Below are 144,179 nucleotides of genomic sequence, written 5' to 3' on the forward strand. Positions count from 1 at the left end.
CAGAGACAGAGCTGGCAGCAGCATCTGCAGCATCCGCAGCAGCCTTTGCGATTGCGAGCATCAGCACAGCCAGTGGCTTCCCATTTGATTCGTCCAGCATCATACAGTAGGTTCAATCAGTCGTCAGTCGTCAGTCAGTCGTCAGTCGTCAGTCGTCAGTCAGTCAGACACAGAATCAGAATCAGAATCAAAATCAGAATCAGTATCTCAATATCAGTATCAGTCAGTGCACATGTCACCAACCAAACCAAACCAAACCAAACAACCAATCAATCAATCAATCAGTTAGACAGGTCAGTTGATCAATCGGATCGATAGATCGCTAGTTCGATAGCTCGATAGTTCGTGTGGTTGCCTTCGTTCATCTCAAGCAAACTTATCGAATTCATAACTAACTGTAAATATCAAGCAGCTATCATTAATACATAGGCAGTTTCGATAACAAAATAACAGTATACATATACATATTTATGTAGTGCAGTGTTAATTCAACCAATATCATAACTATCGAACCAAACAACAACAATTGATATCGGAATCGAGCAGCTACAGAAAAAACAACAACGAACAGCCGAAGGAGTCGAGGGAAGCGAAGGGAGCGGCGCATGCTGCGGGTTTGTTGGCCTTGTGGAAGCGCCAACATTTGCAGCAGCAACAGCGACGCCAGCAACAACAACAACCACAGCCACAGCCACAGCAACAACTACAGCAACAGCAACTAGAAACAGAACAGCAACAATAAATCTATTACAACAGCCGCCTCAACACTGCCAATGCCCTCATTGCCATCATAATAATCAACAACGTCATCATCGTTTGTTTAGATTTGATACAAGTGAGTTTAGAACAACAACAATGCCATTTTAAATGCATGCTAATAAAATATATTAAATATACAATATATGTATCTACGAGTACACATGTCTAGCTATAAGAAGTCTCTTAATCTCTCTCTCTCCCTCTCTCTATCAAGTCTTGTACAAAGTATGCACTCACATTCCATCATATCATGCTAAAGCTTAGAGAGCAGACTGGAGTGATATACATTCAACTACTATCGATTTAATCGATATATTTACTTAGCAAAAACTTTCAGTACTTTTTAAAAATTATTATTCAAAGTTATGTCCGACTTAAGTAAATAAGTAAGTGCTTTGAAGTAAGTTCGATTCAGCAGTTGTAATAAATGTTAATTTTACAATATTCTACAAAGAATGTTAACTATTCGTCTAATAGCCTGTTTCCATGACAGCACATTTGGCACATTCGACGCCATTTTTATCATTCGGCTCGAATGTGAACTTAATTTCAGTACAAATAAATACGAATGATCATTTTGGCTCATTCTTAATGAATGTTAAGATTTTTTGCCATTCGCCTCGGCGAATTTCAGTACTTTTTTATCGAACGCCCGATTTTTATCGATAAAATTAAGAAAAAAAAGCAATTATCTAATAGCCTATTTCCACGCCAGCACATTTGGCACATTCGACGCCATTTTCATCATTCGGCCCGAATGTGGACTTCATTTCAGTACAAATAAATACGAATGATCATTTTGGCTCATTCATAATGAATGTTAAGATCTTTTGCCATTCGCCTCGGCGATATTCAGTAGTTTACTATCGAACGCCCGATTTTTATCGATAAAATCAAGAAAAAAAAGCAATGTACGATTCAAACATTATTATGTTTATCGACTTTTAAACAGATAAACGAAAACTATCAATATATCAGACGATTTTTTTCAATTCATTGTTATGCTTATTATAAGCTAGTTATATTTTCTCTCTCTCTCTCTCTCTCTATATATATATATATGGTATATAAACTCATATGTATAAATACTAAATAGTGGTATTTCTAGCTATTAAAAATTTGCTGTATTTTTGTGAATTTCATGAGTAGCTTCATTGACTCACATCGATTAGTAGCAAATGCATATGTATGTATGTGTATATGAATGAAATGATGTTTCTTCATACATACTCGTATATATATACATATGTAAAGTGCAATTAACAGTAATCGACTCGTAACTAACGAATGTACTCATATACGAGTATTCGTGTAGTTTAAATGTATTCGATCAATGCTCAATTGAGAATTGCATTGATTGCACTTGTGACCTCCCAAACACCCTCAAATCTCTACTCTCTACCCTCTACCCTCTATCCTCGTTCCTCCTCCCACAATGTGCAACCTCCTGCTCTGGGGCATTCGTAAGGCACTCGAAACACTCATGGTGCAACATTCATTGCAGTGCATTGATTGCAGGTCGACAGCACTCGCAGTATTCACAGCTAGACACCCACTTAGAGCACATTTGTAACTAGCATAACTCCCCCTTGCCATCCTCCACTCTCCACTCTCCAACATACCCAACCCACTGTTCACTGTGTCCAGTCTTTGAATCGCAATCGCAATCGGGCAAAAGCAAATCTCATGCAAATCATATGCAAAGTAGAGCGACGGATCGACGGGGTCGGGGGTCAAAGCGTTTGTCAGGCGACAAGCAATTTGTACAAACATTTGCGCAAACAAAACGCAGTCGGTCACGAAGTGGTTCAGCTGGTTCAGGTTCAGGTGGTTGAGGTGGTCGCGTGACCCGCAAGTTTTACACAGTTGGCAACGTAATTGCTCATAAAACGTCCAAGGACTGGAGCGATAAGGAGCCAAAAACCGTTTATAACAATTATATGTACTACAAGCGACAATCTAAGTAACCTTTTGGGACCGACAAAGAGGTGGGACCAGCGAGAGCAAGTATCGGGGGTCATCCAATTAAAGCAACGACTGGAAAGAGTGTGAAAAAGCCTGTCGAGGTAAACCCCTTGGTGTGGGTCCCATGCTGGACATCACATCACAGCGCATTCTGACTAAATGTATAAACCAGATACACTAACGCGCCGCGGCAGTCTGAGATCCCTCCGCAGCGCACCCCTGCTCAGTACGGTGCTGGAGAGCACGCTCTCGCTGACCCGCATCCATCCGATTGCCTCGTTGGAGCTACCGGGCCTCGACTATGCTGTCCAATCGCAATCGGCCCTTGGCGCCTTCCATCACCGAGAGCTAGGCACCTCCCTGCGCAGCGGCATCGCTGCCATCACCGCGGCGAGCGCCAGTGCCGCCGGTGGCATCTCTCAATCCCAGAGCGCACTGCTCGGCCGTTACGGTCCCAACGCTTCCATACGCAACACCGAACGCAAGATTGTCCAGCCCAAACGGTATGTGAATTATCCCCCACCAGCCCCTGATCACCTAGTTTTCCTCATCCACCGATTCCCCAATCTCACGATCCTTCACACACTTCTTTTCGGGTACTCACTTACTTTCTCATTACTGCTCGGGCTACAAAATGATGCACGAATTACTTTGCATACGCTTCAATCTTCTGCATTTCCTGTGACTATCGATAAAACTATCGGTAGAACATATAATCAACTACCCAGCCGATAGTTTTTAATACAAGAACAGAATATAACTTTAAGTGTTTTTCGCTTGCATATAAGCTATGTTATTATTCAAATATTAATCATTAGACCAATTATCATAGCTAAAATTCTTTTTTATAATACTATCGCGAAATTTTCCGAAAATTTTGTCCATGTTAAGTCAACATGACTGTTAGTAAAGCTTTATATATAAGATTTGATAAACTTATTGTAAGTCTCCTTGAGAAGATTCAATAAATAAAGGTAAAGTAAAAAAAAAAAAAAAAAAAAATACCACCTAAACAACGTCAATAGATACGCCTATTTCGCTCAGTGTCTACACTTGGCTTTATTTAATTATGAATAAATGACATGCATGTATATAGAATCGATTACCAATCACGCACGGGATTCCAGCGCTTGAGATTAAAGTAAAAAAAAAAAAAAAATACCACCTAAGCAACGTCAATTGATATGACTGAATATATGCCCAATTTCGCTCAGTGTCTACACTTGGCTTTATTTAATTGTGAATAAATGACATGTATGTATATAGAAACGATTACCAATCACGCACGGGATTCCAGCGCTTGAGATTAAAGTAAAAAAAAAAAAAAAAATAATATTACCTAAACAGCGTTAATTGATATGACTGAATATATGCCTATTTAGCTGTGTCTACACTTGGCTTTATTTAATTGTGAATAAATGACATGTATGTAAATAGAATCGATTACCAATCACGCACGGGATTCCAGCGCTTGAGATTAAAGAAAAAAAAAAAAAATACCACCTAAACTGAATGTATGCCCAATTTCGCTCAGTGTCTACACTTGACTTTATTTAATTGTGAATAAATGACATGTATGTATATAGCATCGATTACCAATCACGCACGGGATTCCAGCGCTTGAGATTGCCATCCCAGGGTAGATCCTCGATGCCGGCCTGAGCTGCGATGGCGGCTTTGACGCGGTTCGAGAAGTCAATAGCCGTTTCGTTTGGTCGTCGCCTGAGGGCGGGCATGTACCAGACATCGCACTTGATGGACCACGAGGAGATGACCATCAAAATGTAGCGCATCATGGAGCAGCGCGTGCTGTCCCAGAAGGCATCGCCAAAGCGTCGATCATAGCGCACGGCAACGGGATACACCACATTGCAGATGGCGAAGCTGCCCTTCTTGAACTGCATGACGGCCGTGTTGTTGATGCAGGTGCCCTCCGGGAACAGCAGGATGGGTGGCCTGGTCCGCCCAGTCGCATGCAGGCGCAGCACCAATCCCAATGACTCACGCTCCCCCAGCGCCCGCCGCTCGAACCACAGATGTGGCGAAGCCCTGGCCAGGGCACGTTGGATGAGACCGAGGATGCCGTCGTGCCGCTGGCCGGTCAGGGAATAGTGGCAATCGCACATGAGCACCAGGACGTCCAGGGGACTCGTGTGGTTGCACACACAGATGCCGCTGCGGGGCAGATGCTGCAGATTGTGGATGCGTCGCACCACTGGAATGCACCATGTGGTGAGTCGGAAGCAGGGTCGCAGTGCCATGTGCACCAGTCGCCGCTTAAAGCTCCACTCCGGCAGCTGGCCGAGCAGACCGGTGACCAGCGTCACCAGCAACAGGCAGCTGGAGCAGCCCAGTGTTCGCAATGGCACCAGCAGCGTGTAGCGCAGGATTAATCCAAGCAGCCAAAGCATGTACAGTCGCCAGTTGAGATGCCTCTTGCGATGGCGCAGATTGCGTGTCAACAGATTCCACTCACCCGGTGCCGGAGCAGCTGCCGCAAATCTCGGTGTCACCTCATCCTCCAACACTAGACGCAGTCCGTCCGCCAGCACATCACAGCACTGCTCGATCCTTGCATTCAACGCATCCTTGTGTGGCATCCGCAGCTTTTGTCCAACAACTGGCAACATCTCCGCCGGCTGATTCAGCTCCTTGACTCCACGTTGCAGTTGCAGTTCCTGGCGAGGCTTTGACTTCAACTTGAGCTTCTGGCAACGTGCCCTTTCAAGCTGCTGCGAGGTGTACTCGAAGAGTTGCTCGAGCAGCCGCAGATAGCAATGATTCAGGGAATCGAAGCAAGTGCAGAGCAGCACAACGCTCAACACGGACAGGGCCAGCACTTCAAGCCACATTTGTAAAAGATCTGATTGGGGAAAAAGAACGTACAAGTAATGAACATGAAAAAGAAAATGAAATTGAAAATTTGGCGATTTTGGGGAGGGGGGAAACTCGTTAATCCCTAATGCGAGGAGCAGCGTCGAACCAAACAAATTCTCAATTAAAGCCCTAATTCAATTTATCGCCGCCTTTTTGGCTTTGCGCCTTTTGTCTCTGTCGTTTTTGCTCTGTTTTACGTTTTTCCATTATTTTGCTCTCTCTGTCTTTTTTTGTAATTTATTTTTCTTTGGTATTTTGTTAAGCTACGCCGACTTTGATTTATTTAACAAGCAAAAGGCGCCGAAATATAAAAAGCCGCAAGAGGAAACTTTGCCGTCGTCTGTCGTCTGCCGTCTGTGGACTGTCGACTGTCGACTTTCCCGGTCCGGTTGGGTTGTGTCTACGTCCCTCCGCTCTCTTGTACGGATACTGGGTTTTGATTTGCCCTTATCCCCATTTGGTTTTGCATATGGCAATAATTCAATTATGCACAACAAGGCCGCAAAATAATTGGACGTTGTTCTTGCCGCAGGTCCTTGGCCTGTGCCTGGCTCTGATCCCGTTTCTGTTTCTCTTTCTCTTTCTGTTTCTGTTTCGCAGGCAGAGTCCTGAAAACCGAAATCACTTAAAAAAAAAAAAACAAAAAGCCGCAAAAACTTCTGGCTTTGTTAATTCGTTAATTAAATGGGCCTGGCTGACTCTCGATGACAGCTTGTAAACAGGAATTCAACTTTAAGGATTACGCAATGAGCAAGGCAACTCCCCTCTCTCCCCTGCCGTTCTGGCTTCTATCAACCGCTCATCGCATCCTCCACTCACATTGATGACATTGGCTGGCAGCAATTTTTGCTTATCAAAGGCAAACAACGACGTCAACGACGTCCACGACGACAACTCATTTAGACGCTGAGAGAAAACCTACTCTCCGACCCAGCAATGTCTCTCCCTTTTGCCCCTTTTGCCCCTTTTGCCCCTCTTAAGCCAAACCCTTAATTAGCATAGAATGTGTTTTAAAAAGCCACTTGAGCTAAACATTCAAAACACCTACACGACGTTACACCCAAAACCACCAGCCTCCAACACCCAACCCCTCACCTCACACCCTACATCCCCAAACCTCGCACTTCTCACCCCTAAATTCATACTCCCAAATTCATACTCATCCTCCACCCTCTCTCCCTCTAACGACTTCTGCGACCTTAGACGCTTGCGGCTTAGACTTTCTGCGGAGACTGTGTGGCACAGTTTAACAAGAAGACAGACTGTACATATAGGGTATACACGCTATGTCAATCATTTGGTAACGACTCTTAGCAGGATTCATTTTAGCAATGTCTTAGTGTTGTGTTATTGTGTCGTATATGTTGCATGTCAAGTAATTGAATGTTTCCCAACACTAGTTGATGGAGAATAAGCTTTGAAAGCACAGTTTGAAAGTTACAGTTCAATGTGTGTTAATTTATTAATTTATAAATTCTTGTATTTAAAGCTGCAACCAACAAAATCTTACTTGTTATTCTTGATCCTTTTAATCTTTTAAAATTAAAAAGAGAAAGCTTTTAGCTAATAATTAAATTTTAAAATGTTTAATGAAAATTTAAAACGTTAAATTCTTTAAAGAGAGCTTTGAAAGCTCATTAGGGAGAAAAGCTTAATGAATTAAACCGAAATGTTTTCTTTATGTCTCTAATTCTATTTAGTTTACTTTGAAGCTTTTAAAGATCGAAAAAGTTGCACATTTTATAAATACATTATTCAAAATAAAAATAAAAGCTCAATGTTAGCTTTAAGCTCCGTTTGCCTTAATGAGTTTTGTTTTTGATACAGTATGTAAAACTCTTATACGCTTCAGAGAGTGTATAACAGTTTCGACTTAGCATACTCTTCCTCAGCTGACAGCGCACAGCGCAGTCGACGTGACGCCGACAGCACGTGATGCTTAAGTGTTGGGATAAGCATTTCCGCTCTTCAGACGTAACGCGAAAAACGTGCGACCAACGCCACCACACAGACACAGACACACATACACACACACATACACACACACATACACACAGCGACAAGCAGACACAAAGACGAGAGAATGGAAGCGACACCATCGCGACTACACTGAAAAAAAAGACCAACCTCTAAAATCAAGAACATTCATCATAATTATCTTGTTCTTAAAATAAGATTATTTTAAAACCAAATTACTAAAACTAAGATTATTAATCTAAAAATTTAAAAATCTTAATATAAGAATAAAAATCTTAAATTGTTAGGAAAGTATTAATAGGTACTATTTCGTATCAAACAAATGGTGGCACCGAGGCGCTCTAGTAAGGTTCGAGCCCCACTCGTAAAAAATTAAAATAAAATTTATAAAATTACTAAAACTAAAACAGAATAAATGTAAATAAATCAAAATTAAAAAAAAAAAAATATCAATATAAAAATAAATTTATATTATTTTATTTTTGATTTTAAGAACATTTATTCTTAAAATTAGAACTTGGTCCTATTTAAAATGTTCTTAAAATAAAGATGTGTTCACTTAATTTGAGAATTTAATGTTCTCGACGCATTTTTTAGACCGAAAATCTTTGTTCTGAGACCAAAATCTTGATCTTAAAACATTTTTTTTTATCAGTGTAGAGACGTGACTGCGTAGGAGTGTGGAAAGAGTGGTTGGGGGTGTCAGAGTGAGAGAGAGGGCGAGAGAGAGAGAGGGTTGGGGTAGATGAGAGAGCACAAAATAAAATTGTGACATTGCTGCCACGCCTCTATCAACGCTCGCCTCACACGCCCACCTGCCATTCAAAAGTAATTTAGCGTTTAAAAAACATTTTTCTGCCTGACTTTTAAAAAGTTTTGCATAATGCGCCGTCGCGTTCTGTATGTGTGTGTTCGCTCATGTGTGTGTGTGTGTGTGTGTGTGTGGGTTGTGGGGCGGGAGTGTGTGTGTATGTGTGTGTGTCAACACTCACCTGTTTAATGTGGCCACGTTTTGTCGTCTGTCTGATTCAACTGATTGTATTATAGCACCTACTAAACAGACTGAAAGGCAAAGCCTCTGAGCATTTTAGTGTATATTGACTTTGACGTTACACTGACTGCCTGCCTATCCATGTGTGTGTGTGCGTGTGTGTGGGTGTATATGAAAAGCAATTGCTTATGAAAATCGCATTCAGTAATCTGTAAACACTTTAAGATTATAGCCAACACCGCCCCCAAAAAAAGACGAACCCACTTCCAAACAAAATTCAAAGGCATGAGGGTTTTTTTTTTTTGGTCCTAACTTGTTTTTTGGCCAACTTAAAAAATGGCTAATTAGCTTGGCAGGCCTCAACGTCCAACATTCTGGAGTGCACAATCTGTTTAAGCCACTTCAACAGAGTTAATTAAAAACAAGTCAAAACGCTTAAGTTCTTAATGATCGACTGCAACATGCCCTGTGTTCAGTTCCCATTACAAGAACACTAAATAAAACATTTTGTTTAAAAACTTTCTTAAATTGTAATGCAATTTTTGAAAAAAATAAATAAACAAAAAAAAAAACAAAATATAAACTTTTCAGAAATATAAAATACCCTTTACAGAACACTCTATATAAGCAGATGGCAGTGGAAAGTGCTTGACTCATAATTTTGAATTTCTTTGGAGTGCTCTCAGTTAAATGGTTTTTGACTTTTGTTACATTTCTCGTTGCGTTTCCGTCTTGCTTCCTTTTTGGCCACATGCATAATTGGTTTAGGCCATTTACTGGAGGCAAATATTTACTTGGGTAACCAGAATATGAAATGTAATTTCTAGCTGCCTTTTCCTCACTGACTCACTCTCTTTCCATCATCTGCGTATTTCCCTCCTGCTCTATTTACTTAATTAGGCGCTCAGTCAACAGAGACTACCCATCAATAATAATCCCTAACTGGCGATTTTTAATTTGCTTCCCCCCTCTCTCTGGAGGTTCACTAATTGTGTGCATTGGAATAGGAATCGTTATTGGTGTCATCTAGTCATTATTTAATATAATCCCAATTTGATAAATTATTTCCGTTGGACACAATGTGACGAAAGTTGCCAGCGTATCGTATCGTGATTTGTGGTCAAGTTGTTGGCTTAAAGTACAACGAGTCCGGAGTCTTGTAAACGAATCAAATCGAATCGAATTGAATCGAATCGAGAAATGAGTCTGAATATCTTCGCGCGTTTATTTGCGCAATTAATCAATTTAGCTGGCGCTGTTTGTTGAATAAGTGATAAAGATTTATCACTCATCCACTGAGCTTGCTCTTACTTCAACTGCCTTCGTCTCCGTCTTCGTCTCAGTCTCAGTCTATCCTACAGCACAAGTTGCCACGCCTCCTTGTGGCCTGTCTGCTGGCGAACTTTGAGAGCGCATTAAAGTTCACGACAGACCCTCAACATTCATTGAACCCAATGCTTTGACTTTTGCGTCTCAACGCACATGAAAAGCAGTTGAAAATGCTTCAGAATCGCGAATGTGGACTCAGAGATGGAGAGAAGGTGTAGACGTAGACATAGACGTAGACGGAGGAGAAACTGAAGGGTCTTGGTCGTGGCTACATATTTACTTTGACTAAATCAAGGAAAACCGCGAATAAATGAAGCTTTCTGTGATGTTCAATGTGAATATATTTTATTAAATAACATAGAATATGATTTCTGCTTTATTCAACACTCACTTCAAAGAAAATTAAATTTGATTAAAATTAAGAAATATTTATAGTGTATTCAAGCCAGAGATTAATGTAGATTTTTAGAAGAGGCTCCCTTTTAACACTCCAGTTCCTACGTATTTTCAATGCTGTCACTGATTGTGTATTTAGTATTTTTTATACATCCTGACCAAATTTGTTCAACCCTTTATCAGACTACTATATCTTATATAACTAACATCATATATTCATTTTTTTTGTGTAATTGGAAAACTAGTTACTAGAGTCTAGACTTCTTAGTCTAGTCCCAGGCATTCAATGAACTAGATCGACTCAGTTAATACATTTTCGAGAAAGTGTAGTTTTTACCCGTCATATTTATTCAACAATTTTCCCATGGAAAGCTTTCAGAATACTTGTAAGGATTCTTTAAAGCATTTAGTGTGCTGGAAACTTGAAGAGCCGCGGTCTGTCGGCCACCAAAACCTCTTTTTGCCATTCACATTTTCGTTTTTTAGCAGTGATTTTTGTAAATTACGCAACGTTGGGTGGTTGATGGGTTGCCTGGTGGTTGGTTGGTTGGTTGGTTGGGTGGCTAGGTAGCTAGGTAGCTGGGTGGTTGGGGTTTGGTGTTTGGGGCTTTGAGGGTTTGGGGTCTGGTGCATTTTGTGGCCGGTCAATGCACTCGGGAGCATAGGCAAAATTGTATAGCTGCGAGTGAAATCAAAAGGAAAAGCAGAAAAGCGACGGGACAGAACCCACACCTACCACTCACCATCTACACTGATAAAAATAAATGTTCTAAAATCAAGATTTTGCTCTCAGAACTAAGATTTTTTGTCTAAAAAATGCGTTGAGAGCATTAAATTCTCAAATTAAGAGAACACATCTTAGTTTCAAATAAAACCAAGTTCTTATTTTAAGAATATATGTTCTTAAAATTAAAATCAATAAATAAAAAATATAAAAATTATTTTTCATATTCATAATTTTTTTTTTTTTATTTTGATTTGTATACATTTTATTCTGTCTTATAGGCTATTTCCACGACCACTCACATTTGGCTCATTTGGTCACATTTGGATGTGGCTCATTTTTGGCTTTCCACGACCAAATGTGAAACTGTTAAGACACTCAAAGCAAAGCAGCTGTTCGGCTTCTGTGCACAAATTACAAAAAAGCAGACAATAACAACATTTTATTATTTATTATGATATTTTAATTTGCGCAAATTTAATGTCTACCGATTTTATTGATGAAAACAGCTGGTTAAGGTGATAATTGCTATTTTTTTAAGAGTTTATCGATAAACATCGCGTGTTCGATAGAAAAATACTAAAATTCACGGGGTCGAATGACAAAATATCGGCTCATTCATTATGGATGAGCCAACATCATCATCCGGATTTTGTACTGAAATGAAGTCCACATTCGGGCCGGATGATGAAAATGGCGTCGGATGAGCCAAATGTGCTGTCGTGGAAATAGCCTATTAGTCTAAGTAATTTTTTAAATGTTAATTTAACTTGTTACGAGTGGGATTCGAACCGGCGCCTACTGCTGTAGTACATATTTATACTTTCTTAAAAATTTAAGATTTTTATTCTTACATTAAGACTTTAAGATTTTTTAGATTAATAATCTTAGTTTTACTAATTAGGTCTTAAAAAAATCTTTTTTGAAGTACAAAATATTTAAAATTAATGTTCTTGAATTTAGAAGTTGGTAATTTTTTTCAGTGTAGGATACCCCTCCTAGCACCTAGCACCACCCCCACCCCTGTTGCCACCGTAGGAGCCCGCAGATACGGAAGTGAAGCAACGGCATGGCCACCAATGTCGATGTTTTCATTTTAAGTCGCGGCATTTTGGCATTTTGGCTTGTCAACGACTGCGAACGCTGATGTCGATGATGCCACTGCCGCTGTCGACGTCAACGTCGCTGCTGGCGTCTCTGGCAATGTAGATGGCAACTTTCGGGGGCGCACTTATTAAAAATTGTGGCCCGCGGAACGTTGCACATATTCTTAGGTGCAAAAAGTTGCACTTGGCGACTGGCCAAAAAGCGCATTGAACGTTGGTTGGGTGGTTTGACTGATTGAGTGGTGGTGCAACTGCTTTACCACCCTTCCATTTTCCCTCTACTTCTCTCCCTCTCTCTCGCTCTCTGTCTTTCATTCTCTGCTGTTGCTTTTGCTGTTAAGCGAAGTGTAGGCGCACGAAACGAAACACGCGAAACTTGTCGGTGCGATGTAATAAATTTTGAAAATGTCCGAGCCCACGAATAATGAATGGCTTACCCAATGCACACGGATGACACCGACCAACAGCCACACGCATACATGAGCACTTTCACACACACTCCCACACACACTCACAGCTACTTATTCAGTAAGCTTTTCTTTAAATTGCATGACATAACACAACTTCGAATTTAATTTGACTATGATAAGAATTTATGTAACTGATTAACTGATATTACTAAAGCACTATTGGGTATGAATATCTTCTAAAGATCAAAAAACAAAACTGACTGATAGGAAATAGACATAATGCATTTTGTAATTGTTATTTTAATCATAGGGTAACCATCAGAGCTGAGTAAAATTAAGTTCACATATAAAACTCCTTCAGGAGGTAAAAGTCTGCTTGCAAAGCACACTCAAGGCCCAAAATTTTTGACATCAAATTTTGTGACGTAAGATATTAGGCTAATTTTATGAATAACTCGAGTTTCACTCGTCGATCTAATCGGAATTTAGTGGCAAATTTTTCAACAATAGGAATATTTAAAATTGGAGTTAGTTTAAGAAGTGGAGTTTGGTTTTAAGTGGCATACAAAACCCAAATGATAATCTCTCTCTCTCTCTCGGAATATTTCTATCTTGTTACCTCTCTATCTATTCATTTATACGTGTATCGTTGCTCATTTTCTTGTTTACGTTTTTCTTTGTGCCCTTTGCACTTTAATTATCTTTAGCAGTGTGTGTTGCTCCTCTCTCTTCACCTTCATTCGTCTGCTTCCTTCATTTGGTCATCATCTCTTTCTCTTTGTCTTGTCTTTCTTTTTTTGTATTATCGTTGCTAGGTATTTGAACTCTATTTTGGCATTTTTTCAACACACACACAAGCACTCACACACCTACACACACACAATGCTTCTATTTTAGCAAAACAAATATTTCATTGCCTGCTTTTGGGCGCAGCTGCCATTTTATTGATTTCAAGTGCAGTATTTCGCAATACATTGCAAACTCTGCTAATCTCTGTTATTATTATTTTTTTTCTTTATATTTTTGTTGTCTTTTGGCAATTTGTTAATTGTATTTCATATGCAGACGGATTTTAGATTTGATTTGCTTCATGCCAAAGAGCTTTCTCTCTCTCTCTCTATCTCTGTCTTTCTGTCTGTCGGCTCCTCTCACTCTCTTATATGCGTATCTGTGTGTGAGAGTCGCCTGCAGGTTGCAGTGCTACTTTTACTATTTGTTTAACAAATTGAAACGCAAATGAAATAAACTTAAATATGCATACAATGTAAATAGATGCGAACAGCTTTTGCCTCAGGGTAAATGTTTTGCATAGTTCATAAAATCAAGAACCTCAACCCCCCCTATATCCCTATTTCCCTATTCCCCCATTCCCACCTCCTTCTACTTTCCTCCGCTACCATCAGGCCAATCTTGAGACATTGGCGTCTCTATTCCGCTTATCGCTAAATGCCAATCAGCAACGCAAATTTGACAAAAGCGACAAAAACCGATAGGAATTTATGCGAATTTCGCAAAAAACTGAAAATTCGTGAAAATTCGCGGAAAGCAAAATTCTTTGCTTTGGGCTTAATTAGCCGGATTTTGTTGGCTTTAAGGTTGCTTGAAAGCTGCAACTGACTCCCATTTAAAACAGATTCTGCTATGCAAATTCAGCTCCCCTTTTCGACTTCTTGTATCAGATATATGTAGATATGTATGTATGTATATATGCACATAAATTGCAAAACAAACGCGTGTAACTTGCACACAAATGCTTTGCTTTGCCAGAGACAGTCAGATTAAAGGAGAGAGAGAAAAAGAGAGAGAAAGAGAGAGAGAGAGTGTGTGTAGAAGGAAAGCGTAGAAAAAAAGAAGAAAGAAAACCAAACAAAAGTACACACAAGTTGAGCATAAGAAAAAAATATAACTGCAAATATTTTCTTATGCTTGTATGAAATGTAAGCATGTAAATACACACCAACACACACACACACACACACTCAGACACAGTCAGACACACAAAGGCACAGTTTCGTGGCACAATGTGCTGCAGTTGCTGCCAAAGTCGACACAGCACCGAGGGTTGCAAAGAAAGTTTTCGTAACATACTCACACACATTTAAAGATAGGCCACAGATTAATTGGCATACCCTGTGACCATAGAATTAGGTTTAAGAAAGTAATATTAACTTTATTCTCTTTAAAATAAAACAGATTAATCAATTGTCCAAAATCATAAGAACTAATTAGGCAGTATTGTCTGATAAAATTTCGAAATATATTATTATTCATATTCTAAAAGAAATAAACTGTTTAAAAATTTGAATGCTCTGCAAATTAAAGAAAATTGTTGAATTGAAATAGGAATGCAAAAGAAAGAAAAAACAATTTGTTGAGCTGCCCTCGCTGGAGTCAACAGACATCAGACTGCTTCAATTTGCTGGATCGCTGCGAACTTTTAAAATATTAATAACAAAAGAATTTAAACTTTCAATGAAGACAACGTGCACAGGCTCAATTTGCATGTCTCTGACTGTCTTCTGTGTCAGTGTGTATACACACACACACACACACACATATTTATACATAAATACTGCTGTCTATCTGTACATGAAAGTGGCTGCTGGCTGTAAGCTCTGACTCACTACTGACTGACTCCCGGAATGACAATCAGCAACGAGTTCCAAGCCAACTGCCAACTGCTTTTTATACACACACAACACACTACACACATCAGCACACACACATGCACATACAGGCAGGTCCTTAGCATAAACCAAAGTCTGCAAGCCTTGCACTTCATTTCCATAGAGCAGGCAGAGGAACAGTTGTCAGCTGGATTTAGGCAATGCAACTTCAATTGGCATCAAATCGATTTCAATTGCTGAACGGAGATTTTTCTGAATGCCTAATGCGTTTATCGCATTTAATTCTCCTTGATGCAAGTCTGTCTTAATTTAATTTATGTTCAAAACTGATTTTTGACTTCAAGTCTTTAGCTTGTGTTACTTAACAGTAAAAGCTTTAATTTAAGCAAGCTTTAAATATAAAATAACAATTATAGCTACAGTTTTAATTTGGAATTTTATATGAGAATACTTCTACTCTTCCTACAATATTTAATTTGAAATTAAATTTATCGGAAGCATGTATCATGTGTAGCACTTGGTTGTTTGTTAAATATTTTAATTAAATAGCAATTTAAATTATTGATTACTCTTGCAAAAACTGAGATATATTTTCTAAAATTGGTCAATAGTTTGTTCACTCAATAAGAGCTTAGATTCTTGATAACAAATATATATTTGAGCAGAAATATTACAAAAATAAAACACAATAGTATTGTATTCATTTCATTCTCGATGAAAATAATTATACCCATTTTAAGCTACTGTGCTTTTATTACCAATTGGTCTGTTAGTCACAATAATTTAATTTAATAAACATATTAAGACCAATCGCTCATATAATATTTCTGTTTTCTACCTCAACATTCTCAGCATTTTGCGTTCATTAATTTTACAAGATAATTGTCTGCATAATTAAGGAAATAGTAATATTAAATTGATTTAATTAGGGAACCAACAGCAAAGTGACTGCAATGAGTTAAAGGAATTGCAAGTTTTGCTATGAAATACGTCGAGTAACTAAAATCACTCAAGGCGTGTGCTTTGTGCACATTCAGAAATAAATCATGAAGCAGGTAAATCAGACATCTCACACACACACACACACACAAGCACTCTCGTATTCAGATACAGTTAGAGTTTCAGATGCACACACCTGCTGTCAATTAAATTGTAATGAATCGAGTCAAATTTTCTCATATTGTGTATACGCAACGTTGGCCAAAAGTATTCAAAGCGAGAACAAACGATGCGTATTTCCACAGACGTTTTAATTCTCAATGGACATTTGCAAATGGATTATCTAAATAGCTTGATAATTGGCTCATTGGACTGGCACTTGATGGAATTAAGAGCAACATTGCGCATACGTCGTGTGTGCCCAGAGACGAGAGGGACTCAAACAAAGTTTGCGTTAATCTCAGTGCATACACATAAAGAGAGTAGAATATTATAAATTTAGTAGTTACTTCGATTAGCATAAGTACCCCCCCTGCCCTTATCCACTCGACTTGAAATAATAAATCTTGCATTCATAGTTTATAAGTATTTAAGTCGGTGCCACTAAAGTACGAGCAAAAGAACCACCCACTCCATTTAGTTGAAAGAAGTCTTCACCTGAGCTTGTGTCCAGGTGCAAGTGTAGTTCCTTCTACCTCTTATTCAAGCTCTGCTCTCCTCGCCTCCCTAACTGCCGACCCGACAAAGTGTAATTAAATATCCATTTAGTGTACATTACGTTTCCTTTGGCCAACAAACACGGCCCAGAGACTTGCAGCTGAGTTGGGTAGACACATTACGAACTTTTTTTTTGCCACACTCCCTCCTACTCTCTCTCTCTCTCGCTTTCAAATGGTCTCTCTGGGAAAACAGTGCTGAAACAACCCCTTAAGAATAACTTAAGAAGCGAATGCAAGCAACTTGGAAGCCGGAAAGGCGCCGGAGAACTTTAAAGAGCTGCTTATGTCTAAATTAATTTAAAAGTTCGTTCACTTGAAAAATCGTGTGGCCGTCAGTGGCGCTTAACTCTAGCTATGTTCTCTACTTTGCTATCCGCTATCCTCCATCCTCTATGCTATGGTCTAGTCCGATCCAAGCTCCTCAACGTCCATTTGCGGCCGTTTGAGAGTTGCCCGCGGTGGCTGGACCGGACAGCCGGACAGCAGGACAGCAGGACAGCCGGACAGCAGGACAGATACGTTCAGGGAACGGAGAATAATGCTCCCAGGCGCTCACTCGTTTATTAAAGATTATGCTTATAATGACGACGACAACGACGACAAGCAGCAGAATGCGCTCTATACTCGAACACGACCCAAAAAGAGGGGGGACAGACCCATATTCCATCCCATCATCATGTTGATGATGCTATTTTTCGAAAATTTCCTTCATTGTGTTTATGTATGTGTGTGTGTCTCTTCTCTCTCTCACTCTTTTTGTTTCATTCTAGCTTTATTTTTTATGCCATGTTTCATTTTATTTTATTTCATGGCTCTTTGCTCGCTCGTTTCATATTTTCGCTCTTCTTTTGAGCCATTAAAGTTTGTTTTAGCTTTTGTTTATCATCACACTAAACCTGGACTTGGACCTGCACCATTTTCGCTGTCGTTTTCGCTCTCGGGCTGTCATTCATGAACGAGGGTGTGAAAGGGAAAGGAAAGCAAAGGGAAAGCAAAGGGAAAGCAAAGGGAAAGCAAAGGGAGATGACTGGTACACAACCCACTTTGAGTGTGACGTGATTTGTGTAGCAATTTTCTTTCTTCTTATGCCACTCAAAGCGACGCATCGCTAGAGCTGCTAACGGTTCCTTTGGTTGCGGCACCAGCGGCTAAGCCGTCACTTGCCAGGCGTCAACCACACTGATGATGAAAGTCTGCACACAACTTAATTAAATATGTTTTTATAGTATATCAGCTTGCATCACTTGATTTGCATCTCAATTTAAGGATTTCTACATATGTATCTTTTTACAATAAAGACAATTGCTTTGGTTTATAAAAAACAAAATTTATGTTGATAACTTCATTTTGGTTCAATGGTTTCAAATTTATAAAAGTTGTGCTAACATTTTCGAATTATAACATTTGATTTTTTTTGTTTATACTTTTATTTTATTTTGTTTTGTTTTATTTTATTTTATTTTATTTTATTTTATTTTATGTTATTTTATTTTATTTTATTTTATATTATATTATTTTAATATAACCTTTTAGACTTATCATGCTAATTTTAAATTGGAATCTTTAAGATTGCTTGCATTTTGGTTCAATGGTTGCAAATTTATAAAAGTTGTACTAACATTTTCGAATTATAACATTTGTTTTTATTGTTTATACTTTTATTTTATTTTGTTTTATTTTGTTTTGTTTGACTTTATTTTATTTTATTTTATTTTATTTTATATTATTTTAATATAACCTTATAGACTTATCATGCTAATTTTAAATTGGAATCTTTAAGATTGCTTGTTAGATCGTTGCCATTATTTTTGTTAGCCGTAACTTCAAAAAAGTATGCATTAAATAATTAAACAGCTGCAACATGTGACAACAATGTGAATGCAAAGAAATCCCTCGTCCTGTTCGCATACTTTAGTGACGCAGTGTGCAATGTGCAGTGTGACATAGCATGTAGGTTGTCTGCGATAATAATCGAGTAAATGGGTCACATTTCGCTGAGAAATTGTGCCACTGTCGTCGGCGGAGCCAGACGCACCGAGATGACTTCGTTTCCATTGTGAGTCGGTTGAAACCTTTGCGGCGAACGCCGTCAGCAGATCCTTTGTGCCCCAAACTCGACTCGAGTCGACTCGACTCAACTCGACTCGAGTCGACCCAACTCGGTCCAGGCGTCGACCATCTCAATCTCAATCGCAATCGCTCATGCAATCAACCTCTGCTCGATCTCGTCCTCCTTTTCCTCCTTTTGCTCCTTTTCCTCCTTTTGCTCCTTTTCCTCCTTTTCCTCCTTTTCCTCCTTTTCCTCCTTTTGCTCAGTCTTTGCTCTCTCTTCTTTGTGTTGCGGCTCAAGCCATTCCAAATGGTCATATTACTCGTAGTGCCCATTGTTTCTCTACTCTGTTTCATTTCTATGTCATTTCCGTTGACTTGCGTCGCTGCCGCTGCGCTGCTGCTGCGCTGTCGCTGCTAGTGGCATTTCACAGCTAATTTCAACGAGAAATTTTTGGATCGTGAGATTAGGCGATGACAAGGGGGCCAAGTTGGTGAAGAGCAAAGTGAGCAGGGTGAGCAGGTAGTAGGTAGTAAGGAGCAGGGAGCAGGGAGCAGGGAGGACTACAACCATAAGTCATCCGACCGCTTGCCTGTGCGACGCTTATGCAAATTTGTGCCAGCTGACAAATGGGGCAGCATTTGCACAATGCCGTCAACGCAACGAAGAGAGCAGAGGCAGGGGCGAGAGTGAGAGAGAGGCATGAGGATGTGACTGAGAACTGAGAACTGAGGACTCACAACTGAGCACTGACAAAGTTTGGGGTGGGGGCGCTGAGGCGTGTCTATATAAATGTCATTTGTGTTTTTTGTTTTTTCTTTGGATTTTGTTTGGTTTCTTTGATACGTTTTCTTTTTTTATTTGGCATGTTTTTTTGTTTTTTTTTTTTTTTTGGGTTGCCCGCTTAGCCCGACATGATGATGATAAAGTGCACATTAAAAAATATTTGCCTGCCTTTTGCTATTGTGTGTGTTGTGTGAAGCGATTTTATTTATTTGCGGAGCGCGCTTTGCATTCTCAACTAGGCACAACAGCAAAAACAACAACAACAATGAGAGAGAATGAAAATGAGAATGGCAAAAGCATTGGCCAAATGGAAAGTAGAAAGTAACAGTTAAAGAGCTGCGAGTTGTTTCCATTTAAGAAAGAAAATCAATGACTCTGAGTAATGTTTAGTATAGTATGTATGTATAGTATATATATATATTAATGTGCGTGTGTGTTTAATCATTATTACTCGCTATTATTATTATATAATATAGTGCCGCATATAATTCACACTTGCACACACACACACACACACACACACACACGCTTAGAGATACACGTGGCACGCCCACAGCGCCCATTCCGCTTGTCAGCTCTTATCAACAAGCTGCAAGCTGTACAGATGAAGAAGTCTTTGCTTTTAATTTTTTTTCGCTTTGCCTGCTGCCAACGACAGGACGCGGCACGTTGTAGCCACAAACACACACACACACACACAAAAACACACGCGCGAACACACACACACATAAAATTATTCTCTTCATATATTAAGTGTAATAACTTTCATGTGTCGCCCCATGTGGAATGTGGCACGAAGCTTTTGCAAATACGAGCGAGAGCCAAACGTAGAGTATTAATGATTATTGTGTACCCTATTTTAACAAGTCTTTTATACGTTTCTCTACCTTAATACCAATTTTTTGAATACTCAATAATTATTAACTAAAGGAAATTAATCTGTAAAAATTGAGAAAAATGTAAAAAAAAAACTATATATAGTATAAAGAAGCTAGGTATCAATATATGAATACTAAACAAAAATTATATTTTCCTTAAATTAATGCTTAACTAATTTTCTAGTGTCAAATAAAAATAAAACATGTTTTCGCATGTAAATAAAGTGTAGCTAACTTTAGCATAGAAACTAAAAGTTGAAGTAAGAAATTTAAATGTTAAAAAATGAATAATTTATAAATTTTAAAGTCGAAACTTCGAATCGTGCTAAGATCTAAAAGGGGACACAAAATTTGAACAGAAATTAATTTAATTTTTAAAAAATTTTTAAATATTATAACGAATTTAAAATTAATTTAAACATGCACATAATTACAAAGCAGCCCTCGCATTTGCAAGACTGTTACTCACTCGTTTTGGTTGTGTGTGTATCTGCATGTGTGTGTGCGTGTGTGTTGTATTTGTATGTATGTATGTGTGTGTGTGAGCACTTAAAGGGAATTGAGTGCGAGTGAGGAGTGAGGAGTGCGTTGTCCTCATTTGGCACTTGGCGCACAAATCCAGCGAAAGACAATAAAAATCGTTGTAGGTGAAGTGTAGTTAGCAGTGTGTGTGTGTGTGTGTGTATGTGTGTGCTTAAAGCTTCGTGGGTATTTAAATAAAAGAGAAAGCTAACAAGTAACCAAAAAAAAAAGAAAGAAAATAACCAATTGCGAAAAACCCAACAGAAAGCAATTGAAACACTCGTCGGCGAGGCGTGCAATTGTCAGTGAGGTCAGCGGCAGGGTCAGAGGGCAATACAATGACAGGTAGCCTGGTCTAATTACCAGCAAAGGACAAATAGACATAAAAATAGAAACAGCACAGAAACAGAAGCAGCAATGGCAATAGAAAGGGAAACGAAAGCCAAAATCAAAAAGGCAAGAGACAAGAGTTGAACAATCAGCAACAATAAAAATGGCAAAACAAGAAAAAAAAATATGGCAAAATGACAAAATGATTGCTGAAAAACCAACGAAAAACCTGAAGAAATGCAGCGCACCTGAAATAAGGGTGGAAATGTAGATGAGGACGAAAAGGAAATGCAACATTCTTGTTTCCTTTTGTTGATCCAGTCGCTGTTGTTTAATAAATTGTGACCCACTCGGCCCAATAAACTAAAACACAAAACGAGAAATGCGAAATGAGACACGAGAATTGACAACTTATGAATGGCCTCTCGTTGTTTGTGTTGTTGTTGTTGTTGTTGTGGCGTTGCTATGGCATTGACAATAGACATCACGATCATGATTCCAACTGTATTCACTGTATTCAGTTATTCATTATGCACTCGCATTATTGTATTCAAATGCGATTCACTAAATCGCTTTTTCCCCTCTTTTATACCCAATTATTTTGGCATTGGCATTTTGTCAGACCGCCAGTCATGCCATTTAAGTGGTTCAGTGGTTCAGTGGCTCAATAATTTAGTACAACGAATGGGTTGAGCTGCTGGTTCAGCAATTATTGTGAATATTACGATGAATACGCTAATAATTAAGAAAACATTTACAAGGCCAATAAAATGCTGCATATTAAACAGAAAATCATGCCATCCTTATAAATGCATTTATTGGAATAAAATCAATGCAGCACTAATATGCATAATATATACAATTAAACTGCGAATGGAATAAATTTAGAACTGTAAATTAGACTGCAATATATCAATATTTATTCGTTTAAAAACTAAATTGGGTTTATAGGACTTTAATATATCCCGCAAAAAAAACCTCTACACGAGGTAAAAGTCTAGTGACGAAAGCAATTTCTAGCCCTTAGCAAAAAGGGTGAGCTTCTTTGTTCATAAAAATTACTTTTTGCGCAGTGCCGAATGCCAATTTTCGCTTTTTTTTTATTAATTTATATTTTCATTTAAAATTTTTAGAATAAACTAAATTTTGTTCGTCACTAAATTGGATATCCGATATTTTGGGGCTAGAAATTGCTTTTGTCACTAGACCCTTACCTCTTGTAGAGGTTTTTTTTGCGGGATAATAATTTACTCGAAAAAAATCGAGCTTTGATCACTGTATTAAAAGCGCTTTTAAAGAGCAAGTAAAATAATATCTTATATTTATTAGATTTTAGCTTTCGCTGGCTGTCATGAGACTGCTCATTTCACCAACACACACACACACCCGTTTCCAAGAGTTTTTCTCAATTTCTCTATCCCGTTGTTGTCTCTAATTGCGCTTATTATGCGCTAGTAAATCTCAAATGTCATACACAATAAAATCGTAATTTCAGAGCAATTTCGTGTCGTCTCCTCAGTTGTTGTTGTTGCTTTTCTGCCCCATCCACATCCCCATCCCCTTCCCCATCTCTTGCCCATTGTTTATGCAATTGCAACTGTCCAATACACACACTTGTACAATCTACAATGTGCATGGATGCTGCTTTCATCTGTGTGTGTGTGTGTGTATTTGTGTGTGGGCAATTGGCATTGCATACTTTCGTGCTGTTCGTCATTTGTTTGTTTTCTTTCTCATGGCCTAAGCCCGTGCGTCTGCGTGTCTGTGAGTGTGTGTGCGTGTGTGTGTGTGTATCCGTGAGTCTGAGCTATTTTTTCGATCCCGAACATCGTCCATCCTTCAACCGTAGTGCAATTATCAGTGGTCGCAACCGTCTCGCGAACGCAGCACATTGCCAACGCGTCTGTCTTTATCCAGGGTCGAGTTGAGTGGATCCGATTTATGACCGTATACGTCGATTGTGGACACCATTTGTGGATGCCTTTGTCTCAGTGCGTGTGTGAAGTGCTTTGGGTAATTAGTAATTACATAATACCGCCTACTCACTCTCCACAAAATTCGGGTAGAAAGTAAAACACACAAATCCAGCCAAAGAACTTTAATCGATTATTTTAATAGTTGGTAATTATTGAAAAATCAAGAAAAATTTCAATTAGACTTTTAATTTTAACTTAATTAATAGCGCATGTTTATTAATATATCAGTTCAGTCAGCTTTCAAATAAAATGTCTCTAAAATGACGACTGACATAAGTTAACAATTTAATTTATTCCAATTTATTCCTTAGCTATTATGCACAACCTCTATGGTCACATCACCTCCATGCTGTCTGTTTCTTCAGTTCGGATTCATGAAATTTACCACAAAATTGCGTGTTTTAGATAAAGCGCTCTGTTCTATGTTCTATACTCATTCGATACTCATTCCTGCTATGTCTTATTGTTTATGTTTGTCGCAGTCATAGAATTTATTTCAAGCTTAGTCTCAGAAGCCCAATAAATTGTATAGCCCGAATGAAATAAAACACGTACACATAAATCACAATATATTGTTTTATTTCGCGACATTACAATTTCCCCAAACGTAATAATTTTAGCTTTTTTCACGTTTTATCTCATTGCTTTTGAAATTTATTTAAAGTCTGAATCGAAATAAACAGTCAAAAAGTTAAAGTTACTTACACTTTAAAAGCATATCGATTACGTTTACTTACTTAAGGGAATTTCAGCTTAGATCCTGTTCAGCAAGCTAATGAGCCTGTCACTTAATTTTCCTCACACTCAAGAACACTCACAGAGAGAGAGAAGGAGACATGTTTAGTATATATAGGGTTGTATTTTATGTAGCAATTATAATGCTTAACAGGTTAAATTATAGACTAGCAAAGTGCTCGACATTCCTAATTTGCTGGCTTGTCCTTTTGCATTTTCATTTGTAATCTACGTGTGTCTGTCAGAGACAATCTCGAGATTTACCATTTCAAATATGGTCACAACTTTATTACCTTTATGACCTTTAAAAACGGTGTACTTAAAGCAACGCTCCGAAATTTCTTAAATCCATTGACTTGAATTTCTTTCAAAACGAAAAAATACATTTAACTTGAAAGGCAACCTGATGAAAAAATTGACTGAACTGGAAGACCAAATAATGCAAATATCCAAATACCCGATACACGTTATGGACAGTTTTTGGCATTCCTTAAATTTACTTCTGTTTGAGGAGGGGCGATTGCTTCTTTCTCTGATACTATAGCAAAGGGTATCATGATTATATCAATAAATCTGTATCGCATTTATAGAGCAAGTTCCCAGCTATTTCCAGATATGTTCGAAAATCCTCCTTCGTTGTCATTGCATTGAAATGAATATAATTATTCAAATTTTATTAAAATAGTTGATATTAAACTTTATCGAAATTCATATATTTCGCTATCATATAGAGTATTGGGTCTTCGACTTCTCGCAGAGAACTAAACCTTCTTGCTGTTTTCTTTTAATCACTTGACCTTTTACTTGCTGCGAGCATTTAATTTATTATTTTTTTTTCTAAACCGCACTCAGAACTTTTTGTATTTTTTCCGATTTTCATTTTGGGGACGACAAGCGTAACAAAATGTTTAACTGCAAAAAAAAAGAAATGAAAATAACATTAACAACAACAAGGAAATAAAACAAATCTTGAAATTGACTTCATTTCGGTAGGACACCGCGAGTTTTCAGGTGTTGTTTTCAGTTATTGTTGTTGTGGTTACCTTTTTACAAACTGTCGCCTTTTTGAGTTGTTGCTGACAGCGTGAAAATCAAGATAAATGTGTTGATTCTCTCTTTTCAACTATGTTTCGTGCTTGTTTATTCGCTTTTCGGGTTGTTGCCGCTGTTTCTGTTTCCTGGTGGTTAAAAGGACAGTTTATTTAATTTAAGATGCAATGTTATTTAAAGATCTAAATCAACTGACTTTGTGGTTGAGGGATGGTCACAATGAGAAAAGCAAATCAGTTGAATACGAGAATTTTATATTAGCATTTTATCTGTTTGCGGAGATTTGACAGAAAAACTTGTTGTCAAATCTTACAGGTATTTTCATATAAATAGTGACCAAATTTGGTTAAAATTTTGTCGTTTATTGTATTAATAAAATCAGAGGTTGTTCAGAGCCTTTAACAATTTAAGTTATAAAAACTCTTATGCTTGTTGTATTAATATTATTTATTGCACACAAAACGATTTGAATTTGCGCATTTACGAAGAGTTGAATCAAAAGTTTATTCTTCCAATCAATTTTAAAATGTTTATCTATATAATATAAAAAAAAAATGTTTGTTTAGCTTGTTTGTGCGTGGAAACCTAATTGAACCTGAACTGCACAACACACACACACACACACACAGATACACACACACACATGAAGTCCAATTAATCGCGCCACTAATCCACACAAAATCACAGGGAATCTCACGCTCTGCTTGGGTCAATAGTAGAGTGGAGTCCGTTTCACGAAGAGGCATCCACCTCATTGCAAAATTTGGGACTCTGTTCAGCCAGTCGAAACGGCAACTGAACGAGGATCCAACAGACAAGCCGACAGGGAGTCAACCAAACAGACAGACGGACAGACAGACGGACGGACAGACAGACAGACAGACGGACAGACAGACGGACAGACTGACAGAGTCCCAGTTGTGTGAGGGTTCATGCCATAAAGTGTTCGATTTAAGCACATTCTAACCGATAACAATTTTGGTGCTGCCAGATGCATTGAATTTATGTTATAAATGCAAATGTGGCAACACTAAATTATTTCGTTTGTGCGTTAAGTTGGCTTAGGCTGAAGATGTTCAGTGTATAATTGGAAATCATGATATGCTACATCACAAATTGTTCTTGGCATAAACTTGGTAAGCATGTGGTTGCGTGATTGCATGGCTGGATGGTTCGGTGGGTGAGGTGGTTGTGTGTGAGTGTGTGTGTGTAAATTCGGTGCCTCAATGTCAATGGCAACTGACTGAGTGCTGACTGAGGGCTTCTCTGTTTGGCTTGTTAGTCACGGCTTAAAAGCTTAGCGTATAAAACTCAAATTATGCGCTTCTCTCTTTATATATGTGTGTGCGTGTGTGTGTGAGTGTGAGTTGGGTGTGCGTGTGTGGTGGTTCCTGTTGCTTAGAGCAATTAAACGATAAGCGTAATCTACGGCGTCAATTTGCCAATTGTCGCTGTCACAAGTGCGTGAAGGCGTCAGCGTGGCATTTCAATTAGAAGGCAATCTCAATTCTAACAACAACACTACACTAACATAAATGTACATATATGTATATAATACACATATATATTTCACTATGCTCTCTATGCGTGTGTGTGTGTGTGGCCTTTGCGCATATTTCATGAACTTGAGAACGAGAACAAACACAACACACAAATGCCATGAAGTGTATTCAAGGCAAGTATGAGAATGGAAAGGGGTACAGGGTGCAGGGGTATGCGAGGGGATTGGGGTGTGGGGGCTGGTGTGTGGCATGACGCTGAGTGCGGCCAATTAGCACAAAGGCATTTGACTAAGTACACAAAAGTGTTTCCGTTTAGGCAGCACGTCAAGTGACAATTAGCCAGGCCGCAGTAGTTGGCCCGTGATTCGGTTTACATTTTTGAGAGGCCTCGAGGCCTCGACTCGACGCTATACTTTTTACATCACAACTACTAACATGCTAACTCATTTCTTTCTCTCTTTCTTTCTTTCTTTCTTTTTTTTCATTCGGTCTTTGTCTTGTCGGCTTTTTCAGCGTTTTATCGCGTAAGCTAAAGCCCCATCTGGTCGCCGACACCGTTAAGCAGTATATAAGTCGGGCGCAACCAACAACCAAAAAGGGTTCTCAAGAGCAACAAAATAACATGGAGTTTTTACGAGGCGTCTATGCGTTTATGCAAGTGAGTAGATCATCGGTGAGTGTCAACTGTTTCCATTTTAACAACTGTACTAATCCATATCAACTTGCTCTATTTTTATTCCGGCAAATTTTGGTTCTTGTTTTATCACATACCGTACATATATTGATTCGATACCATTTCGATTCGATTTCTATTCGAAAACAAATATTTATAAATTAAAAACTGAAAACAATCTCCAAAAATACAAAAAAAAAAAAAAACAAATAATATACCAAACAAATCAATATGTAACTACTATCTGCTACTATCTTACTTATTACTACTTCTATTACTACTACCTTTTTGTAAACGTACTACAAAACCAAACCAAAAACCAAAAAAAAAAAAAAAAAACAAATTAAAAATACGAAATACTTAAAAAAAAACCGAAAACCAAATGTATTGTTAACGTCAATGTATTTATTAAATTACACTACATGACAACATGTCTCTTACTATCCATGTAAAATAAAAAAAAAAAAAAAAAAAACATATAAACAAACCTGCTTTGAGATAAATTAAAACAAACAAAAACAACGAGGAGAGATATAAAGCAAATAAAAAAAATACAGAAATTAATAATAATAATTGCGCTGCTCCAGCGGGTGGAAAATAGGGTGAAAAATAACATCAAATCACATAAAAATCCATTTGAAAAACATTAAAAAAACAACATTAATATAATCAGTCGTATTATTTTTGATTTATAACAAAGCATAACAAAGGCATTTTTTAATTATTAGGCAATTTTGTATATTATGGCTATCCAAGAAGGAACTTCAAGCGAAAACTCAGCTACAAATTGCATGTCTTCTCCATTCCATTAATGACTCCATATACTACTATATATCGTCTTGATAGAGACCCAAAAAAAAATCATACAAAACTCTCAAATATGTGATTACAAATAGCGAGCGAGTGAGCGTGCAACTTTAAGCATTTCAAAAAAAAAAAAAAAAAAAATCATCTACATAACATACTAAATAAATATGAAATAGTAAGAAATATACTTAATTTAAATATACTCGTTAATATCAATCAAAAGCATGGTATTCACATAAATCGTCGTTGCTCTGATAACAATAACAAATTAACAGTAATATCAACAACAAATATACTTAAATCTATGCATTCATCACAACAATAGGATTTAAATAAATGACAGTGAAAACGACAAAATGCAACAAAAGACAGACACAACAAACAAACGAAAATGAAACGAAAGAATGAATGAAAGAAACGACCGTCAGGAAAACAAAAATCGCATTGAGCAGCAACAAAACATAACAAAAAATAGAAAGAAAGAAAGAAAAAACAAACAACAATTGCATAAGCGTAATGCCTGAAATGGGCAAGCATCTTCATAGAACGACCACTTGCCCATTGTCCATTACCCATTGCCCATTGCCCATTGCCCATTGTCCATTGTCCATAACCATAGTCCATCTAATAACCATTGTCCATTCGCCATCCCATTCAGATTCTGTTTCAGGCTCTTTCTCTCTCTATCTCTCTCACTCTAGACTATAGAGGGATGTTTTGTTTCTTTTGTTAATACACAAAATACACACATACAAATGTCCTACTCTCTCTCTCTTTCTTTCCGTCTCTCTCTCTGTTTATATATATTTGTCAATCATGATTGTTGTTCCTAATTTATGTTACCTCTTGAAATTTCTCTGTAATTGGCCGTATAATTGATATGTTTAGCTCTATAACTATTTTATGTTAAATCTATGTGTGAAATTGCCAAATTATGTATTATTGTAGATTTGCAAATTAGTCAATGTGTTTGTGTTTCTGTATGTGTATGTGTGTGTGTATATGTGTGTGTGTGTGCTTATATGTGCGTGCTGTATTATGATTTTTGAACACATTAAGTATACGCCGTGGGGTCTAGAATGATCTAGCACCCCGTTTTCCCCTCCAATCAACTGAAACATCTGACAAAAAACAAACTACAAAATGTTGTCAATTAAAAGAAAAAAAAAATGTTTTGTAATTTGCATTTCAACACCAACAACCAATCGATCGATGTTCGATGTTTGATGATCGATGATCGACATGAAGGTCGACTACAGCAAAGGCAGCGGCGGTTACGAAGCGACCCTCAGCCTGGTAAGCGATGCGAATGCGAATACGAATGCGAATGCGAATACGACAGCTGCCTCAACGACGACGACGACGACGAGAGACGCTGAGGCAACAGCAACAGCAACAACAACAACAACAACAACAACAGAGCAACACACTAATCAGCTAGTTGAAGTGGCTCAAGTAGAGAAAACTAGAGAAGAGTCTGTCTCATGTCCAGGGCTCAGCCTGGCGTCAAAGCCAAGCTCTGCCCAGAAACAGAATCAGAGTCAGAAGCGAAGTGAGAAGCGTCAGAAACTGAATGAGATAATGAAGCCAGCCAATAATGCCACAAGGACAACGGCAGACAGTTGAGAGTGCAGCGAAATGTGGGCAGATGATGCCAAAAGAGAAAAGAGCCAAGAGCCAAGAGCAAAACAAACAATGCGATATGCAAAATATGAACAATGATCAAAGATATTAATATCAATAATATGAAATAATGCTAACCATGTGATAACAACTCGTATGTATATGTATGTGTATATAGGCCATATACTTATGTATAACAATTATTAACATACTCGTTTGAATTGCAAACTGATCGAGACGTGAGACGCGAGTCGCGAAACGTGACGCGACAAAGAATATCAAACGAAACACAGGGCAACTAAAATACCAGTGGCCTTATAGCATGTGCGACTGAATCGAAATCAAAATCGAAATCAAAAAACAAATTGATAGACGATAACTGATAGCTGATAACCGATAACCGATAACCGATTACCGTTATTCGATAATCAAAATATAAATCAATAAAACTGATAAGTTACAAACATAATGAAAATCATCAGCGTGTAATCAGCATACAAATCAAATCAAAATAAACAAACATCTGCTGCAACTTCAGTAAACAGTGCAGCAACATTAACAGTAACATATTAACATACGCATTAACATTAACATTAACATAAACATAAACATTAAGCATCAACCATAACAGTAGCTGCAACTGCAACTGCAACAGCAACAGCATCTGTAAAAGTAAACGTGATTAAACTTACACTGAGGCAACTACTGTACTGTACTGTTCTGTTCTGTTTTGCGTGCGTGCGTCGTGCGTGTGTGTGCGTGCCACGCCCACCACCGACCACCGCGTGCACTCAGAGGGTTGGTTGGTGCCCGCGGTGCCATCCCCCCAAACGCAAAGTGATAGAAAATGGTAATTACAAAACAATTTTAGTCATTAACTATCCTCAAAAAACAAAAAAAAAAAAAAAAAAAACATTTAAAAAACATTTAAAAAATAGTCCTCAAACTCTATCCAGCTATCCAAAGTTCATCTCTCTCTCTATCTCTGTCTATCTGTATCTATCTCTCTATCTATTTCGATATGTTTATCTCACTCTACCAATGTGTTTCTTTTCATAACTTACATATATTGCATATATTGTAGTTCAGATATTATTAGCTGCAATTCTTTCAAAGAATTATCATTTTATTCTGATTAATTTTTAGCTGCCGATTAGCTGCACAAGCGCCATCTGGCGACGTAACATTTCGGTTACAACCGTTTTCGTTATCGTTATCGTTATGTTTTCATTTTACTTTCGATTTGCTTTGTCTTGCTTCTCTCTCATTTAGTTTTTGCGTTTTGAGTCGGATAACATGAGCGCGATCAACCCGAATGAAAAGCTTAAAGAAAACCGCAACAAACATAAAACAGGGGATGCAAATTGATTACAATTGAAGCGTAATCGATAATCGATATTTTATCAAAAGCAAACGTACACGTGAGAACCCAACGATAACAGATTGCTCGCCTGCTACCAAAAATATGCTGTCGTCTACGAGAAATAAAAATTCACAATATAAAATAAATCATAAAAAAAAACAAAGACGAAAATCCAATGAAAATTATAATAAATATATAACATTTAATAAACAACAAATCATTCAATTAATGAAAACTATAATCAAATTTAATACAAAACCAAGTATAATTGTGAGAGCAACCCAGCCAAGTAAAGAACCTGTCACCACCAAATATTTCTCTGTCTCTTTGCCTCTATTTCTCTCTCTCTCTGTCTCTCTCTTTAAATATATGCATATGTATATCTGTGAATATATGTATATGTCTAACACGCACACTGACACACACTCATGTAATTATGCCTCAAAGGGAGGCAAACACTTTGTAAAAGTATAGTAAAGTGTTACGATTGCCTCCGATAAACGATTAAGTTAAAGAAAAGCATTGCTGTCAATGATATAAATCGAATATAATCGAACTGGCCCAAATTAAAAACAATAGACAAAGAACAATAAACAAATATCAGCTAAGTTTATTTTCATTTCATTTCAATTATACAAATATAATTTTCCACATATATCAATAACGATGACTATTTATGCGTACATAACAATTAAGCGAAAAGTACAACAAAAGATCAAATAATTAAAAGCTGCTGCTAATTTTATACAACTTAAGGTTGATTACTTATATCAGCCCACTAACCGATCCATCAATCCAATCCAACATCAATTCACAAACAGCATTAGCCCCTAAAATAGCTCTATTGCCGCGTATATGTTGTTCTGTGTACTTACTCGTAATTTGCCAAAGATTAAAAAAAATAAAAATAAAAACAAATTACCAAGCCAGACCCAATGAGAACACACATGAAAGCAACTTGAAATTCAGCAAACCCAACAGGGAACAATGCCCCCCTCTCTCTCTCTCTTTTTCTCTCTATCTATCTCTGTCGATCTGTTCAACTGACTCTCTTCATAAACGAAGGAAATATAAAAAAAGAATTCTTCTGTTTAATTTTGTATTCAAATTATGTTAATTATTTCTCTTGATTTGATCCAATGACGAAGTTGTTTGTTGTTTTCAGTTTCAGTTTCAGTTTTGATCTAAACACTGAACCACCCTCCAAAACTCCAGCCTAAAAACCTCTCCAAAAGTGCACGCCTTGCAGTTCGTTGAGAGGCCTCGACCTCTCGACCAAACGAAACGAAAGAAAAGCAAATCACTATAGAAAAAGCTAAAAGAAAAAAATAAAACTAAAGTAACTGCTGCGCTCTTTTATCAAAATCAAAATCAATATTATTATCAATATCAATATCTTAAAAATATAATTATCAGTACCAATAACAACAGGCTAGAAGCATTTCACTTTCTGTTTGATATGTTTGCTATTGCATAATAACTTCTGATTTTCCATTTTCTTTTAATTTCTTGGTTCCGTTGTCCTCTTGTAGTTAAAAAGCAAAAAGCACGTGTCAAATCAGCGTATTTAATATAATCGTACTCGTATTCGTATTCGTAATCGTACCCGATTGTATTTATCTATATACAAGTATTATATATAATTTTTTTGTTGATTTATGTGTTGATTTGTGGACGCTTTGAGTAGCGGTTAATATACACGGCAGATTCAAAAACTTAACCATATTTGTATCTCTATCCGTATCCGTAACTTTAACTGTAACAGTAACCGTAACCGTAACGTCAATTAAATAAACCACACGGCATCAGTATATGTATCTCTACTTGTACGTATCTCTCTCTTAACTAACTATCCAAACTCAAGCCCAAAAAAGCTCTTTACTAGCAATTAAGCAAAATTTATACTGACATACTAGCACATACTCGTACATACTTACATACATACATACATGTATACATGTTAAGACCAAAAAAAAAAAAAAAAAAAAAACCAAGCGGAAGCGAATTAAAGCAATATTACGCATACGAACCATATTACGCATACGCAGCATGGTGCGACAATTAAATCAATCAGAGCATGCAGGATGCAACTAGAATGCGAGGGTCAATCCAACGGTTCCAGCTGCATTCTCATCGCTTTGCATGCTCCTTCACACATTTCCCGACTGTGGTATGTATAATGCTTAAATACGATCTATAAGTGTGTGCGTGTATGTGTCACAATGTGAATGTGTATGTGTATGTGAATGTGTGTTTGTATGTGTATGCGTATGTGTAACGTTGTAAACTAACATTAACATTAACTCGTATCTACTATTAAATATCAATTATCGAAAACTAAATACTCGTATCTAAATAATCTGTAACTGTAACTGTAACTATAACTGTAATTTGCATTGCAATAATTAATTAAAGGAATTTCTTATATTACGTTCCCATTGGATTTTTGTTGTGATTTGTTGTAATTTGATAATGATTATCAATATTCATACTCGTTATCGAATTTATGTACTCGTTTGATTTTGTATTTTTTTTTAATCTTAATGGTCTATGTGCAACGCAAGCGATTATAACTATCGATAGCTATCGATGACTGTGCGTGCATACACACACTATCATATATAAATCGTATATATATATTACACAAATACCTACTCGTATATATACTCGTACTTGTACTCGTAACTCAATATACATACATTCCCATACATATACAATATACATATATATATATACATATCAATATATATGTTGTATGCTTCCTATTCTTATATGCATATTTATATATGTATGTGTATGTGTATATATATATTTATCTAAATGAACAAAATAACAATAACAATAATTATTACTCATAATACCAAAAAGTAGTTGTCGTTGTTGATGTTGTTGAAAATGTGCAATTTTTAATTGATCGAAAGCAATTTAAAAAAAAAAAATATGTGAAGAATTTTTAATCAAAAGAAATGCCAAACTGAAGCTGAAACAAAAAGAAAATAAATATAAACATAATTAAGTTATATCGAAAGCATAAACCAATATGAACAGTTCAATCTGTATTCTTTTTGTATGCTATCACCGCCCAAATGTGGCTGATATTTTTGCAATGAAAACGCTTTGTTTTTGAAAACCAACCAAACCAGAACCAGAACCAAAAAAAAAAAAATGAACCAAAAATTCCAACCCAAAACCATAAACAGAACCAAACACCATCACAATTAATCAATTAATTAACACCTTAAAGATCCTTAGACACCCCACCAAATGAAAACTCTGTTTCCCTCTGTATCTCTTTCTATCTCTCTCCCACTCTCTTTTTCTCTCTCTCTCTCTCTCTCTCTTGCTAATTTCAATGTTTTTCTGTGTGTCTGTGTGCGTGTGCGTGTGTGTGTGGCTGAGTGTAAATTCATTGTATTAAATTTGGTTAACTAAACAAAAGAAAAACATAAGAATCATCAATATATATATTTAAATATAAATATATATATATTTATTAACTCAATTACCAAAGCAAACGGACAGGCAGCATATATGTTGGCAATCGAGCAATTTATACCCCCAAAAAATCCTCATATAGTATCGTAGAATCAGCAGCTGACAAAAAAAAAAAAACAAAAAGTATGAGAAAATCTGTATAATATATAATCAGCCAAGAAAGTGTGACGCTTCACTCAAATACCAGAGATTTGAGTTGATCTATTTCAAAATGTTCTTTTTATTTTTATTTTGAAATTTCGATAAGTCAAAAAGATGAAGGAGAAAAGAGAAATCAACAAAGTGTTGAACGAAATTTTTACTGTATGCCAAAAAAAAAAAAACAAAAATGAAATGCAAATCAAACAATTTACTAACACACCTATACTTATACTAATACCAATAACAATACCAATACCAATACTTATACCAATATCTTATACAGCATATAATACTTAAACTGTAACTATCCAACTATCCTGTCTTTATACTACCTAACTAACTAAATGCTAATCACAATAACAAAAACACCTAACACTGGGCAACCCTTTAACTTTGACTACACACACACACACACACACACACACGAGCATAATTGTATTTTAGTAACTATGTATTGTACTGTACATATGTGTATGTATCTAGAGCTAATCGCATACAATACTCGTAATAAATACTTATATTGATGAAATCTAATCGTGCAATTATATTTCAACTGCGCGTTTTCTTTTTTTGTTTTTTTCTTCGTTTATCTTTTTCGATTTTCGATTTAAAATATCTTCAGCTGGTGAATTTGCATAATCCGCTCCGAAATGGCATTGTCCTTGCTTTTTGTTGTATGCCTCTGCCAGCAGAAAGGAGCATGCAATGCTTTTGTGTTTGTGTGCCGCTTGTACTCGTACTTCTATTCATTGTATTTCTGTATTTCTACTCATACCCGTATTCGTATTCATATTCGTATACGTATTCGTAATCTTCGTATTCCTAGTAACTAAGCAAATTGTCTCAGACTACACAATTATAGCACAATATATATAAAAATACTTATAAATAGTATACTCCTATTCGTACTTGTAAAATGTAAGCACACACAGATACTCACAAACACAATCACACTCTGCACGATTAATTTTGCATATGTAAATCACGTAATTCTTGTCGAACCTCATCTCCATAAATTTAGTTTCCTATATTACATAACAAATAGACTTTGATTTTTTTCATTGGCGTCACTTTTTATCATTTTATTTTCTAGCAGCACATGAAATTTTCTTAATTTTTTTTTATATTTTTCGCACTTGTAAGACTTATATTTAACTGTCGCATGAGTTTCGTAAAACGCAATCTCCCGAAAATCAGGGAACGTTGCATACTTTCGGGGAATGTCAATGAAAATGTATTTTATAAACAATCGATTAAGCTGTTGGCCACAGCTGACACTTTAACTAGCTGATATCCTCACAAACTGGTACCGGATACTCGAATGCTCCCAACACTCGTATTCCTCTTCCCAGGACTGATCGCGATCGCCTCATGTGTAAATAGTCTCAGCTAACTAAGTATTAATGCCACCCACACTAGTTAAAAGTTCAACTAGAGACACTCATATATATGCAATATATATGTATGTATATAAATGTATGAATACATATATAAATAATTGTAAATGGTTTGCATAAATACTCGTAAGAAAAAAGCAAGTGCTTGCGCCCTACTAATGCTCATCCAAGTTTGTTGCTCGATTATCTCTGTCTCTATTTATATTTATAACACACACACACACACAACCACAGACACACACTCACACACACTCACACAAAGAAAAGTTTGAATACTTGTTGTTATTATTTAAGTTTTTTGTTTAGCGATTCCCTATCAAGTTACAATTTTCATTAAAGTTTCGAAGGTTTCACATTTAAATAAAATAACCTGTGGCATTTCAGTGTGTGGTTGCTGCTTGTTTATTGCCACAAGCAATCACTGCTTGCCACTTGCCACTTGCCACTTGGCGCTTGCTGCTACAATTTATTATTGAATTGCTGCAAGAGTTCTTAGACGCATCCTAATGAGGCGTAAGTGGCAAGCACTGTGCCAGCACCAGCACCCATAATAATAATACTCCTAACAACTGTGGCAGTGGCAGTGGCAACAACAACCCCGTATATGTTACGTGTATGACGCTTAAGGCACTCACAGGACATTCGGCTTAGCCAGCGAGCCGTATTGTAAGAAAGCTTATTTTTATTGTCCAAATATATTGCCAATGTTGTTCTAATAGCAGAAACGAGCTCCCAGTCTCTCAGCCAGCCAGTTATTGCCCATACTGCAGTAAGCAGTAAGTACTATGTATGTATGTAGAATCAGTAGGTCTGTTTCCTAGTTTCGCTGGATGTGGCGGGCATAAAATTCATTGTTATGGCTACTGGGCATAAGTCAGTCTCTCAGTCATTGCAGTCAGTCGGGGAAAAAGCCATTTTGTTAATCAACCAGTAAGTCAGTCAGTCGAGTCAGTCGAGTCAGCTCAGGCTCATATCTAACGAAAGTGGGTGTAGCTCTCAGTATGGGAATTTGAACCTGGGGACTTCAATTCACTTCAGTTGGGTTGACTTTGTATTGCTTTGCCCGCTTAATTTGGTTTTGTATTGTAGCCAATTTTCGCATTTGATTTTCTTAGTTTCAGTTTTGTTTTTCTGTTATGTTTTTGATTGCTGGAAGACGCTTTCAGAGATCATCTCGCTCACGTTCTCATACAGTGCGCCCTCGAATGTGCTTACAATGACATACAAAAACCGAAACCCAAACCAAAAACAATTAAAACGCTTTACATAATTTATTATCTATAAAAATTGAAATTCATCAAACTATAAATGCAAATCTGAACCTATTCCTCACCTTTCAAAAAGAAAAACCAAAGTAAACCAATTCTCCAAAAAAAAAAAAAGTTTAATAAAAATTGTGTCAAAGATGTTAACTGGCTATCACCAAACACACACAACAAAACAATCAAAATTAAATCACCTAATTAAAAAAAAAAATGATAAAAAAGCTACAGAGGTTAACACGTTAAAAACAAAAGAAAACATCAAGAGCAAAATATTTAACATGCAATACAATAGCTAGAAAATGATAATATTAAATACTAGCATACCACTCAAAAACAAATACTAAAAATATACCGCACACAGCTTAACTAAGTTCACTTGCAACCAATCACACTCACAATGCCTTCCTTTTCTCTCCCTTTCCCAGTTTTTGGCCATAGTTACAATGCTTATTATTTTGTTATTTCACTGTCCAGGATCCTCTCTCTCTCTCTCTCTCTCTCTCTCTCTCTCTCTATCTTTAACTGTCTCTCACACACTCTCACTTACAAGACACTCGCTAAGTGCGCTCACTCGTTAGCTGATCATGGTCACTTACTTACTCTCTCACTCACTCACCACTCACTCGCCAATCGCCACTCGTTACTCGTTACTCGTCACACGTCACTCGTTACTCTCTTTCACACACACACACTGTGGAATGGCCAAGTAACACACGCTCTCAACGTTCAGTAAAATCAAAAACAAATACAAAAAAAAAAAACAATAAATAAACACAGCGGATGCGACGCTCACAACGTACTCGTTTAGATCACAACAACAACAACAACTAGTTCTCTTTTGTACTCGTATATTTGTGTCACGTCACTCGAACACTTTTTACCTATCAAACAAAATGTAAAGAAACAACAAAAAGTAAGAAAGAAAGAACAAAAACAGTAATAAACAAACAAGGTAAAAACAAATTAAACCAAATCACATTTAAATATATATACAATATACAATATTTTGATAAACAAATTGAATAACTAAACGGCAAATTTGATATAAACTTACTCTCTCAATCACTCACTCAATCACTCAATCACCAACTGTCACAGTAACTTTATCTATCTATCACGCAGTCACTTAATCACGCAATCACTGACTCTCACCCAAGCTAAGCCAAAACCAAAGCCAAAGCCAAAGCCAATGCCGATAACAAGGCCAAAAATAAAACTAATCCAAGATACCAAAAACAAAAAAATACTCGAATACCAAATACCAAATACCGAAACTATCAAAATACCAAACCGTTAACTGACCAAGCTAAATAAAGCAATTATACTTATAAATGATAATTTTATGCCTTTCTATGTATTATTATACTTATGTATATGTATCTATCGCCCATTTATTACCTTAAATATACTACCGAAAGTGTACCAAAAACATATAAAAAGTATTCCCCATATCAAATGCTAAACACCAACCAACTATATCAACACTAAAGTCAAGCAAACCAACCAAACTCCAAGCAAGGTCGCCAGCAGCACACACAAATACCGATCCGAACCGATACCAATAACGATATACTTCTACAACAAGAAAAAAAAAAAAAAAAAAAAAAAAACAATTCCCTAATATTTACATGATGTTCCAGCATTATTGACCATATGAGAATTGTAAATATTTAATCTGGCTTTCAGTAAACGTTCCGAATCTATGCAAAACTCCTTTGAAATTTATTAAATAAAAGGGGGACAAATACAAAAATACCTATCAATAACCATAACTTGCAGCAGATAATGAAACACAAGAATTTGAACAGTATTGAATTGTTTTATATATTTACTAAGATTATTTAAATGCTCCCAAACGTGAGCTAGTATCATATATACTACATAGTGCGGGCTATGCAGGTCAATGCGTGGAGCAGACTCGATAAAAAATAGTTTTCGATATTATCTACATTCGATAGCTGGGATATGTTTTTAACGCATCGACCTGCATGCAATCTAAGTAAATAATTTGTAGTAATCGATAAAAAAAAAAAAGAAAACTTAAGCTAAGCCCTCAGCCAAGGAAGAGACTTTGCAGTCGATTTCAAACCGAGCAGCTGCCAACTCTTATAACCGTATATCTCTTTATCTCTCTATCTCAAAAAATTTGTATTAATATGTATATGTCTATCTATATGTCTCACTCTAACTTGTATTGTGTTCAATTTTTTTTAGAATTAACTTACCAAATTTACACTTTACTTCAAATCTGTTCGTACATTTTTCTTCATTCAATTCAAATTCATCTAGTTGTTCACACCATTTATTATCTACTACTAAGTATAGTATGTACAATGTACATGTTTTTCTTTTCAAAATGTTTATTTCCGTTTACAACACTTTCACGCTCACTCACTCACTCTCTCTCTCTCTCTCTCTAATCTCTAATCTCTAATCTCTCTCACAATTTTTTCACAATTACATGCACAGCTTTCAGCTGTCGCACACATTTTTATTGCTCACTGTACCACAACCACCACTAACACAACCACCACATCCACCCACAACTCACCACGCTCACAAGCCAACTCACCACGATAATGATCACAATCACGATCACAATCACGATCGCCGTTCACTGATCACTGACCACCGTTCACTTTTCACTCGGTTAGACTTTGATCACTTTGAAGCAACTTGAATACAAAATTCACCACCGCTCAGCTCACAATTCACCTCAGCTACAAAATAGCAAAGCCCAAAATTTGTTTTGTAACACTCTGACGACCACATTTCACTTATTCACCAACAAGCAACATGCAACATGCAACATGCAACAATTTAATACTAAAACTTACCTCAAAACAAAACCAAACCATACCAAAGTAAACCACCAACCACCAACCAAATCTGTGCATTCAATTTGAAGAAAATTGATAAGCCATTATCGAAATTTCATGGGTGTGATCGATCAGACCGTTTCACGAGACGATTTATTCATTTCGTTTATTCGTTGTTATTCGTTGATCTTTTTTAACCCTTTTCATAGTCAGCCGAAAGTATACAAAAAAAAAAAAGAAAATGATTCCATTTTATAAAATATCGATTAAGTGGTCATCGTTACGAACAAATTCTAATTCAAACTCGAAACTCGAAACTCAAAACTCAAAACATTTCAGTTCAAATACTTGTATGAATTGTGACAGCTCCAATTGGTTTTCAGCCCATTAAGTAGGCGGCCTATCTGAAGTGTAGCAATATTGGCAGTCGATATCGATAACTCGCCAACCAATTCATTCTCAACTCAATCCTCACTGTCATCAAGAACTCACCTCACTCACTTCAGTGGCCGCCGATCATTCTCGTCAATACTTAAATTTGCATTCCCAGCAGTTTTAATTAATTGCTAGTCAACATACTCGTAATTCGTTTCACACTCCACACCAAAATTATGTTATCGTTTCCGTGTCGTTTAATTTTTTTTTTTGTTCATATTAACTTTTAATTTCTTCAATGGCAAAAAAAAAAAGAATTTGACAGGCCTAATTCAATTTAATTGCTGTGACACCTTACTATACTTAAAGGATCATTTCAAATCCGAAATCAATTTGAAAACTCTGAATTGCCAATTGTATTTATTTCGTATAAATTAATTAAAATTTTTGGGGCACAGGAACGGTCCCAACTTGAACAGTCTTAAAAATCATTCACTTTACTTTTTAAAAATTTATTCGATAACAATCAGCGATCAGCGATAATTATCGCATTTGGCCAGGGCTGGTTCAAAGTGGGCGCGGTTCATGTGGCCCGATTGGGTCCATTGGGTCCCAGCTCAGATCAGCAAGATAAAATACCTTTTACAAGTACATATATGAAAACTGTATGTATAGCGAAAGTTTTTGTTCTATTTGTTAATATGTAAGTCAGTTAACTAATTGTAAGGCAAATCGTGAAAGAAATCCAATTGTTGATTAACATTAAAAAACGAATGCAAGGAAAAGGCAAAAGAAAGTAACCCTGCCATATAAGTAAATGTACATACTTATAATACTTAAATAAAGCACATGAACAATAATTAATTAATTATGAAAGACAGACATACTTAGCAAATTTGTATTACAGTTTTGCATTTGAAACTCTTTTCGATTTATACCCCTCGCCCCCTATTCTGTTCTGATCCCCCACTGCTAATACGCTTAATAATAATGTTTTCTCTCTTCGCATACGCCCCAACAACCAACAATACCAACGACAACATTCTCTTCCACACACACTTGTGTCGCGATCACGCGATAAACGCCACTCTCGATAACTCGATAACCGATAACTGTTAATTGGCGATACAGGTGTCTCATGTCAAAATCGATTCACCTGTTTTTCGCCTGCACACAAACGCAACGGTTATTTTACTGATCACATTCTCGATTGCTGTGACAACGCGGCAGTACGTAGGAAATCCCATAGACTGTGTACACACAAGGTGAGTTATAATAACCTTATAGGAGTAATCGTATATCAAAGAACTCTTTAGATATATCAAATATTCCGTATTTAAATTTAAATTCAAACTCATATCAAATCTACTGTGCCATTGATTTTGAAATAAAATTCGAAATATATCTGATATTTACTTATTTTTATAAAATATATCTAACTTATTTTCCACAGAGACATTCCCGAAGATGTTCTCAACACATATTGTTGGATACACTCAACGTATACAGTTGTGGATGCGTTCATGAAAAAACAAGGTTCCGAGGTGCCTTTTCCTGGAATTCACAATTCACAGGGGCGTGGCCCTCTAACAATAAAGCACACAAAATATTATCAATGGGTAGCGTTTACACTATTTTTTCAGGTAAGTTTTCAATATCTTTTTAAAGCATATTCGCTTTAAATAATAACGTATGATGCTGAGCTTTCAAAAGCTGTCCTATCATCATGTGTGGTGTTGTATCCGAAAAAGCTTTGAAAGTTTTAAAGCTTCGAAAACTTAGAAGCTTCAAAAGCTAAAAAGCTTTTATGAAAAGCGAATCATCGTGTATAACAACTACACTAAAACTTTTTACCGAGTCGACAGTCTTGCAGCTTTTGACAGCTTGTTAGCTTTTGGCTGAATTGGTGTCCTTAATAAAAAGCTTTCAATTGCTTTCAAGTTGTATTAAAAGTTTTCTGTGCTTTTTGAAATTTTATGAGAAATATCTAAGCAATTTTGTATTAATACTTTTGTTCAAAAATAAGTTCAACTAAAATTGTTTTAGTTTTTCAAAACTTTTGAGGGAATTCAAATATATGCTGAATGCCTGTTATAAGGAGATGTTATTTATATGTCTAAATCAGAGTTATTTTCTTCTCGAGCTGAATGAAGGATTCCCTTGACCTAGCCCAACCAAAAACTGTTCGGCATAGACAGAAAGCTGCCACTTTCCAATCTTTGGCCAGCTGGTCGTCTGCAATGCATGCAGCCTGTCTGTGGCAGGTGTGTGTGTGTGTGTGTGTGTGGCAAGGTGGAAGGGGGCACGTCTAGCCAGGCATATCAAATCGCTTGGGAGTCTCTTGCTGTCGCGCTCACTTTCCTGGTGTTGCCTTTTGTTATTGAGCGGCGCCAAAAGCTCTTCCCAATACGAGTATCTTTGTTGATAACAATGATGATTATGGATTAATGCGGCATAGACATAAGTAGATGTAGACGCAGAAAAATCCATTACTCCCAGCATGATGTGTTCCCAAACCTAGTCCAGTCCTCACTCCTCAAACCTCACTTCCCGTTGCCCAGTCTAGAAACTCTTTGTAGCTATTCCTCAGCAGCCGGAAAAGCGAGGCGATGAGTGCGCAACTATTTTTGGAGCACCCGCCACAAAACTTATCAATTCTGTTGCTCTAACTGCAGGCAGCGCATCCCACCGCCTTACCCCCTACCCCTTGTCCCAACCTACATCTCCATCTCCATCCATATTATTATATTTGTATGTCTGTGCTATTTTGGGTAAAAAACAAAACGGGGAATGCAACCGCTTGACCCCGTTTAAACTTTACCGATGGGGCACACAGCACACAATTTAAAGAAAGAAGGGGATGGAGTAGAGGAGCAGGTGGGGGAGGGGGAGGGTCCGCTAGGGAGGCTTAGTTAATTGCTTGGATTGCGCTTCCTTGGGGCTGCGTTAATCTGAGCGTCTATTATCAATTTGATGCATGATCTGTCTGATATTTGTATTAATTTATTAAAGCAGCCTGTGCCCAACTTGTGGGCGGGGACAAGGCGGGGACAGCGGCGCCAAGAAAAAAAAATATATTGAAGAAAACAAAATAGAAAAAGTTCATTTAATTTACGAGGTATTTGGTGTGTGGCCAAAATTTGTAGTGCCCATATCGAAGACGCCTCTCTGGGGAATACCCAGCAAGCATGTCGTTAAATTATAATATCCTATTTAACAAATCATATTTCTTCTTGATCGCAACAACAACTGACGCAACCATTTGACATCTCGACCGGATCGGTTTGGATCGGAGCGAATCAAAGCGTCCGTCAACCATAAAATCTGCGTGTGCGGTTTTTCTTTTTATTTAGTTCTCATTTTTAGTGGGTGCTGATCATAAAATGGAAAATATCCATTACAAAACTCAAAGAGACTCAAGAGTCGAGGGTGCCCTAAAGATGGTCCCAGGTTCCCGGCACATTGTTTAGTTTTAAGCAGTGAATCGAACCGAAACAAATATAGGCTACGGATTCGGTTCCGGTACGTCCCGAAATGACTATTTCAGTAAAAGCTTCTTTTTCAGTTTTTTTCTTTTGGTTACGGTACCTGTACCGGTACGTTACGGTAAAGCAAATCAATTTTGAAACATTTTAAAATTTTAATATGTCGCTTTATAGTAAATATGACATCGAAACAGATAAACAGACCTAGGGAAACTCTACGAATTTAAGAATATTTGAATGCAGAATGTATTAAGAGGCCAAATCATGATCAAAATGACATTCCGCTTAAAAATCGGTTAAGTTTTGATCAAGTTATGACAGTTTGAAGTTGGTCAGACTGCGAACTTAGCCACTTTACAAGTACAAATTTTTGTTCAGTCTTACATGATTTTTTACAAAAAAATGAAAGGTCTCAGAATTAAGTTTAAAGTGTTGTTTTATACTAATTACGATATAAGGAGTTGGTTAAAAGTGAAAACTTGAGATTTAAAAATTTGAATTTTCAAAATTTCAAAGGGGGGACCCTTAGCATCGAAATCGAATCTTGGTCGAAAATAATAAAATTTTCTAAGTGAACAAAATTTAAATGCAGAATGAATTTAGAGGCCAAATCATGATCAAAATGACATTCCGTTTGAAAATCTATTCAGTTTTGATCAAGTTATGACAGTTTGAAGTTGGTCAGACTGCGGATTTAGCCACTTTACATGTCCAAATTTTTGTTAAATTTTACATGATTTTTTACAGAAAAATGAAAGGTCTCAGAATCAAGTTTAAAGTGTTGTTTTATACTAATTACGATATAAGGAGTTGGTTAAAAGTGAAAACTTGAGATTTAAAAATTTGAATTTTCAAAATTTCAAAGGGGGGACCCTTAGCATCGAAATCGAATCTTGGTCGAAAATAATAAAATTTTCTTAATGAACAAAATTTAAATGCAGAATGAATTTAGAGGCCAAATCATGATCAAAATGACTTTCCGTTTGAAAATCTATTCAGTTTTGATCAAGTTATGACAGTTTGAAGTTGGCCAGACTGCGGATTTAGCCACTTTACATGTCCAAATTTTTGTTTAATTTTACATAATTTTTTACAGAAAAATGAAAGGTCTCAGAATCAAGTTTAAAGTGTTGTTTTATACTAATTACGATATAAGGAGTTGGTTAAAAGTGAAAACTTGAGATTTAAAAATTTGAATTTTCAAAATTTCAAAGGGGGGACCCTTAGCATCGAAATCGAATCTTGGTCGAAAATAATAAAAATTTCTAAATGAACAAAGTTTAAATGCAGAATGAATTAAGAGGCCAAATCATGATCAAAATGACATTCCGTTTGAAAATCTATTCAGTTTTGATCAAGTTATGACAGTTGGAAGTTGGACAACTCTTTGATCTAGCAACTTTGTCCCAACCGTACCGGTACAAACTTTTCGGTATTCGGTTCTTGACAAAGAATTTTCTTTCGGTTACGGTTTTAGTTCCGGTACTCAAAATGAAACGGTTAGTTTCGGTTAACGGTTCCGGTACCGGTTCCGGTGTTATTCCCTGCTTTTAAGTAATGATAAGATCTTGTTGTCTCTCCTTATGTGCTTGTTTTAATGATCTCAGCTTCCAAAACTTCCTCTAATATATTTCTCTGAAACCGATATTAATAGATCTTGACCACAAGTAACTAAAATATTACTTTTTTCAAGTAATGGGTTGCAATTTTGTCTTTCAATCCTTATGCATTGTTCCCAAGTTATCCATTATATCAGGCAAAGGTGATCAATCATAGTGCCTACTATTCGAGAACATGATCAAATATATTAAATAGGAATTTTTTGAGTCCCATAATAGGATGCATAGTTTTACTGAATATTTCAAGGTTATCTGAGCAACATAATGAATTGACAATGGCCAATTTTGGCGACTATTTCACTTCACTTCCTAAAGCATTGGGCATTAGAAATAATGGAACATTTGGCGCAGGGCCCAGAGAACAAAGTGTTATGCATTTTACAATCCGACTATCCATATCCGTACTTGTACATTTTGTGCATTAATGAGCCGGGACTTTTCCGGCACAGACGACACGCCGCCTGCAACTGCACTAAAAGCTTGAGACTGAGACTGCGACTAAAACTGAGGCTGAGGCTGAGATGAAGGCTAAAACTGGCCAGAAAGAAATTTGTCTTAATGGCCGAATTATGCACAGAAATATTCTATTGTCTTTAGGCAGGCAACTCACGTAAACCCAAACCAATTGAATTTTAATGGGCACATCCGAAGAATGGGTATTCCCAGATTTCAGATTCCAATCCAACCTACATATTACACCATTCATAGTACTCGCCTATTGTTCCTGCATGGAGTGGGGAGAGGGGAGTGGGGGGAGGGGAAGATGCGGCAGCTGTCCATCATGGCGACATTTTGTGCTGCGACAAATGACAACTTAATCAAATCGCCAATGGATGTCAGACAGTTTTTATTTCCATAACTCCCCAAGTAATGCGCCTCTCAACTGGCAACTGGCAACTCTCGAATGGCAACTCTTGAATGGCAACTGTCAGCTGGCAGACCTTATTGATATGCTCCACATGTCGTCTGGGTGCAAAAATCAAAACACGCATAAATTCTATGCCCATATATCCTGGGCTGTCGCATGTGCCCATGTCCTGTGTCCCGTGTCCTGTGAAGCCTTTGTCTGCCTGATTGCAGCAATAATGAGCGGAAATCGCACAAGCAACAAGGAGACAAGTAGACAAACAGCTGGACAACAATGCAAGGAAACTTTGCGTCACGTATTCCCCAACTCATCCCCTCATCTTCTGCTCTCTTCCCCTTTTCACGACTCTGCTCTGCTCTGCTCTCGTCTCGTCTCCTTTTTCTATTTGCATTCAGTCTTTTGACTTTTGCTATGGTGTTTTTGTTTTTTTTGTTGATATTTGTGCATGTCGTTCTGTTGATAGTTGCGGATGTCTCGTGAGTACGCGAAATAAATATGAGCATCATGTAAATAGTTTGGACCAAGCACATTGGGCCCAAACTCATACTTTTGATATATAAAAAAGTGAGACTCGTTTGAAATTAGATTATAATTTAACAATAATATTATCGTCTTTATCTAAAAGGTTAAAGCTCAATTTTATTTCAATTAAAAAAGATTTTAATTGTTTAATAAAAATTAATTAATATTTACTCAAATAAATATTTCAAGTAAAATTCAAATCGATACTTTAAAGTTTAAACAATTGTTTACAGTCAAAAAAGTATAATGAAAAATAAATCAATTTGAAAAAGATTTTAATTGATTAATAAAAATTAATTAATATTTACTCATTTAAATATTTAATGTAAATTCAAATCGTTTACAGTCAAAAAAATATAATGAAAAATAAATCAATTTATAGACAATTTATTACAATTTATACAATTTTCTAGAAAACAAAAGTTTAATTTTTAAAATGTGGATTAATAGATTCTAAAAGGCGGACGTCATAACAACACTTAAACACACTTAATCTTATACGTCTGAGTAAATCAGAGTTTGGTGAAACATAAAAATAGAGAGCTGTATTGTTATAAAATTGTAAATTTTGATCAATTATGTATACTCCTTTATTTAAAAAAAAAATGAAATTCTGAAACTGAAGAATTTAATTGATATGCAGTATTTTATTTAATAGTTGTCGAATAAATTAAAAGATCCTAAAAAACATTTAAAAAAAATCTAGAATGGTGTAAATTTAAATATTTTGTTATTTATTGAGGAATTCGATATTATATTTTTTTAAATTTATTTTTAAGAATGTTTCTGATCAATTCATTTTGCCCCACTGTGCTTGTAAAGGCTGCGCGAGCCCATCGGCATTTGGTTAGGCGGTCTGCCAATCGCTATGGAACACTGATGCTAAGGCTGGAGCTGTCCATTGTAGTGTGTGTGTGTGTGTATGTGTGTATGTGTGTGTAGTGTGGTGTGTGGCGAGTATGCTCTTCTGGGCTGTTGGGTTGCTGGCCACAGGCTGTTGCAACAGCCACAACTACAACTACAACTACAGCTAGAATGATGAGTGTTTAGTATATCGAACGTTGTCGTCAGTTCATTGTTGTTTACAGCCAACAGCCAACAGCCAACATATACAACAAGCAACAGTGCGCTCACTCACACACACACACACACATATACACACACTCACACGCACACAAGCAGAATCACACAAGAAAGAGCCGACCGCCAAATGCAACATACAAAAGCATTGAGACAGAGACATCAACAAGCCGGAAGTGTACGAGTATGTGGCTCGCGAGTGAGATGGTCAGATGGTGAGAGAAAGAGAGAGCGAGAGCATAAATATGTAGATGTTGAGAGGCAGTGAGATAAATAGAAAGATAGAGATAGGAAAAGAGAGCGAGAGAGAGAGATGCAGCTGGCAATGGAAATGTTGACAGAGATCTGTCGGAGAGCGAGTTTTTGGCCAGCAGCAGCAGCAGCAGACCTGGCCGGGCCAACATTGGGGCCATTTCCGCAGTGTCTTTTAGGTTGGCGAGGCGAACGCGCGCGCGTTTTTCCTGCTGTGATCTCGAACCAACAGCCAAAACAGCCCAAAAGCCAAAAGTCCAACAGGCAACAGTCGAACAACGAATACGTGGAAAAGCGAGAAGCGTGAATCGGGAATCGGAAATCGGGAATTTGAAAGCGAGTATCGAAAGTGAAGAACAGACGCGACGGCAATTCACTTGTTTATTTCCTCAATTTTTTACGATTCTTTTGTTTTTTTTTTTTAAATCGACCTGCTCGAGTCAAAAGTGTCTGTTATCGGTCAATTTTTTTTTTCAATTTTTTTGTTCAATAAATGTGTCCTTCTGAGCAGTGCGATCGAAAAATGTGAAGCAGTCCTTGCACACGTGATGCAGCCGTCCGCAGGCTTCGTGCCCGCTCGTGACCGCGATCATCTGAATTTTTGGGTTATATTCTCTTCGTATACTTTTTGACGATCTGTTTGATATTTTCACAAAAGTCTCAGCAATTGCTCGCTGCATACAAATACTCATAATCGTGTTTGTTGTACTCGTACATACTACACTATATAGTATATAGTATAGGTATCTGTAGTCGTAATCGTTTGATATGCCCACCGCTCTGACCAGCGCTCCATCATAATTAACTCTACAAAGTAAATAAACGAACTGGCCAAATGGACCCGGCCATGTGTTTATGGTGCGAGGTGGTCGTGGCAACAGTTTCACATTCACATTCACAATCACAATCCACAATCCACAAGTCCAAAATTTCACATGGCATTTGTTTTTATTTTTGCAATATTTTGTTGCTGTCTTTTTTTTTTTTTGTGTTATTTTTTTTTATGCGGTGCACATGATGCGATGCCATGGGAAAGAGAAGGAGGGAAAAGGAGGGGAGAACTACATTGCTTGGTGTTCAATCACCCACGGTTTTCCGCCTTTAAACGACCACTCCCACCTCATTCAATACATTCGCAAAACCGAACATTTTTTGCCTTTGGCAGATCTCAGTGATTGTCGAAACGTTTTTACGTACACAAATTTTAATTTTTCATTTTATTTTTATATTTTATACAGGCGTCGACGTCGACGTCGACGTAGCTGTTGTTGTTGCTCTCGATCTTGTTGTAGTTGTTGTTGTTGTTGCTGTTGTTTTATATCATTCACACTTAGTTTAGAATGATAAATTAGGTTCGGGTCTCTTGTTTGTAAAAGCGTTGAAAGTTTTTCAATACTCAACTCGTTTGTTTTGTTGGAGGGAAGTTTTCATAAACTGAAACAAACAATTTTGTACATCCCGTTCCGGATGAATTAATTATGGGTAGTAAGAAGTGGCATAGATACATAATTGATAGAGTTATGATCTACCTTAACAAATAATTTAGATATCTCTGTACAGCATATTTTATTTTAATAACCAAAAGATTCGTTTGACAAAAGTCCCTGATTATTCAAAAATATTTATCAAATTTCTTCACATATTCGTTTTCTCTATATTGATGAATTCTCTATGGCTCACAGTAAAATTTGTATGTGATATTGATAGTATTGAAGTCCCACTGTACGCGTATATTATTTTTGTACTATTATTTCTATTTTTGTATAACTTCAATTCGTTGAACAAAAAACAAATAACCCAATTCCACTAATTGATTTCCGTAAATTTTGCCATACTTTTGATCTATTCGTATATACTTATATACATAAATATATATATACACTCATATAGTACGTGCATGTGGATATATGGGCATATGGTATTCTTTAAGAACTTAATCTTATCAACCTCAAACTGTCTGCTCGCCTTTGGCTTTCATATTTTTATTTCCACGTCTCCAAAATTATTTCAAAATCGTGTTTGTATTTTTTTTTATTAAATGTCTCGCAACCGCAAGAACAAAATGTCTGACAACTGGAGCTTAGGTCCAAAAACCCCATGACAAATCCATATAATTTAACAGAACGACTTTACAAAACAAAATTGTAATAACTAAAAATTAAATACGGTTTGGGTGCAACTTTGATATGTGTACTTTTCTAAATATTTTATTTATATATTGTTTCAATTAGTTGGATCACATTTAAAGAGATTTTGTTGAAATTAAAATATTAAAATAAATCAATTTTTTTGAGGCTTATCTCAATGATTTGATCTATATTAAAAATTTCATATGAATATTACATTCATTCATTCGCGATCACACTTGTTTTTGGATTCGCCGATGATCAGGCAAATCTCTGCTTTCTCTGCTCATTTTTCTTGTGATTTCTCATTACTCATTGCTCACATTTGTCAGGCGGCGAGGAAAACCCAATTAGTCATTGGGAAAGATGCCGAGCTCTGGGATTCCTATTTGATAGCTGCTCTTCTTCTAATTGTTGTTGTTGTTGTTGTTGTTGTTCATATTTTGTTGTCTTCCGCACAATTTGAAATCATAATTATAGATGCGTGTATTTAAATTTAGACTCGCATTGTTAGCGTCTCTCGTTTGTATAGAGCAAAGGGAATGGAAAGTGAAAATTAAAAAGTGGAACAAGCACAATAAAGAATTAGAAGGAGATGGAGAAGAAGAGGAAGAGGGAGTGGCAGAGGAAATGGAAGTGGAAGAGGAAGAGGGAAGGGCATGAAAATTAGAACTCGTTTAACTTAATTAGGCATGCGTAGCGACAACAAACAAATCGAAAAGTCTGAAAACTTGGGAATTTGGGAATTTGAAATAACTGGGCATTATCATGGAGAATGCCTGGCATATTTCCAAATGCCCTCGCCCCAAAATATTTGTTGAAATGTCAAGTGCAGTAGTTGCCGATACTAAAAGCGTATCATCATTTTATAAACAACAACGGGGAGCTGCCAACAACAACAACAGCAACAACAAATTACAAATTAAACACAAAACACAACACACAAACACAAACAAGAAGCGAGAAATGTTGCTGGAATAAAAACTTATGCGATTTGCTTGCTGTCAGCTTACGAAATTTAGACCTTCAGTTCGAACTGATTTCTGCGATCTGCGATCTACAATCGAGAATCTACGATCTTCATATATCTTAATATATTTACATGTAAATATCTTTGGGTCGATTTATCCATCTCCAGCTTGTTCTCAATGGAGTCTTCAGTTCACAGTTTGTAGTCAACATCGATCATCTCTTCAACACTTGATGGCGCGTTAATTATTGTGAAGCCTTCGCCATTGACTTTGCTTGGTTTATTAGGCCACGTGTGCGTATACGCAATTTTGTAGACGCATAGACGCAGACGTAGACGCAGACATAGACGTCGTTTTTTCGGTACGTTTTATTATGCCTTCGAACTCGGCAATTTGTTTATAAACATTGCAATTTTTAATTTTACTGTACTGTACATTGTACATTGTACTGTTGATTTGGTAGCAGCCCCAGCTGCGTCTGAGCATAAATTTATTAACATACATATGTATGAACCGATGGAAAGATAGATAGATGGATGGGGTGGAAGGGGGTGGAAGGACAACCCTAAGCCTATACGAACTGGAACTAGAAATGAAAGCCCATTTAATGCCACATTTTATTTATATGCTCGGCGCGTTTTTTATTTGTTTTGTTTCGTTACGAAATTTCAATTTCAGTTGCCGCTAAAATAAATATTTCTACATTGTTGTATAGAGAGTCGAACTGTTTCCAATTGCTTTTCAATAAACAAACTGAGGCGAGAGAGCTGCTGTGAAAATATTAAACAAAATTCGCACGTTTTTTTTTTTTTTCTATTTTAAAAATTTTTTGGCGCGTTTCGTTCGTTTGCTTTGATATTAATTTCGATTAATTTGATTTAAATTTGATTTATTACGTGTCGTCGTCATAGCAGAAGTGCAAAATGCTGATCAGAGATCAAATTTGAGCTCATCTAAAAACAATTAAATAGACGAAACAAATTTCAAAAGATAACAAAAGAATACACAAGAAGAGAAAACAAAATAATCAAAACCAAAGCAAAACATTAATTGAAGAATTCACCCAAAAATGCCAAGTTCTGTGAAAGTAAAACGCGTAACTAAAAAGTGTCGATCCAATCACTCCAGCCACGCAAATCCGACAAATCCGACCAATCAGACCAAGAACCAGCTGCTTCTTCACTTCTTTCGATCTCGATCCTTCCCCACAAATGGTCGAGCTGCATTTGCGTTTCGGGCCAAATCAGCTGACAATCAGCTGCCGATGATGGGATTGCCGCGCAAGAGAAAGAACTCCAATCCCGAAGCCTTAACGCGTATTTATCGATAGGCTGCTCTCACATATATCGAGTAGTAGTAGTAAATTCGAGAGTACAACACATAGATACTCACACATACGCACACACACACACAGATTGACAGAGATACCAATTGAGAATTGGTAAACACTCCGCGCGCTCTGTTTAACAAACCATGTTAGATATATTTCGTGGATTGAAAAACCTTGTAAAGGTCAGTCACGTTAAAACCGATTCGATAGTATTCCGCCTTCACTACTCAATAACTGTGATGATTCTGATGTCATTCTCGCTAATTATAACCACACGCCAGTATGTGGGTAATCCAATTGATTGTGTGCACACTAAAGATATTCCAGAGGACGTTCTTAACACATATTGTTGGATACAATCGACGTATACGCTCAAGAGTTTATTTTTGAAAAAGCAAGGCGTTTCGGTACCATACCCGGGTATTGGTAATTCCGATGGCGATCCCGCCGATAAAAAGCACTACAAATACTATCAGTGGGTGTGCTTTTGCCTATTTTTTCAGGTGAGTCTCCCCCATCGCTTTTCTCTATAGCATAAATAATAAAACCCAGCAGGAAAATGTTGCAACTAATAACAATTCGCTGTCTGTATGTGGGAAGCTATCAAATCTGTTACAATCGCTGTTTGTACTTTGAACTAAATATAATAATGTCTTTTATTAAGAGCTCATACCACTTTTTCTCAAGTTCTAATAAAGTTTTCGAACACGATCACTTTCTTAAAATCGTATTGTCGTATTTTACTATGCATAATTTAATTTTAGTTTGATTTTTAGCAGTAAAAGGAAAAGTAATTTGGATTCATGAAAACGTGAAAATGTTTTTATTTAATAGTTTTACAGACTTAAGAATTCAAGAAATATTAGATAACATTAAAAGAAGTATACATTGTGCAGAACTTATTCCACAATGGAATATCTATATTTAATTTTCTTTACTCGATTCTCCAATCAAAAAAAAATATATTATCGAGTCCGCATTAGCAATAATTAATTCAAATTTTTAAGTTTATTGAACCGTAAGCCGAAATCTGCATTCTGCAGAATTTTTAAATTAATTGAAACAGGAAAATTGCGTATCCGCCGTGGAGGCGACTGTTTATTTAATATTGACTGGATTCAAGACTCATTAGTTTAAAAAATGAAGGCTCACTGAAGACGAAAGGAAATTAAAAAGTGAAGAAACGATTCGATTCGATTTGATTTGATATTTACATTATATATAGTACACAAATTTTTAAGGTAGAATAAAAATTATCTGCTAAAAACGGGCTAAAACAGTCATACATTTAAGCTGTTCTGAGTGGTTTTTGTATTCTTGTTTTTTTGGTATAATTGGGATAACTCCCATTTCAAACTGATTAATTCCTTTGTTCTATGGACTTGTATTTCACAATGTGTGTGCTGTTTTAAAAGAGTAGATTGTGTTAATATTTCATCCAAACCAATTTTGATTTTTCTTAAACATTTAAGAATATATCGAACTGAAGAAGAAATCAATTAATATAACATCATTAGTGCAATTCAACTCTGTATGCAATTCTATTTAGCTAGACGTAAGTTTGTTGTATTTATGATTTTGCTTTTCACAAGCATCCCTGCTCTTGCTTTCGTCACCAGTGTGAAATCCTCTCTCCTTTGTTGCACTTTTGCGTTAATTCCTTGTCTGCATTTCAGTCATCGCCTGTCTGCAAGTAATTACATGCCGCAATTGAGTTGATTGTCGTGAGGCAAGCAGAACAATTTGATGGATTAAGTAATTAAGTGTGTTTCAGTGAGAGCACACACACACACTCACATACACACGCAGGCATTCTGATGTCTGAGACCCATTGTGATATACTTGTGTACATACTTATTATATGCATGTATGTATATGTATGTACGTGTATGAACGCGTACGTTTTTCTTTTCAATACAAATTTTAAATTTCCAAATATTTGTGCTACTTTTTGTTGTTGCTGTTATTGTTATTATTGTTATAATTGTTGTTGTTGCCTTTGCTGTTGTTGTAGGTCGGTCTTTGAAACGCTAGCCATAGCCAATGAATATGTTTAAACATGTCCATATAACCCGAATTGTTGCTGTTGCGAACATTTCACTTACGCACACTCAAGGCCAACAACAGTTGACTGGGCCGATAGTTTCACTTTGTTGTGACGTATGTGCTTACGTTATGCGAATACATACGTAATACGTCGATCGAATCACACACCAATTTTCAGATGTTTCGAATAAACTATATCAGCCCCTTGCACTCGCCAAATGCTTAGCTCTTTTTTGAAGACTTTATCATATCGAAATAAAATTACTAAGTGATTTCTATGCCTCTTTCCATTAAGCCAAGTGATTTTTTAGACTTTCATTTACTATACATATACAAGCAATTCCATCAGCTATGGATATTCTTATCTTAAGAAATAACTTCTTTTTTCTTGCTTTTTCCATTAGAATCAAAAACGCGACCCTTGACCCTTTCAAAAACTTCAACCTGTCATAACTTTGGCAAAACTTAACTTAACTTGCGAAATATATATTTTTGTATTATTTGTCGTCTATTTAAATCTGCATCAAAATTAAAAAGCTTAATTTTTTTCCATCACTGTTTTATTTTTTCCATACTTCTTAATTGACACTTAAAAGAATATAAGTGATTTGGGAAAACTCGATAAAGGTAACTTGATTTATCGATAACTCGATTTTTTTCCGATTTTAAACTCGATTCCCATTCCGATTCTACATTAGATTTTAAATATATTTTTCATTATATCTGTTAGTTATAGTAGTAAAAGAATATAAGTGATTTGGAAAAACTCGATAAATGTAACTTGATTTATCGACAACTCGATTTTTTTCCGATTTTAAGGTCGATTTCCATTCCGATTCTACATTCGATTTTAAATATATTTTTCATAATATCTGTTAGTTATAGTAAGCTTCTAAAGTTATATCTACTACTTAAATGGCCTTTTTTGTACAGTGGTGTTAAATTTGATTTTTAATCTTAAATAAACGGGCTTCAAAGACTGTCCTACAGTTACTTATGTATAGTGTTTGTATACCCGATTCTTTCACTAACATTTAGTAGCAAAATAATTTTTTAAGTGATTTAAGTAGTGATCAAATTTAATATTTTTTTTGAATGTGTACATTTTACACATATTTTTTTGTTATATATATACGATCCTTAAGTCTTCCGAAGTGATCTTAGGTATTCAAACTGCCCAAAAGATGCTCCATAGTACACGCTTGTCTATACTCGATATTGTTATCAAATGTATCTTATAAAGATTTTTAAGCTCGTCTTATTTTCTCAAGTGATCTTTAATAGTATTTAAATACCCGATCTTCTCATTCCCGCGCCTGCATTTGATGACATTGTTGTTCTTGTTTTCTATGCTCTTTCTCATTCGAGTATGTTTCATGTTTCCGATCGCGAGTCGTGAGTTTCTGGTGGCGAGGGGTGCTGCATGATTACACAATAATATATCTTCCCGCTAACAATGTACAAATATTAAATGTATATTTTTATCACACTTTTGTCACAGTCGCCACTCGTTGGGTTCTGTGTTTGTTGAATACGAGGAGGAAGGAGAGGTAGGTAGGGTATTTATATGCTTCGGCTTTGGCTTCGGCTCGTCGCGTTTCTCGGTTAGTGTCACAGTGGCGATTATAGACGTCGCCGTCATAGTCACCCAAATACCTATAAATACATTTATTATGGTATTCTCCCTGCTTAATGACGCGTAGACGGCGTTTCTATAATTTACACATTTCCATTCTGCTTAATTTGTGGATTTATTAATAAAAGCGACGGGTGCGACCTGAAATCGAATACAATGCATCGATATTCACTCGCACTTGGTGAAGTAAATATGAATATGTTATAAAGCATCTGCAACCTGGATAAAAATACTCAAATATACACCTACATACATATCTCCCATGTATGCATGTAGAAGAAGATAAATAATAAAAGCCAACGATCATAAATGATATGGGAAAACAAGAAAAGACATAAATCGATGGACAACATCTCGGGTATAACACCTGGAACGAGACTCTAGTTAACAGAATTAGCCCCCAAATATTGTACGAGTCGATGCGACAGATGGACGGGTGAATGGATCTCAGGACGAGTGATGGCTGAGGCAAGCGGGGGGATCAATCATCTGCTGATCGGCGATTGATCGCGCTCGCTAATGGCCAGACCATTAAGTTGGACAGTGCAGCTATAAAATTTAAAAGCAAAATTGCTTGCAACAAGCCATCATTATCATCATGATCATGTTTTAATTTCTATCTACGGTTCGGATCGGATCGGTTTGGATCGTCTTCGATCATATCGATCAAGCGTTCCCCTCAGATATGTCAAAAATCAGAATTTTTCTTTGCCTAGCTGGATCTGGATATTTATTGAAAAGGCACAGACAAACATAAAAGTGAAAAAAAAAATAATAATTCTGGCCAAATGCCAACACAATGCCGAAACAGAAATCTAGCCCCAATGGAATGGAATGGGAGAGGGATGCGTTACTTTCCACTGGGATGAGATGGGATGCGATGGGTTGGGATGGGATGGGGGCTTGGTCTGTTTTTGGGTTGGGGATCGTATGCGTTAGGGAGACGGGTTGGCAGCATGACGCCGACGACGGCTGGACTCCCCAACAGAGTTGCATGGACATGTGTTTATATTTGACTTATGTGGTTTTATTTTTGTTCGCACTAACCGAACAGGGTGTGGGCAGCCAACACGGAACCTGGGATCAGGCAACAGGCAACGGGTTAGCTGACAAACTAACAAACAAACAGACTCTCTGCCACATTGTCTTTGGAGTAGACGGGCAGACCGCCCACACTTGGACTCTGGATATTCGAGTTTGGACTCGTTCTTGGGCCATCATAAGATGTGAACATCTTTTGCGTAATTGAAAATGCAAATATTTCCCTTTCAGCGTCATTACTGTGCGCACAGTGGTGTAGAGTCTATTGTCTTGAATATATTTAAATTTCATAAGTAATTTATTTGAAATCATCAATTTCATACTGATTGCTCTGAACTGAACAATGTGCACACATTTTCGAGACTTTTCTATAAATACACAGTTTTATGGAGTGTGTAAAACGAGCTACACAAGTGATATTTTAGAAGTTTGCCTGGCGAATATATATTTATTACTCGACTCTTTTATGAGCATGAGATATAGGGGCATTCTGAAGGCCCTGTATTTATTTTAGTGTCTCTACGAGGCAGTTGCAGATCATTTACTTAAATTACTACCAGCTGGTTCATTTATTCGAGTATAATTAAGAAAAACCATTTCCAATTCCATTTCAATTTCTGTCTTTGCATTTTGATATTTAAAACGAAGAGAAAGAAGCCAGGTTTATGCTTGATTTTAGAAAAACTTCAGTTCTCATAAACCAGAAATCGAAATAAATGGTGGCATTGGAAATTTCTTGAAATCGTGAATTACTTTTAATGTGTATTAAATGCTTTTTTAAATCAGAAAATGCTATACGACACTTTTTGAAATTCATATATTAAATACTGTAGAAGGATAAAGAGTTGAACAAGGATTAACAAAAAATACAATATCGATAGAATTATTTTTTGTGTATTTTTAAGCTTTATTCGAAGATTTAAAGCAGATGTGAACGCCTAGATCTCAGAGACCTTAAGAGATAAGAGATATCAATAGCGTTGAAGCAGTTCAATTCGCGAAAAACCACAGCAAACACAGTTTTTAAGATAGAACAGTTTTTCTGGTAATTAACGTTAGCTTTTAATGTTCTCTATTATCATACTTAATCGCAGCAAGATCGGACAAGTAGAACGGCAGTAATAGCTAACGAAAGTTATTAAAAATTAAGGCAATACAAGCACCCAAAAGTATGCAGTAGTTTTTATTAGACAGTGATTTCCATAAAGTACTTTAATATATATTGAAATAAGTTACGGGTATTCTTTGGTCGGTATCTGCGACTTGTTTTCTTCTCCTGTTTCTTGTCGTCTTTTATGCCACTGTTCTGTGGCAGAAGAGGCAATCTTTTGTGTTGACCGTCGACTTTTCTGCAGCAGAGGCATCGCCAGAGGGAAGGGGCAGCAGCAGAGGTTGAGGCAGAGGCAGCAGCAGAGGCTGAGGCAGAGACTGAGGCTGAAGCAGAGGCATAAGCAGAGACTGAGGCAGAGGCATAAGCAGAAAGGCAGCGGCTGCTTTTGGCTTTTACTTTATTTTGCTTTGATTGCAGTTGCATTTATGCGATGTTTTTATGGCAATTTGAACGCTTGCCAAATTGCTTTTCATACACACGCATGTGCGTCTTATGCCTTCTTGCCTCCTTGCCCCCTTTGGCCTCCGTTTGCCCTTTGGCCAGCACCCACAAAGATTTCGGTTGTTATTCTTATTACTGTTGCATGTCGTCGCGCCAAAACAATTTTGCAAGGCCGAGATGCAGACAGAGACAGATATACAAACATTTATTTAGCATGGAGGAGCGAAAGAGATGCACATAGGAAGAGAAATAGATTTGTGGCCATAGAAAGAAAGAAAGGGCAAGCCCATAAGGGAAATGGCAAGCGTTGTTGTTGGCCCAAAACACTGAGGTTAAAACACAACTCGCCTAAGGCCAAAAGCACATCAAACGCATCATTTGACTTCCGGCAAGGCGTTGCAAGCTGTGAGCACATCACTTGTCCATTTGTTGTTGTTGTTGTTATTTTTATTGTTGTTGTTGTTGTTGTCAGAAGGCGATACAATGTGCCACAGATGTTGGCCGGCCATAAAACTATGCGGCGACGCCAATTTCAATTCTATACTCATATTGTTGCAACAGGCGCAAAATAATGCAAAATTTCGTGGCAACAAGCACGTTCGCCCCCGCCCCCGCACCCACACTCGGGGTTCCATATTCCCACATCTTCCAATTTCCATTCCCCATTCTTCCAATTGGTGGTGACGTTCGAGTTCGAGTCGAGTAGATGATTAGACTCATAGACGAGTACGAGTACTCATAGTTATTTTAGCATTTGCCAAATGAGAATTCAAATTAAAATGTATATGAAAATGAAAATGACAGGGAATGAAATGGAAAATCTTCTGAATGGGCTCACTGTGCAGAAAGATTGGCGCAGACAGCCGCCATTTGGGCGCCCACTAAACAAACCGAAACTAAAACTGAACTCTCACCTCGACGGGCATTAGAAACTGCGACATGTGCTAAGCCTGATGTCTGTCTGGTCTGGGTGGGATTAGCACCTGCCCACATGGAGGAGAGACCGAAGATGCTGAGACTGATGCTGCCAAAGTAAACAACATTTGCACAATCTAGCGTCTAATTTACGATACAAGTTATTATTAATTTGTCATCAGAGCGCACATAAATACCAAAAGACTGACAGAGATCCATATAATTGGGCAAGATTTAAGTCTTTGCCGCTGTCTGTTGGGTTTATAGTCATTGTTATACCATCTCTCTCTCTCTTGCTCTCTCTCTCTCTCTCATTTTTGATCATTCCAAGTATAATATTTATGTTCTATTCTATTCTTTTCATTTAATTTTTTTTATTTATTCAACGCATCGCATGATTTGGTTGTGTTTCGCTAATGGATCACGGCTAATTGTTTTGATGACACGTCTATAAATACTTACATATAGACAGACGGACAGACAGACAGACGGACAGACGGACTGAAATTAGCAAATAAGTAATAATGCATGAGAGCATCTATCGTTTAGGAAGGTCATCCAAAGGCGATCTTAAGTATATAATGTCTTTGGCATTGCTCTAACTGGAATTACGAGCTGTTCATTTCGATCTTGTACCGCAAAAGCAGCTGGCGATTGTCACTTGTCAAATTAAAGCGCTTTTACGACAATTCCAATGCGACTGACAGACGCCCACACACTCACCTTTATACGCAGCTCTCTCTTGCTCATTCTCTCTCTCTCACGCTCTCTTTTACGCTCTTTGTCTTTGCAGGCAATCTTATTTTACACACCAAGATGGCTGTGGAAATCTTGGGAGGGTGGCAAGATTCATGCGCTCATCATGGACTTAGATATAGGCATTTGTTCCGAAGCCGAGAAAAAACAAAAAAAGAAATTACTTTTAGATTATTTATGGGAAAATTTAAGGTAAGAGCACACATATCTTTTAGCATCTAATCTATTTAAATCTAAAAAAATATTTGCAAACTCAATAATGTTTTCTTTTCAGATATCACAATTGGTGGGCGTATAGATACTACGTGTGTGAGCTTCTTGCCCTAATAAATGTGATAGGTGAGTAACTGGAGCAATGGCAATAACAACAGCAATGATCATGATCATGATCAGATGCTGATGCATTTGCAGGTGCAGGGAACTGTTCCAGTTTCCAGCAATTTAATAAACAAATTTGGGGTTAACCACAACACAATATCCAAAGTCATAGCATACGTGTACTCGTGCGTATACGTAATGTAGTATGTATACGTTATAGACTCACTCAATATTCCGTGGAAAATCAATGACGAATTTTTATCGACTGACCGAACCAGCAGCCGCATCAAAATAAACAAATTTTTACTCATCGCATTTCGCATTACGGAATTCGGAATTTGGATTCCTGACTTCAATTTGCGGACAACGTTTCGCTGCCACGTGCGCTGAAATCTGATTTCTGACAAAATAATTAACTGTCAGAAAACATAAAAAATTAAAGAAATAAACAATTATCGATCGATGAGACTAATACAAAAATGTACACGTATTGTGAGATGCACGGGGTTCAGGTCCAAAGTCTTGTCTAATTGAATCTTGACGTTTGATTGACCTCAACTACTAATGCCCCTGGAATACCCTACACAGAGTCTAACCAACTCAAAACAGTGAAATTCTGAAAAAATTACATCTATTTGGGATCGATTTTGGATTGAATATATTGAAATTACTATATAAACGTGTAGTACAGTTGGGGGCATGATTTTTAAGTGAAAACTGATCAATTAACACAAAATTAACAAAATTAAATTAACGATTAACATCAAAATAAATTTGGTTCATTTTTTTTAAACATATTTTCAATCCATCAACTGGTAAAGAGTTGAAATTTCAACCGAAAAACAATTGTATATTGTAGTATGAGTTTGTCATTAATATAATTTTATCAATAATCCGAATCAATCAGCGCGATGATCTCAGAACTTAGATATCCCACATTTAAGTATAGACTGTTAAAATATGTTAACGCATCGATTTAAAAACATTATTTACATAATATCGAAGACTCAATTTATTGCTTCTTCTTTTGAAGTTTTCAATTCACAATAATTTCCCATTTGCGGAATTGAAAATTGAGCTGAAATACTTGAACTGCCTTTTGGGCTTTACAAAATACTATATTCGAAATGTTCACACGTTTCTAGATTTAATTAATTTGGAAGCTTCTCGTTAAAGCCCAAGATACATTATCTCATTGACTGGTCTTTCTGGGAATTCAATTGAATCGAACAGGATAAATAAATATATCGAGAAAAACGTTCAATTACAGAAGAGACCATGTTAATAATGTAGCTGGCATTTCATTCATTTCAATAATTGAGCGGAATCATTTACAAGATTTTTAACAATAACACATTTCTCTGAGATCATACTTACACACACACATATAACATACATGTGTATATGCGAATGTATATAAATATGTGTGAGTGTAAGGCAGCAATGAACCCATAAATTAGAGCTGTCAATTAATCTCTTTTTAGATAAACATTGACCACACAACGTATACTACGTCTGTGTATATATCGTACTTATAACCGATATATATATATACTATATGTATAAAATTTTTGTTGTATTTGTCAGGTCAAATGTTTCTTATGAATCGATTTTTCGATGGCGAATTTATGACATTTGGCTTGGATGTGATAGATTATATGGAGACCGATCAGGAAGATCGCATGGATCCGATGATTTACATATTTCCCAGAATGACCAAATGTACATTTTTTAAATATGGTTCAAGTGGGGAGGTGAGTGCCTAATGGCCTACACTCTGATCGAAATACATATTAATTTCAATTTATCGTTTTCGTTTTTATAGGTGGAGAAACACGACGCCATTTGCATTTTACCATTAAATGTTGTTAATGAGAAAATTTACATTTTTCTTTGGTTTTGGTTCATATTATTAACGTTACTCACATTATTAACGCTAATATACAGGGTGGTTATTATATTCTCGCCTCGAATGAGGGTCTATTTATTTCGAATGCGATTTAGGTAAGTCCGTGTTCCCAAATATCGAATCAAATACATATGTATGTACTATCTATTGTACAATATGTATATGTATATGTGCATATTATATGCGATTATTACAAATCGATATTCATATATTTCTTTTATCTCTTTTATATCTATTTTTTGTTTTTGTTTTTGTACTTTAGGTTAGTGCGTCGAGACGCTATTGAAATAATCGTTCGTCGTTCCAAGATGGGCGATTGGTTTTTGTTGTATTTACTAGGTGAAAATATAGATACAGTTATATTTCGTGATGTTGTACAGGACTTAGCGAATCGTTTAGGACATAACCAACACCATAGGGTGCCTGGATTGAAAGGTGAAATACAGGATGCATGATATTGGGAGTATTAGAAACAATACAAAATGCAATATGTCGTCTCCATATAAATGCAACAACTACAACTACAACAACAACAACAGCATTCAACTGTTTAGTACAACAACAACAGCAGCAGCCGCTTCATAAGTTCAAAATAAAACTGATAAAAAAACGTATCTTACAAATACAACCAAAAAAACTATCGTCAATGCTAACACATCGAAGTCATTTTCAATCACAAATGCAAACAGCATAGCTTGCAAGAGAGTAAAGTACAGGGACACCTCGATAAACAATAACGATAATGATAACGACATGGATAGACACATAATGATAAAGCATATACAAAATTAGAGTATCAATAGAACCAACCACAACACAACGAATGTAAGCGGACTTAACCGAACCACAAGCGAAAGATTAAGAAGCAAGGCAAACGAATCAACCAACAACGAATATTAAAAGAAGAAGAAATCACAGATAAAGATAGAAGACCAATCATGAGAAGCAGCAGGATAAGGAGAATGTGGACGCAGCTGCAGCAGCAGAAGCAGTTGCAGCCACAGGATGCAGCAAGCAGATGCACGTGGCGAATGCGTCTGTGTGCGTATCCCATGGATTCAAGTCAAGAAGTTACGAAAATAGAAGTTGCCCAAGGACAAGAACAAAGTGTGTGAACAACAACAAACACAAGAAACAAGCAAAAAGCAGAAGGAAGCGAAAGGAAGCGACAAGAAAGGCACAGCAAGGAATGGAAGGAACTCTCTAACTCTCTATCATACTCACATGCAAACATATAAAAACATACACACACACACACACAAACACACACACAAGAGCACAAGACATTTAAGCGGCATTACTCATACGCCCCGTAGACGCTGAGACCATCACACATCTGAATTCACCGCACACCACCCCGCACTTTGCTTGTCATGCAGCAACACAACAAAACACCAACGAAGTCGAGACGACGGCCGCGTATAATTGCATTTCTGTATTAACGACAAACCAACATCAACAACATCAGCACTCTTTTAACACCAGCAACAGCAACAGCAACAACATCGAATGAGCAGCAACAACATCGAAATGAGCTGCAAACTGTTTCATATAAAAAAGAATCAGAGAATATTCTCTGTCTCTCTCATCTAGCGAAATATGATGGAAATAAGAAAAAAGATAATAGAATGAAAAGATAACTAAGTAGGAGCAAGATAAGCGAAAGGAGTAGAAGAAGTGAAGGTAAATTAGTAATGCGAAAAGCAAATAAAAAATATGAAAGCAGGCAAAAACAAAAGTTTAATTAAATTAAATTCAATTCAATTAAAATCACTTATTATATTTATTATAATATTAATTAAAATAATAATAATTATGATAATAATAACGAAAGTAAAACAAAAAAATGATATCTTGAAGTGTTCATGTATTCGAATGTAGGTTAACTAAGTACAGCATATAAATAATTCTAAATATAATACATACATATATATACACGCATACACATACATATATGTATATACAAGTATATGGTGTACTTATACATATATGTATAAATATATAAGTAAATAAAGATAAACAAACGTTTTTTTTTTGTCTAAATCTAAGCATTTGTATTACCCGCTAAAGAACAAAAAAAAATATATATAAATATATATATACATATATATATATATATATAAAACAGGAACACGAAAAAACACAAAAACAAAACCAATTTTGTATACAAGAAGAAGAACAAAACAAAAAACCAAAAAAAAAAACAACAACAAAAACAAAAAAGTACTCAAAGCAACAAATATGAAATGAAATGATACCAAACTAAATGTAAAGAACAACAAAAAATATCAGTAAATATCAGCGACAGTTCAGTAAATCAGAATAAAATACAAAAACAAAAACAAAAAAAAAAACACTACAAGAAATACGCATAAAATACCACAAAACAAAACAAAATGAGAATGAAATCAATTTAAAATCCGAGGATACTTACATTTACAAGCATACCTACATAAATACAAAAATACATGCATTCATACATAGTTTAATTAGGTCAAACTATAGCGCGCATCATTATATAACCATTATAATAATAATAACAACAACAACAACAACAACACAAAACAGACGGACAGAAGAAACACTCATGGAGCATATTTTTAACTGCATTAATAGAATCGGTGAATCGGTGAATCGTTGGAATCGGAAATGAGAACGAAAGCTAATTTCCAAATTATTATTAATCATGTTACATGTTCACAAAAGTTAAGGGTTTTTAAGCTCAGATGCATTCATAACATAAATCAATTAAATTCAACCAAAAAAGCTGAACAAATAGTTTATAATATTCCCAAAAGATAAAATGATAAAAAATAATAATGCGATAATATTAAGCATATATCATTATTCACTACTATAGACCAAGAAAAGAGAAGCTAATGATTTGCCATTAATTGATTGCAGAGCATTAAAGTCACACCCCCACAAATAGAAACACCCCCCACACAGACGTAATGAATGCTTATTTTGTTAACTCACATTGGCATTGCAACTACTCGAGAGAGGGAAAGAGAGAGAGAGAGAGAAAGAGCGGGACAATATACTCTCTATCATCTACACAGCGAGTACAATCTCTGAGAAATACTTAAATATCTTAGATCTTCTCATTCACATCGAATTGACCACATCTTGTGCTACAAATTGTAATATCCGTCCAGAAAACTTTTTGAAGCGCACTTTTTTTGTAAGATCATTGCATTATCTTGACCATTTTATGTTCCCAAAATGGAAATCTGCTGTAAATCTCATTTACTCGTACATTTCGCACTTGGTTGATACGAATACTCGTATCCTTCTCACATCAAATATCAACTGCAAAAGGACCAAACTAAGTCACAAACGCCTCAAAAGTTTTCTTCTCAACTTATCCAGTTCAATCCAAGACTCAGTTGCTTTCTCCCTCTAACTGTCCCACTGTCCCCACTCCTATTTTAACAAAGGACGATTAAAGACGTATCAGATATCAGACACAGCCAAAGAAGCCAAGCCAATAAATACACGTAAATGTCACTGCCAGCTATACAGTTAAAAACATATACTCGTACATACTATCGTATATATGTAGTTAAAGACTCGTACTTACTCGTAGATCGAACCTCTCGGAAGCAGCTGCAATGCCAAAATCGATAACTCAATTCAACGTAGTACTTATAAGGCAACTAAACTCAAATCCGGAATCTCACACTGAAAGATTTGGTGGCACTTCATTAAGGTTCCTTCAGTCACGCTCAGCCTACTCACACAGCAATTAATTAACAATTTACACGTATTTATTGATTTTCCTATTGTTAAATTTTTTTAAAACATTTTTTTATTCATGACAGCATATTCAAAGACGCATTAGATTTTAGCTAACGAGGTTTGAAGATAATAAAAATGAAATGAAAAATTGAAATTTTAATTTCTAGGTCGCTATACAACTTAATAGAGAAAAAAAACACAATAATTATAACAATAAATGATAGCGATTACGATAACGATAACAAGTAATTTTAGCGTATTTTTTTTAACTGCTTATAGCCAAATATGTGTAAGCCTAAAACCTAGTTAAAGAAACGTAATGACAAAACTTGGTCTAGCAGGAAACTAAAAACTGGAAAAATGGGAAAACAACAAAAAAAAATTAGTTTGTTGAGGTTGTTTTTTTTTTTTTTGATCTTGAGTATTGAATGAAAAAGAAACAGAAGATGAAGAGAACAAGTAATAAAATTGAATACAAACTAAATCTATGCAATACTGAAGGAAACCATGTAAAAATCATATATATAAAAAAAAAATAGTGAATAATCAATGATAATTGATAAATGATATTTAATGTAATTTTATGGAAAAACAGTGAAAAAACATAATTACTTATGTATGAGTAATGGAAATGCTATGCATAATACAAGGATATTGCCATTAGTTGTTAGTGTTAATGCGATACGTATGTATGGTCTATATAAAGATAGCCCTAAGATGAATGAATATCTATCCATCTATCTATCTGTATATGAACTCAGCTCATAATACTTACATAACATATGTACATGCAATACATACTTACATATGTACTTATGAAATGTGTAACTCAACTTGAACTAAAAGCAATTGTAAAATATCGTAACTCATCGAGTACCGAGTGTCGAATATCGGATATCGACTATCGAACATTGATCATCGAATATCGAGATTCATAATCGTAACGTGTTCTTTTTCCAATGCAAAACTTTATTTTTCAAAGTGTTTGCCGCAATATTAACTACGATCCAAGAACAAAAATAATAAAAATAATTATAATAATGATAAATGAAAATACAAACTGTATTAGCTACGAGTATAATTAGTACTAATAAGTACATAAGCATGAGAACATTTCATAACTAGATGAAAAACCCCCTAGAAGCAATAAGCATCTGGCAGAATTTTTGACTTTCGCCAACCTCCATAATGAGTGACTTCTCACATTTGCCTCCACACAAACACAATCGATTCTCTCACAGTCTACAGTCTACAGTCTACTGTCTACTGTCCACTGTCTATAGTCCAACCTATATGTATATCTGAACCTCTTTGCTTTTCCAGCACTGGCAATTGGCACTGGGCGTGTCCTTTATAAGGCAACAGGAGCAATAAATGTGACAACGAACTTTGACAAAATCCCTTCTCAACTTATCTAATTACTTACTATATATCGAGTATATAGCTACTTTTATGCACAGGGTGCTCTTTGAATCTCACACTCAAACTTAGCCTCAAAATAATTATCAATTTTTTTCTTTTGTTTTGTTTTGTTTTGTTTTGTTTTGTTCGACTTGGTTCGATGTTCATAAGAACTATTTGGTCTACTTTGTATGTAGTATGTATTTATGTGTCCTATGTCATTTCTGTATGTCGTTGCATAGTTTAGTTCATACCCTTTAGTTTAATACTCTATTTATTTATATATTTTTATTTTATTTTCTTAATTTTCCTTGTTTCTTCGACAATAAAACGAATACATATCATTGTTTATTGACTTTTATTTAAATATTTACCAAAGTTACAGCTTGAAATGGTGAGATTTACATACGCTCCACGATTTACACTTTTGCCTTGACTTACTTGAATCTACACTCCACTTTTCTCCGATCCCCAACACTGAAGTTCTCTCAGCACACTCAGCACATCGCCAGACAGTAAAAGTAGGTCAATTTTCTCAGATCAACAATTATCGAAGTATATTGGTGAAATTTTCTCAAGTTATATTTTAAATAAAATACATTTAATTATGACAAATTCTTAGAAAAATGCAATAAAATTTAGTTAAATTCTTGAAAAACATGACAAAATAATAGTAATTATAATAATATTAATGATAACAATAATAACAATGCAAATAGTGCAAAACTTTTTATTAGAACAAAACGTTTTTTAATGTAAACTAATGAAAATCCAAATCGAAATTGTATAAATAAAAAAAAAAAAAGTAATAATAAAATATAAATACATGAAAATCTGAAACTGCCAATTCACATTCTCAGACAAGTTTAGTAAAATATTCGACAAGTAAAGTAAAAAGAAGCCTACAAGCATATTAAATTTAACAATATACAATACTTACTTATATACAATGCATACATAAACATTGAAATTGAAATTGAAAACAATGAAAATTGAAATTGCTGAATATTTAGATGAAAAACCAAATGAAATGGAATAACCTGTAGGCGTGTGTATGTACCACTTGGTTCACTTGGTTGGATGCTTAGTTAGGAGCATGGTTCAGATACTTTTTTATCAGTTGAAGTTCGAATTCGCGTATCATTTTAGTTTTCATTTGGGATTCGGGATTTAAGAAACTGTTGCCATGTGTTTTGGGTTCGGGCTTTTCTTCAATTTAATAGGTATGTGTGTGCGTGTGTGTGTGAGTGTATGTCCATGTGTGTGTGTGTGTGTGTATGTGTGTGCGAATCAGCGTGCATGTGTATGTGTATGTACTATGTGTGAATAAATAGCAGACAATAATTAGTAAATTTGCAAAAAAACCAAATAAAAAAAAAACAAAAGAAAATGAAATGAAATGAAAAGAAAAGTAAAACCAAAGGCAATATGTGTGTGTACTATGCGTTAATGTTAACTTGTACCCAGGCCACACATCATACACACCAACGTACTAGTATATATGTCTGTCTCTCTTCATGTATCTGTATCTGTATCTGTTGTATCTGTAGTCTGTAACTTACGTTTCTGTCTGAGATCAAGAGACTTGTCTCATCATTGAGTCGAGTTTCCTTTGTCTTCCAACTTTTGGCCAGCTCCACAAATAGATCTCAATGGATTTCGGTTATTCGCAGTTAGTTGCAACCGCCATGTAGTTCCTAAAATGTATTCAAGGATCTCATGACCTCGAGCTTACAGATATTTGAGATAGAGTTTTGAATTTCAATCACCCTCACACTACACGGTTGGCAAGTTGTATGAACTTGGGTTTATTGTTGTCGTTTATTCTATTTTTTTTTTTGATTTGTTCAGATTAGTTCAGTTCTGATGGGTTTTTATTGAATATACTTAAAAAAAGAAATGATGAAATTAAGAATGTAGTTCCTTTCTCGTTAGCACAACAATTTTGAAGTATAAGAAAACTGCCTTAAAGTGATTTTCAAGTTATATAAACAATTTAAACTAACAATGTACATAGATAGTGCCCAAAATACATATTGGAAACAATTTTTTTTACTAACAATAATTAGAATCGTATTTTAATCGTAAGCATGACTTTTAATTAACACCTAAGTATAGCAGACACATACAATTGTATATAACTTATTATTATACTTGAACTTATATACTTATACTTACACTTATACTTATGGTTAAACTTATACTTAATCTTATACTTATACATATACAAATACATATACAGTGAGTACACGATATATGATACAATATGTATTTTATAACGAATTAGATTGTAATAAGCAAAACAAAGAAAATAACGTTCAGCAAAATTACACCTAAGTTTTCCAGATTCAGATGACTTTTGATGCAGACAAAGATCATATTAGAAATTGAGGAACCATAACATAATGTTTTTTGTATTTTAACTTGTTTTCTACAGTTCTTAAGTTTAGTCACAGTTAATTGAAGAAAACTTAAAGTAATAATAATAATATTCATAATTATAATACAAAAAAAAAGTACTTATAAAAGAACAAAAAAAAGTATGTAAAATAATTGCATAAATAATTTCAAATATATTCGCCGATTGCCTTCAACTAGAGGAATTTTGATTACAAAATTAATAATGAATATTAAATGAGAATTATTAAATATTGCATTAACGAAAATATTTATACAATGAATGGCAAACTTATAAGGACAACAACAAACAAGAAGCAACAACAACAACATGAAGAACAACTGGAAGAAGCAGCATAACAGCAACAGCAACAACAACAAATCTACACAAAAATGAAAAAGTAATTCAAAAAGAACTGAAGTAAAAACAAAGATTTTAAAAGCAGCAACAAAAAAAAAACAAAGAGAATACAATACAAATAACCCCAGAAAAACCCAAAGAAACCACATACAATTATACACATTTACATAGGTTATACATAACTACTATATAGTACATACATACATACCTACATACACATATTCTCGCTTATGTACTATTCCACAAGTAAATAAATATTGAAAGTCGATTCGGAAATTTTGAAAGCAATTGCACATTTTTTACCCGAAAATTGAAGAGAAGTTTCGAAAATATTGAATTAAGCGAATAATAGGAAAACGAATAGCAAGTTGATCAATTAGCCAAATCCCAAATAAAGTCTATGTCTGAGAATACGAGTATCTCGAAAAATGTCACCAATCAGTTACTTTCTCTTCATTTCCTTTGAGCCAGAGAAACGTTCAGCAAAAAAGAAAAAAAAACATAAAAAATAAAAAAAAAAATGTCAACAACACACACATATCCAACAATCTTTTCGCTAACTGATCCTTCGATCCCAAAAAAGATCTAACTAAATCTAAACTTGACCATCTCTCCGAGAACTTCTCTGGTTGTGTTTCTCTCTCATTCTCGCAGTCGCATTCTCTCCCATTCTTCTTCGTGTAGACGAAGCTGATGCAATTGGGTGACCTTTAATGGGTCTCTCAAGCTATCTCTTTCACTCTGTCTCCCTGTTTCATTCATACATACTCGTACTTAGTGCCGCCATAAGAGAACACAAGCAGCAACAACAACCATAAACCACAAACTACAAACAACCAAAAAAAAAAAGGAAAACAAAAAAAAAAGAAGCATACATAAGTAAATAATACTACATAGTTCGTATTTACAAATAGGCTTAAGGGTATCTCTAATTTGTATTAAATTCTTATAAGCATATACAAAATACTTAAACTAATACAAAACAACAAAAAATACCATATACATAAACTAGTTCAAATTGCGCGCTAAACAAAAGTTGGCAGCTCGGATTAGTGTATGTTGTATTTTTTTTTTTTTTTTTTTTGGTAATCAAATTTAACTAGTTATAATGATAATAATAATAATAATAATTAAAATAAATAATTAATACAACTATGAATTCATAAACATTTATGTATGTAACTCTTGTGTACGATTATTACGAAACGTTTAATTTTGTTAATACGAAAACAAAACGCGAGCATGGTTAATAAAGCTTTAATTTGAAGCTATATATTTGTGTATATATCTACAATAATATATATACACATATATACATCACATATTGACGTATGTATGTATGTATGTGTGTATATATATATATGTTTATATATATACATATGAATATAAATGGAGCAGCAAGAAACGTCCTCAGTTTATAAATTTTCAATGAGTGACACAAAGAGAACGTAAAGTACTTAAACTTAAGGCCCATACAAGTATATTACGATTAAAATTATTTGAACAAAAATCAATTTATTACTGATAGGCAAATGGAAACGATAAAGATCCCATAAGCGAGAAAGCATGAAGAAAGAAAGCAAATACAAGTTATTTAACACAATACTTAGCAGAATAGAAAAGCAACCGGAGGCGATATCGGGAGCAGAGTAAATAATATGCAGTATGTGTTACACGCATACACACATAACATATGTATGTACATAAAAGTACTTCTTTATGTATGTGTGGTATGTATGTTTGCAAGCAACACCTACATACATATGTATGTATCTATAACAAGATGATTTTTAGTCTATACTAATAATGATGCAACTCGAAAATAAAAATAAAAATAAAAAAAATGAAAATGAAAATGAAAATGATAAACAAAATCTATATACAATATACATGGCAGTAAACACATATATGAAGCCCCTATATTGAGGATATAAACGTGAATTTTTAGCAGTGTAAGTAATAAATTATACACAGACAGCTACACACAAGTTTAAAAAACCAAATAAAAACTAAATGAATGAGCGGAGTCTATGAACTAAGAAGAAAAGAACGAAAAGTAAAGTAAAGTAAACTGGAAAACTGATTGAAAACCGTACAGCATACATCATTTTCAGGATCACAAAACATATTCTTATATATATAGGTGAGTGCGCAGCATACAACACATAAAGGCAAAAAAAAAAAAAACCGAACGTACATTCATACATACATATATATACATAGAGTATATGCATAATACATTATTATAATAATATTATACAATAAATGAAAGTGAAATGCTAAGATCCAATAGTAAAATTTAACTCTAAGCATACTCATACACATACAGACAGACACACATACAGAACAGAACAGAACAGAACAGTACAGAAAAACAATAACAAATTCACAACAACAAACATTTATACATTAAATTTTACTTGTAAATAACATTCACACACATACACAGCCACACATATACATATACATATACATAAACATACATACACATTGAAAACAGCAAACACACACACACACACACATACATATTAACAGATACACCTATTTTACAATTAGTTAATTTTACTTGCTAAAAATATTGCAGAAAGCGTATGTCGCATTACACATAACAAGTAAATGGCAAAGAAAACTGAAATGAAATGAAAAGAAAAGAAAATTAAAGAAAATCATATGCATCAAAGTAAAGTACATAAAAAGCAATTAAGTGCAGAGAGCGCGCATTGATATAGGAAAGTAAATGGTATATGGTAAAACGTAAAGGTTATAGGGGGTCATTCGGGTCGATCAGCGTGTAAAGCCGATTGATGCCCGATTGACGGCAGTGAGAGAGCAGAGGAGCATATTGAGAATTAATAAATTACCAAGTAATATTATACAAATATTATTATATAAATTATTATAATTATAAATTACTATTAAAGAAACCTAAAACAAAACAAAAACAAAAACAAAAACAAAACAAAACCAACAACAAAACAGATAAAGAAACACATTATTATAATGCGATAAAAACGACAACAAACAAAACAAAACGAATTGACAACGTTGTATGATTTTGATCAGAATGTAATAAAAACAATTTTCGATTTGTTACGAAATATACATAAATATCAAATGCTCTTTTTAATCGGTTGGGGTTCATTGGCATTATTGCAGAAGAAAGTACATACACAAGGCATCTACCGGCTCAAAATAATCAACAAATTGTTTGGTGGCGCCATCTGGCATCCACAATGCGCATGACAATCATCGCCATCTATTGACAAGTATCAACTGTATCATCAGCACTGCACAAGCAGTGCACATCCAATTAGATTATGCCGGTGTGCAAGCAGTTCTGTGACATCACATCATCAAAGCAGTGCAAAGCAATGCAGTCGACAAAATATTTACAGAGCTCGCACACTCGTGAGACTTATTTAGAAATAAATTTATAAACTTAATAAAAATACACCATTTGAAAATACAAACGAAGATTTTCTTAGGATTGTACTCAATGCAATAAAATAAGTTAAATTGAATAAAGGTTTGATTTCATGGCGCGTTTCTTATTTTGAATGCTGATCAGCGTTGCGTGTTTCATTTTATGCCGACAGAGTGCGCTCTTCTCAACTTCTCAACAACCATACGTAGAGATGGCAGCACCATAACCGGAAACGCCAAATGCTATTCAATTTTTATTTTTTTAAACCAATATATGAGAGAACAGCAAAACACTAAGGACAACTAAACAAACTGTAAGTATTTTTATTACTCTGCAAATATATATAGCAACAATATAAATGTGGATATGGCCGGACTGATAAAAAAATACCCTATCGCATCTGTGTCATTATTAGATTTAATTGTAATTCCTTGTATTATATTATTTTTCAATAAAATAAATTAATATAAATAAATGTATATTTAGAAATTCCATTATAAAATCTCGACTGTCAATTATAAAAATATTTCCAACTGTCTCTTTTAACTTGATGGTCACACGAATACCCTAATATTGAGTAACTAAGCCGTGGGATAAGAATCAAAAAATGCAATGGATTCTCGTTTACTGCTCCGTGTCGAGTTCCATTCATAAATGTGTTTCGGTCCGACAGTGTTATGAAAACAAGGACTAATCCGAGTGAGCTGCTTCCTCTTTGCTGCTTCCCGACGCGTCTCCTGATGACAATCGCTCGTTATCGGGATTGCAATCGGAATCGAAATCGCTCGTTGGTGTAATAGAGACGCCGCGTGTAGATCAAGCGATATACATATCTATGTATCCTTTATGGGCATTACATGCGACATAATTACTGCTGATTGAATTGAATTGAGTTTTGTTAAAAGGTGATGCCTTGATATCCTCACACCCCGTACATATCGTATGTCAAAAAGCAATGAACCGCCGAAATTCTTTCTTCCTCTCTCTCCATCTCTCTCTTTGCTTCTCTTGTTCAGTCGTTGCATCTCTCTCTCTCTCGCTCGCTCGCTCTATCGGCAGCATTAGATGCTGCTTTGACGATAAGCGTCACTTTCCCTCTTCCCTTTCTCTCTTTAGTCCTTTATTATATTTTATATTATTTATATTCTTTATATTTGGTTTTTTTAGGGTTTAAGTGAACGGAAATGCACAAACTTGGCAAAGAAATGTGTAACTACAACTAGAACTGGACGATGCTTTGTTTGTTCACTCTGGATGTCTGTCTCTGATTTTCCATTCGTATTTGTTTTGGCGGCTACTCAACAATCAACACTCTATATTCACTACTCGATACTCAATGTACATTGTACAATTGTCCATTCGCAAATCGAAGCCAAAAAAAAAAGTGTTTACTAAACAGATGTACGAGTATTTGAAATATTCGCCTGCTATTCATTCATTCATTCATTAGTCAGCCAGCCCATTCAGAGTTTGTTTGTCCAATCCTCTTTGGGCCCTGATGAGCTGGCGCCTATTTGCAAAATTAAACACTTTGATGCAGCAGGCCCGACTGCATCCGATAGCCTCTCCAACGTCCACAGATCGCTGCACACATCAGACGTGTCCTTTAAAACTAACCAGCTGATTCGGGTCGTCCTCCTGTTCCTGGTCAGCATCACAGTTGCAGCACTTCAATGTAAATATCGGAATTTTTAGCGAATTTTATACAAGTGTTTTATAGTTGTATAATAGGCCAAATGACATTCTTAAAAAATATATACATTATTACTAATTTTGAACTATCCGTCCATATTTGAATAACTATTGTAGGAATCATTTTAATTTTTTTTTTTTTTTTTTGAAAAGTCAACTTCTACGAGTAGAAATTAGTATTACTAGTATTTTGACCAGCATTTAAAGCCATTTAAATCTGTTTGTAGCCGATTTAAGTAAAACACGTCTGTTTGCTTAGCTTCTCAATTTTATATATATCTTTCTTTGTTTTATCTGGCAACGCTTAAACTAGATATGTAAAGTATAATTGTTTAACTGCATGTTAGGAATGTGATATCGGTTTTACAAATGTTGATGTCGGTCTGCTACATGTTGTAAATCAAACTAAAATTTAATGTTTTGTTATTTGATATATAAGCAGTCATTAAAAAAATTATAATCTAATTATTATTGTTCTAATTTTACATGTGTTAATTATTGGATTTATTAAATTGTACATTGAACTAAACGGAACGGAAGCTCTAGATAATTTTAACTTGTGTACATGTTGTAAAAAGTAAATAGTTTTCTAATCCAAATACAATTATATTAATATTAAATTTTTGTTTATTATTAGTGATAATATTTATTTCAGCTGTCACAAGAGAATCTGAAGAGGAAACATGAAATGTTTATTGTTGTTGTTGTTGTTGTTCCCTAATCCCGTGCAGGACCTTTATGTTGCTCCTAATATACGACACACTAAAAATCAGAGTCTAAATTCAAATCGAAATTACAATCACAAACCGAAAAAACATAAAGTCCTCCTTCTTCTTTCTCTTTTTGGTTGTTTTTGATTTATTTATTTATTTATTATTACATTTGACTGATTGCCAAAGCGTCGCACCGCGTTGTGTGCTGCCTGCCACGCCCCACGCCCCATGCCGCCCCGCCCCTCGGGCCATCAGCTAAACTCATGTATTATGAATAAGTTTATTGTCGTGTGCTATGTCTATTTATTTAGTGGCAACGCTGCAGGGACTGGGCCAGGGGGGTTGGGGATGGAACTGGGCTGGAGTCTGGGCCAGGGGTTCTGGAGCTAGGGGCTGGGATCTGGGATTTGGGAACTGGGGGTGTGTGTGTGTGCTCGACATTAGGCAAGCTCGTCAAAAAATGAAAAAAATAAATAAAAATAAAGAAGAAGACGTGCGTGTTGATTTTTATTTTATGTAGCTGCCAAATCATATTACGACATTTGTTATGCACCAACCAGGGCCGACTTTATCATTTCGAAAATCCCATTTTACGAGGGTCCCCAATTTTAGGACGGGAACACGTTATAAACTGGGGTCATATAAATATAACAGAGTTACTTAAATACCCTGCTTACATTTACTAGTTGATACATTTGATAGCTTTCAACTAAACACAATTCCAACCGTATTGATGATTACTTGAATTGAATTATTCAACACTTTTATTTATTTTGTATCTTAAAGAAATAATATAAATGCTAGAAAAGTCAATGTTACCTTTAACTTTAAAAAATTTCAAATTATATATTATATTTAAAATTTGAATTGAAAAATTTACAATAAATATTGATTGAGTTTTTGAAAATAATTAAGATATAATCAGGGACCATAACTGTTATAAGTTTTAAAAATAAAAATTGCAATTTAACAATTATTTCCAAACTTTTATTTAAAAGTTACGATATAACACTTATTTTTGATGCTTATGAAAAAATTTAATTTTTTTATTTGTAAATTTAATTAACACACAATTTGGTTTAAAAGACATTCAACTGAACTTTTTTTTTAATTTTACTTAAAAGTTATTGAATAACCCTTATTTGTGACATTTAAAATATAAATCCAAAATAACACTTATTATAAATTTTTATTGAAAAAAATTCAGAAAAAGTGTAATTTTTTAACTTTTGAATAAAAATTGTAATTTAATTTATATTTTTTACATTTTTAATAAAAAGCAAAAATAAAATTAAAAATGATTTTAATCATTTTTTATTGGCAATAAAAGTTTTTAGCTTAGATCTCTAATAACGACAAAAATAAGAAATTTTGCTGTATTGCATGTTATGCTTACATAATTCTAACTTACTGATTTATTAAGTTAAAATTTGCTAGCATAACACTTATTTACGGATATAATGGATACATTTCCCTGGATATAATAGAATTATTTTGTTGCCTTAACGATCTTAAGTAAACTATGTGTAACTTTCAGTTCGATTTGAAACAAAGCTATATGAGAAATTTGTCTCGATGAGTAAAAGATAATGTCAGTCTGCTGGGCATGATTCTGGCCATTAGTAAAATCAACAGCAGTTCACACTTACACACTTACACACTCAAACACAAAGGACAAGCGTTGGCCTGAATTTGGTCTCACTCCCTTACTCTCTCTCTCTCTCTCTCTCTCTCTCTCTGTGTGAGTTTCTCACTCGTTACCCTTTTTGAAGTGAATGTGTAAGTTGGTCTCCTTTTTAGAGCGTAGCTACAATATTGTCAACGACGTGGAAAATGTTACGCTACAATTTAATTGAAAGGATAATCAGGGGCACAGCGGCAGGACGTTATGTGAGGAGCGCACTCATTGAAAGGGGCAAGGCATGAACATGAGCACACACAGACACACACAGACACACACATGTGAGGATACAAGGACACAAAGCTGTGCGATGAATGAATGAATGTTGCAAATAGAAATAAATAGCGAATGCAGACGCAACGGTGGCAACATCGGCTTTTGTTGTTCCCGTCAAGTGTCCTTTTTGATGACGACGACGATGACGATGTTGATGTGGATGTGGATGTGGATGATGACGTTTCGGGGTTGCTTTGGTGGCCACAACGTGGCCGGCTTTGCTTCCGTCGTGTCGCAGCGATCCTCGGTGAGGCGGGACGCAAGAAGAGGCAGCAGGCAGGAGGGAAGAAAGAAAGGAGGTGGGGGAGCGCCTGTGGCGCAAGGCGTGTGAAGGACACGGCAGGAGGACACTGTCGCCGGCACAGTGTCAGCTGAAAGGGGTCGTCGCAAGGACTCGCTACAATCAAATCACAAATAATAATAAAAAGCTGTGTCGAGCTGAGCTCTGCTCACCGGCACCGATTGGCAAATGAAACTAAATAAAATTAAATGCGTTACACAAGTTGTAAATGCATGCACAATCAAAAGGATTCACGCTGCGTGGTCCTTACTGTGCTCTCGGTCCTTGGTCCTCGATCCCAGTACACAAAAGCCAGCAGCAGGCGGCAAGAAATCAAAATCAAAATCAAAATATAAAAAAAATGTAATTTTAATCGAATTCACTCGCCCCTTTCATGCAAGTATTCGTACGAATAGTTTTTCCATTCACATTCATTCAACACTCAAACACTCAAACAGTCAAGCATTCGCCTTCTGCGAACCTTATTAGATTCATTCCCACCTCTCTCTCTCTCACTCACTCTCTCAAGAGCTCTTCGTTGATTTGTGTTTTGCCAACAATCGCCGGATGCGCAGCATGCTCCCCTCTCCTACCCCCTTTCCCGTTTCCCCTTTCCCCCATCCCTCTCCTCACTCCACTGTGGCTTCAGGAGCGCAAAAGCATTCTTCCGCGAGCAATGCAATTAACTTCGGCAACCAGCTGTTTGACGCACTCACTGACTGATTGACTAGCTGACTGACTAACTGACAAATCTCGTACTCGCATGCTGACTAATTAAAACAAGGCGAACCCAACACTAATTAACAATTGTTTGCATAAGCAGCACACAAAAAAAAAAGATAGATTAGAAACTCTTTTTATTCAGTCGAAAATTCAATACACTGCAGATAATATAATATCACTAAAATATCAGATAACAGATAACAGATATCACTAAAAAAAATCAAATTTTGTTTATTACTTATATTTACATTTTGTTTCTTAGAATATTTATTATTTATTATTATTAAAATTCAATATAGCAGATATAACAGATATCATTAAAACAAAATCAAATTTTATTTATTACTTATACTTACATTTTGTTTCTTAGAATATTTATTATTTATTATTATTAAAATTCAATACACTGCAGATAATATGTAGTGCAATAATATATAGCAGATATAACAGATATCATTAAAAAAAAATCAAATTTTATTTATTACTTATATTTACATTTTGTTTCTTAGAATATTTATTATTAAGACTTTAGCTCTTATTTTGCAAAATTATAAATTATTTCAATATAACGATACAATTCTTTTTTTAATTTTTAATTTAATTTCCTATTTGTATTATATGACTTTTTTACATACATATTTGTTTCCATACTTAAGCTCTAATTTTATAATATTTTAAAATTATTTCAATACATCTAAAACATTCAATTCATTGAATTTTTAACATTCTCTGGTTAAGTGTGCTGTGTATTTTAAAATTGATTTCGTTGACATTTGTTTGCTTTACTTAACCAACTTTTGGGGAGCTTTCGCATTGTTTGACAGTTGTTAAAAAAACAAAAAAAAAATAAAACAGAATAGGGTTGTCATTGCTTACATTTTGACACCTTCATTCGGATTGTAAATTTTCGCTTTTTCCGTTGCGTCGCATTCTGTTCTGTTTGTCCGTGTAAAATATTATTTTATTTGATTGTTTCGCTGTTTGCCTATTTGCAATGTGACAATGTTGCTTTAGGCTAATGAAGAGACTGAGACTGGCTGAAGGTAAAGGGGTTAAAGAGCAAGAGAAGAGCTTAAAGTTTCCCACAAGAAGTTGGCTTCAAGTCAGGCACAAGTCAGAGTTGAGACTTTTGCAGTTCATGTCTCTAGTGCTGAGCCTGATGAGCGTTCCTCTCAGCAAGGAATGCACGGAGGCGCCACTTGACATCTGCAACAAGGAAATCTGATTTATGTTGCGCCCAAAAACCAAACAGCAGTTGGCTGACATGGCCAGGAATTAATGGGAAGCACTTTGCAATTGAGTTGTCAAACTGGCGCAGGACATTCACAACAACAGCAACAACGACAAGTGCGACGGCGCCTAAGTGAGGCAATGAGGCAATAAGGATGAGAGGTGAGGAATGAGAGGGTCCAGTCGAGTTCGCTACTAGGAACTGACATTTGAGGCAAATCCTGTTGTGCTGTGTTGTATTTCAATTTGGTTCCTTAGCCTATTACTTAATCAATGCGCTCATTTGTTTTTAACTAGAACTCTAAGGATCTAGCTGAAGCTGCTGTAAAGGATGTTGCATGTTTTGACACAAGGCGGCACCAACAACAACAACAGCAACAACAACACTTAGTAATCAGCTCGAGCTGTAAGTGGACACTGCCAACTGTTGTTTGTCCTCTTGTTGTTGTTCTTTCTGTTGCTGTTTTATAATGTGCTGTAATTGGAACTGCAGTTTTTGTATTTATTTTTTTTTGCCTTTTTTTGGGTGCCGTTTTTAACGCGTCTTCCTCAAGTGGCTTCTATTGCTACCTGATCCCTGATCCCTGCACCATTTATAATGAGGCAGTTGCTCATTGCGATCTACATGTTATTTGTGATTTGCGATTAGGCAGAAACAACAACAGCAACAACAACAACTGATGCAAACAGAGCAGTTTCTCAGTTTAAACTCGAGCAGCTGTCAGTCTGTTAAAAAGAGAAAGTGCACTGTGTAAATTGTACATACTTATTATACAATTAATAGTACATTTTGTATGTAGATTATCTTTATCTTATCTGTGTTCTCTATCTAGGTATTTATAGAATCGAATCTTTCAAATGAAAACGATTCGATTATCAAGAAACTATTGTTAAATTTTGGTATGTAAACAAAGCGAACTACAATTAAGCTTCGCTAACTGAGATTGTGTAACAACTCTCTGCTTTCCATATTATTAATTAGTGAAATGTCACAGAAAAAGTTTTTTTTCGAAAATAATTAATTTTGAATGCAGAATGAATTAAGAGGGCAAACCATGATCAAAATGACATTCCGCTTGAAAATCGGTCCAGTTTTGACAAAGTTATGAGTATTTGAAGTTGGTCAAACCTTCTGACTTAGAACTTTATAAGTCAAAATATTTGTACAATTTGGCATGATTTTTTACAAAATAATGAAAGGTGTCAGAATCAATTTTAAAGTGTTGCTTTATACTAATTATGATATAAGGAGTTGATTATAAGTGAAAACTTGAGATTTAAAATTTTCAATTTTCACAATTTCAAAGGGGGGACCCTTAGGATCGAATCAATATCTAGTAGAATCTAGAAAAAAAATATTTTTTTACCGAATTTAATCAAATTTGAATGCAGATTGAATTAAGAGGCCAAACCATGATCAAAATGACATACCGCTTGAAAATCGGTCCAGTTTTGACAAAGTTATGAGTATTTGAAGTTGGTCAAACCTTTTGACTTAGAACTTTATAAGTCAAAATATTTGTACAATTTGGCATGATTTTTTACAAAATAATGAAAGGTGTCAGAATCAATTTTAAAGTGTTGCTTTATACTAATTATGATATAAGGAGTTGATTATAAGTGAAAACTTGAGATTTAAAATTTTCAATTTTCACAATTTCAAAGGGGGGACCCTTAGGATCGAATCCAATATCTAGTAGAATCTAGAAAAAAAATATTTTTTTTACGAATTTAATCAAATTTGAATGCAGATTGAATTAAGAGGCCAAACCATGATCAAAATGACATTCCGCTTGAAAATCGGTCCAGCTTTGACAAAGTTATGAGTATTTGAAGTTGGTCAAACCTTCTGACTTAGAACTTTATAAGTCAAAATTATTGTAAAATTTCGCATGATTTTTTACAAAAAACTGAAAGGTGTCAGAATCAATTTTAAAGTGTTGTTTTATACTACTTGTGATATAAGGAGTTGATTAAAAGTGAAAACTTGAGATTTAAAATTTTCAATTTTCAAAATCTCAAAGGGGCGACCCTTAGGATCGAATCCAATATCTAGTAGAATCTAGAAACAAAATATTTTTTTTACGAATTTAATCAAATTTGAATGCAGATTGAATTAAGAGGCCAAACTATGATCAAAATGACCTTTCGTTTGAAAATCGATTTAGTTTTGACAAAGTTATGAATGTTTTAAGTTGAAGCTGAAGTGTACCGGTGTCAGAATTCAATCACCTTCAACTTTTGAGTAATTTTTATTATAATTACTGTTCTCAGTCTGTAAGGGGTGTCCACTGTAGTACAGTGATGTCTGCTAATCAGCTGGAAGTTCACGGACACGCACATAGGCCAGCTCCATGTCACAGCTTGGCTGACTCAGTGAATGTAAGTGGTGGGGTGAGTAAAGTGAGTAAAGTGAGTGGAGTGAGTGGTGCACCCCAATGTCCAAACGAGCTGACCAAACGCTTGACCGCTGGGTGCGCATGATTGGCCTCAGCATTGGTCTACCGCGGAAGTGACCAAAAGGCGACGACGACGACGACGACGACGGCGACGTCGACGGCGCATGCGCAGCGGATTAACAGCGAGTTGGCGATCTGAAAAGCGGTACAAGCCCAGAGGCGTCTCCTTTTGTTCGTGCACGACCGCCTGGCATGAAAATGAAGCTGTTTTCGGGCGACATTGCAACAATGCCCCAGTTGGACCAAAGAGAGTGAGAGGCACAGAGCCAGAGGGAGTGAGAGAGAAGTACGGAAAGTTGTATTATTATTGTTGTGCTCGTAATTGCCGCCCTGAGACCAAACATTAGTGCCACAGCACGCAGTCATTCTTCTGTCTTCTGTACCCCTCCCCTCCCCTCCCGCTCCCTTATCCCTTCCCTCCCCTTGCCCCCTCAACCACTGCTGTCCACTGTTTCCGCTGCTTGGCAACCGCACCGAGTCGCAATGAGGACAAAGTTTTTTGTTGACTCTGCTGCTGCTTTGAAACTTTATCGAGGCGCTGGCATGCAAATATGTATAAAAAAAAGTAGAAAAAACACACATACACACACACACACACACACACACACATGCACACAATGGTCTGTTGGCAATGCGGGATTAAGCGACACAAAGTGGAAGCACTTTGCCGGAAACACATTGGACAAATGAGACACTCGAAAAGCAGACACCTCGACCAGAGACAGCTCCAGAAATAGTTTGTCCTACGATCCAAAAGACTGCGCTTTTGACCAACAAAAAAAAAAAAAAAACATGATAATACAAATAAAATAAATAAAAAGATGAGAAAAAGAGATGAAGACATTTGTCATGGCATTGATTACATTATTACCGAAAGATGCACAATTATTTTGAGGCAAGAACCCGCTGAGCAGAGCACTGTCTGTCTCTCTGTCTCGCTGTCTCCCTGTTATTCTCTTGTCTCTTGTCTCATGTCGCTTGTCGTTTGTCTCCTGGCCATGTTGAGCATGAAAATTGCAATTTTTCGCCTGATAATTTCAATTTACTCGTACAATGTTGCAATAATGTGGAACGATTTCACACACACGTGACAGACAATTAGCCAAAGAGAGACAGATAGCGAGAGAGAGAGAGAGAGAGAGGGAGAAGAGTGCGGCAAGTCCAAGCAATTGATTCGTTGCGCCATCATCATCATCATCAGGAGCAGCATTATTATCGATAGAATGTCGCCTCAGATTTCTTAGTGTTTTGTGGGTTCGACCGCAATCATTTGGCCACAGCGGGTACTCAAACCTACTCACTACTCACCACTCACCACTCACTACCCACTGGCACTCACTCGCATCGAATCTGATCGCTTCGGCTGGCATTCGATCGGCTTGTATCGAATTGACTCTTTTGATCACAGCTCCATGTGATGAGCGTTTCTAACGCGTCCATTTATGGACACAGAGTGTGCTGTGGTGTTGCAAGCGGTGTTGCCAGCGGTGCACGACTGCGAAACGGGTCCCCTGGACCTTTGTCATGCCACATTTTGTTGCGTGCCGCAGTTTATGGGCAATTTTGCACATTTTTGATGCCATTCTATGTGAGACTTTTGTAGTTTTGATGCTGATGTATTCATTTGCAAGGACACCCTGCCGCTGCAACACTGCCACAATGCCACAATGCCACACTGTCATCATTATCATCGTCTGAAGTGCTAAGTGGCCGCGTGTGACCAATTTGTTGGGCACAGCTGCCAATAATGGACATCACTCAGGACTCAGAACTCTCCACCAATTGTCACCATTCATATAAGAATTGTCCATGCCAAAGGTGGTGCTCGGGAATTGCACTAATTATGACTTATTTGGTGTCTAATTCAGAGCTAAACTTATACAACAGATCGAACAAACAATCAGTCTACTCCGAAACATTTAAGTCGAAAAAAAATCAGTCTAATTGCACTGAATTTTCAAATTTAAGCAATTCAGTAACTCCTGCTAATTACCAAGTTTTTTATATAAAAAATTTACTGAAAATACATTTAAATAAATTTACTTTTTTAGTAAATATTATATTTATTTATATTTGACGCTATTTTCTTACTAATTCACATTGATTCTTAATATAACAATATAAAATACATTTTAATACAAACAGGTTTAAATTAATAATCCAAAGTGCAGAGACTCCAAAATTGTATAATAAATCACTAAAAATGTAAATTAAAATAAAATTTATATAAAAACATAAGCAAGTAAATTTCTAATAAGCCCAAATTTTACAATATCAAGCATAGTGTACTGATTGTTTAATACTGATTGTTTAATACAAATTTTTGCGTATAGCATGTCCTAGAAAAATTCCCAAATATATGAAAAACTTTATATGATATCATTCAGTTATTCCTATTTTAAATTCATAAATGTTTTTAATGTTTTTAATTCTATAGCACGTTATTCATAAATGATATCTGCGTTAAGAACTATATCTATTGACATTTGCATAAGTTTCTTTAATATTTCTTTTATCTGTAGCTTTGTCTTTAACAGACATAAGTTTACTTATGTGTGTATGTGTGCACGTGACAGTTGGTGTGTCAATTTGGTAATGGCAAAAAGGAAATGAAATGACCGGAAGTTAAATCAAACCAATTCAATGACAGGCGAAAAATTTGAAAAGATCTAAGCCAAATTGAAGGAAAGTCAATGGCAAAAATTGCATGCCAACCACGTAACAAAACTAAATACAAATATATGTTGTTGTTGTTTTGGTTGTTGTTGTTGTTGTTTTGGTTGTTGTCGTTGCTGGCACCCTTAGCGAATAATTCAAATAAAATTTACACCTTTGACCGGTTGCCTTCAGTCGTCGTCATATAAATCGTAGATAGACTTTTGGTTGCCTTTGCTGACCAAAGGACGACAAACGGAAATCCTTTTTCAATTTTATTTTATAGCAGAATGCACACACACACACACACACACACACACACACACACAAGCACACACACACGCACACAGATGTTGCAAGTTATTGCAAAAATATAAATTGAGTTGCCGGCCACTGAAGTTGATTATGGTCTACGCTTCACCGAATCTGAGCCAACAAATTTTCTCAATTCGGTTAAAAATCAACACCAAGTCTGCCGTACAGTAGCCCCAAGACTACCGCCGTCCCTTCCCCTCCCTCCCTCCCAACAACATCCCCTAGACATCCCAAGCCTTGTACCCAAAGTCAAATCTATTAAGGGGCTGTTTTTCAACAACAACAGCAAACAAAAAATATAATAAAGAGTCCCTGCCAATTTGGGGGCAGACCAATACACATGTGTACACACTGGACTAATACACTAAAGACGAGCACACATATGTGAACATATGTATATATGTGTGTGTGTGTGTGCGTGTGTGTGTGTGTGTGTGTGTATTGGGGGCTAAGCCCGGCGGCTCACATATCAGCGTGCATTAAAACAAAGTGGGTATCGATGTAGAGCCCGGGTTCGAACCGAAACTCTCCACCATCAACAATGCTCGATAGGGTGCTGACTCAATTTGCACAAAAGGCAAGACAGAACAAACGAATTCAAGTAATACCGATTTAGAAATACGCTTAAAACATATTTTTTTTTTTTTTTTTTTTAATTATTTATTCTGTAATTTTATTATTCTGTTATTATTTACAACAACTTAAATTAAACTTATATGCTAACTTCTAATACAACCTAGTCAAAAGGCTAGGTAATGCTTTAAAACATATAACCGAACCTAATTTTTTACCATCGGAACTATAAACAAGAATATTATCAGATGTGTTCCACAAATCTCTAGAACTTTTGAACGGAATTGCTTTTGAAAACAACCATTCGAAATTTCGGTGTTCCTTAAATGTCAGAGATTTACTTATTTTCGAATATATATTTATATAAAGAAATATTTTATGTAATTTACAAAATCATAAAAAATATACATTTAATGCATTTTTGTTCAATTTTTAGAATAATTTAATTTAATTCAAAAAATATTACATTTTTCAAATCTCTCAACAGTTTTTAGACTTTAAAAGCAATGATTGCTTTTGTTTAGGAACAGATTTGTAGAACACCTCTGATAGAAGTAAAAACTATGTTTACATTCAATCTATTTGAAATTTTTAAATTAACACTGAATCTGCAAATTAATTTAAAAAATATAAATCTATTATTTTATTATTATTATTATTGTTATTATTTTTTACTATTTACAACTATATCAATTTTGCATACTTATAAATATATGCTTTTTATTGGTATGATTGTAAATTAAAATATTATTTTAAATTTAATTAATTATGTTAGTTCTCTCTGTAAAAAATTGGTCAATCAAATAAAAACTTTATCTACTTGAAATATTTGCCTGCTTCTGTCCAATATTTATGAAAATGGGCATGTGTAAAGCAGAAAGGGTATTGCAAAAGTAGAGTTGAAAGTAATGAATACCCTTGTTATTGTTGGGGCATATTAAAACAAATAAAAAGGGTCGGGTCTTCCTTGCGGATCAAACGGACAGTGTGTTCACTTATCAAAGTGGTCGGGGTCCAAATTATTTACGCCTTAAGCTCCAAAGCCGATTTGTCCACCCACTGGCCCGATTATGCGTTCCACGGCCCAACTAAATCAATCTGCTTTTCCACTCTCTTTTCCCATCTCTCCATTTTCATCTCAAGCTGAAGTTATTCACATATCATGTTGAGGTCTCTGGATGTTAAACTCGTACATGTTTCCCTGTATGTCCTGTATGTATGCGAAGTATTCGAGTTCTGGAAAATGCGGCACACCGGTCGCAGGTTATGCAATTCGATGATGTCCGTCGCAGTCCCTCGAGGACTGCCATCCTCGACGGAAGTGTCGGTTCCACTTGAGGCAATGCTGGCGCCGGAATTCGAGCGAAAGGAGACTGGGAATTCTTCAAGAGATGCAGTATCAGCTTGCAGCAGATAAAGAGGCGGGAGCGGGGGCGGGGCGGGGTCAGGGTCGGGGTCGGGGTCGGGGTCAGTCAGAGCAAGGCCAAAGGACAAGTGTCAAACGTGTTTAAGCAACAACACAAAAAACAGGCGCATTTTTAGTTCACAGTTCACAGTTTACAGTTCACAGTCATGTCATTTGTCTCACTTATTAATTGCATTTCGATAATAATTTCATGCTCGTTAACGAGTCCCCGACACGGTCCGACACTGCGTATCAGTTACAGGACTCGCTCACATTGCCGTCGTCCTTATCCTTGTCCGCATCCTCATCCTCATCCTCCGCCTCCTTCTGACTTGTTGTCGTTAAACAGTCGCTAATTAGACGCACATGTGTAACACAAAACCGCATTTAAGCGTTACAGTTGCAGCCCCGGTCCAAGGACTCAGGACTCAGGACCCCGAACCCAGGGCAGGTCCGGGGTCGGGGTCATGGGCACGTTCACCCGCCACCGACGCCACTCTCGACGAGTTCCGGCGAAGCACTAAAACTGTCCCAATTGTAACGAAATTATACACTTGAACTTCTTAACTTTGCCCGGGGTGTGTGTGAGTGTCTCTTGTGTGTGTGTGTCTGTGTGTGTGTGTGTGTGTGTGTTGTTTTTGGTGTGGGGTGTATGTTGTGGTGCGTGGTGTTTGGTGTTTGGTGTCTCTCTGTCTTCTGCTTAAGCGCTTTGTTTATCGACCTAATGCAGTACGAGTTGGGGTTAAGATTAGACTTAGGTTTTGGGTTCAGCAATAAAGAACGCTTGCAACTGATTATCAAATTGATTTGAGAGAACCTATTGCAACTACTATTTTCAAGACTTTTGTTAATTAATGTACTTTACTAAGTGCTCAATCGCCTTGGCCTAAAAAAATATCAATAGAGTATTTAATGCAAAATCAAGTCTTGATTATTATGGTATTTAAATCAATATGTACTTACAAATTTGTTTATGTAGGTTAATAGTGTATATCATCTATATGATTAATTGGCTATTTAAACGACCACTCACATTTAACACATTCGCTCACATTTGAATGTGTCAGATATTTTGACTTTCCACGACCAAAAGTGAAACTGTTGAAACATTTGCCATTCACCCGAAATAAATCAGCAGTTCGATTTCAGTGCAAAAATTATAAAAAGCTGAAAATAAGTACATTCGGATTTTGTACTGAAATGAAATCCACATTCGGCCCGAATGATAAAATGGAGTCGAATGTGCCAAATGTGCTGTCGTGGAAATAGGCTATAGCTTGATCCTTGAAATAAACTTAAATCTTTACAACCTGAGATGTAGCTAACACAAATTGCTTGATTTTTAACAATAATAATTTCAATTTACTTATTCGGAATGTAACTTCAATCCAACGGGTGGTGGAGATAAATAATAATATTTTGATATTGTTTTCTATTTCTCACAGTGGTGTAACAGCAGTAAAGATGAGATAAAATATTTAGGATTTAACTAAAAAAAGCTAATTTTAATATTTAATGAATAATATTTTAGTTTGATTATAAGAAAATGTAATCATATCATTGGGAATAAAGTTTACTTGAATTTTCAAAGCCTTGACATAATTTTAAGCATATTTTCACACATTCTGAAATCCTTAGATATCGGCTTTAACTTAAAGTGTTGCAACAACAGCTGGCTCCTGAAGCCGTATGGCCCATCAGTAAGTCAAGCAATCACAATTTCCCAGTTCCAATCCCAATCCCAATCTCAATTACAATCCCAATCGCAATCGCAATGTCAACCCCAAGTTGAACTCTCAGCTTCAGTTTCAATTTCAATTTCAGTTCCAGTTTGAATAAAAGAGATTCCCGCTTCGCTTGTTACACTCATATTTTTATAAAAATTTATATCAATAGCGACTGAATGGTCCACGAGGACATTGACGCTGTCCATGATATGGCTGTTAACTTTCAGATGTTGTTGCTGTTGTTGCCCCAACTCGTCTCGTCTCGCTGCTTGGTCATCGCAGCATTTGCATGCCTCATTTGAGGACAAGTTCCTCTTCATTTATTTATTTTATTGCGGCCTCATTCGCGTTATGAACTCAATGGTCTGTGGACATTATTTTAATAATTGCACTCTACAACAATAATAACAAACAAGAGCAATAACAACGACAACAAACCCACCCACGCATTACAGTCTCTGTAACACAGTTGCCCCAGTGCCACACCGCACACCAAATACACATGCCACACACTACACCCCCTTGCCCCTTGCCTCTGCCACTTGCCCCAGTCCACTTGTTTATTGTTGTTTGCTGTTGCTGTTGCTGTTGTTGGGCTCTTTATTACTCGCATTCCATTGATTTTCATGGATTTTTGTAATAAACTTTTGTATTGTAACTTTTTATGTGTGCTTTCCTTGCCTCGCCTTCAAGATGAACCAAATCATTGCCAGGGAGTTTCACTTTGCGAATTATTACGAACATTTACGGTGCTCGATATTCCGAATAGGTTCGCAGTAATCGTCAGATGGAAGGAGGAAGAAAGGCAGGGAGGGAGGCAGGTTAGCGATAATCAACCGGAAGACATGTTGTCTAGCATTTCGGACTGTCGGATAATCCCTGGGCTAAGCTTACACAAATGTTGTGGCCTAATTTATCTTGAGTGGATCAATTGGCTAAACAAAAACAATGGCCAATCACATGCACCATCCACCATCCACTATCCAGTATCTAGTTTCCAGTTGCCAGTTTCCAGCATCGAGATCGATCAATGATGATCGATAATCCGATGGCTCAGGCATTCGATGACGTGCCAGTTTCGAGAGCTACCAGGTTTTGTTGCCATTGTGGCCGGGTGTGCTTTTGTTTTGACCACTGTACCTTGCCGTTGCCCTTTCCCTTTTGGCAAGGGGATTAAAACAAGTGGCAAGTGAGGTTGCACAATGGCCAGTGGCAGTTGCAAGTGCATACGGCCAAACACAAAGGACATACACGATCGACCTGCGATAAAGGACTCAGTGTAGATCGCCCAGATCGGCCGACAGTCAGTCTACCGCGCATCCTCACATACTTATTTATTTATTTAACATATGCAGCATACACTCTACATGTGGCTCATACGTATTAAGCCTAAGTGCGGCTTATCCAAATGCTAATAGGTTTGCTAATGTGAAAGCATCGGCCACACATGCGACTCTGCTTCTTTCCACACAGCAGCAGAAGAAGTAGAAGATGAAGACCTGGCCAACCCATTGTAGGCCCGGTTTAGGCTGTCACACACAATGCCGGTGGCCAGTGAGCGGTGGCTTTTATTGTGTGCCGCCCCTTTGCCAAATTGCAACTCCATTGTTCAACAAATTGCTGAACAATGAAGGACATAGCGCCGGCGCTGCCATCGATCCCCAGGACCAGAAACAGGCTCAGGTTTAAATTCGAAATCGGATTCGGATTCAGATTCAGACTGAGTTTAGTTCTTGCTACGCTTCTCCCATCAATATTTCAATCACTAAAATATGCAAGCCTAAAACAACAAATCGCCTCGACGGTTCCGTTGCATTTTCAATCGCCGTTCAGTGTTCATTGTTTAGCCAGGACATTGTGCAGGACTACGAGCTGGAGTACGGCAATAACCGACTACCCAATGCACTCACAGTTGCATCCCTGGTTCGCTAGTCAAACAAAAATATGAATATATTCAATATCATCTCATTATTGTAAGAATACTTGTAGAATAGACTGGAATAAACAAGTTATACAGAATTTTTAATCTGATTTTAATATAAGACAAAATTTAATTGAATTTTACCTACTATATAAATAACACACAATTTATAAAGACAGCTTTGTGTTAACGAAAATTCACTTTTAAGATAATGACAATGCAATGATAGCATAACATTGTGTAATGTGTAAAAAAATTTTTTTTAATTTTATTCATTATTATTATTATTTATTTAATTTGTAAATGTAATTATATGAAATTAATAGACAAGTTATACGGACTTTTAAATCTGATTTCTATATAGATAAAATTAAATTGAATTTCACCAATTATATAAATAGCACACAATTTATAAAGACAGTTTTGTGTTAAAAAAAAATCACTTTTTAGATAATGACAATGAAATTATAGCATAACATTATTTTACACATTTTTTTTTAATATTTTATTCATTATTATTATTATTTATTTAATTTCTAAATGTAATTATTCGAAATGAATAGACAAGCTATACGGACTTTTTAATCTGATTTCTATATAAGACAAAATTAAATTGAATTTCACCAATTATATAAATAGCACACAATTTATAAAGACAGTTTTGTGTTAAGGAAAATTCACTTTTTACATGATGGCAATGAAATTATAGCATAACATTATTTTACACATTTTTTTTTTAATTTTATTCATTATTATTATTATTTATTTAATTTTATTATTATTTATATTTTCGTGGAAGTAGACTACTGAACATTTTACAACCGTGATTAAAATAGTTAAAATACTAACTATTTTTTTCATAAGCTTACAAATTTTTATAATTTTTATTTGTTAGTGATCGAAAGTTGGTAGATACCATATACTTGGAATTTCTTCAAATTACAAATTTAATAACTAAATAGTAATGTTGATTGAAACTTTAATTTATAAAAGCTGCTTTCTATATATATATATATGCGATTTTATTTAATACAAGTGCATAAACGAGTATTAACTAATAGATATAAATATGTATAATAACATATTGTGTACGCATATGTATTAAAAAAAAACAAAATTAATTTTCCCTACATGATTAATACTATATATAGCACGACTTTCAGATCAAGTAGTTAAACAATAAATGTTCTTAAGTTATTTAACTTTTTTAAAGACTATGTTTAGTGAATCTTGTGAGCTAACACTTTGACATTGTCTAGTTTGGATCCTCTAGTCGAATATTTGGATAAAATGAAGTGCATTGAGTGCTCTAATACAAACATACGAGTGATGTTACATATTCTCACAAAAACCTCAATATACTCGGGTTGGGTTATGGCTGAGTTAGAATTGCAGAACATAGAAATGTCAAAGTTTTTGCCCGGATGCGACGTTCTCATCATTCTTTTTCTATATTTCTTTTTTTTTAAATTTTTTTGTCCGACTTTTCTTTTCTTTTTTGTAGAGTGGCGCATTTTTTAAGCCAACGCCAAAAGAATTTTTTGATTATTTTTTTGTTTTACTATTATGTATGGGTTGCCAGGCAAAGCTGGATACCAGAGGAGTCGACTGTTTGGAAAGGGAATACGACCGGAATCTAGAGTGGGCAGCACTAGGTTTCTAATCAGTGCAGCTTCCGTTTGCCGGGCCGTCAGTCAACAGTGCGCGATATTTGTCAACAAGCGGAACTATAAATATGCATGCAGTTTTTTAAAAAAAAAAATACTACTGAGAAGAGAAGCCGACGGTAGAGGCTGAGCGAGAGTGAGAGAGGAGAAAGTGGAAACCCTTGGGTCCTGGTTGAACGTCAACGAGCAGGCTTTGAAATTGCACTCAAACGAGTTGTCAGAGTGTGAGCACAGGGTAAACTCGTCTGTCGAGCATTTCATTTCATTCCTACTTTTTTTCTGGCACTACATCCATTTTTTTTCGGACTAAGGGAAAATAAAAACAAAAATCAACTTAGATACAACAGTTGTAAATTGTGAACTGCAACAGAAAAGTGAATTAAACAGATACAACAAACTAGGCAGATCTAATCAACAGCGCTAAATTTTCAAGTGGCAATCCGCGAAATTGGAGTCCCTTCCAGTATTCCGATATCACACCACAGAGGATGTTGCGACAACTTCAATTGAGAGCCCCCATGAAGGCTATACAGCTGAAGCGCTCCTTGACTTGCAGTAAGTACTCAAATTCAGCCATTTATGAACCAAACTCGCTGTCTTCGATTAACTAAAGTAAAAGTATCAATTGCAACAAATCTAACAAATCATTAAATGTTATATATTTAGATCCAAAACAATTGCAACCACTTGCTTTGGTCGATGCCGTCAAAAAGGAGCAACAGGCCAAGATACAATCGAAGCCTGAACAGAATCCGACCCAGATACTTGTGAAGATGAAGATGAACATCAGCAACAATAACAAGAATAACAAGAATAGTCGCAACAATTTACCAATGGGTTACTCCAACTTGGCTCGCATGGAGTTGCCGATCCATGAGAACCAAATGAAGTACCTAAGGCAATATAGTGTTTGCCTAAATCCATTGGAACAGTTGCAGGCCGAACAGGGTAAGATGACAACACGCAGCAACAACTTGCCGATGGGGTACTCCGATCTGAGCAATGATCAGTCCAATAGTGTCGCTCTCGTGCCATTGGATCAGGCGCAGATGGACAACAATTTGAAGAATATTGGGACTCAGAAGCCGCAGTCACAGCCGCAGTCCAAGATGCCGGAGCAGCCGTTACGCAAGATACCATATTATAATCCCTTGAGGCGTCGCAGCAACGTTGATCCCGCACGTGTCCAGTATATCAAGGATCGGTTCAAGGAGCGCTCCCTCGACACTGACGCCTACAAGCCACAGGGTAAGAAGTACGTATCGCGTACTACACTGCACTCTGGACGATTGGACAAGATTGATTAGAAGATCCCTTTCTGCCTGTGGTTAATGCTTGCAACATGTTCACTGAATTTCCTCAGATCAGCAACACTTAATTACCCCCACCCCCTCCCTCCCCTACAGAGACACCCCCAATCCCACTCCCACCCCACCACAACTATTGTTTACTTAAGCGCAATGAAAGACGAGTGTAAATCAGCATTCGCTTAATGTTTTTATCCAAAAGATTTTAAATATATTTTTGTGTCTTACTGACTTTTAACCTCTAAACTCGTCTAACGATTTACACCAACTGCCATAGGGTAAATCAAAAGGAAATAAAAGATGCGATTAAAATGAAAAGAACCTTAAAAGAATAAGAAATCGAGGCATACCGGAAAAGTAACTGTAAGATCAGGAGAGAAAATTAGATCTACATGATTTTAAAAATATTTTGCAAGGAATTTAATGCCATTTTTAAAATTTTTTGAGTATGGGTTTTAATTTTAATTTAAAAGATTTTTTAATCCGAATATATTTGATTCAAAGAAGCACAAATTTAGTTGTAACTCCACAAAGTGCAATTCAAAATTATTTCTATTAATTAAGTAATATGTGTAATTCTGATGCTGTATTTTATGTAGAATTTACTAATGTTCAAATGATGATCAGAATTTTTTAAAAAATGTATCTAAAGTGACAAATTGTCAGTCAGATAATTTTTATCAGACTTTAATCCATTATTTAACTTGTGAGTTGCTAACTAAAGACTTGCATTTAGCTTTTAGTTAATCACAAATTCATAATACTTGAATCTGCAAATGGTTAACTTCAGCTGAAGTATTCATACGTATGTAACAAGTATATTTGATGCTTCTTGATGCTGTTGAATTCTCTAGTAAAGTGGCTTTTCTTGCTTCCTGTTAACGCTTTTCTACGTGCTCCTTATTGTTCTTGGTCTATTGTCAGTTCATCTGTTCTATACGTCTGTCCGTCTGTCTGTCTGTCTGTCTGTCTGTCCGTCTGTCCGTCTGTTGTCGAGTCCATTCAGCTGAGTCGACTAAGTGTTTCGCTTTCAGCTCCGTTTGATGTGCACAAGTAGCTGCAGCTTTTGGCTGTTTGCTTTTGAGTGTGCTCGTAAAATCGAAATCCGACTCACTATTCCAATCGACTCCAATCGACTCGACTCGTCTCGTCTCGACTTGTACTATGGACTATGGACAAGGGGTTTTGGGGGCATTGGGTACGCATACAAATCACACTAAACCGAATACGTCAAGGCAGCAGTAGCTTAGCTACAACAACAACAACAACAACTGGAAGATAGCTTTGGCTTTCCCTTGAGTGCGCCCAACAGCAGCCGGGCTCAATATCACAAAAAATACCCGCAAAAAATCACATGACTGTAGAGAAGTAGATGGAGGTAAGGGTATGTGCAAAGGAGCACAGCCAGGAGTAAAAAACAACTGCAGGGGCAGCAACAAAAAGCATGAGAAAAAGACAAAAAGTGCTAAACAAAAGCTGACTGACTACAAAACCAAGTTGGAACGGACGCGGTATCGACATCGGCACGCTTGGCGCTTGAGAGTTTGGCTTGTGGGTTGGGCTTTTGAGGGTTGAAGGTTGGGGGTTGGGGGTTGGGATTGACTTTGACTCCAGCTATATATCCTGTTTGTGCAGAGATTTAGCTTTGAGCTATGGATATCGCCTGGCATTGCTTTGGGTGTGTGTGTGTGTGTGTGCGGGTGTGTGTGTGTGTGTGTGTTTGTGCTTGCTGCCATCGAAGCTCATCGATACAGTCGTCGCCGTGGCAAGGAATGGGGGCATTCATTGAGGCAACTGAGGCAACTGAGGCATTGAGGTATTGCAAATCGGCTTGGGACTGGGCCCCGTTTCGAGTGTCGGTGTCGTGCAGCAAGTTTACATGCTGTCAGTGCAGCTTTTTGTTGCCGTTTTTTAATTACATCCTCTACCGTTTGGGGTGCATCAAGCATACGCCATGTATGACGCGCCTTTGGCAAACGGGCACAAAACAAAAACAAAACACAACAACAAAAATACAAAGAGGCACAAAACGACAAAAAAAAAACACTAAGTTACAAATGGCATAACTTGACTACAAGATACCCATTAAAAACTTGCTGATCAAAACATTTACAAAAAAAGAACATTTGCGAAAGAATACAATTTATTTGAAAGCACAACAAATTACTTGGAAATTAGATTTCTAGTTGGGTTGGCTTGTATGTTAACCCATTTGGCTTTCAGCCGGTTTACAGGGTATACAAAACCAAAACCGTAAACTTGTGCAATTGCAATGGTTTGGCTTTGGCTTTGGCCTATGTGCGGGCTCCTGTTCCCGGCCTCAGATACCGCGTAGTGTCCTTTGCGCTTTGCTTCCATCGTTGTCCTTGTCGTCCTCGTCGTTGACGTAAAACGTGCCTGGCATGGCGCGTCGTTAGTTTATTGTAAAATTCCAATAAATGCAGTTTAAGTTGAAGCGTCTCGCCTCTGCCTCAGTCATCCCATTTGAAAGTCGGCAAAAGGTGAACCAAAAACTACAGAGCAACAACTCCATCCTGCCCCTAACTCTTGCTTGTTTCATGCCCTTTCCCTCCCCTCCTCCCACTGCCTCTTGGTAAAAGTGCGCAACACAACGTAAAAAGGGGGGAACAAAAAAAAAACACAAAGAGAAAGTCGTAGAAAATCGGAAAATTGGACACACCACGCAGGAGCAATGATAAAGCAGAAGAAAGAGAAGAACTGGAACTGGAACTGGAAATGCTTGGAACAGTACAAGACGCTGCACAATAGTTCAAGTTATGGCCAACCAAGTCTTGGCCAGGTCAACACTCGAAAGTCGCTGCATGAAAAATAAATATGCAAATACATCAATCTTCATTTGCATTTATAATCCAATTGGATATATTCATATTGCAATTTTTTAATCTATTGACAAGCATTTAAATTCAACAACAATAAATATTTTATATTTAAGGCTTCTTTTGATGATAATTCAAAAAAAAAAAAAGATATATGTATTTTGATTTAAAGCCATAGAATAATTTATAGTGTTGTCACTCCTAAACTTTCTTTATTATTATTTTTATTTAACAATATTTTGTAGTTTAATATAAATTAATGAAAATATTGCAATTTTTTAATCTATTGACAAACATTCAAATGCAAGAACAATAAATATATTATATTAAAAGCTTCTTTTGATGATAATTCAAAAAAAAAAAGATTTATATATATATTTTGATTTAAAATCATAGAATAATTTATAGTGTTGTCACTTCTAAACTTTCTTTATATTTATATTTATTTAACAATATTTTGTAGTTTAATTTGAATTAATATGTGCCTTGAAAATTTTTAATTTAATGTGCTTAACAACGAGCAGATGTAACTTATTTGTTTTTAAATAAATGCATTAAAAATACAAATTTAAATATATTGAAATTAAATAAGCAGGCTATCAACATTTTGTGTACACTTATAGTAATGGGCATAATTTAGTTAAGAATGTTTTTGGATATGTAAGCTTTTGATAAATAAATATAACAATTTCAACTGTAAAAAAATTCAATTTAATTTTGTTTTTAATGTGACAGTCATTAAAATAAATTGTTTCTACAATTGTTCGTCTTTAAAGGAAAAACTTTGGGTGAGTTTTATATTTAATGAGTAGTTTATTATTATTTATTAAGTACTGAAATTAATGCAGTTAAAAATGTTAAATATTAATATTAATTCCATTGCAATAGCGATAAATTCCACAAATATTTGCATTACATATTTTAATAAATAAATAATTTTTTTTAATAAATACAAAGCAAAGCGGCTAGAAAGTTGAGGAAATTAAAAAATGCACTCTTAAATTTCCAATTAATATATTGAGATTATTCAATCAGCAGCGCATTCGTCAGCAGCAGTTGGCTGCAACTGGCCAAAAGGCGACAAACCCACCTGACCAGGCCAAAACAGATTGACGATTGGCACCCAGGCACTCAGCTCAATTGTGCGAGGGATTGTGGATTGGGGATTGTTCGATGTGTGCCATAGAGCAGCCAAGGCCATCATCATTGTCATCGTCATCATCGTTATCGTTATCATCATCGTTATCATCGCTATCATCATGATGATGTGCAGTGCCGGCAGCTGTCGAGCAGGTAACGGTAACGATGCGCCCAGAGCTGTCGCTGAATCCAGAATCCAGTATCCAGAGTCCTGGCATCCTTTGCATCCTCTGCCGATGTCGATGCTGATGCCATTGGTACTTTGGGGATTTTGTGCAGATTTACATGCAAACAATCAAGATATGCCGGGCTTTCAAGTGGCTCTGCACTGGGACCTGAATCTGAATCTGTACCAGGACCAGGTCTCCAACTCCATCTCTGTCTCCGTCTCTGTCTCTGATGCTGACTCCGACATGGATACGAACAAGGAAGCAGGGGAGAAAAGACTGAATGTGTATGTGGGGATTGTGGCCCGTACTTGTGCCAATACGTCATGTACGCTTCAGTGGAGACACACAGAGAGAGAGAGAGAGATAGAAAGAGAAAGAAAGAGAGAGAGAGGTGCTGGGGTGTTGCTGTTGCCATGTTTAGCGATTGCCTTCGTTGCACGTTTGTTTGCTTATCACATCTTTTCACCTTTGATTTGCCATCGTCTCTATTGGAGCTGTCTCTGTATAAATGTGTGTATGTCTGTGTGTGTGTGTGTGTGTGTGTGTGTGTGTTTGCTTTATTTTTTTTGCGTGCTTCTGGTTGTGTCATTGTTATTTGCAATGTTTGTTAAATAAATATCTACACATGTTCCACATCAAGACCCCATCACGTCCCCTCCTTATTCTCCTTCTCCTTCTCATCCCCATTCTCCCAATCCCCATTCTTCCAACCCCTGACATTGTCATTTGGTTAATATTATTGGTTTAATTCAATTGCTACTTATGTATGTTAAATGTTTTCTTTGTCTCTAAAATTTTGGGTTTACTTTCTGTGAGTCTCTCTCACACTCACACTCACACTCCCACTACCACTGCCACACTCCTCTCTCCTTGTCTCGCTTGGTGTCTGCTTGTTGGCCTTGTGAATGTTTAAGGCGAGTTAATTATTTAATGCCTGTCACCCAGTGGCTAACACTCGGTGTTAAATGCAAATTGGCATTGTCACTGTACGGCAACAGGAGCAACAGTAGCTGGCAAGGACAATAACAAGGATATCAGCGACAGCAAAGCAACACACAGCTTGAAACATGGCACAGTTAACCCATGTGACACATCCGCCATTCCGAATACCAAATACCAAGCAGCAGGACAACAGCGCGACATCTGTAGACCTGACTCTTAAAAAAACGCAACAGCAACAACTACAACTGCAACAACTCTCACACAGACAGTCCAGTAACCCTTTTTTTTCCAACTCAACCCCAACGTTCCCCATTCCCCATTCCTCCCTCTTCTAAACTACATCTACCACAGTTCCTGACGCCCCCAAAAAATAATCATGGCTGCTTTAACTGCGCGCAAGGGTTTTGTCTCAGTGCGCGTTGAGCCCCTGACCGCTGCTGTCCCTTAAGGGTGGGGTGGGGTGTGGTGTGGTGGGGTGAGGTTAGGGTTGACATTGTGGTTTCTTGGCATTTTTGGAGCGCATGTCAAGACATCGCTAAATTGGGGGTAGCTCTTAATAGATTTATAATTCTTACATAACGTTTCTTATGAAGAGCTTCAAAAGTTTTCTATATTCTCAATTGTAATTAAAACTACCCCAACATTTTCCTTGGTTTAAGTTTAATTCACAATCTTTTTTTTATATATTAAGACTTCTAAAGATGTACACTTTTTTTATGATAAACAGAGGAAAAGAAAAGCAAGGCTAAAATTAATATTATGCCAACAATTTAATAAAGAGCATTGATCAAGCTTGTAAATATATTTTACAACCCAAAAATTATAAGAAATTGGTATCAAATAAATATAAGTACTGTTCTGTTTTTAAAAACACACAAAAAGATAAGTAATAATTCGATTTTTATTCACTTACTGACTGACTCATTGATCATTGCACAGCCGAAACCATAAGAACTAGGAAGCTGAAATTTTTACACAACCTAGCTAAGACATTTTGAACGTGCAAAAGTATAAAAAACTTTTTTAGTCTTAGAACTAACTCAACCAATCAGTACTCAATCTTTCTAAAATACTTAAGGTCTAAACTGTCTGCTATAAAATATACTATATTTGTTTATTTTTTTTAGATTATTCTTTCGTGAGTTTTGTTTAAAATATTGTTGAGCTGTATTTGAGTGAGTGCGATTTCAGAAATTAAAAATTAAATTAATTTTTTGTCAATTGAAATTCTAATTTGTGGAATAACATTTGCTTTTTTAATTAGAAATGTTACGTTTAAGAAGAATAATAACGAAATTTTAATTTTTTTAAGAAATGTTACGTTTAAGAAAAATAAAAACGAAATTTAAATGCTTAAAGAATCTAAGAACAGAAACAGAAGGTAAAAAAGGAAAGCTTTGTATTAAATGGCTGGAGATTTGGAGATGTTGCGGATTTGCTTTTATCCTTTTGTTGGATGCAGCAAAGGACTCGTCGCTAATCGCTGGTCACTCGAGGCCAGCATGGAAATGGGGAGTGACAACTGGAAACTGGCGACAACTCTGGCAATTGGAGGAAAGGCAGGAAGCTGTTAGAATGTTAGAATGTCTGTGTTGTGTGTTGTGTGTGTGAACTCGTTTGTTAATGTTGAGACCCGGTAATATTTACGAGATTGTTGCGCGCATTATCATTAATTAAAGGGATTAGGGAGCGGAGAAACCACAAAAGGGCTTCGAAGAAAAACACTTCCTAAAAAAAAAAAGAGAGACGAGACTGGAGAAGTGTTCCTGGTATTTTAATTGAGTTGTACGCATGCCAGGGATGATAACAATGGACATTGGCCACGGTGCGTGATTTAAGGCAAATCCCAAAAATTGTGATAATCGACTTTGATCGCCGCCTGTCGCCGCCGACGGTGCATGCAACATTTGGATAGATGTCGTGCTCGTATCTCAGAGATGCACTCACAATTGCCATAATGTCGCCTCGAATGCAACAGAAACAGATATAGAAACTGAAACTGAAAGAGAAAAAGAAACAGCAACAGACTCAAACCGAACAAAGGACAGTTGAAAGGAGATGGCTCTGCTGATAGCCTAAATATCCTGTTGTTTTTCCACATGGCTCATGGCTGAGATTCCGACTGCTGTTCGCTTTTATTACACAATGTCAGCAGCGACTGCGACGACACTTGGGTGCAAACGAGCCGATTATTGCCGCCTGATAGTGTTCTAATTGCCCTGCAGCGACAACTGGTCGGCACCAGGACAACACCGACATCCAGCACATCCAGCACATCCAGGACATCGAAGACATCCAGGACAACCAGAGCTCCTACTGTTTGGGCTTCGCTACGGGGTCGGAGTTTCTGCCTTTTTGCCAACATAAATTAACAAAAATAAATAAAAATAAAAATAAAGGAGTCACATTCCGAGACGGAGCCAGTTGATCTGCACTTCTTCGTGTCAGCTCTTTGTCTGCGGCATGACAACACGCTGTGTCTTCAATCTTCTATCTACTATCTACTGTCTTCGGTCTTTGGTCTTCTGGCTGCTTTCTGCTATCTTCCATCCTTCTGGCTTGGCTTGTAGGTGTTTTATTTGTCATTTGCCAACATGCGGAGTGGGAGAGAGCACTTCATTAATGTCGTACTTCTCCTTGCTAACTGCTGTCTTTTTCCTATCCTCTCCTTCCTCTCGTTCTCGTTCTCGTTCTAGTCCTATCACTAACCGCAGTTGGTCGCATTCTGGGAAACTTGTCGGCATTTCTTATGTCGCATCAACTGCATCTCAATTCATTTTCTATCTTCAATTTGTTGGTAAAGCTGGAAAATCTCTCTCTCTCTCTCTCTCTCTCTCTCTCTCTCTCTCTCTCTCTCTCTCTCCCTCTTATTTATTGAGATTCAACAGATTTGTTACTTTTTAAGTTGACTTGGCTATTTTTAGACCCCGTACTTAAAAAAAGTACAGGGATCTATTGGGTTTGCTTTAACGAATATGTGCGTAACAGGCAGAAGGAGGCGTGGCAGACCCTGTAAAGAATATATATTCTTGATCAGCATCAATAGCCGAGTCGATATAGCAATGTCCGTCTGTCCGTCTGTCTGTCTGTCTGTCTGTCTGTCTGTCTGTCTGTCTGTCTGTCCGTCTGTATGAGCGCCTAGATCTCAGAGACTATAAGAGATAGAGACACCAAACTTGGTATGTAGGTTCCTCTATATTGCAAGCAGATCAAGTTTATTTCAAAATTCGGACACGCCCCTTTTATCGCCCACAAATCGAAAAAAATAATTTCATATTCAAATTATAAGAACAATTTAAAAGCTAGTGACACCAAATTTGGTATGTAGATTCTTCTATCTTGAAGGCAGGTCAAGTTTGTTTCTTTTTTGAATCGGACCACTACATCATATAGCGCCCATAGGAACAATCGGTCAAAAATCAAGTTTTAGTATGAAAAACTTTTTTTTTATGAGATATCTAAAGCAAACTGATACAATAAGCACATGACTTGGTTATATATATTCTGTCCAAAGTTGGTTCAAATCGGACCACTATATCATATAGCTGTCATAGGACCGATCGGGTGAAAATTAAGTCTTAGTATGAAAAACTTTTTTGTTTTATGAGATATCGTAACCAAACTAATAGAATATTCATTTAAGTTAGTCTTATACATCCTTACCGAAGTTGGTTCAAATTGGTCAACTATATCATATAGCTGTCATAGGACCGATCGAGTGAAAATCAAGTCTTAGTATGAACAACTTTTTTGTTTTTTGAGATATCGTAGCCAAACTTATAGAACCCAAGGGGAGTTCTTATTACAGCAGTTCTTATAATTGGGAAACGTCTATATAATTAATTATGCATTGAATAAAGTAAAAATACCTTCACATAGACGAATTTTTATTCAGTAAGTACCGCAAATCAATTTAATATATTCCGATTCAAAGGTTTATTTAACTAAAACTAAAACTATATTCAGTTTAAGCGGCGTGTGAACTTGTTAATAAGTTGCACCTGATGCCAAATAGCGCTTAAGTTAAATAGGCTAGTCTAGCTGGAGCTTAACCATAAGGTTGGGCCAATAAAAACCAATTGACAGAGTTGCCAACGTAGAGAGGGAAAATTGAAAAGCCAAAACAGCCGCAATGGGAATGGTGCTGATGGTCCTGGTTAGGGGAGGAGCTGAAGGGTAGTTTGGGTGCTTAAATGTCCAACAAGATTTGATTTTTATCGCAAGTATATTTGAATTTTATTGCGTACGAAATTTTCGATAGAATCAACGGCCATAAAAAGCGACTGGAGCCGTGTCCACGTCGCCTGCCAAATGACCGTCCCAGATGAGGCAGTTCATCCAATTGGGTTGAAGAGGGGCTGCTGATGGGGATGGGGATGGGGATGGGGCAGTCGATAAGGCGGCGACGTGGACATTTCTTGGCCACGTTGGCGTCATTTTCCACGCAATAAAATAAACATTCAAAGCGAAATCAAGCTAAACGCTGCATGTTGATGCCGGGTCCTGTGCTGTCCGGTCCGGTCAGGATAGCACAGGACAGCACAGACTGAACAAGTCCCAGGAGCAGCTTTTAGCCGCTCTCCTCTCCCTTTGCTCCCCGCAGGAAAGGGAGAAGGGGGAAGGGGGGCCATTCATCAATGTAGCACATTTAATTTTATGCTCATTTTTATTTCATTTTGCATTTTATATGGTCCCATCGCTGGTCAGGATCAGAGGCCGCAAAGGCACAACGAAATCCTTTTATTTTCTATGTATTTTTTTTTTTTTTTTTTTTTTTTTTTGTTAGCCAACTAATAGTTTGGGTAAACAAGAGTCGCTGGACTGAAGGCCTCTAAAAGGGGTTGCTCAGGGGTTGAAGGGGTTGGGGTTTGGGCTTGGGTTTGGTAACGGTCAAAGGACATGCTTCGTTAGCTTTTGCGAGCCTGATTTAATAAGTTGAAATCTCAATCGTCTTTCGGATTCGGATTCGTATTCGATTTCTATTATCTGTTTGATGCTGATGCCGAACAGGCGAAAGAGATAGAGAAAGGGAAGGAGAATGAGAAGGAGAATGAGGCATAAGCACATCAAATGCGTTTTTATTGGGACTTAAATGCAATGTGACAACTTGAATGGCCACCCACGCTGTGGCTAAGGGCCCTAAAGTGCCTTGGCCACAATGGCAACGGACTCTGGGCATTGGGCCTTGGGTTTTGACCAAGTTAGATAATCGTAAAACGGCTGAAAGACTGTTAGACAATAAGAAAACAGGAACAGGAAACGACAATGGCATAAGGTCCTCTGACATTTGTTTGAGCCACTTTGTATTGCCCCCCTTCAATCTCTCTCTCTCTGTTTCCCCTTCTCATTTCGTTTGTCTCCGTGTGTGGTGACATCATCGCCCATTATAATTTGGGCAACGAAGCACAACAATTACGAGCTACTAAAAGAGGCTCCAGACAATGCAACTGCTACAGTTTTGTTCTCACTTCTCTGCTGCTCTATTCTCTGCAGTTGATTGCTTCATTTAGCAGCATGCCACTGTGTGGCACAACAGCAACTGCAACTGCAACTGATTCTTTGAACCGTTGAGTTATAGGCTCACTCACACAATGCCAACTGTTTTAGGCCAGTTTTGATTTATATTGCGGATGCAGCCGCCGTTGAATTGGCCCGACTGCAAAAACAGTTTTGTCAGCTGCTCGAAAGTGAAAATGCTCCATATGGAAATGCGCAGGGGGGGAGGAGGGGGCTGTCCATGTCAAATTTTCAAATTTCTCTGCGGTCCAGGACGTCCCAGAATATGTTATGAACGACAACAAACGATTTTTATGTGAGCTCAAAATGAAAAAAAAATGAAATAAAATGAAATCAAAACGATAAAAAAAAAAAATGTTTCCAAATGACATTCCCCAGCCCCACCTCCCCCTCACACACACACACACACACACACACACACACACACACACAGTGAAGGAAATTGTCATTAGACATGCCGAATTTATGATTCTTGTTTTGATTTCTTTCTTTCTCTCTCTGGCTCTTTACTCCTCTCCCTTTACCCCCAAACACCATTTCAGATTATGCCCATTTTTTGGCTAACCCTTCACCCTATCTCCCATGTTGTTGTTGTTGCTGCTGCTGCTGCTGTCACAAACTCATAAATTGTATAAATTGTTGGGCTATTATTTCTCGTTGCTGTCAGCGCAATATTGCGGAGGCAAGTGTCACCAGACCAGGCGAATTCTCCCAGTGGGAGAGCGGAGAGCGGCGAGAGTTAGTCGCATTCGCATATACATAGGAGTTATCTACATATATATAACTGGATACATACGGTCATCTTTTTATTACATGTGTTTTTTCCACTTTTCCATTTCTATTTTTATTATTTTTTTTTTTAGCAATTGACTTTGCAGCCTTGACTTACGCGGCAAATGACATAATTAAGCCGTGGGTCAGGTAGCCAAAGCGGCTTTTAGGGTTACGTTTTTAGGGTTAACCCTAGCCGTAACCCTAACCCTGCCATAAAATATAATTCGCACGAATTCGATAGCTGACAAATCCTTTTTTTTCCCTTTTTTTTTCGTCACATTTTTTGCACATTAAATTGCATTTTTTTTCGCCGAATTTTCCTCGTTATTTTATTAGTTTTTTTTTTCTCATTTTGGCAATCGTTTTGTTAATGTTTAGTGGGCTGTTGTACGGTCAGAAAGTCAATTGTTTTATGATGCAACCCACCCCTGTTAAGGTTCACGAAATATCCTAAACATCAAAGTAATCTCTGGGTTGAACTTCATGTGTCGCATTAAACTGAGAGTGGAGCAGAGTGAAAACTGGAATAGTCAACACGAGATATACAGATATATTTTTACTCTAGATTTTGGGCGAAATTTCTTAACAAAATTGTAAATTGTTCATTGACAAAAATATATATACAGAAATTAGATATACTCGTTTTTAAAATAAACAACAAGTTATAAAAAGAGAAAAAAAAGATTAGAAAAGATGCAGAACATTGTTTTAAAGGGAGGAATCTTGAGTGCCATGAACATCTGTAGGTTAACCCCGCGCCAAAGTGACTTCAGTGCCATCAGAGCTGGCAGATCCTTGCACGAGGAGCTGCAGCGTCGACAGCATCAGCAAATGCCGTTTGGATCAATGACGTCATTTGCGAGTCAACTGCTGAGTGCCGAGTTGCAAGAAAAGATATCGAGGGAAACTGAGGAGAGAGTACATTTAAATCGGGGTAAATTTGGTGAACTGTATCGAGGTGGCAAGGACACCAAGACTCATCGATACATCGCGAATCCTTTGCAAGTCTTGCTGCTGAGCGAGGACAAGCACACAGGATCCAAGGATCCAGATACAACTCGACTCAAGCGACTCAATGGCAATGGAAATGGCAACAAACTGGAGCTGAAGGACGAAGGCGACTATGACCAGTGGCCCGACCAGTTGAAGGCATGCGAACCCCCTCGCAGATGTCCCTACTGTTCGGGCGATCAAGGTCACATGGCGAAGCGGACTTCAGTTCGAAGGCGATCACAGTTCGTGGTTAGCGATGCGATACAACTGTCATCCAAATCCAAATAGACATCCCCACATGCTCAGTCTACTCCTTTTCTGTATTGGCCTATCCAAACTCAAACCCGAAACCAAACCCGAAACAAAGTGATTGTAGATTCGCTGGACTCAGTTTTTGGTCACCGTTTCTGCTTAACACAACGAATAACAATTACATTATAGCCATTACAAAAATCTCTCGACTCTGCATTTTCCTTAGAGCCTTAGGGCCAACAAAAACCCCGGCCACAATTTCCCAGTAATTACATAGACACTCTGTTCAGTCCTGCGTCCTTTATGGTCAGCCAAAGACCGTGGACCAAGAAATGAAACTGAGGTTTTGCGGGTTGCATAGAGTTGAATCATCTTCTGGGTAAGAACTGCCTGGCCTATTGTTTTTACCATTGCGTCAGGCCGCAGGCAACTTTATGCAATGGAAGCTGAAGTCAAGGACATTCCGAGGACTCGTCCTGACTACCTGACACGCTTCGAACACGCGGCCAAACTCTTTCGTTTCTCTTTCTTTTTTTTAGTCACTTTCCTCGGCATTTGTCTCACTCCTTCCGCAGTTTAAGGAGTTGCTGAAGTTTCGGGCGAAAAAAGGATTCGGGCGAAAGGATAAATACTTCGTATTCGGCTGGCCAAGCAGCAATGAAAGCAAATATCTTCAAAAACTGCAATTGAAATGCAGCCAAAAGCAAAGATTGTACCCAAACTGCATACCAATCCCAAATCCCAAATTCGCAAATTTACAAATCCCAAATCCGAAGCACTGTGAGTTTCTCAGCCATTTAACCGTTTTGTTAGCCATTTCTTTAGCCGTTTATTTGGCCGTTTCTTTTTATTTTTATGGCCAAAACCAACTGGACTGCCATGTTAATGGCTTCTGTATTTTCGTTGGCTGCCTTTCAATCGGTTATTCTCCAACAATTATAGTTCAATAAATTTGCCCAATCACATCGAAAGCGTAAATCGAAAATGACTCTTTTCGATCGTTCAATTCACGTACTTTCTAAGTGGCTAAAGACCACTTCAATTGGAAAATGGAAAACGTCGAGTAAACGAAAAAAAATTGGAAAAAAATGAACAAAAGTCCTTTGATATTTGCTATTTTGTGTCGAGTTCAGTTTGTTCCTCTGTCCTTTGTGTTTATCTATGGCCACTCGTTGTGCTTGTCTAATGTTATATTATAATCCGCTTCTGTCATTTTAATGAGCCAATAGAAGAGCTAAAAAAAAGAATACCTCAATTTGCATACACATATGAAAAGCATTTATGATATTTGAAGTACATTTCTCAAAATAATTGCAGTCAGTATGATAAATGATTTACGATATTACCAAAAAAAAATTTATTAATTTATAAGGATACTTTCGTTGCACTAGGAAGAAAGAATCAAATGAATACAAATAAATAGGTAATTTGTAATTATTGTGTGGATTTTAATTTCATTATTAATTTTAACACATCAGTTCAAGTTGTATGTACAACAGATCTGCTGATGATTGTAAATATATGTAAATAAATAAATGTAAATACTAAAAAAAAAAAAAAAAAAAAAAACTTTATTAATGTAAATTTAACAACTAAATGTAAACGATTTTTAATACATGTGTGCTTCTAGCTTGTTTAAAAATTGCACATTGTTCTATATTTCTAGACTATTTAAAGTATTCATTGATTAGTTAAGCGGTGACATTATTCCAGTCACACTTATTAATATTTATTTAGCTGCTTTCAAACATTATCAGCTCCTTTTTAGCTCCTTTCTTGCTTCCTATTTTTCGGCAATAAAAAAATATTAGTATTAAATTTTTTAAAGCTGAAATACAAAACTTACAACGTTTTCTAAGCACATCTTAATGCAATCTAAATCTTATTCCGAAATACACAAACCAACATAATAATTATGATTAAAAAACTCTAAAAAACGCTAATCCAAGACACTTGAAGATATTCCTTATCTATGTTATTTAGCAACAAAAAGTTAGTTTTGAATTTAGATTTTATTTTATAGTAAAAAGATTGTACTTTTATTAAAGCTGAGGACTAGGTCAATTGAAAATTAATTTATCCGATAAGCAGGAAATAAAATGAGACCAGGAAGGCAACGGGAATAAAAAATTCGGAAAATGTAAAACAAAAAAAAAATAAAACTGCGTCGTGTTCTACATTAAAATCAAATTAAAAATCGGCTATACAAAAGACGCATTTCATAAGACAATTTAATGTGGGTTTGAGAAGGAAATGACCAGAGCGGGGAAAGCGGAGAGAGCGGGGAGGGAGGGAAGGAGACTCGCACTTATTGGGGGCTGGACCAGACAAATGGTGGCTCATTGATTAGCCGTTCTGGTAGTCAATATGGCGGTGGATCTGGGTGGGTGATGTGTTTTTTGGGGGTTGCCTTGTGATTCCCGGCTTCCCGGCCGAATTACCCTGTCAATTTCTGGCCATTGACTGATATCAACGATTCGTTTTGTTGTTGATTTCGCGTGAGATACACTTGGCTTACAGAGTATATACGTTTTATCAATCGTTTGGTAACTCTAGCAATTTCTGTTGATATTTATGATCATTTTTTTTTTTTTTTAATATTGGTAACTATTTGTTGTTTTTTGTTTTGTAAAACAAATGAAGTGAAAGTGTATGCAGTTGTCGTTGTGCAGGAATTATAAAATTTCAGCTTATTTTTTGTTGTTGTGTTTTTTAATAAAAGCCAGCAATTTGTGCATTACTTGCGCCCCTTCATCCTCGTCGTCCTCCCTTATTGCTGCTGCTGTTTTCTAATTTTTTGAACAGACGCGCCAAACGGAAGTGCTCATTTTTTTGTATTGGATTCCTTTTTCTTGTTGTTGCTTTTGTTTGTAATTTTTTTGGAAATATATTTTGGTTGTACTAGAAGAAATTGAGGAGAGCAAATGCTAAACTGATCCATGACAACAAGAGTAAGGCTCTAGGAAGTGTCAAGCTTCTGACCAGGTGGATGACTGACCACAGAGCACACAACACACATACAGAAAGAGAGAGAAAGAGAGAGAGAGAGAGAGAGAAAGAAAGACCACAGACCATAGCCACACGGCGGTCAATTAAGCCGTTAATATGCGACTGACGAACCGGTTATGATGTCCACGCCAGACTCCGATTTCAACTCCAACTCCAACTCCGAGTCTGACTCCGACTTCAGCTCTGAATTCAAATTCCGACGTGATGTCTGTCATTGTAAATGTGGCGAGGATTGCGACTGTTGTTTGCTGTGGTTATTTGTTTAGCTCCAATGTGTTGGACCCCCCAAAGGGAGGATTGGAGGATTGAAGGATTGGAGGATTGAAGGGTTGGAGGGCTTGGAGCAGCTTAGGCCAGAGCAGAGTTTATTGAAACATTTTTCATCATTTCTTAACCCCGAAATGCCGAACTGCAGGACAATGCTCATAGCTCGGCATTGATTTTGGATATTTGGGAACTCTATCTCGATTCTCGATGCTCGATGCTCTATTCATAAATCATGTCACAAGCTGCGGTCGTTGCCTGACTGTGGTGCCAGTTCGTCTGGCTCAACAAAACAAAAATAAAACCATGGAGAAAAAGTGAAATCAAAACTATTATCGTTGATTTTTTGTTCTTCTATCGCTTTGTGCGGTTTGTTGAGGTCGCAGGTCGCAGGTCGTAACGAGGCAACGTCTCTCAATGACAAATAAAAACATCAAATCATTCATAACACTTGTTCTGGGCTGGCATTGATTGAGCCAACACACCCCATGATCCTGACCAGAACGAGAAACCGAATCACAGAAAAGAAATAGATACCTGACCATTTCCCTTGCATTGTTCCCCATTTGAGTTCTCCTTCCCGATCTCGACAAGTTCCCAACCTGTTCGACAATTCTCAGTCTCAGTCTCAGTGGTAGCTTCACTTTCATTCAGGAAAAATCGTTTTTAGTGCTCGGCAATTTATTGTTTGTGTATAAATTGGTTTATGAAAACATTACCAGGCTGCAGTTCTGTTGAATTTATTCCCTTTATGCCTCACTCTCTCATTGTTCGATGAGATTGATTAATGCTTTGCTGCTCCCTCCTCCTCCTCCTCCTCCTTCTCACTCACCTCATTCTTGAATGTCTTCTTCTTGTTGCCTTTTTTTATTATTTAATACTCGTAGTTGACTCTTTCTAGGGGGACTCCCTACCTAGTCTATGTTTGTTTATGTGGCTTGTTTAGTTCCCTTCCCTTTCCATTCCATTCCATTCCATTCCATCCCATCTCTTTTCTTATAGATGTTGTTGTCTTTGAAGGTGGCATTCTCCCAGTGTTTGTTGTTGTTGTTGATGTTTTTGTTTATCTCATTTCCACGGTGGGTATTTAATAAACCCATCAATGGGTCAATTAGTTGACTGCCTGGTTAGCATTTAACATGCTGCGTCATAAGTCGAAAAGTCCTCAGAGATTGAGAAAACAAGTTGCCAATGAATTGATGAAATAGAAAATCTGTGCATTGTGTTTTCAGTTTATCCTTACTTCATTTTATAAGGTACATTCTCATATACTATATATCAAATTAAAAATATATTTTATTGTAACCAAAGTTTTTTGTTCCAATCAATTCCACAAATATTATAGTCAATAGATTTTATTAATATAATATTTTTTTAGATGGAGTTGACATTTGAAATGAATATTTGAGTAATCAACTAGAAATTTCATAAGTTTAAGAATAAGAGAATTTTTTAAACAGAGTCCTATTCTTAAATTTTTTTAGACCCCGTACTTAAAAAAAATACAGGGGTCTATTGGGTTTGTTTTAACGAATATATGCATAACAGGCAGAAGAGGGCGTGGCAGACCCTATAAAGTATATATATTCTTGATCAGCATCAACAGCCGAGTCGATATAGCAATGTCCGTCTGTCCGTCTGTCCGTCAGTCTGTATGAACACTTAGATCTCAATGATTATAAGAGCAAGAGACACCAAACTTGGTATGTAGGTTCCTCTATATTGCAAGCAGATCAAGTTTGTTTAAAAATTTGGCCACGCCCCCTTTATCGCCCACAAATCGAAAAAAAATATTTCATATCCAAATTATAAGAACAATTTAAAAGCTAGTGACACCAAATTTGGTATGTAGATTCCTCTATCTTAAAGGCAGGTCAAGTTTGTTTCTTTTTGAATCGGACCACTATATCATATAGCGCCCATAGGAACAATCGGTCAAAAATTAAGTTTTAGTATGAAAAACTTTTTTGTTTTATGAGATATCTAAAGCAAACTGATACAATAAGCATATGACTTGGTTTTATATATCCTGTCCAAAGTTGGTTCAAATCGGACCACTATATCATATAGCTGTCATAGGACCGATCGGGCGAAAATCAAATCTTAGTATGAAAAACTTTTTAGTTTTTTGAGATATCGTAACCAAACTTATAGAATATTCATTTAAGTTAGTCTTATACATCCTTACCGAAGTTGGTTCAAATCGGTGAAAATTAAGTCTAAGTATGAAAAACTTTTTTGTTTTATGAGATATCGTAACCAAACTAATTAAAATTAATAAGCTAAAAAAAGTTTTGATTTCTTATTTTTTTTAATATAATATTTCTTATGTAAAATGTATTCGGTACGCTTCCTGTTTATTTTTACCACTTTTGTATTGTACTCTTCTGTCATATATCGAATTCACCCACGGTAACGGTTCTCTATTCTCTTTTCTACACTGTCCACAAATAATGGCAAAATGTAAGGACTGCTTGTAATTGATTCTGGCTATTCGATTCGACCTGCAATCGAGATGCTTTTAACCTTCAATTAACAGCATGCTTGACCCATGTCATACAGCATTTAATATAAGCCAACCCCCTCATTCTTTTTTACTCCCTCTTTCTCGCTGCTTCTGTCAACTGTGTCACTTAACCTCAGTTGGTCGCTTCTTTGATTTTGTTCTCATTTTGATTTTTTATTATTATTTTTGATTGTGAACTCGGCTTTAGGGCAATTAAAATTTCACGCTTTAGAAAAGGTTCTATGCGAAGGGTGTGCGTGTGTGTGTGTGTGTGTGTGTGTGTGTGTGTGTGTGTGTGTGTGTGTGTGTACTACTTTATGCCCGTGTCAATCAACAAATTTATGTGCAAATTATCGCGGCAGCTATGACAACCTCAGGTGGTGTTCGAGGTGGTTGCTTTGCGCGGTGGTGCAGTACACCCACCCACCCCTTTGCACTACAACTCCCATCACAGTGGCAACGTTGTGGCTGTTATTGTTGTTGTTGTTGTTGCACTTGTTTAAACGCATTTGGCACGCCTGGGATCTGGAATATGCGTACAACAATATAAATGATACAGAGTCGGTGACAGGGTTGCCACCGAGGGTTGTCTCAACATCCCCAACCCCAACCCCAATCCCCACCCTATTCGAGGTCGGTGATAACGCGAAATAATTGCGTGACAACCATGTTGCGATAATTTTCAATTAAACGGCATTTTCTTTTTTTTTTTTTTTTTTTTGCCTTGTTGCCGAAATAAAATGTACACACACACACACACACACACACAGCACGCAGAACGCGCAAAAAAGGAAGCTGAAGACCAAGAAGAATGAAAAGGAAAAGCACGAGAGACAGAAAGAGAGTGAGAGAGAGAGAGAGATGGAAAGAGGCAAACAGGGAAAGAGCCAGCGTGAAATTTCATATTAAAATCAACTTATTTTCTGCTTTCATTTATTCATGCTCAGTTGTTGTTGTCGCTACCACACACACACACACACACACACACACATAGTGATAAAAAGCAATTGTAACAATTTGCTCTTGTTTCGTGTTTCAACTCCGCAGACGCTTGACGCTGACGTCGACGTCGACAGAGGCAGCGACAGAGACAGAGGCAGACGTTGATGACGCCGCCAGAAAAGTGTCACACTTGTGCGTCATTAACACCGCCAGCAGCCGGTCACAGCTGGTGGGTGGTTGGGTGGTTGGCTGGGTGGCTGGGTGGCTCTGCTGCTGCCCAGGGCTAAGCTGCTTCATTTGCCGCTCTTTTGGGGTGGCATTGGCGGCCATGTGGTTGCCGTTGCCCGTTGCCGCCTTTTGGGGGTTGCTGCTGTGGTTGGCAGCAACATTGCCAACCATTTTTCTGCGGCCAAAAGACAGCAACAACAACAGCGACAACAACAACAGCGACAACGACAACAGCAAGAACAATGACAACAAAAAAGCACAGCGCATGTTAATTTGATTTGCGCGCTTTGCAATTTAACAATAATATTGTCATCAGGTTGAAGGTTTGAGGCACATGCCCCAGGGTTGTCCTCGATACCGTGGCCGATGTCTATTTAATTGTCTACGACTCGATGACACGTGGTCGCAACTCCAAACAAGTTATACGAACAGTTACAACTCACAATATCCACAGCTACACAGACACTTGGCATAAGAGTGATTTTTCCTATACTTAAATTGTCTTCATTTAATTGCAAACATGTCTAGGAAATGTAGAGGCAAATAGCTACACATAACTACAGATTTTATTACGCACATTAGTGTCAAAATATAAGAAAACATTAAATATAAAACAAAACAAAAAATAGATAGAGAATAAAATAAATATTAGATTTTAGTGATAGATGGTAACTTTTTTTGATACAAAAAATTTTTTTAAATTATAAATAAGTCAATTTATTCAATTTCAAAATCTGCATGGAAAAATGTTTGATTTGCCAATTTTTGTTATTTTTTCAGATATTTCAAAGAATATAGTGGTACTTGACTAGTCTATATTTTAAAGTTTGCAAGCCGCAATAAATATTAAGTGTAATACTATAAACTCGATCTACACTGATCAAAAATAATATTCTAAAATCAAGATTTTGGTCTCAGAATTAAGATTTTTGGTCTAAAAAATGCGTCGAGAACATAAAATTTTCAAATTAAGAGAACACATCTTGATTTTAAGAACATTTTAAATAAGACCAAGTTCTTATTTTAAGAATAAATGTTCTTAAAATTAAAATCAAAAAATAAAATAAATAAAAATTATTTTTTATATTTATAATTTTTTTATTTTTTAATTTTAATTAATTTCTATTGTATTCTGTTTTAGTAATTTTATAAATGTTACTTTAATTTGTTACGAGTGGGATTGTTTGATACGATATAGTACCTATTTATACTTTCCTAACAATTTAAGATTTTTATTTTTATATTAAGATTTTAAGATTTTTTAGCTTAATAATATAAGTTTTTGTAATTTGGGCTTAAAATAATCTTATTTTAAAAACAAAATATTTAAAATGCATGTTTTTGATTTAAGAAGTTGGTCTTTTTTTTAGTGTATGCATCTGTAATATACAAATATACTTTAAGGAGCCAAACTTTACTGCTTGTCTATTCAGTATACTACTTATAACATACAATAACAGTGTACAAAAATTAATATTAAATGTTAGAGGCGATGGCCTTAGATGCTAGCACTCTCTCCCTTTAGTTATTGTAATTTATTATTTTATTATTTTTTTATATTATATTATTTTTTTGTATGATAATTATTCTTGACTTTAAAACTATTATATTAATAAATACTTTAGTTTTAGATGATAAATTGCCCGTTCAATTTTTATCATCAGTCGAAGATCTCTATTGTTTCTGGAGTCACAATGAGGTTGAAAGGTGGCAACTGCTTTGATGTGGTGCAATTTGGCGCGCTGTCCAATTGTGACGCACTGTCGCTGTAACTGTCACTCTCACTGTCTAACTAAGGACGGATTACATGGGAATATGTGAGTGTCACCACATCCGGCAGACGAACAAACGATCCACACAAGCTAAATCCGCAAAAACCCGAGCCAGATTTCTCGGCTAATGCTCTTTTTGCTTGTCGTGAGCCGAGGACATCGTGAAGGATACCAAAAATGGCTAAGGACAAATAATAAGTGCAAATGCAAACAAAAAAGGCAAAGGGAACAGAAAAGAACTGAACAGAACAGAACAGAATTCGGAAATTGAATTTACTTGGCGCTGGAGAATCACTTCTCGCGGGTAATTGCACAGGATACGGCTAAGGAGGATAATAGGGATGAGGACGTCACATAACTCAATTTGTTTAAGACAGCCTTGATGACGGTTCATCTTCCATATTTTCAGCTCTCTTTTTACTTCTCATAACCACATGACAAAGATGGTGAAAAAAAAACAAAAAACGAAGACCGGACATGAAAACTTACGGCTTTTTGACTTTATGCCGGATTGGAAAGGTGGCTACAATAATTTTGGGATTGGTTTGGATTTGGAAAAAGCGTCATTCGTGTAGCATGTCTGCTATCATTTATCAAATTCAAATTAAGGCTGCCACTGCAGTCGGCAATTGTTCGGCAATAAGTTCTGTCATTAACAATGAGTCCTGACAAGTGAGTAACAGCAACAACAACGGACAACCAACAACCGACAACAACAACGAACAATGAGCCACCCCTTTGCGCCTCATTGAGTGACATATGCGTTGTGAATAACGAGTACGAGTTCGAGTACAAATACTACTTGGCTCATATTCGATAACGTATTCGTATTCGTATTCGTATTCGCATCCCGGCTGCCCTTTTTAATGAGTGCAACGTGTTTTTGTTCGCATTCACAATTTTTGTCGACTCGAGCACCCACTGTCCGTCATTCATTCAGTCAGTCATTCAGTCATTCAGTCAGTCAGTCAGTCATTCATTGTTGTTGCTGTTGGGTTTTTTGGTTTTTTAATATTTGCGGTTGTCGATGGTCCCGTTGTTAAGCATCCGCAGCCAAGAGAGAACCCAACCTCAACCCCCTGTCAAATCATCCCAAGCATACCGAGCATCCCAAGCATCCCAAGCATCCGAAGCATTCGACCATCAACATCAACTTAAGTTCAATTAAAATCCACATCAAACAATAAGCGGGCACGTAGCTGAACCATCAACTACTTCAAAATTGGCACAACAATAACAACAATGCGTATGCAGACTTGTATTCATACTCGCACTCATACCCATACTCATACTCATACCCATACTCATACTCATATCACAGTGCTCGCGGCTTTTGTGGGTGGTTGCTCGTGCCTGGGCTTAAATCCCGCTCAAAAGAAGAAAGCGCACACGTGTCCACCAGGCGACAAAACTTGTTGCCCTCCTGCACCGCTTCACACGACCCCCTCCTCCCCCTCCCCTCCCCCGCACCCTTTGTCGCCAGGACGTTAAGTTGAAATCAATGTCCTTGTCTTCTTTTCGTCAATCCGTCCATGTACATAGATGTTATTTGGATCACTGACTGCTGATTAGTCCAAAGTCCTTTCTGGGCACGTATTTCTACCACAAAGTGGTGCAACCTTTGATATGTGTGGTTAAGTTTATCCACAATTCTCAACATGCGGCAATATCTTTAATATTCACAACTCAAAGCTCTTACACATTATTACTGCAGCATATTTTTCGGGGTAACAATTTACTTATTTATTTTTAATTTATGACATAACATGATTTTTATTGACACAAAACTATGAATTCAAATTATTTTGAATATGTTGATCTACCGTTCAAGGCATGCATTTTGTTAAACTTGATATTTTCTAAAATGAGTTTGGTGGCAACCTGATAAAGTCCAACTAACTTTAGTTAAGATAATTCCAATCTTTTGGTCATAGAATCCAATTATTTTCTATTCAGCAGGAGCACAATTTTGAATATTAATTTTTTCTTCAATTTTATTTAGCAGCTAAAAATATTTAACTTTTTTTGGATCAATACATTAGATTTCATTAGGTATATTGGTAAACAAATCCTAACACCAAAATACTACCTATGCTGATAAAAAAAATGTTCTAAAATCAAGATGTTGTTCTCAAAACTTAGAATTTTGGTCTAAAAAATGCGTCGAGAAGATAAAATTCTTAAATTAAGATAACACATCTTGATTTTAAGAACAGTTTAAATAAGACCAAGTAAATAAATGTTCATGATTACATTTTATTCTCATTGGCCGTGATGCTTAAAAAGTTACTTTAATTTTCCTGCCATGGTTGTGCAATTTCTAATAACAATGTAACTCTTACGGCATGAACTCTGATTCTGTATAAAAACTAATTAATCATCATTTTAGTGAATTCTTAGCTTCAGTCGTGATTAAAATTAATTTTAGTATATGCTTAGAGAGGGTTTTAGAAAGCAGGCACATAAACAATGTGCGGAAACCACCTCAACCACTTGGCATTTGTGTTCCGCGGGGAAGTCAGAAGGACGCAGCCGGGTGAGTTGGCCAAGTGAGCTATGCGGGGAATGCCTGTAAGCCAATTAATGCGTCAACTTATTAGTTTGTGCCCACCACTCAGACTCAGACTCAGAGGCAGACACAGAAGTAGACGCAGAAGTAGACGCAGCTGTGGCTCATGCCACTTCTGGGCAAAAAATGTAAAGCCCAACGGTCGTGGAGGCGGTTAAGGTAATGCTATAAAGGGACGGGGCAGAGAGGTCAATGGATGTGGATGTGGATATGGATGTGGAAGTCGAGTGAAAGAAGAATGCAAGCGAGCCAGCAGTGGCTTCATTATTGAAATAATGCCACAATGCGAGGGCTGGCCAAACTAGGAGTAGCAACCACATGTACGAGTAAAGAGTACACTAAAAAAAAAAATGTTCGAAAATTAAGATTTTGGTCTAAAAAATTAGTCGAGACCATAAAATTATTTAATTAAGAAAACACATTTAGGAACATTTCAAGACCAAGTTCTTATTTTAAGAATAAATGTTCTTGATATTGAAATCATCAAATAAAATAGATTTTTAAATTAATAAAATTTTTTTTTATAGTTTTTATTTTATTTTTGTAATTTTATAAAAGTTATTTAAATTTGTAACGAGTGAGATACGAACCGGACAATTTAAGATTTTTATTCTTACATTAAGAACTTTAATTTTTTAGATTAATATTCTTAGAATTAGTGATATGGTCTTAAAATTTACTTATTTTAAGAACAAAATATTTAAGATGAAAGTTTGTTGATTTTAGAAGTTGATTGTTTTTTTTTTCTGTGTACCAAGTACAGAGTACAGTGATCACATCAAAGCAGGGACCAGACTTTGGTCGACCAGCTATCGAGTAACGGTGGCTGCGTTTTGTGGCCAATGCGGCACCCTCAACAAAAAGCCAAGTGCAAGCGGTAAAGGGAGTAAAGTGAGTAAAGGGGGTAACGGGATAGCGGCATGGAGGGGGAAAACGGGAGCAGCCGTTCGAATTCTCAGGATGCTGCTGCTCTTGTGGGCCCACACAAGAGGACATTGAGGACATGGAGTGCAATTAATGTTAATGTTGAGATATTTATGATGCAACCCCCTTTACGGCGAGGGGTGTGTGCCACCCTTTGTATTCTTATTCTATTCTCTTTTCTTTTCTTTTTTTTTTTTTTTTTTTTGTTCTGTAAGTAGTAGCTGGAATATTTGCGTATGAGCTTCGCATGAAATTTAAATAACCCCCCCGCCTCACGCCACCCTTTCTGCTGACTAGGCAAGCATCGCGCACAAATGTCCTGGACCTGGTCGTGGTCCTGGCTCTGATCCTGATGCTGTCCACCCTCGATTGACGTTGCCATGGCCACAAAACAACATTTCAATTTCTGTCAAATAGTTGAGTATTGTCGCGCGCACAGGATTTGTCAAATCAAAAACTTATGTTACAGCTGGATTAAAATTATGCGTGTCACTGGCTCCGGGCAGAGACACTGAGCAGAGGCAGCGACGGTGGCAGCGACGGTGGCAGAGGCAGCTGAGACTTCGGCTTCGGCTGAGTGCTCTACGCCCGCTGATAGCCTGCCACAGTGGCTGCCACAAAGGAGTATGAGTGCGAGTATGTAACTTGCCCCTTTCCTCCTCACCACCTCAGCTACCTCAGCTATTGTTGTTGCTGTTGTGCTGATTTAACGCATCAGCGCGCCAAATAAAACTTTCAAATGAACAGTTAAATGCGCGCTAATAGGGGTTCAGATTTCAGCAACTTTAACCCTGTCTCCGTCTCTGTCTCCGTCTCTGTCTGCGTCCTTTGTGCAAGTTTTGTAACCAACCCGCGGCCCAGGAGCCGCCTTACTCCTTTATTTATATTTTGCAGTTGCTGTTGTTGTTGCTGTTGTCGCGCTATTGTCCTGCCATGGATTGATTGTGACATTAAGTAGGATTTATTTATTTATTTACTCATTTACTCATTTACTCTCTACTCACTTCTCTCGCTTGCCTTTTTTTGTTGTGTTGTTGCGTTTAAACAATTTTTTAATTTTTACACAAGATGCAAATGATGTTTTCAGTTTGTTACACTTTCGCCAGAGCTGAGTCCAGGGATCAGCTGGGATCAGTTCGCATCGGATCGTATCAGTTTTTGGATAAGTTTCTCGGATAGGGTTGTTTTGTGTCACAGGTTTTATGGCGCGTATTATGCTTTCTGTTTGATATTTGCATTATTTGCCATTTTTTAAGATTTTTAGCAAATAATCAAATATGTTATGCATACCCCAGCATACCCCTCCTACCCAATTCCGTCCCTCTCCTTGCCATGCAAATGTTATTTAATTTTCAATATTCAGCAACTCAATCAGCACCCGGGGGGCTTTACATTTGAAATTGTAATAAAGCCATAAGGAAATTGTGTAACAAATTTCGCTCAAATAATAAAAAAAATATTTTAAACAATTTATTAAGGCGACTGTGAGATACCCTTTACATGCTTGTGTTTGTGCATACTTAGTTGTTTTAATTACTATAATAAAAATAATACAATTTCGGTAGATTTCAGATTAATCAAAGATCTATAAATAAAATAAGCAAATATTATATATAATTTTTTTGGATTTTAATTTTAAATTTTTTTTTTAGTTAAGATAAAATAAGATGCAGAGACTAACATGCATCCCTTACTTTATGAACAAGATAACTTTAATAATTATTTTTTGAATAAAAAGTTTTTAATGTTTATTAAAATTCTCATACGCTGAACTTATACAATTTATAAGATTTAAATATAAATGATTTCTTTCATATTATACTACGATCTGAAACACTTTTTATATAATAATTTAAATAAAATTTGCATAATTTTTTTTTTTTATCGAAAAATAAAACTATAACTTAAATCAGCCAAGCACACCTATATATTTTAATTTAATATATCATTAATAAATTTATAATATATATACTACAACTCGAGTCAGCCAAACACACCTTATTATTTTAATTAAATATATTAACTATTAATATATAATATATATACTACAACTCGAGTCAGCCAAACACACCTCTATAATTTAATTTTATATATTAATAATTAAAATATAATATATATAATACAACTCGAGTCAGCCAAACACACCCCTCTATATTTTAATTTAATATATTAGTAATTAATATATAATATATATACTACAACTCGAGTCAGCCAAACACACCTTTATATTTTAATTTAATATATTAATAATTATTTTATATATTAATAATTATTTAATATATTAATAATTAATATATGTATAATTGAAAATATATACTTAATTTATAATAATTATGTATTAATATTTTAACATAAGTAAAAGAGTTATTATTCTTCACAGAGTTACTTTTACTTTCCATGCAATGTACATAAATTTCAGTCTTTGCTAAATTGATCGTTAGGCCTCTGATTCTCCTAGCTCCAAATAAAACTAGAATTCGTGTATTACTATTTCCATATGCTCGTCTAGTTGCCGAAAGCCCCAAAAATGAATGACACAAAGTAGCGCAGCGACCTGGAAAAATCTGCCCAAAATCTGCAACACATATTTAGACCCAATAAAAATGTAAAGCCAACAAAAAGAACGCATATGAATGCGAGTACAAAAAGATACTATCTATGCATATGTATGTGTGTGTGTGTGTGTGTGCGATACGTGTATATATATAGTATAAAAATTTGATACAAAATAACGTCGCAGGAAAATGGGAAAAGCTTCAGCTCTGTCCCTCTGTCTCTGTCTCTCTCTCTATCTCTCTGTACGTTCTATACTTTTTTTTTTGCATTCATGGTTTAGTGATTCAATTATTTTTGTGCGCAATTTAGATTTATTTGGTTTACAGTTGACGTGATTGTTGTTGTTGCTGCTGTTGTTGTTGTTGTTGTTGTTGGCATTGTTGTCGTCGCTGCAGCAGAGATTTGCAACAACAAACTGCATAATCAATACTAAAATGCGAACGTGTTGTGAAGTTTGCCATTTGACAGAAAAGTAAATAAAAATGCATCGGTGGCAAACGAAGCTGGAAGCTGCATGGCTGAAAGGCGCCCCATGTGGCATTGTGGCAAGGTGGCATGATGTACCATACAAGTAACGAGTATCGAGTATCGGGTATCGAGTATAGCCGCTAAAAGCTTAACGCTCAACAAACAACAACAACAGCAACATCGTTGCAGACGCCGATGCTGACGTCGACGCCGACGCCGACGTCGACGTCGACATGCGCTCGTGTGTCACGTGACGCATGCAATTCGCATCCGTTTCCGGTTAAGCACTGTACACAGCGCACGGACAGCGGCTGAGGTGGGCGGCGGGGGCGGCAGGGGGCGGCAGGGGGAGTGTCGGCCGAGCTGGCTGGAGATGGCTTAAAGGAAGGTTGCAAAGAGGCACAAAGCGCGCGCCTGCAGGGTTAAAAACCATTTTAAAACCATAAAAATAAACTCGCGTGTCTGGTAAAATAAATAAATAGCAAAATAAAAACGAACACACACACACACTCACACACACACAGCTACACTCATCTAACTGCAGTTATGTACATTTGCAAGTTTATTTCACTCGATTCGTGCTTTGTTTTGATTTTTGTTTAAGCTTCACACATTTTTGTTTTTAAATCCTTTCACTCAGCACACAATATGCCTGTATGTGTGTGTGTGTGTGTAAGTGTGTGTGCGCGCGCTTAGGCACAAAATGCAATTTAGAATATTTGCAATTCCCTTTGGCAACAACAAATCTGCCACCGGTTGCCCGTTTCCGATTCAGTTTCTCACGTGAATTAAAAAATTACAAAAATATTGTATAAAAATAAGTGGATTTTTTTTTTTTTTTTTGTATTTTATTGATTTGAAAAGCCATGCAAAAGCCCCAACAACACAACAACATAGACGTTAATACTATTGCATTTGATTGCATCCTAAAACAGAGCTTAGAATATGAAGGATTTTATACATGCATTAAAATCTAGGGTAGATCAATCTTTATTAAAGAAACACGTATTAAAAGCACTTAAAAAGCTTACAACAATATATCATAATGGAATGTTGTTGTCGTAAATATATCAACTAAAATATACATATTGTGAAAAATTAGTTATGCAATTCTTTAAGTTTTAAATGATTAAAAATTCATATTTTCACATTTCACAATTATGTATATTCGATTTTTTATTTATTTCAAAGTTTCCATATATTATCTTGATTTATTTCAATAGGAATTCAGATTCCAGATAATGATATAATATTTTTTGTATTTGTCAATGTAAATTCACTCTTTAAAATAAGTGAATCACAAATTATGATCTGTATTTCATAATATTAATATAAAGGAATATCCAAGGTAATTTAACATATTCCAAAGTTTCCAATATATTATCTTGATTTATTTCAATACGAGTTCAGATTCCAGATTATGATGTAAGTAAGTAATTCTACCGATTAGCCACAATACAAGATATATATTTTCTTTTATATTATTTTTTGAATTTGTCAATGAAAATTCAAAAACACAAATTATGATCTGTATTTCATAATATTAATATAAAGGAAATTCAAAGGTAATTAAACACATTCCAAAGTTTATTCTTAAATGATTTAACTAGACATGATTCAACTCTCCGAATTATGTGTTTTTGATATTTCTCAACTCATCTACATCTACATTTCCAACACTTTATTATCGCATATCAGTTTATTGTCTTGTTATAAGGTCTGCTCACTCCTAAGCGATTTGAGTGACCTTTCATTATTGTATTGTATTTTTTTTTTGCATTATTGGTGCGAGTATTGCTTAATTTTCCAGTACAACATCAACACCCTGTAGGACAACTTGTGAACATGACAAAGCAATTGAGGACGAGGACAACAAACGAGTTTGGGTTTGAGTTTGGGTTGAAGTTGAGATTCACTTTTCGGAGGGTTGGCATTGATTATTTAATGTTTGAAGTGAAGCCGATGCTGAACCCTTTCGGACTCATCTTTGACTCATAATTTGGACTGTGTGCGTCAAATTTATTGAAGTTAATATTTGTCGCAACGGGAATGGGAATGGGAGACATGGCAGACAGGAGGGCGCATGTTGCAACAGGAGAAGCACAAAGTGAGAAAATAAAAAGCGTTAAAGAATATATATTAATATATATATATAAAGTGAATGTACCGCAAAAAGGGTGCAAGTTCGCTTTTTTTTTTTTTAGTTTGTGCCTCTCTCTCTCTCTCTGTCTCTTTCTCTAGGCGAATTTGCAGCGAGCATAAATCATGCAACATATTGCATTATCATTCAGCTAGCAATCCGGGCTGAGGCTGACAGTGCGACGCGTGATTTGTCCTGCCTGCTAATGGGAATGGTAATCGGAGTGCGAATAAAAGTCGTAACGGGCAGGGAAAAGGGACTGCGATTTGGAAAGGGAAACGGAAAAGCAGAACGGGTTAATAATGTCTCTGGGTGGGCGGCAAATGCCACATAAATTTAATGTAAAAGCAACAAATTTTTCGGGAAATGGAAAAGCATGAAAAGTGGCAGAGTGGCAATGTGGGCGAGGGTACACTGATAAAAAAAATGTTCTAAAATCAAGATTTTGGTCTCAGAACTAAGATTTTTGGTCTAAAAAATGCGTCAAGAACATGAAATTCTTAAATTAAAGGAACACATCTTGATTTTAAGAACATTTCAAATAAGACCAACTTCTTATTTTAAGAATAAATGTTCTTAAAATTAAAATCCAAAAAATAAAATAAATAAAAATTATTTTATATTGTTATAGCTTTTTATATTTTTGTTTATTTAAATTTTATTTTGTATTAGTAATTTTCAAAATGTTATTTTTATTTGTTACGAGTGGGATTCGAACCGCCGCCTACTGCTTCACAACTAAAGCGGCCTCTCTAACCAGAGCGCCACGTGTTTGTTACGAAACAGTACCTATTTATACTTTCCTAACAATTTAAGATTTTTATTCTTGTATTAAGATTTTAAGATTTTTTAGATTAATAATCTTAGTTTTAGTAATTTGGTTTTAAAATAATCTTATTTTAAGAACAAAATATTTAAGATGAATACTCTTGATTTTAGAACTTTGTCCTTTTTTTTCAGTGTAAATGTGAAATGGGAATTGAGAGTTGGGAACTGGGTTGGCAACCCAATTGATTCGTTCGCATTTCGTAAAACAATGGAAATGTATCTCAAGGTTAACTCAACCTTTCAACGCATTTGCATAAAGGATTTTCAAGGAACTCATGTCCGCAACATTGCGTCGTCGCAGGACATTTTACGACGCCTTTTGCCCGCTTTCACTGTTCGGTTTTATGATGCAATCCGAAAAGGAGAGCATTTCACAATCACACAATCACACAATTTCACAATTTCCCATCTCACAATTTCACAATTTCACCCGCTGCGTAGTGTATTTCGGCGGAACTGCAACGGATCGGTTCAGTTTAGAGATACAGAATGTAAATGGGATTGAGATAGGGATAGGAATGGGAATAGGGATAGGTAACTTGTACGCTAACGGGGCATTATATAAAGTTGCGCATACTTTGCCTTTCCACCAATATAATGAAAGGAGCGAGCGGGTTTTATCACCCATACTCTGTCTCGCTCCCGCTCTCTCCCTCTCTCGCTCTCTCACTGGTTGTGTGCTACATTTTGCATTGGTTAAATGACAAGTTTTCAGCTGAATTCTTTTGAATTCTCTACCTTCTCTTAACTCCTCGCGCAGCCCTTGTCCTTTGTCTCGTCCGTTGTCCTTTCGCCCCTTGATGTCCTGTCTGTGCAAATGTTATTGTTATTGTTTGGCCAGTTGAGACATGTAAATATTGGTTATTAGGCCAACTCTGTAGGCCTTGTCACTAGCCCAATTACCAATATCTCAATCACCACATCACATTTCCCATTTCCCATCGCGTTGTCCTCGATGTCCTTTTGTCGCAATGTTATACAAATATGCGTCAATCGGTTGAGCAGTTGAGCCTCAGCTCGATCTCGTCCCGATCTATTGACATGTCGCCCCGTAGCGGTTGCCTTTCCGCGTTTTCTTGCCCTCCGCGTCTTTTACAACCCATCGTATAACTTTTGTGGCTAGCTGGCAAATTTTTCAACGCTAACAACAACTCTTAGCCCTTGGTTTACTTAACTATTTGCTTCGGAGAAATCTAGTAATCAATTTGCCTTTCACCCGCCAACTTTAATTTCTCTAACTCAATTCTACAGTTGGTAATAATATCTATGACAAATTTTCAAGTTTCTCAAAAAGGTTGTTAACAAAAAAATTACAAAATTCATAAATAAATGCCTTTAAAAATTTAATGTTATTGCAATTAGTTTTTAATATTATTTAAAGCATTATACTATAAAGTTAATTCTATTATTTATTATTTTGGCATACAAGAAATACATAAAAAGCTTAAACAATTGTTTTTTATTTGTTATTCATTAGCTTTATCATTTAATTCATATAATTTAGTCTAAGCAAAAATGTTCTTTACAAATAAATGACAATTATCGTTAAAAATACAATGTTTATTACTCTAACTTTAATTTCTCTAACTCAATTCTACAGATGGTAATAATCTCGATGACAAATTTTCGAAAAGGCTGTTACCAAAAAATAATGACAAAACTCATAAATAAATGCCCTTAAATATTTACTGTTATTGCAAATAGTTTTTAATATTATTTAAAGCAATATACTATTCTGTTTTATTTTATTAATTATAATTTTGGCATACAAGAAAAACATAAAAAGCTTAAACAATTGTGTTTTATTTGTTATTTATTAACTTTATTGTTTAATTCATATAATTTAGTCTAAACAAAAATGTTCTTTATATTTAAATGTCAATTATCGATAAAAAATACAATGTATATAAGTATTACAAGTTGAGAAATAATCACCAAAAGAAATAAAGAAATACAAAAAGCACTTTCTTAAAAAAAAGATCGTTCTTTACAAATATTAAAAATGTTATCAGGCTTACTGCTATTATTATTTTCAGCATAAATTTAAATTAATTGTAGTTACATGTAAAATTCATTTATATCGTACAATTAAATCGAAGACTCTTGTAAAAAATGTGAAAAATAGAAAATAGAAATGAGGAAAAACAGGAAAAACGCTTGTCACCTTCAACGCAAAAGACACACAAGCATTAGGAACGCCCATTTAGTAAAAAAAAAAAAAAAGGGTTTGCATTTGGACCATTTGCTGTGGCCCATGTTGGTTACGGCGGCGGTTGTTAATCTCTTAATTTATCAATTGAGGCTGAAGACATGGACATGTTACTGCCACTACTCGGATTCAGATGCGGATTCGGTTTAGGTTTCAATTTCAATTTCAGTTGCAAATTAATTTCCATAAATGCGCGACGAAAAAGGCACCACAAAAACTGTCGGTGCGTTGGTCAGGGGCATGGGCCAAAAGGGGTGGAGGGGTGTAGAGGTGGAGGGGTGGAGGGGAGTTAACAAATGCTGGGGTTGTAAAAAGGGTTTCGACAAAAGTTATGTTTACATAATTAATTAAACAACACAAAGCCGTTGAGGCCGGAGACGAGACGAGAGAAGAAGAGAAGAGAGGAAGGTAAAACACATGTGTGCAGGGAAATGCAATACAATTCATACAATTCTCACACAATGCAAAGAAAGAGAAGTTTTTTTAGCAAGGGTTGCATGCAGTACGCACATCCGCAAGATACACAGATCCCCGTTATAAGGATGCGTCGTGGCCGCGTCATTTACTTTGCTTGTTGGTAATAAACTCATAAAAAGCCAACCGAATGCGAACATTAAAACAAAACTAAAATGTCATCTCACCCTACAGGCGGCAACAAGGCCAGACCATGCCGCATAATGGGGCAACAAAAGGCGCGACAATCCTTGAATCCTTCCCCCAGACAAAAAGGGTTAATACGCTCGCTCGAGATCTCAGTTCTCTCGTCGACACATAAACTATTTGTCACACACACACACACACACTGAAACAGTAACAAGCAGCAAAGTGGGCGGTGGGCGTGCACATTTGTCATTACGATTGGCCAAGGATGAATTTCGGGTAGTGGGGGGGGGAGGGGAGTGAAAGGGGGCTTCTGGAACTGAGACCGGACAAACTGGTTCGCCAAGCAGACGGCCTCCTAACAACACGCACAAATGACTTTTTGATTCACTTGCGTTGCCTGTGTGTCTGTGTGTGTGTGTGTGTGTGTGTGTGTACACACACTCACTTTGCCAACTATCCCAAAGGAGTCGACATCCTTGTAGCTCCTGCTGCTGTCTCGAATTTTCACCAGTGAATTAAATCGCTGGCATTTGGCGTCACCATTTACTGGCACTTTTGTAACGCACATTACTTGGCTGCACGCCCCTTTAACCCTCTTTACCGCCCCTTCAACCCCCTATTTACCGCCCCTTCAACCCCCTCTTTACCACCCTCTCGCAAGTGTGAAATTAGCTGAAATTACCGAATGTGCAAACTTATATGAAGCTCGGCCTTATTTTGTCAAGCAGAATTGTGACTAGAATTGATTTAACTAATTCCTATATACATATAAACGATTCGCATATATACTATACTCTCATTTTATTCAGTTAAATATGCTTTTATCTGTTTCGAGATAATTTCCTAATCCTAACTTATCTTATTTTGTATATACCAGATCTAAAAGGAAAATTCTTTTTTAACGAACCTAACAACATTTAAATGCAGAATGAATTAATAGGCCAAACCATTTTCAAAATGACACCCTTTGGAAATCGGTTCAGTTTTGACAAAGTTATGACAGTTTGAAGCTGATCAGACTTAAGATCCATCCACTTTACATGTCAAAATTTTTGTTCAATTTCAATTGATTTTTTACAAGAAAATGAAATGTCTGAAAGTCAGTTTTAAAGTGTTGTTTAATGCTAATTACGATATAAGGAGTTGATTGAAATTGAAAACTTGAAATTTAAAACTTTCAATTTTCAAAATTTCAAAGGGGGGACCCTATGGTATTAAATTCTAAACCCATATCTAGACAGAATTTTTTTATTTACAATATTTATTAAATTTTAATGCAGAATAAATTTAGAAACTAAACCATTTTCAAAATGACATTCCCTTTGGAAATCGGTTCATTTTTGACAAAGTTATGACAGTTTGAAGGTGGTCACACTTAGGATCCATCCACTTTACATGTCAAAATTTTTGTTCAATTTCACTTGATTTTTTACAAGAAAATAAAATGTCTGAAAATCAGTTTTAAAGTGTTGTTTCATGCTAATTGCGATATAAGGAGTTGATTAAAAGTGAAAACTTGAGATTTAAAATTTTTAATTTTCAAAATATCAAAGGGGGGACCCTTAGGATCGAATCCAAGATTTAGAGGAAAATAATTTTTTTTACAAAATTAATTAACTTTAAATGCAGAATGAATTAAGAGTCCAAACCATGATCAAAATGACATTCTGTTTGAAAATCGGTTCAGTTTTCATCAAATTATGACAGTTTGAAGTTGGTCAGACCTTTGACCTTGCAACTTTACAAGTCAAAATTTTTATCCAATTTGTCATGAATTTTTACAGAAAAATGAAAGGTCTCAGAATCAGTTTTAAAGTGTTGTTTTATACTAATTACGATATAAGCAGTTGATTAAAAGTGAAAACTTGAGATTTAAAATTTTCAATTTTCAAAATATCAAAGGGGGGACCCTTAGGATCGAACCCAAGATTTAGAGGAAAATTATTTTTTTTACAAAATTAGTTAACTTTACATGCAGAATAAATTTAGAGGCCGAACCATGATCAAAATGACATTCTGTTTGAAAATCGGTCCAGTTTTGACTCAGTTATGGAAGTTTGAAGTTGGTGAAACCTTAGACTTGGAAACATTGCAATGTGAAAATAATTGTTTAATTTTCCATGATTTTGTCGTATGTTAGCAGCTATGTATTTACGTATTTATGAATATTATCTTTATTTATAAGCCAAACTAAAAATTTAAGTTATTTTTTAATAAAAAGCAAAAGATATACATACAGAAAAAAAAAAGTTTATGTTTAACGTTTACCGAAACCGTACCGTTACTAAAAAACTATCGATTCTGGTATTATGCCTAATTTTAAATATTATAATTATGTAAATACTAGGCTTCATATTACAGACACTTTGCATCCAAAATAGACTCCATTAAGTTAAAAATAAATAATTTTTTTAAGCCATTTCAAATTGATTTAAATTTAAATTTGATGGAATGGATTCTTTAGTGACTTGTGCTGCCAAATCCTGGGTCTTAAGTACTTAGCCTATTTAACTCATTTATTCCAACTCCCAGTTCCTATAACACATTTTTCTCCACTGACAAGAACATCATTCAAACTTTCAATTGTGTCATATATTTTGTTTTGAGAACAATTATCAGAGCTGTTTTCAGTTGTTCGTTTTCTGTTTTCTATTTTCTGTTTTCTGATGCCTAAAATAAGGCACTAATCAATTGATGGCGGTGTCTTTAACCCACTCGTGCCCGTGTCTCCGTTGGCTCCGTCAAGTAATCACTTAATGCCACACACAAGCACTTTCAGCAACGCCTCTCCATCATCCTCTTCATCCCCTCTCCAGCTCTCTGTCTATGTCTTTTCAGTTTCTATAGAGGATTCCGACACGTCGTCTATTTGTTTTGTTAACAACATTCTTGAGATGCTTTTATGAGGCACACTAAATGCCTGAAGAATCGACAGCTTCACTGTAAATCACATGACCCCCGACCTGCCACCCCTACCACCCTCTGTCTCTCCCTCTGTCTCTGTCTCCACCTATTTACTAGTCGTTGGCGCGTGAGTAATGCGCATGGCTTAATTTCAGTTTTGTTGTCACATATTTAGAAGACGCCCAGGCATAAATATTTATAGCGCCTTCAGCCCCTTCACAGATTAGAAAGCGCTTAAGTGCGACTTTTGGCTCGTGACTTGTCTTAAGTGTACCGAGTACCGAGCACCGAGTACCCCTACCCCAAAATCACCCACACACACAAGCACACACACACACTCACATCCCTGTGACAGCGCCTATTCTCGAATGTCAACGAAAGATGCCGATGACGGCACGCGTCATCTTGGGCTCTCCTCTCCAGCTCATCTCTCCATCTTCATCTCCATCTCACTCTCACTCTCCCTCTACTTTCAGGGAGACACGTTGGCGGTGTCTGAAGGGACGCTACCCGCATATGTTTAATAGTTGGGCGACAAATATGAGAGGCTCGTGTAATTTGAGGCATTTTTGAGTAGCTGTCGCACCCTGCTCCTTCCTCTCCAAGGCCCTTCTCTGTTTGATTATGTTGTCGCACGCGCTGTTTAATTCTGTATGAATATGAAAATAACACCACCAACACCACTATCACCCCCATCCACCATCAACACCACCACATCGAGGGTTGTTCCCAAGACGTTGGCGGGTTAATTGAAAAACTTAAGTGGCAACAGTCGCTCCGGATTAACCATATTAAAAATTTAATTAATGCCATTTTCGGTAAACTATTTTGTTGATATTCAAGCCGTAAAGAGGGGGCGTGGCAGCACTTGGAATTAACCAAGCTAACGCCTCAAATTTGTAAGTTTGTTTGTGTTAAATAGACTTCCGCTTTGCCAATGTCAAAACTTTATTTGATTGAATAACAATTTATGAAAGACTGAAAACAAATTTTTTTTTTCTTTATTTATGTTAAAAATTAATGTTGAATGAATGAAAATGAATGTTAAAAAATCAATCTTAAATGTAGTTTTCAGTAATTGTACTACATTTCTAAGTGAAGAGTTTATTTTGAATTTGACATTAATTTCTCAACATTTTATGCCATAATATCATTAAGTTAGTTGACTGAGAACACAATGGGATAAAAAAAAATGGTCTAACTATTTCGAAAAATTAATGAGGTTATATAAATATAACCAAATTACAAATTTAAAATCTATTTAATAGTGAAGTTTATAAATATGAAATATAAATATAAATAAATATAAATATGAAATTTAAAATCTATTTAATAGTGAAGTTTATAAATATGAAATATAAATATAAATAAATATGAATATAAATGGAAAAAAAAATTGTTTTTCGGAAATGGGTATGCTTTTATAATAAATAAATATTGACTCGGTTGAACAAATTTATTGGGAAAAACAACTGATTATGGTCAAAATAAATATTTTAAGGCTGATATTAAAATCATTTAAAACAAAATTATACAAGGATTTTAAATATATAATAAGAAGAAGCTGACTTATTTCACTATGAAAAGAGACACGTCTTTCCGACAAAGAAATTTAAGAATATTTGGAATATGGTAATAATTCTATTATATTATAGTTGAAATGTAGAAGACAGAACTTTATTTTGTCACAATTTTGTAAATAATTGAATAAATTATTATGAAATATAAGTAGTAGATTTCAAATGCAAGTCAGAGTTGAATACTTAAGGACTTTGTTTGATAAGAGTTATTATTACAGATGGAGGTGAAAGTAACTTAAGCGCCGTTATATCCGCAAGAGCAAGTATTCCATTTATACACACGGAACAGGAGACACTCATCTCATATTTGTGGGTGTGTGAGAATGTACAAATACACGTGTATAGTATGTGAATATTCAGATGGCCACAGGGCATTTTGCTTATATGTAAGTAAAACACTTTTGGTAATTCATTAAGTTACGGAAGTTGAACTCAGAACTGCAATTTCCCCTAGAACCAATTATAGAAAAATTTAAATTCGTTTTAAAAGCAGACCAAACGCATGTCCCATGTCCAGTGCTTGCTCCAGACAGACGACGACAACGATGACGCGGATGAAGCGGATGAAGAGGAGGAAGAGGAGGATGCGGACATGGAAGAAGAAGAGAACGACTGATGCAGTAGCAACAGTGGAAGGAGCAGCAAGAGATGCCCACTGCCGTTGCCTCTGATGGATGAATGTAATGCCATGTGTGAATGTGTGTGTGTGTGTGTGTGTGTGTGTGTGAATGTGAGTGTGAATTGGTGTGGGTGTGTGGACAGCGGCATGTTCATAAATTGAAATCACTTCCATATCCAGAGAAAAAGTTTGGCAACAAAATAGAGCACGAAAAAACAACTCAAAAACAAAAACAAAAAAACAAAAAAAGAAACAAGAAAGTCAAAGAGAAATAAAAATATAAAAATACAGTGGCTGCACTGTGTGGACGGAAATAAAAAATTCTGTTTTTAAATCGCCGGCGTTGGACCACGACCAGAAGCAGAAGCAGAAGCAGGACACAGGACACACACTGATAAAAAAAATGTTCTAAAATCAAGATTTTGGACTTAGAACTAAGATTTTTGGTCTAAAAAATGCGTTGAGAACATCAAATTCTTGAATTAAGAGAACACATCTTGATTTTAAGAACATTTTAAATAAGACCAAGTTCTTATATTAAGAATAAGTGTTCTTAAAATTATAATCAAAAAATAAAATAAATGAATATTATTTTTGATATTTATATTTTTTTTATTTTTAAATTTTGTTTTATTTATATTTTATTCTGTTGTAGTAATTTTATAAATGTTTAGATTAATAATCTTAGTTTTAGTAATTTGGTCTTAAAATAATCTTATTTTAAGAACAAAATATTTAAGATGAATGTTCTTGATTTTAGAACTTGGTCTTTTTTTTCAGTGCAGGACACAGAAGCGGCAACAGAGCCAGAACCAGAGCCAGAGTCCGAGTTGGCCATGTACGACAAGTAGGCAACACTTGACACAGTTGCCACTTTCAATTGCCAACATAACTCGAGTGGCGCTCACTAAAGAAGCGACTGCCATTGGATGAATAGGAGGTGTAGCAGCACAGGTTGGAGTTGAACCAAAAGTTGGAGCGGGAGCAGGAGGAAAATGCATAGTTGAGGGCGGCGCTCTGTCTGCATATAAATACCGCCTGTGGCCATAAAAGTGGAGACCAACCGACCGATGTGTAACATGCCCAAAAAAGTTCCCCAAACTGCAGCAGTGGAACGAATTGCCAATGCCTTACAACCCCCCCTCCCCTCAACACCGACCCAACTCCTCCCTCTATAAGCAAGCCCGCACTAAAAAATGGCTAACCGAATGTGTGTGGGCGCGGCTGTGGATGCCCGTGTCTAGGTGTGGGTGAATGTGAATGTGACTGTAACTGTTTGGGTGGTTGGGTGGTTGCAGGTTGAGTGCTTGTCACATCAGCAACAGCCAACAGCCAGCAGCACCCACTGTCCAAAGACTTTTTTGCATAGTCGAGTTGCTCACGGAGAATTCTCTATGCCGCGATGAGCACTTCAATTTGGTGATAACACATAAACAATTATCAATTATGCATATGTTACTTTTTTTTAAATTCAAAATTTAATATTTAAAATTAATTATTTAATTTCATAATGGTTTTTTTTATTAAATTTTGTTTAATCATACTCCACAATTTAAATTAATGTCCACTAAATTCTTTTAATGCACATTAAATATATGAAATAAATTATTATTATTGCTGTTCTTTATTTCCCTTATTATTTTACATTCATTTAAAGCTATATATAATATTAATTTAAACAGAGTTTAGAATTTTTTTTACAATTGAAATGTTTCAAGTATTTATTTTATTTTTTAAAGTTTTATTTCCCTTATTATTTTACATTCATTTAAAACTATATATAATATTAATTTAGACAGACTTTAGAATTTTCTTTACAATTGAAATATTTTAAGAATTTATTTTATTTATTAAAGTTGTTTACATTTATTAACAAAAATTAATTATGTATTTTATATACCTAAATACTTGACTTATTTGTATTTATAAGAGCATTTAAAGCATTTTTTATAGGGTATTTCCGATTCGCTTTGAGCCAAATGCAAATATCCTTTAGAGCGTTTGATCTTTTTTTTTTAACTTGTTGTGTACACGTCCCTTCAACTCTGTTGCATGCCCCTCATTGGATCGTTGGCTGTCGCTGCTGTCCAGTGTCGTCCTGTTGTTTAGTTACTTTGGTAGTTTCGTTATATTTATTGGCCCACATCGGGTGAAAAATGTTCAACGCTTTGGCAATTTAGTTGAGTACCGTTATATGCCGGCAGGCACTTGCTACTTTGACTCCCCATCCCCCACTCACTCACTCCAGATGAGTGACCCTCAACGTTGCAAGCTGGCCAGCTCATAAAATGCGAAAAAGCCAAAGCAGAACAATGAACGGCATCACCAGAAAATGGCAACAGGAACAGCTACAGAATCAAGTCCACCTAGCCGAAATATATATATATATATATATATATATATATGAAGAGGGGCCAGAGGAGGGGAGACAAGGGCGATTTACGAGTTGCCATTTTACGGCTCAACTGGGCCGTGAAGAGTAAAGCGAAAATGAAGAATCGTTCCCCACCTAAAAAGACCCAGTTGGACACTGAGTTGTGTTTGGGGTGTGTGGGGAGTCATCACTCATCGACCTGCGTTTTATTTCATATTACATAATTGGGCGTGTAATGAGTCTAATTGAGTTTTTATGTTTTGGCCAAAAGGATTCGCCAAACGCAGCAGATGCAGCTCACAATTCCTTCATCTCCTTTGCCAGTTGTCGTCTTCTGCTTTTTTGTCGTCTGTACGAGTTGTCGCATTGGCCAAACGAGGTGGTATTTTTAGCCGCTGGTCATTTTACTGACACACCCACACACCAACCCCCCCACTCCCTCCGTTCAGACATACACATGCACAATGTACATATGTCTAGCCCATTTTCGTGTGAGACTCAATTAACGTCGCTGGCAACATGTGTTAATATCCTCTGTGCTTCCGCTTGTTTCCATTTCGGGCTCAGGCCTCAAACCGAACCGAACCGAACCTGAACCTGAACCTGAACCTCAACCTGTATTTCGCTGTAATTGTGCATGTAATTTGCAATCAATTTATATACTTCATTTTGAAAACATTTCTTAACTCTTAGCTAAGTTCGGTTCATTATTCAAGTTGATTAAGTTCGCTCACTGACGAACGCAGTGCACGCTAGTGACGAAAGCATAACGAAAGGTGCGATAAGCGACTAGCAAAATATATAGAAAAAATTGGAGATATGCGGATTAAATGGTAAGGTTTTAAGTAAGAAAGGTGCATACTAAGACTTTTGGAAGCTTACCTTGTTCATAAGATAGAGGGGACAAGTGAATGGGACAATATTTTTAGGGTTATAGCTTGTCCTGTCTGACTGACTGACTGACTGACTGAAATGGACTTACTCCGAATCATAAATCTAGAAATGTTTGCTCGCTGAATTTTTGAAAAACTGGTTTTACTACTAATGTGTTCTATATATTGCTGGAATAGTGTTTTGTAGATATACAAATTGTTAGTTTTTGGTTAAATAGTACATATTTTAATTACAAATTCTTCACTAAATGGAATATGCAAAACTTTGGGGCTTGAATATGCTTTCGTCACTGGACCTTTACCTCCTAGATGACTAGAATAAAGGTAACTAAAGAGTATAGAAAGTTGTCACTTCAAGCAACTGCATTTTAGGAAATTTGTTTCGGTTCGTTTGCAGTTCGATTTGTCGTCGTTAGGTGGCGCCGCAGATCGCGGGACACGCGTGTGCCTTAGATGCATTTGCCACTCCCGAAGCGGACACCCGCTGACCCCGCTGTTCCCTTGTGTCCTTCTGTCGTTCAGTGCTTGTCCTTGGGCGCGTTTTCATGCTAATATTGCAACTGTCGATCGACCAACTGCTGTGCGTTGTCCTCGACGTTTAACTGCCAAAGAGTCAGGGAGTTGGGCAGGATCCTTGCACCTTTCATACCAATTGCTGTGATGCGCGTGCACAGAAGCTGGCTTGCCGTCTGCACCTTCTCTCTCCCTCTCTTTCACACGCTCTCAGTCTCTCTCTCTCTGTCTCTCTCGCTGTTTCATTCTCATAGTCCTTGTCCATCGTCTCGCCTGCACAGCACGAAGACATCGCCGCCCGCTGAGCAGCGCACGCGAATCGCAATCGAACGTATCGAACTAGGAGATAGCGGCACAGCGAGCGTAAAAGAGCGAGTGAGCGACAGGGATAGAGCGAGAGAGAGGGAGTTAGCTGCGTTTACAACTTTCTACGAACACTGCATGCGCCTGCGGCTTTACGATGTTCGCTTCATTGGAATGCATTCGATTGTTGGGTGAGCGTCCGGGTTGCAGGTCGCAGGTCGCAGGATGCAGGATGCAGGATGTGGCACGATGTGGATGGTGCACGAATCGCAGCTCCCCGTGGGCAGCTCGCTGTGCCGCCGCCGCGCGAGTCGCGTGCATTTTCAAATACGCCCAAAGCGTGCTGTGCGCGCGACCAGGACGAGAAAAGAGGAACAAGGGAAGAGGGCAGAGAGCAGAGAGAAGAGGCAAATGCGATAAGGGACAAGCAACAAGGGAGGCGAGTGCCATGCAAAACGAGCTGATGGAGGCGAAGTAGAAGCTGAACTCGGCTCCTGACATTTACTTAAATGCCTTGCAATCCATTGTTCCCAATGCGCACCTCACACTGAGCAATTGATTTGCCCAAAAAATGTTGAAGGGACCTTTTCAGGGGCTTTGGGGTTTCCCCTCGATACGCCAAATCGCAACACATTTCTCAAACTCGTAGCTGTAATCGATTGTTAAGATACTAAACCTTTAAAAGTAGCTGTTTCAAATCGGATTCAGTTAATGGTTCAATTTAAATTTTGTTTTTTTTATACATTTTATGATTTTATTATATATTTTGAGCACATTTAGCATTTCAGTGCAGTTTCAGGAGTTTACAGAGCAGGTAAGTTACAGATTTTTTAACAGGGTTCGAACCCAGTTATTTTTCAAGCTGTAGTTCTAGTTATGTGATAGGTCGGCGACATAATTCCAATACTTATATTTATCAAAATGTCTATATTTAATCATACCAATCAAAGAATAGTTTATAGTTTCGATACGCGAAATCGCAACACATTTTTCAAACTCGTAGCTGTAATCGATTGTTAAGATACAAAATCCCTAAAAGTAGCTGTTTCAAATCGGGTTCAGTTAATGGTTCAATTCCAATTTTGTTTTTTTTATACATTTTATTATTTTATTATATATTTTGAGCACATTTAGCATTTCAGTCCAGTTTCAGGAGTTTACAGAACAGGTAAGTTAGAGATTTTTTAACAGGGTTCGAACCCAGTTATTTTTCAAGATGTAGTTCTAGTTATGTGATAGGTTGGCGACACAATTTCAATACTTAGAATTTTTAAAAAGGTGTATATTTAATCATTCCAATCGGAGAATAGTTTATACTTATAGTTTATAGGATTCAATAACAAATTCTTTCTAGATAAGTCCAAAAATCACTCCAATTTTCTGTCTATTTGCCTAACTTTCTTAATTTAGACAGTTTCTTTAAATACAGACCAAAAACTTCAATGCAAATGTCGCAATGTATCGGAGATTTTCTTTGTCGGAAGCCAAAAAAGATTTGCTTTGACTTTTAGGCCCGCAGTTTGCTTTGCATTTTTCGCAGGTTTCCTAGGGATTGCTGACCCAATAGTAAGGGCTTTATTGCCTTTTATCTGGAACGCAGTATTCATCACTTTGCTGAATCCGACATCCTTTGCTTTCTATGCCTTGTTTATGTATCTACGTTTATCTGTCTTGTTGCCTTATCAATGCAGAGCAAAGTGCAAAGAGCAAAAATAAACGGAGTGAAGAGCAATCCACTGACCGTCGCACACTGGTCAATTTAACTGATTTTGCGTAGCAAAATTAATAATGTAAATTTTTTTCAAACTTATTTCAAAAAATTTGTTTAATTACATTTATTTTCAATTTAATATAATAATAATTTGATTTTTTTAAATTAACACAACAAATTTGAAAAAACAAGAAATTCATACTTTAATCTTTCAAATATTTAGATGCAACATATTGAATTACTGCGAATATAGAGATCATCTTGAAATTACTATTTTAAAAATAAGTCATTGAATACAAAACAATTTTGGAGTCAATTTACATTGGAAAAATTTGTTAATTTCTGCCATTGTGCGTCGACTGCTTCAACTGCATTGGAACATACTACCCGTTTACTTCACCACCCCCTGCAACACTTTCTCCCCTTTGCCTTTGCCTTTGGCAAGTATTGCGCTTTGTCAGCCGTTCAAATTCTTTTTCTATTTTTTTGTGAATTTCTTCTTTTATGTTTTTTTTTTTTTTTTTAGATTTTTGCTTGTACTTTTTTTTGCTTTATGGTGCAAATTTTGTCTGGTTTGTTGTTTTTTGTTGTTTCTGGCAACAGCAGTAGCTTCTGTTTTCTGCAACATGCTGCAATTGTCCAACTGACCAGCCTGCAATTCCCTCTCACTCTCCTTCTTCCTCTTCTTTCCCTTTTCGCCTTCACTTCGCGCATTTTCTCGCTCCATATAGAAATTTTTTTTGCGGGTATCCGATATAGTTGGGTCAGTGCTTGTGGCCAGAACGGTTCTGGTTGCGGGCTTAACCGGAATGGGTGCTCCTGAATGTGTGTGTGTGTGTATTGGTGTGTGTTGGTGTGTGTGCGTTATTGAGTGCAAATAGCAATTTCGCAACAATTCTGCCTAGCAGCATCTGGAAATTTGCTCGTTTTGCCTTTCAGCACTTTAGGCCGAGAATTGAGGGTTGAGTTCCAGATTCTCTCCCTTTTAACACAATTCCCCTCCCTCCCTCTCTCTCTGGCGCCTATACAATTGACTTGGCCTGGTGCTATCTATTCATATTGGTGATGGGGCTTCCATGGGTTTCCCGGGCGCATTGTAACGGATTTCTGGTAACTGTTTTTGGTTGCCGTCGCGTCGATTTTTGCTGCTTGAACTGCGTGTCCTGCAATCTGCATCCTGCCGTCCTCACCCCCTATCCGCTACCCTTTAGTACACCAGTTCTCGTCCTGCATGAACTGTCAAATCTTTTTGTGTGTCGGTGTCTCGCTAGAGGGCGCTGCATAGCGACAGAGGGAGAGGGTGGAAAGGGGGAGGAGTGAACGCTGTCTGGGGAGCTATGTACGGCATTCCTACAGACTCGATTTTATTGGATTACGGTTTAGATTGCAATAGCAAAAACTGCAGTCGTTGTTTTTATATTGCTGTTGTTCGTTGTTGTTGTTGTTGTTGTTTGGGTTGTTTAGAAAACATGCAGCATGCAAAAAATACAAATAAAATTAAAAAAAATTAAAACGAAAGAAAAGAAAAGGATAAAAACCTTTTTGACGGCACTCACCGCTTATCGTCCTTGTGCATCCTTTATGCCTGCCCATTGCCACATTTTGTTCTTCTTAATTTTTTGGCATTCCATAACAACAACAACAACAACAACAACAACAACAACAACAACAACAACAACTGCAACGGCGTGAACGAATTGAAATTTGTTTGTTTGTTGTTGTTGTTGGTCATGTTGTTGTTTGATGTTCGATGCCATGCGCTTCCGTTGCGTTGTACGTGCAACATGCAACAAAAAAGGAGATGGGGGCAGCGGGAGGGGAAAATTGCGTGGCTGACAGCGAGCTGATAGAGGAGAGAAGCTCGAAAATGACAGTTGAACTGTATTTCGAGTGCTCTACAATTGTACAACTATTCAGCAAGACAGGATTGTAGAGCAAAATCAAAAATAAAGAAAGACATGGAAATGGATTCAAAGCAAAATTAAGTACGGAATAATAATATTCATATTTTAATAAATGACCAAGTGACGAAAATTTTCGTAGCGCCCTCAAAAGTTGCATTAAGCCGAACTACAAATAAATTAAATTCATAAAAAAAAAAGAACTTTGTTTTTTTCTGTTATTTATTAAGAGAATTAGACTTTATTAAAGCAATATGTAGAATACAGGGACTGTAATCATTATAAATTTTGTTATAAAACTCAAGTAATAATCGTTATTCTATGAGTTTTATTATTTTACTTAAGATTACTTTTGAGCAAAAAATTAAACTCAGTAAAAGTAATTATTTTTGATCAAAAAAATAAAACTCATGGAATTATTATTATATCTTGAGTTTTATTTCTTTCTGAATCAAAAATAAAACTCAAGGTGTTATTTTGACTTTGTTAAAAAGTTAAAAATTAAAATGAAATAATTGTATTATTGGAAATATAATTTGAAAAAACTTTTGAATTTTTTTTTTATTTAAAAATGGTTTACTGACTAGGAATGTATATAAATTTTGTCCTTATATTCCTTATATAAAAGTCAAAATAACACCTTGTGTTTTATTTTTGATTTAAAAAATTTAAACTCAAGAAATAATTATTATGCTATGAGTATTATTTTTTTTGCTTAATAATAAAGATTATTTCGATAGCTTTATTTTTTTGCTCCAAAATAATGATTATTTTATGAGTAAAGTAATAAAAATTATAATAAGATCTAAGTTAAAAAGTTCGGGTAACTGCCAAAATGTATATTGAACATTTAAGAAATCTTTTTAAAGCAGAACTTGTTCACTTTAACATTCACATACATTTTTATATTTTTCTTTAAAATGATAATTTTGCAAAGTTAACTGAAATATTTTTATCTGAATATTAAAACAAATTACATTAATTTGTTATAAGTATTTATTATTTACAAATAACAAGTATTACTTGCACTTATGAACAAACACTTATAAATAAAAAAAAATAAAAATTAAATGATTGTATTAAATTCAACTATTTGTAGCTTATTTTATAGCAAATCAATATAGAATTATTTCTAAAATAAGTAAAAATCTATTACTTTTGCTTTCACTTTCAGTTTTGTTTTGTGTAGGGTATTCACAGTTCGTCTATTGAGCTGGCGTTTTGATTTGTAGTTGTTTTTTTTTATGCTTTTGCATTTTTGTGTTAATTTTGAGTAGTTTGCTGTGCGGATGTTGGCATTTTGTCACATTGCCTCGTCCTGGACATTGTCACGGTTGTTTTCGTCTCTCTTCTTATTGTTTTTCTAATGCGTTTTGCATGCTGTGTGTGTGTGTGTGTGTGTGTGAAGTTATGCACTCTTGTCACTTGATTCAATGAAATCCGATTTTCAATTATTGGATTTTGTTTCTAGCACGTTGCAACAATTGTTTGGAGCGCATCCAAAAGCGTCGCAGACAATCAGCAGGCAGCCAACCACCGCACCACCGCACCACTGAACCACCGCACCACTGAACCACCTCACCACTGAACCACTGAACCGCCAGCTTCTTTGGAAGTTTATTTGATTGCCACCGCACTGCGTGTAAGCGGATGAAAATAAAGTTGGAGGTGTAGAGAATGTGAATGAGAATGAGTATGCGGGAGTTAGAATTATCCACAGGGGGGAAATGAGTGTGTGGGTATGTTACACACACATGTGTGTGTGTGTTGGTGTGTTTTGGTGTTGTTAATAACAGCGCTACATGTGGCGTTCGTGTTTTGGCCGTTGTCAAAGGATTTGGCTGCTTGGACTGTGGCCCAAAACTAAGCTAATTAAAATTTGGCCACGCCGTTGGACGTTTCGGGTTGCGGGCAGCGGGCAGCGTAAAAAGAAAGCAAAGTCATAGGTCAAAGGGCACAGGACTTGAGGCAAAAGAGCGTGTTTTAATTAAAAATTTGCAGCTCCCCTCGCACCCCCAACGCCATCAAGCTAGCTCAAAGTAAGGGGAGAGGAGAGTGGGGTGGAGGTAGGGGTAGGGGAACTTAAGCCCCAATAGGATCAAAGGATCAAAAGCTATCGCTGATGATGCGGCAACGGCGACCACAAGCTGCAGCAGCACATGTCCAAGGACGACATGGCATATCCTTTTGACTCACACACACACGCACACACACACACACGCGCACACATGAGATGGCCGAGATAATCCCAATTTTAGACTAATTAAATTGTCAAATATTTGGCAGGAGCGCGGGTCAAAGAGCAACGCATCGGCACATGGAGCCGAGCCGAACCGAACCGAACCGAGCTGAGAGTCGGTGGGCGGCTTTAATGTTGTCCGTGGGCGTGGCGGGCAAAGTAAATAGCATCAAGCGAAAATCTACAATTTGCAGCTAATTAAACGCTCGCCAGCTGCGAGGCGTTAGCCCAGGATCTGGAAGGAAGCCAGCCGATCGAGCGGGTTAACAACAATGAGCCAAAACAACCGCTGACCCGAAAGGTCAGCAGGTAGCTCGCTGGCAAAGGATTGAGTTGTGAGTCGAGTTCGAGTCCGAGTCTGAGTCCTTGCATTAAACATTGTGCAGCGGTCGCTTGGTTTTGGTCAGCTAACAATATGTTAACCGGGTCAGATGTTTATGGCCCTAATTCTACATATACTCATACCCATTCCCATTCCCATTCGGCTGTTCAATGTCAAAAGCGGCAGCAGAAGGAGTT

General features: G+C 36.4%; 3 protein-coding genes across 4 annotated transcripts; 2 read left to right on the top strand and 1 right to left on the bottom strand.

Annotated features, from left to right (window-relative positions):
- The first annotated feature begins 255 nt into the window (after positions 1-255).
- On the top strand, positions 256-64,424 carry LOC117780009 (innexin shaking-B). The gene is made up of 9 exons (XM_034616380.1): positions 256-835; positions 27,162-27,321; positions 41,738-41,871; positions 42,060-42,249; positions 60,843-60,997; positions 61,080-61,144; positions 62,711-62,877; positions 62,949-63,127; positions 63,295-64,424. Exons 2-9 carry the CDS (start codon positions 27,271-27,273, stop codon positions 63,485-63,487), a joined length of 1,134 nt encoding a protein of 377 aa, XP_034472271.1. The 5' UTR covers positions 256-835; positions 27,162-27,270; the 3' UTR covers positions 63,488-64,424.
- Positions 4,125-8,661, bottom strand: LOC117779995 (glycerol-3-phosphate acyltransferase 3). 2 transcript variants are annotated; one of them, XM_034616369.1, is made up of 3 exons: positions 8,571-8,661; positions 4,303-5,587; positions 4,125-4,153 (listed from the first exon to the last, which is right to left on the bottom strand). In XM_034616369.1, exon 2 carries the CDS (start codon positions 5,574-5,576, stop codon positions 4,317-4,319), a length of 1,260 nt encoding a protein of 419 aa, XP_034472260.1. In that variant the 5' UTR covers positions 5,577-5,587; positions 8,571-8,661; the 3' UTR covers positions 4,125-4,153; positions 4,303-4,316. The 2 variants fall into 2 exon arrangements, with proteins under 2 accessions (XP_034472260.1, XP_034472251.1); XM_034616360.1 differs by lacking the exon at positions 4,125-4,153 and having other exon boundaries at positions 4,254-5,587.
- Positions 64,425-93,898: 29,474 nt separating the features above from the next.
- LOC117789420 (putative uncharacterized protein DDB_G0271606) lies at positions 93,899-95,229 on the top strand. Its single transcript, XM_034628446.1, has 2 exons — positions 93,899-94,228; positions 94,340-95,229. Exons 1-2 carry the CDS (start codon positions 94,162-94,164, stop codon positions 94,978-94,980), a joined length of 708 nt encoding a protein of 235 aa, XP_034484337.1. The 5' UTR covers positions 93,899-94,161; the 3' UTR covers positions 94,981-95,229.
- Positions 95,230-144,179: the final 48,950 nt, after the last annotated feature.

The sequence above is a fragment of the Drosophila innubila genome, chromosome X (assembly GCF_004354385.1).
Source record: "Drosophila innubila isolate TH190305 chromosome X, UK_Dinn_1.0, whole genome shotgun sequence".
Classification (NCBI taxonomy): Eukaryota; Metazoa; Arthropoda; class Insecta; order Diptera; family Drosophilidae; genus Drosophila; species Drosophila innubila.

Excerpts from the sequence above, each read along its gene's own strand:
- LOC117779995 (XM_034616369.1), bottom strand. The coding sequence starts at position 5,576 with ATGTGGCTTGAAGTGCTGGCCCTGTCCGTGTTGAGCGTTGTGCTGCTC.
- LOC117780009 (XM_034616380.1), top strand. The coding sequence starts at position 27,271 with ATGGAGTTTTTACGAGGCGTCTATGCGTTTATGCAAGTGAGTAGATCA. Across the intron at positions 42,250-60,842 it reads CGTTTACACTATTTTTTCAG|GCAATCTTATTTTACACACC; the intron begins GTAAGTTTTCAA and ends TTGTCTTTGCAG. Across the intron at positions 61,145-62,710 it reads TGCCCTAATAAATGTGATAG|GTCAAATGTTTCTTATGAAT; the intron begins GTGAGTAACTGG and ends TGTATTTGTCAG.
- LOC117789420 (XM_034628446.1), top strand. The coding sequence starts at position 94,162 with ATGTTGCGACAACTTCAATTGAGAGCCCCCATGAAGGCTATACAGCTG. Across the intron at positions 94,229-94,339 it reads GAAGCGCTCCTTGACTTGCA|ATCCAAAACAATTGCAACCA; the intron begins GTAAGTACTCAA and ends TTATATATTTAG.